Source organism: Maniola hyperantus, chromosome 5 (assembly GCF_902806685.2).
Source record: "Maniola hyperantus chromosome 5, iAphHyp1.2, whole genome shotgun sequence".
In the NCBI taxonomy this organism is placed as follows: Eukaryota; Metazoa; Arthropoda; class Insecta; order Lepidoptera; family Nymphalidae; genus Maniola; species Maniola hyperantus.
This window is the reverse complement of record NC_048540.1, coordinates 8,705,268-8,828,679: the sequence shown is the minus strand read 5'-3', so window position 1 is coordinate 8,828,679 and position 123,412 is coordinate 8,705,268. Positions and strand designations below refer to the sequence as shown.

The window sequence follows — 123,412 nt, the reverse complement described above, 5'->3', positions numbered from 1 at the left end:
TCTTAATAAGGCCTATCACTGATAAAAAAACCACGTTCCACTATTGCGGCCCTTGGGAGGAATATATCATTTTATTCTAAGGTCAAATAATACAACATAGGGTTGTCGCTAAAGGTTAACTTCTTTTTGTATGAATAAATATTGATATGAATAAATAAGTTGTCGAGAAATAACGGGCAGTCTTCATCATCATACGATGGATCTTCATCATCATCATCATTGATAATATAAGTAGGTAAAATTAAATTTTTACTTCAGATATTCTAGAGGAAACTTGTGATGTTTGAAATTTAACATTAATTTGTAGGTTGAAAATGCTATCTCTACCTCAACTGACGTTACTGGACCTCTATATGCACAGTTTAACCGGTGATGTTGTAAATGCGTTAAGTTACTTTATTCCTTCAAGACCTGGAACTTTTTATATGGAACAGCATTTAATTTGCCACGGACCTTTTCCGATATAATATGATACTGAAATATGCACTATCAATGAAAAAGCACTAAAATATGCAATAACGCTATGAAAATAGCTTTATATGCATTTGCATATGCAAACATGCAAATGCATATATTTCGATGTTTAGTAGTTAGGTTCTAAATGAGATAAAATATTGTAATATCGGAAAAATATAGTCCAAAAATAAAGCGAGAAAAGGTCAAATAGAGTGACAACCCTAACACAATTTTTTGAAGTGTAATTACTCCCAAAGGCCGCAATAGTGGAACGTGGGTTTTTTATCAGTGATAGGCCTTATTAAGAGCTATCTTTTAGTGCTAGTCACAAGTCCCACTTTTGAGTTTTTAAGGAGAAAAAAAATGAAAACGAAAATCTGAAAAAAATTAATTACTCGGTATCCAGAGGTGATTTTCCAAAATTAAAAAGTGGAAAACATGCGCCTAAAGATGTTTCATCAGCCTAAAATCATCGGAAATAAATATCTTGGATAGTTAAGTTTCAGGAATATTTTTAATTTTTTTTCATGAAAAGGTCACTCAAACTTTAACATTTTTTATAAAAAAAAGTATTTGAAATTGACACGTGGGTGTTCTACTCGTGCATTTAAAATGCATCCCTTAATCGATTAATACTGAAAACAGAAGAGGGAAATTTTTTTGGTCAAATGAAACACTGTGAGTCTGTAACAATTACTTTGGGAGTTGAGAGTTACGCCCGGTTGGAAGAAATACAAAGATGTTATTTCAATAGAAACGTGATATGTACCTATCTTCGATTGAAATAGGTTTTCCTATCAAAGCATGTACCAGAGGAGCTACGTTATTTATCGGAACTATTCTGTATTTTTTTACAGGAGAGAGGTTTCGTCCTTATTAATTTGAATAGTAAGCAATCAAACAAAATGAAATTTTGTAGACAATTAGATCTTTAGATGTTAAAAAATAAAAAATCATAACCCTTCGTTTTCGGTTTGCCGTAGTCGGGTAAAAATTTGTTTGTATCGGGTGTACTCGAAGGAAACTCCTCATAACAACCACCTCAACGAATTCCACTATGGTGGTGGTAATTATTATCGTTCAAAGATTTAAAAATATAGGTACATAATTATATTCCCATCAAAGTTTAATTAATCCTGTATAAAGTCAGGCCTCAATCTAATGATGTTAAAAAAGGATAAGTTACTGAAAATGTACATACAGTACAGTACAGGGTTTGTACAGGATAGTGGTTCAATGATTTTTATTTTATAAAGGATCAATTTGTTAGGTGAAGGCCGAAGGGTAACATACCAGCCGATAGATAAAAATGAATCGCCGAAATGTATGTACACACATATAACTTCCGAACGACTGCAGCAAATTGGATAATTCTTTTTTTGTTGTTTTTTTTATCGTCAGGACAAGGTTTGCATGAAAGATATTTTTTTTGGAAAACCCACGGGAAAGACGGTTGGTTCCTGCGGGGCGCGGACGAAGTAGCAGGCAACAGCTAGTAAAACATACAAGAGAGCATGTAAGAAATTAATAGGCTACTTGACTCATATCTAATTTCGTCCAATAAATGATTATTTATTATAGTATTTTGCTTAAGACAACGAAATATATCAATAACAATTATTAAAAACGCAGGATGGATATATAAATCCAATTTTAAAAAATACAGTTTTTATTTTTATTTGAAACGCAGAAAACGCTGTCAGCCATGATGTGACGTCATTAAATATGTAAACAAAGTAATGTCATCCCTATGTCACGCGGGGACTAACGTAGTATCCATATATATAAAATTTAGAGTCCTGACTAACTTATATATCAACGCACAGCCTAAACAGCTGGTCCTAGATACATGAAATTTGGTTTGGAAAGGATTTTTTGAAATTCCACCCCTGAGTGGGTTAAATGGAGGTTTGAAATTTATGAAGTCCATGCTGGCGAAGTCACGTGCATAAGCTAGTTTTTATATATATCTAAAAACTCATAGTAAACGTAAAAAAATATAGTTTTCTCTTTATAAATTGAATAAGTTATTAAGTAAGACTTACAACAAAGTGATCTTTGCAAAAATAAATTTGGGTTGAAGTCGTTAGTCATATAGGATCCCTTTAAGCAAGTCTTTGCGTGTTACGTATATTTATTTCACTGGGCACTCTAATCCACAACTTTCCTGTGGTCTTTATCGATGCGTTTTTTACTTTCTCGGATGATACAATAACGATAATTACTATATTTTTCATGTAAACTAGTATAGAAGTCATGTTTATTAAACTTTGGGAGGTTATGCTGTTGTTTACAAATGCATGACGTCAGAGCACAGATAATCTATCGGCCAAACATGGCCGACCAGTGTTTTCACCTGTCTAAGAAAAATATATTTTTAAATTAAAGTTTTACGGTTATTAGGGCGCAAAAAAATATAGTGTTAATTTTTTTGATATAATAGGACAAATATTAACCATTTAAGACCAACTTAAAAAAAGTGTCAAGTAGCCTATTTTAATAGAAACATTTTCCTGAAATGTGACAACCCTCAAGATTTAAAACTGCTCGATCAGGTTTGTGTAAAAAAGAGAAATAATCGCTATGTAAAATTGCCCACTCATTTTATCACTAAAATATTTATACTATACAATCAAAGTTTTGAAACCTAGGCCAAGATAGCCTTAAATTATAGTCATGCTATTTTCCATATATTTTTAAGAGTTATATTTGGATGAAAAATCGATGTGAGCAATGTTGGTTGAAAGTCCGGATTACTTTGCCCGCCAACAAACAAAAAATTACATTGCGAATTTGCTTATAATTTTTTTTGAGTGGCAAAAAGAGATTGCCCATTTTTTTAGGAGCTTTGGGCCCCCCCTAATATAATTGTTATGTCACCATGGTCTTAATTTTATTTTGTAGACAAATAATTAACTCTTTATATTCTGCAAACGATTTCTATTTATTCACCCTGGTTATAAAGAAATCTTATTTTTTATATTGCTGATATTGAGGTTATATTTAATTAATACTTCTTCAAAATAAATGCATGTTTACAATTCTAACTGTAATTGTGGATATTTTCAATAATAGAGTGAAAAAAAGTCGTTATAAAACATAATCGTAAAAAAATAACACATTTAAAAAAAAAAAAAAAGTTTTGACACGACGCCACAAAAGAGGGCCCGTTTACGGGCGATCTCCTTTTAGTTAGTTTGACGATAACTATATTATGTAGGACGTCTTATTTAGGAAGGTGGAATAAGCCCTTAATCAAATAAAATATTTACATTTTCACTGGCTGTTATCCAAAACGTGACAAGAAAGCCTATATCGTATCCACTCGGTGAAATGAAAAATACATTTACTCGGAGCTTGCAATCTCGTAGAACACTCTTTTTACCCGTATGCAATAATTTATACGCTGCAATTCAAACTGTGCGTTTTGAGATTCTAAATTGTATATTCAAGTTGGTTGGTTGGTTGTGTATCCAATTGCTTGGACGCTGCTGGCGTTACTATTGGCGACATTAAAAGAGCCGCAGGGAGCCAATCAGTGGATCCAGATGAGGCGGTGCGGCAAGGCCTGGCGTGTGGAAGTCCCTACAACAAACATATTAGGTATATCCAGATGTGAATGTCTCTATCCGTTGATGATGATGATGTGTATCCATTTAACAGATCTCATGTTTTAACACAAAAATGTCTTTAAATAGGTAGGTACATTCTTAGTCTTCTTCTAAATATATAAAAGGAAAAGGTGACTGACTGACTGACTAATGACTGATCTATCAACGCACAGCTCAAACTACTGGACGGTGGCATGCAGATAGCTATTATGACGTAGGAAGCTAAGAAGGATTTTTGAAAATTCAACCCCTAAGGGGGTGAAATAGGGGTTTGAAATTTGTGTAGTCCATAGAGCATAAGCTAGTAATATTATAATTAATGTGAAAGTGAGTCTGTCTGTATCGGTACATATCCGCCGCTCCATCTATTTTGACAAATTTTGTCAAAATTTAATACAGAGATAGGTGAGCATCTTGCATCATAGAGATGGACGTAGGCTACTTTTTGTCCTGGCAAATCAAAGAGATTTAACACGGGATTTATTAAGACCTAAACCCACGCGGATTAAATCGCAAGTATCATGTAGTTATGAGGTAAAGGAAAGATATAAAATACAAAACCTACAAAAAAAACAAACAAAGAAAATATCCGCTCATTGGATGAGTCTTATTTTTCTGCTTCCTTTGAGTAATGTAACCCTCTCAGAATTTTGCTGTGTAGAATATATTCACGTAACGTCAGCCGTATCCGTATCAACGTACCCTTGAAATGAACGTCGAATACAAAAATGTTTCGTAGAGCCCTTGTTTTGCAACTCTAAAGTCTAAACTTGCTACGGAGTAAACTAAGAAAAAGGTCTCAGGTTTGAATTGCAATATAGTGTCAGACGAGATCATTAACAAATAACTTACTGTTAGGTTAGTAGGTACCTTTCTCTCTGCGTTCCATTCTTCATTGCTAGGGATCGCGACCCCTTACCATTAATCACGTAATGATAGAGGCTATTCAGATAATAATACGATGTTTACAGATCTTTCTGCATAAGACTGTTTTACCCAGGTCCTATCCAATTACCGATTTGAGTCAACGCGGTGATCCAAGATCTAAGTACGATTGCGCTAGTTACCTAAGTAACAATTTGATTGATAGATATACACTTTCGCAACTAGGACACACACAATACATCCCTCAGTCACTATCAATCAATACTAAGAATGAAATATTTAATACTGATAATATAAAGAGGAAAAGTTTGTAAGTGTGAATGTCCCGAAACTACTCATCCGATTTCCAAAATTCTTTCACCGATATATAGCAACATTATTCTAAGTGTTATATATAGGCTATACATTATTTAAGTATCAGGGGTAAAGTCACAGGAAAAACCTAGTATTTAATACATTTTTATGATAGTGTTTTAAACAGGCTTCCATTTTACTCCACTTCAGCGGAAACGCACCCTAAGGCACAACGCACACCCACGCAATGGAGTGAATATCCTATTTTAATAACGACTCTGCTTCATTTATTACACGATTGCCCAAAAAAATGTAGTAATGTTTTGAGGGTTCACGTAAGTGAATCTATTTATATCCGCTGTGAACATAATATTATGAAGATATAGTATCATTAGAATCCTTATTCTTGTTTTTTTCAAATTGTGAAAAAAAAAAAAGTGAAATTTTTCACACTATACTTAATTTGTTTTTTGGCAGGGCAGTCATGTTTTTTACTTTTTATTTTATTACTTGTTTTCATTAAACTAATTTCAACCGTAAGTCAAGATATTATAATTGCATACAAACTATTTTACTATGATCGTGGCCTGTAGAAGCACGGGCCCCTTTTGGTGCATGTTCTCGCATACATCCGCTCTTAATCTAGCAGTAGGTTTCATATCCATAAGCTTTTCAATGTATCTTTGTTAAGCTTGTTAAAAACAGCTTACTTGGTACTTTCATTTTCCGAGTCGCTATAAATTGGCAAAATGTTGCTCTCCACTTTCGTATTCGTGTGTCCTTTGTTACGTTGAATAATAAAACAGAAAAGTAAATAACGTCACATGTTAACATACATGTGGCTCTTGGATCCCTAGAAACAAGAGCTATAATACATAAAAACCTTTAAAGCCTTAGATCGTACAAACTTGTTTGCTGGGATTGCGGTTTTATAGAAAAAACAAATACCTAGCCGTTATTGGCAACTGTCCGTCCCTACTCGAGAACTCCCTTGTTCTTTGATACAATGTCATACCGTCTTGTTAAGTTGTTAATAAGTAGGTATAATACTTTTAGAAGATCGAATTACTAATACTGGTTTATTACATGTGTCATCATTGTCATCATTGAATATTTGAAAGAGCAACAGCCGAGATTCTTGCTGGTTCGTTTGTCGAACCAGTAATAGATTCTATTGACAATTCAAAAGCACTTGTAAAAGTTTATTTGAATTATAAAAAAATCTTTCTTTTTCTATTTGTGTTACCTATTGTGTATCTGTATGTTGGTAAGTATGTACTTTGCTGACACTTTGCCATGATTTTTTAATTTGGTGTAGGTACTTAATTAGGTAATATAGTACGCGACAGGTTGAAATGGCAATTGGGGAGGGAACGCACCGCTCACCCGCACATCCCCCGCGTTAACCCGGTGCGGGCGAGCGCGTGCGGGTGTGCGGGGCATCCCCTGCCCGATTGCCATCTCAACCTATCGCGGGCTAAAGGTTTGTTCGTGTCTTATTTACCTAACGAATATGAGGCAACATACCTAAACTTAGCGTTTTAACTTTACACTTTCAGCTCTTTACTGTTGCGCAGAAATACCAGTTCAAGTCACATGAGATTTATAGTCCTACTCCTACGTAAGGGGTTCATAAATTCTGGCTCACCTCAACCCGACGGGTAGGTACATAAACAACTTGGCATCTTAGATAATATAACATATTATAATTCTGACGCTGAATTTGGAATACGTAGAGAAATAATTATACGCATTGTACTTACTTATACTAATTACTTACTAGAGAATGCCCGCGACTTCGTCCGCGTGGATTTAGTTTTTAAAAATCCCGTGGGAACTCTTTGTTTTCCGGGATAAAAAGTAGCCTATGTCCTTCCCCGGGATGCAAGCTATCTCTGTACCAAATTTCGTCAAAATCGGTCGAACGGTTGAGCCGTGAAAAGCTAGCAGACAGACAGACAGACAGACAGATAGACAGACAGACACACTTTCGCATTTATAATATTAGTATGGATGTACCTAGCTGAAACTTTGATAAATCCAATGACTAACCAAGACATTTTGTCGCGTATTGAAATCTGTTCTCGCACATAGAGCATAGAAATAAATAGGTATGGTATGTAATCCCTTGAGTTTAAAAAGGTTGGTTGGTAGTTTTTTTCTGATAATCGTTTTCTAAATGCACGCGACGACATATTTTTTTACTAATTATCAATTATAAGTAAAATAATGGGAACTATCAGTCGTGTCCTGCTTCCCTTCAAGAAGAAGAAATTGGTCCGAGCACAAGCCCCAACACTCTTATTATACTTAGGTATAAAACCTACAAAAATAAAATAAACTAAGTATTTTCCTTTAGTTTAATTTGCTTACCGATGTTTTCTCAAAAGGACACTGCTGATCGATTCCCTTTTAGCAATGGCATCCAATATTCACGGACAAGGGACAAAATGGTTCCACAAGCATGTTACCCTGCCACTGATTAAATTAGGCTCATGTACGAAAGCTTTCACGAATAAAAATGCGAAAGTGTGTTTGTTTGTTTGTTTGTCCTTCCTTCACGTCATAACTAAGTAACCAATCGACATGATATTTGGCATAGAGGTAGTTGAAAGGACGGAAAGTAACGTAGGCTAATTTTTATCAGCTAGTTTTGAAATAAAATAAAAGTACCAATGAAGAATTTTCTTATGCCGTACTAACTAGTTTTTGGGGTTAAGGGGAAAATATTCGGTCATTAATTGATGAATCGAAGGGTGAAATAAATACTGCGTGTCCAAATTTAATCAACGGCACTACACACATACTACGCACACTGCGCCAATGAAACACGATTACAGTAGTACCACAGTTCACAACAGTTATGGAACTTCTAACAAAACGTCGAGGCTTCGACGTTACTGGCAAGTATCACAGGTTAGTACATTTGAAGCAGGTAGCCCTAATGTCGTAAACTTTTTTTATGATTTTATGTCAAAATAGTCTAACATATATTTTGTCATATCGTCGATTAAAGATCAAACCGAGAGTTACCTCACTCTAGTTCACTGTGGTAATACGGCAGAACGCAACTTCAAAAAGAACGAACTGAATGAAACTCACCACACTGCGAAGCGCGACGGCAGTAGCGTTTCTGTTTCCGTTCGTATCCAAATCCAATCCTTTGGAATTGAATATTCAACTGGGGAATATAGCTAGTAAAATGTTGTGTTTGCTACGGATAAAAGGTGACGAGGCAAGAAGTCCTCCAAGGCAGATGGACCGACGACGACGTGAAGAAGGTCAAGGGAACCCGCTCCCGAGGGCGAGGTATTTGGTGGCGCGCTCTTGATTATATCCATGCCCAGCAGTGGACGCGTACATGGATTGAATTGAACGGATAAATGAAAAAAGTAATTATAATGTTGGTATCTACATAGTTAGGTACCTTCCTACGTATGTACCTAATAACCAAGACCGCAAAAAATATTGTGCCTATCTTTTATTCGATTTTATTTTTACCTACCTTTTTTAATTTTAGTAAGATGGTCAGAGGCTGACAAGGGTGCAGGGAGAAGGGAGAAAATGAGGACGGTCTGATTTGCACAGAACTGTAAAAACGCCTTTTTGTGATTATTGTGGGAGATAACATTTTCCTAAATTAATAAAACAAAGCATAAGCTTAAGCTTATGCTTTGTTTTGCTAAATGTAGAACGGAGTTTTTTACTTCGTTGTACCTTTAAACCTATATTTTTAGAGGATTTTTGAGAGCCGAGACCAATTTAGTTAAAGCAATTAGTGGTCAGAAGATTTGGTTATTCCAGCTATACTCACGTATTTAGTCTACGTAAGCCAGACTGGGGTCCTTTTTCACAGGGACTACTTGCTACGCGTCGCATTTGTTATGAGGGTGCCTGAGGGGGGGAGGATGGCTGCAGATTATGGCGGCAAATTTCAATAGCTATACTTACAAATTCTCATTTGATGCAATGAGAACGCAACGACCACTTATACTGGACACAAGTCTCTGGACAATTACACACTCTAAGGATTAAAACCACTTGCATCCAGAAGCTCCTTGGGACTCGTTTGATGTGGTAAGTATGTCGACCTAGCGAAGGGTTTACCAACACTAACGCTTTCTGATGTGAGATCGCCATTTCAGCGCCTTTGTAGCTACCCAGTGTCCATTGGTCCGCTCAACTGTGTGCCTTACCCATTGCTACTTTAAACACAGAACAAGTGCTAGATAGTAGGTACTAAGGAACAACATTGCAACTTACTAGATCGAAAAATCCCGCAATATAAAACCGGAATCTGAACCAATATACTTATGTATATGAAGTATTCTATAAAACATTATTAAAAAAAAGTGCGAGTCAGGCTCGCGCAATGAGGGTTCCGTACTACAGTCGTATTTTTTCGACATTTTGCAGGATAATTCAAAAACTATGATACATAAAAATATATGAAAATCTGTTTTAGAATGCACAAGTGAAAACCTTTCATATGATACCCCACTTGATAAATCTTACTTAAAAAATTGAAAATACAAATTATTAGTTCATGATCACAATTTGATTTTTTTGTGTGATGTAACCACAAATTCACGGTTTTCAGATTTTTCAGAGCTATAAGATCTACCTACCTGCCAAATTTCATGATTCTAAGTCAACGGGAAGTACCCTGTAGGTTTCTTGAAAGACCGACAGACAGACAGACAGACAGACAACAAAGTGATCCTATAAGGGTTCCATTTTTCCTTTTAAGGTATGGAACCCTAAATTAATAATACCTAATTCATCTTTCGGTTGAAAAAAATCTTATATTTCCGAGGCCAGTAATGAATCATGCAATATTCCAATTTGCCCGAAGTTGGGAAGAAAGTTATTTTTTCATCAGAGATAACGAGTGTCTATAATATTTCGATACTTCTTCGGTGTTACGTAGGTACGCATAATACGTTATATGTATGTGTTACAAAATTTGTTTGAGCTCGAAAAACTTTTGAATTACTTACTTACATTCTTTATTTTCCGTGTTAGTCACATTAAACTTTATAATTATTACCTACTACCTGACTCGCTCCTGCCACTGATAAGCCCCGGTTGCGTACGGGTGGTCTTAAGTTTAATATGTTTATGATAACTTTCTGCAGGATAAATTATATGTACCTAATTGCCTATATACTTAAAAGTTTTCTGAATCCCGTTCAGTACTTTTAAGATAACGCCTTTTTAATAGACAGACGCTGCAGGCTACCTTCATTTTATATCTACATTAATATTATTATAATAAAGAGCTAAAGAAAGGTTTTTTTGTAAAAAGTAATCTTTGGAACAACTCAACTGATTTTGAAAATTGTTTTAACAATAGACACATTGTTTAACATACTCCTGAATGACATACCTATATTTATTTTCAAAAACATTAGAGATCCCTACGAAAATTGTGATAAGCTACCCGAGCGAAGCCGGGGCGGGTCACTAGTCTATGTAGAAACTAGCTGGCTAATTGAATTTTTATAAAAAATGGCAAAAACTATATTTAAATAAAACCTTAGATGTTATATTATGCGAATAGGCGGAAAAACGTGGATCACTTTGTTTCAATTTTTTTTGTCAAATTATTTACGCATCAGCTGATCTAAAGCAGAATAATATTGTGAAGCTTTTAGTGTAGATTCAAATCCATCATACTCATTAATCATCATATTGAAGGCTACTAAGGTAAAGAAAAGCAAAATACTAACAAAAAGAGATTCATTTCCTTACGAGATTTTTCAATAAATGAATACATTCAATAGGACACATGCAAATATCTTTCAATTTCGCTTGCTACCTTATCTCTTATTAAATTTTTGGAACACTGCTAAGGCTGCAGCATACTTCGTCTTAAGTTTATCTAAAAAAAGAAAATATAATATTTAAAAAACATGCCTAACGTTTTGTTCTTACTACGTGTTTTTTTTTCTGAATCGCACCCAAAAATGAAAATCTTTGTTTTCATTCTTTACTTCTCAACCATTGAGACCTATTTCAGGGAGCTAATAAGTAGGTACAATATGTACTATATTAATAGACCCGAGAAAATGACCAGCATCCCAATATAAAAAGAGGTCAAAATTTAATTTACTGTCATAGTTGCAATATTCACTTCAAATATTAAACTGTCTCATGTATTTTAGATTCTGTTCACGGAACTCAGTTCTACGTTGAATGTACGGAGCAGATTGAAGAGATTTAGTTGGGTCACTGGGGTGATTTCCTTATAATACTAGACCCTTATTCACTATGACATTCAAATCGAATCTTGCTCATAACCGCAGTTTTGTGATCTTAAATTAGGGCCAGCGATCCATGGCTCATATAGACAGTTGTTTATATGAAACGAGGTCAAAGTTGACGTCATAGGCTACGTATTTAAAAGGGTTAGTAACTTTGTCATCGAAGGATTAGTGTATTTCAGGTGTATTTGTTTTCTTTTAATAGATATAGCGAGCAAACGAACATGCGGGTCACCTGATGTTAAGTGATTACCGCCGCCAAAAAACATTTGCAGCACAATAGGCACTGCCGATGCGTTGCCCTCCTTTCAGGAATATGTTGGTCCACCCCCCCCCCCCCCTGAATAACCCCTGTTGTATTGTTTGATGAAAATAAATTCATTCATAGTGAGACAGTCAATGAGCAAAAGTATATAGTACTTAACACAAATACCTACTTATTTCACTTATGTCTATCGAAATAGAAATAGAAAGATTTTTACAGAAATAAACTTTTACAAGTGATTTTGAACAGCCATACTCATAGGCATATGTATATCTGCTCCTAAAGTAACATAATAATTTATAGATGTTGTTACTTAATCGAAGTTCCACTTAGCAAAGAACATTTGCCCTGAGCTCTGCTGACTTTGCTGCTAGGTCCTAAACAAAGAGCAGACACTGTCCCAAGTAAACAGTGAACCAATATCGAGTCTAACAAATGTATCTACAGCTAGGCAGAGATAGTTAAGTACCTATATCACTGAAATGCTACCTCAACCTGACTGGTGAAATACGGACCGTTTAGAAGAGATCATGTTTTTGTCATATTATGTAAAATACCTACCAACGTTATAAACTGCCGTTGTTGTGGTGACTTCTCGACAAACTGAAGTCTATCAGGGTATGGACCTCGCAGTCAAGCCTTCTAGCCCGGGCTCACAAGTGTTTTGGGTTACCTGAACTATTTATTTCAGCCCTTTTCAAAACGGGTTGAAGCCACGCCTGTTTAACATCGGCCTTGAGGCAACTGGATTTGTTTCTACGTTGATGCTGGGTATTAAATCGGGTGATCAGGGTGTTCTATCCGGTGGATCGGGTGTCATGTCCGCTGCGTCATCCTTTTCGTTGCCAGTGGTGGTCTCTCTTGTAGTGGGGCTATTCCGTGGAGGTGTGTATTGTTGTTGTGTTCACTCGCACAGACACAAGTTTGTTATTAAGTACTTTATTATGAGCTAGAGCCGATGAAAAAATGTATATAATTTTATTTCTTGGTAAAGATATTTGTGTTTGAACTTTCTTTGTTTTTTAGGTAATTCTATATTCCTTTTCAATAGCAATGGTACAAAAAACGCTATGCCTGTTATAAGAATAGATAGCTAGATGAATTTCAACGCCTAGCTGAAGTTTTTTGATCTGAATTACTGAAATAAATGCAGGGAAATTATATAGGTATTTAAGTTTTTTCATTAACTAGGCATTTGGATATAAAATGGAAAAGTTCCTGTAAAAAAGGCCTACGGTCGTTTCAAGATCAACATTCTTACGCAGTGAATAAGGTTTGTGTAATCAGGTGGCTTGAAGTACCTATAATAAATTCGTTTACAGTCCCATAAAATTTCCCTCATCTTCTTTATATAACAAGACATTAAAATTCGGTCAAGTGCGAGTTGGAGTCGCACACCAAGGGTTCCCGCTATGAACACTATGAACTATTTAATTTTTTTAATTTGCGTGTTGGCCATTTTGAAATTCGCCATCTAAGTTTTATTATTGTTACAGCAGGAATAGAAATAAAATTTAAAATCTCTACCTACTACGGTTTATGAGATACAGCCCCATAACAGACAGACGGACGGACAGCGGAGGCTTAGTAATCCATAAAAAGACACGGAACCATAAAAAGGAGTTTTAAGACCAGGCTCGTAAATGTATAAAAGTTTTAAAACGGTACGTCTCTACGCATCCGTGTCAGCATTTTTTTTAAAACCTCGTTATATCATTTATTGTTGTTTATTTATTAAGAAGAGAAACAATACCAGTATTATTGTCACAATTTAGGCTACAAAATACAAATATTCAATTAAGAAACTTTAATAAAGCACCATTTTAGCGATAGGCTCTTCCTCTAGGTCTGGGTTATGCATTGAGACCGGATTATATGCAACATAAAAAGCTTGTTATATGCATGCAAATATGCATGAAAAATGCTTGAAATATGCTTTAAATATGCACAAAAAATGGCAGAATTATATGCATTTGCATATGCGAATATGCAATATAATCCGGTCTCTAGTTATGCCATAAGGGATAGACAAAATAATACGGAAGCTTATTAATTACATTACTTACTCGAAAACTCTTTTTCTGTAGATTCGTCCTAATATTTTTTTTTTACAGTTTGCGTAATCTATAATTATTATCACTGTTACATTAGTAACTTACGAATTCAACAATTAACAATCAAAAAGTCAATCAATCAAAAATCAGTAGTATACTTATACGCCTACCTTTTTTATATTTTAAGTTTTGAATTTGAAAAGCATAATATCACCAGAACAATTCTCTAGGGAAAATCAAAAACTAGAAAACTACTAAATAAGGCTGGTGTTGTCTATTTTAATGGCCGAAAATACTAAAAGCCTTACTAAAGGTGTGCATTGACCCCTTATATAGGTCAGTTGGGTGGCGAAATGCCAGCACAAGTGACTTTCGGAGCGCGTCGTCAACAAATAAATTTTGGTTAGTTTTATGTTACAAATTGACAGGAAATATTTATGTAAGTATTTACTAAGTTGTCATCAACTGAACTGATGGACATCCACTGCTTTATAGGGATTGCGCTCTTATGCAGATTCAGCAACTCTCTGTGACTCATATTTTGATGTCGCCTGTTTGTCAGGTAGGTAAGGTTAACCGACGCTGGCTCTTCAGGCGCGGAGTTTCAACGCCGCTTCAGCTTCGCGGTTCCTAATTTCTGGTTTGATCACGTAGAAATACTCCAGAAATGACTTCCTCTAACGCCTGTGAGTGATTCTGATCTCCAGATTAGACAACCATCCTGGCGCAGTGGTAAGCGCTGTTGTCTTATTAGTGGAAGTTTTCGAATTCGATTCCCGGCAGGGATTTTTGAATTTTATAATTTATAAATTCCTGGTCTGGTCTGGTGGGAGGATTCGGCGATAACTAGTTACAACCCTACCGGCAAAGCCGTAAAAAGTAGTCATAAGTAGTAAAAATTTTAGGTAATTTTATTTTAACATGGTGACATCGTTTTTAACATAAAAACCCCATTGATCTCGAAAAAGATGAAAAACTCGTAGCCCATTAGATGAGTCAAACAAGTTTTCATCGGCGTTTTTTCCAGAACACTGCCTTTAAGGTCATGGAAAGGGCGGATAAATACACTCAAAGAGATGCTTGATGCTAATGCAACTACCTACTCATAGGTCGAAACTGGTTGTGATTGACATAAAAAAAACTTTATAACCAGTCCTAAGCGATCTTTTACAAAACACGCCTTAAAATTATTGCTTTATTAAATAAAGACTAGTGCCCCGCGCTAACTTCGCCCGGGTTGAACTGTTAAAATTATACGATGCATATGTCCACCCAGAATAGCGTAACGTTCAAATGGTGAAAGAGTTTTCCAAATAGGTGCAGTGACTCTGAAGAGTATTCTCCACCACAGAGAATTTATGGTCTGTGTTCTCCACGTACACACAAATTCACAAAAGTTGCACTCTTTCTTTATCCATACTTTTGATAAAAATGCGGAAGTGTATCTGTTTGTTTATCCGCTAACTTTTCTGAGGCTATTTTTGGTCTCGAAAAATCAGAGTTTCTCCGGGATTTTTAAAAACTTAAATCCACGCGGATGAAGTTGCGGACATCATATAGTATTAGTATAAATGTATTAGTAGGTAACTACAATACAAGTAAAAATCAACAGTCTTTGAAAATGTATCAATTGCGAAGTTGGCAAATGTTGAGCGTGTATTTCAGTATCTGTTGTAATTAAACGCTCGATGGAAAATGTGTGGTGTGTGTTGTTGTGTTTATTGGTTTTGTTTACCCTTTTTATCCCCGACAAATACCTACTTACACCACAGATATAAACGATCCATATGAATACCTAACAAATCCTTTATTCTTAGGTATAGTCCGCGACAGTTTGAGTTGCTAACCAGGGTATGAGGAAGGGAAGACGCCCGCACACTCTTACTACAGAGAACGGCTCTCTTCCTGGAGTGAAAAGGGATTTTGGCCATAGTCTACCACGCTGGCCAAGTGCGGATTAGCAGACTTCATACACCTTTGAGAACATTATGAAGAACTCTCACGCATGCAGGTTCCCTTCACGGTGAAGTAAAACATCGTGCAGCAAGTGATATTTTAATTAATTAAAACGCACATAACTCCAAAAAGTTAGAGACGTGCGTGCCCGGGAACGAACTTCAACAAGCTAGACAAATTAAAAAAAAATGCTGAATTTATCAAGTTACGGTTTCAAGTTGTTATTAATGTAGCTACGCCAAAAGGATCTTTGAAGTTTCTGAATTTACATGTGATACGACTGGGTTACAATGTAGCTGCAATGTTGTAGAGTGTAGACTACGACAGTGTTTCGAAATACGTTCTCCTAAATATAAATATTTCCTCAAGTCAACATTTCAGCTCCGCTTCTGAATTATTCACATTGTTTATTTACTTTTTACTTCGCGGATTGCTTGGAAAATAATGATACCTAACCTTTTAAAATGATTGGTTTGGTAGTGCCTGTCCACTGAATCTGAATGAATAAATCGAACAAAAAATATTTACCTATGGTCATACTTAGTGACCAATATAGTAAAGTTTTGGTGTTCAGCTTTTAGGCTTATGATTAATTAATCACAATAATGATGTCATCGTGTAGGTACCATCGAGAAGTTTGGCGCTCAATATGCAAGTAGATTTCCTGTATACCGCCCCTTCTTTTTCGATTGGGTATAAGCTCTATCCACATTAGACATAGTAAGTGTTGGATCATTAGAAAATTGTTTAATTAATTCAAGAAATTAGATAGAATAACAAAATCATCTATCTGCTTGTGAAGTTCTATCAAAATCAATAAAGCCGCTTCGAATTAGCCCGGGAAAATATGCAAATAAATTGGATTTTAATAACGTGAATATAATATAATAGTATGAATTAAAACATACATACGGATCGAATATATAACAACCTTTTGAAATCGGTTCAAATGAAGCAATAGGTCGGTATTTCGAAATTTCAGGTTATTAATATTAATACTTACAATTAATATTATTCAATTCAATATTGAAATGTATATTAGCGTGGTACCGTCTTACTAAATAAAAGCTCAGATAGATGTTATCGGGGTTGACATACAAAGTTATATTCTTTTATTTTGCTAAATAGAGTTGTTGCCTTGATGTTAAATAATCCAGTGCAATGATCCAGCGTTCTATTTTTAGCCTCACTACACCAGCTACCATTAATCTTGCCTGGAAGTCTGGAAACGTCAAGGAAGATCCGCGCCTGCGGTGTAAATAGAACCTATTCATTCGTAGTAGGTATTTTTACGACGGTTTTGGTAATTGGCTTTAGTTTATTTCTTACTAGATGATGCCCGCGACTTCGTCCTCGTGGATATAGGTTTTTAAGAATCCCATGGGAACTCTTAGATTTTCCATTTACCAAATTTCATCAAAATCGATTAAATTGTTGGGTGGTGAAAAGCTAGCAGACAGATAGACAGAGACACTATCGTATTTATAATATTAATATGGATATGTTCATTAATATTAGTGTCGTATATTGGGTAAAATTGGGATTTTCTACATACTAATATGCAAATATAAATAAATACTACATAATAAATAAACTATTAATAAACTTAAATCTAAACAAACAAAATAAAATGAGTTTAAACAATTGAACGTAAAAATTACAGATCGAAAATATCATCTAAACCACCGCAACGAGGCAGGGTGTCCTGAACGCTGAATGGCCAGACTAATATGCTGACCGAGGTAACTGCCAGCCCTCCGGTCCCCCGTGGATTCCGCGAGACGGGATGAAAGGTCCTACATAATTGGTTTAACTATAAAAGTTACCTAATGCATTAAAATTTTGCAAGAAAAATTCTTCGCGCATCTATAGCTCATTTATTAGGTATGTACAGGGAGCAATCTTAAAATGAAACTAAGAATAATTTATTTTCTCTCAATTTTCAATGTGCCCACAGCCCATCACATAGCCGTAGTCATGGGTAACAACAAATTTTCTTTACATTCATAAAAACTGAAGAAGAAAAGATTGAATCGAGAACGTGCCAACATAACTTGAAAATAGCCCACAAGATATTAATGTAAACAAACGTGGTAAAAGCGTGGCCTCATTTACCTACCTGTGGTAACGTACGAAGCTTCTCTGCAGCACCTATATTCCACTTTAGAAATATTTGCACAAGATAAAGATAAAGTTATATAAAACTTTTAATCATCATCATCGCGTCGTGATCAACTCATCACCGGCTCACTACACAGCACGGGTCTCCTCCCAGAATGAGAAGGATTTAATACTTCAACTTCAAACTTTTAATATTCTTTCACTGATTATGTCTTATTTTCAGAGAAATAATCCACTCTTATTACGTAAGTATTGCCAACTTTTTCAATAGGTATTATAATCGTATGTGGCAATGTGTTATTTAGAGATAGAGTAGACTTAGGTACTCTTCCTCTAAATAACACAAAGGTATCGTGATAGTAAAAAAACTAAAGTAACCTACTTCACATAAACACCTCTCACAGATATCTTTCTGCTTTTTTCGCATTTCAAAATGCGTTACATCCGCGTCTTACGCTTTTTACCGTTCGTCTCGTTGTATATGATCTGCCCTAGTCTTTACTAAAATATAAGGTTGAGCGAAGGCTTAAACTCAGCATATTCAATGAGCCCATTAGAATATAGCCCGCAGTCCTCGCCACATGGAAATGGAATAGCTAGGATATTGCCGTCTTGTGAAAGATGCGCGATTTACCGTATCCACGTCACGTTGTGACTTCGTGCAAATTGGAATGAGTTTCGGCAATTTGTAATTTCTGAACTTTCTGAATTATTAGCTCAATGAGATCAAATGGATCTGTGGTAGGCTTACGCAGCGGCTATTTTAAATCCCATACCACCCTGTCGGTAAGGCCTTACCAACAGCTTTTTGGTACGATGTCACCTAAAATCTGATTAGGGTTAGGTTTGATAAGCGGTGAAAACCTAGAGGCCTTTGGCCTCCTATTTAGGGCGTACTGGCACACACTCTAACTTTTCAGAGCTATGTGTTTTAAACAATTAAATCCTTTGCTTTAACGGTGAAGGAGAACATCGTGAATAAAACGCCTAAGAGTTCTCCATAATGTACTTAAAGGTATGTGAAGTATGCCAGTCCACACTTAACCAGCATGATGGACTATATGGCATAAATACATATTCTGAGAGGAATACTCAGTAGTGGGCCATCGATAAGTTGAAATGACGATGATGATAGATATATTTTAGCGTTTAAACTACCGTGAGTGATTTCCATTGTAAATACTATCTCTCCCGGCTTACTCACGTGTGTAGTCGACGTTAGCCCGACTAGTTTCGAACCCATCCGGGGTCCTTTTTCAAGGGAGTCCGTCCGCGCACGCGCCGCGGTTTTGACTGCGGGACGCACGTGCCGCTGCCCGTAAAGGACCCCGGATGGGTTCGAAATTAGTCGGGCTAACGTCGACTACACACGTGAGTAAGCCGGGACAGATAGTATTTATAATGATAGATATAATAAACTACCATGCTTCTTCCACTTTACCATCAGTACTACCTATGCCTAACTACTGACTTGACGCTAGATAAAGAAGACTAAATTGTTATTTTTCCACATTTTTATTTCCATTTTATTGACAAATTTCCTTTTCTACACAACAATACATTTTTATTGTGATGTTAATAAAACTTATTTTCTTTTCTTTACTTACCGATACTGCTCCTTTCCTGAGCGGATGGTATAGGTACACGGTATTGGTGAGACTTCCAAACATAAATCAACCCTCATGCGTGACGTCCATGAGAACATCCGTTCCTGTCTACAGAGGTCTACGTTACGAAGGATTAGAATGTGTACAGACTACAGATATTCGATTTTGTAGTGTCACTTGCAGTGTTTGTTTTCATATAATTTAATAGCATTTTTACGATGCTTAGATTAATTAATGTAGGTAATGTAAGTAAATTAATTATCCTAATTAATTAATAATTTATTTATCCAAATACGTATAATAAATGTGAAACTATGTTTGTTTGTTAGTTTGTCCTTCTATCCACATCGCAACGGTGCAATGGATCGACGTACTTTTTAGCATTGATTAAAGATCTGCAGACTACTTTATTTCGACAAAATTAAAAAACCTGAATTTACCAGGACAAAGACGCGGGCATTATCTAGTAGGTATTCTCTATTTTATTACCCACTAACTTAAGCTCGCGGCTTCTTCCGTGGGGACTACACAAATTTCAAACCTCTATTTTACCCCATCCCAGGAGTTGAATTTTCAAAGATCCTTTCTTAATGGATGTATATGGTCATAATAAGTAGTATTTATTTAACAGCTACGATTTGCGTTGAAATAGCTTTAAACTTAATTTAGATAAACCTTCTCCAAGAATTTTGATTGATGAACGGGCGTGGCGGCAGAATTAAGTGAATATTCAATTGCAAACTTATCCGGTCACAGATGGAAACTCTAAATGCAATTTGTCAACCCCTTTTAAGCTAACCGCGGGAATGTCGCCTCTACATTATGTGTTTTGCAAAGACCTTTCCTTGTTAATACATCGCCAACTATGCTCGGAGTTTTCCACATAACTTTTACCACTCAAATAGTTCTTATAACTTAAATGTTTGGATAAGTGTGCGGGACTTCTGACGCCTAGCGTTTTGCCATGCTGGCATTTTTGTAAAACTTAGCGCGGTCAAGCTGTTGTTCCCCGACCACCGCGTACACTGGTCCTATCCTGGCTTGTATTTGTTATAACTTAAAGTCAAAGAAATTATTAAAGCAGTAATGAATTGGTGAACTTTTGTGTTATTTACCCCGACAGACTGACAAAAGAACACAGCGCTGTTGATTGGTAGGCAGCCCTTATTGAGAGCATATAGCCACCACCATTATTCGCGTTTTATTAAACCCGGAGCATATCAGCTTTATTGTAAATAGGTCTTTAAATGGTTTGCGTTTGAACTAGGCAAACACTCCCTTTATACACTGTTATCTTTGGAACAAGGTTCAAAAGAAAAAACTATCTATTCTAAGTGTAAGGAACATTTATTAGCACAAACTTCCCTTTGTTGTGACGGATAGTAGTATATTTACACAAGCAAACTAGAGAAGAAACCGTTAATCGCCCTAAACCGCAAAGTACGGTAATCTATTGCCAGCCGATAAAAACTTTAATTCCAACAGTAGTACTTAACAGCTAATCAATGTTGAAATACCTTCTAACTTGGCAAAGGCTCAATTATTAATGAATGTTGGCTTGGGTGCTGTTTATTATTGCACTCTTTTGCGTGTTGGCTTAGAAATAAATATAGGTAAGTCCCGCAAATTGTTAATGCGCGTGGCCGCCATTTTAGTGACGTCAGCACTAGACTGAAGTTTCGAGCGACTTATAGGTAAAAATCTATGCAATTTTACGTTTGGACGTACCTAATTGACAATATATCTTTCACTTCCACTACAATTTGAGACGTATAAAGAGCGGAATTTCCATAACTTGTCACTTTTTTATGAAAATCTATGAAAACTGCTGCATTATTTTCTTAACCGATCCGATATTATGTAGTATATTATCACAGAGGGATATTAGATTCTCTGTCTACGTTTTACTTGCACTTCGACTACAACTTAAGAGGTACAAATTTGACCGGAATTTCCATTTCTCATCAATTTTTGTGAAAATCTATGAAAACTGCTGCATTACTTTTTAGCCGATCCATACTATGTAGCATATTATTATCTCAGAGGGATATTAGGCTTTCTGTCATTGGAGTAAAGTGGTGTGTGCTTACCAGTAACTATTTTAGTTTAGCAGACAAAATTAAACCCGTCAGTGCTCCGCACCGCTTTAGTGGAAAGGCAGCTTTATTTATTTTCTTTAACGGAATTCATAAGGCTACCTTGCCAGTGTTCCAGGTCTCATTGTGTTGAAAAAGACCTATGCGTTTTCATGCTAAATGTAATCTTGTAGCATGTATATCGTTGATTACACTATTGCGCAACCATTGGGGCCGATTCTCTTTTACACAATCTCTAAACTAAATTAACAGGTCTAAATCTAGTGCTTTCCTTTTCCACAAGCAACATTATGAAAAAGATAGCAATAGATTTAGATGTGCCATTTTAGTTTAGTTTAGAGATTGTGTACAATGGAATTAGCCACATTGTATAACCAAATGAAAATAAGCCTTTGTTTCTATATGACCGCATAATAGCACAAAACGAATAATATTTTAATCGGCTTTACGTAGGTACGTACGAGAACGTAGTAAAATTCATATGGAAACTGGTGGAAATTGCAAGAATATAAGTATCACGTTATACTTATATTTTTCGCCGCCAGATGTGTTAGTCAGATAACCCCCTGGCAGTTTTAAATGAAAGATGTTTGTCTTTCAAAACTACCATTTCTTCAATAAAACTGTCCTAAATCTATATTCATACTAATATTATAAATGTGAAAGTGTATGTACCTATGATGTAAGTCCTTTAGTACCTTTTCAGCTGGTTGGCGAAATTTAAACTAAGATAGCTTGCATCCCGGAGACGTATAGGTATAGGCTAAATTTTGTCCCAAAAAATTAAATTTTTACGTACCACGGAAATCTTGAAATCCCTAAATCCACGCGGACGAAGTCGCGGGCGTTGTTTAGTCAGTATAAATGCGAAAGTGTGTTTGTTTGTTGGTTTGTTGGTTTGTCCTTCAATCACGTCGCAACGGTGCAACGGATTGATGTGGTTTTTTGCATGGGTATAGATAAAGACCTGGAGAGTGACATAGGCTACTTTTTATCCCGGAAAAATTAAAGATATCCCACGGGATTTTTAAAAAACCTAATTCCACGCGGACAAAGTTTTGGGCGTCAGCTAGTACATAAAGCATGCATTATATTATTGTTATCTGAAAAAAATCTCACATTTTATTTTTCCTATTTGATAAAGTATCTAGAAATCTGCCGAACCAAAGATAATATATAAAAGTAAGATCGCTAACGTCATACATTCATTTAAAGCTTGCGTAAAACTCCTTTAAGTCGCCGGTACCTTGTAGGTCAACTCCTTATAGTGTGATGGCATTATTGTGCAAGCTAAAATGTGAGTTATCGAATTTATTTATTTTCAAGTAACAAGTCATTTTGTTACGCCATCTACTGGAATTTTGTAATACTACTTCAGCTATCCAAAGCAAAATGCTATGGATATCGTAAAGTTCAATGAGTCAATAATTAAAATTAAGAATTAGCTTTTTCCGGTGGTGATGTTGTGAAAATTTTGTATTTTGTTACTAAATATAAATAAATTTGATGAACCAGACAAGTAAAATATGATATTTCGTCAAATCCATAAAAAATATATTTCATACGAACCAAGTGACGCCAACTAGTAATAGTCTTGAACTAGTTACAATTTTAAATAGAGAGTGAGCGATCTGTACTTGTTTAATATATTATCTTTGGCCGAACTCATAAACTTATGTAACCCTTGGGAAGACTGTAAAGTAGCACTTATTGAACAAACAAGCAAAAGCCATTTAAAGTTGTGAAGTAGTTTTTTGGTACCGTAGAGGCTGGAAGCACCAACACACACATTTTAAGTGATCAGGCACACACCTTTTCTCTCAATAAAAAATATTTGAATTCTCTTGAATTTAATGTTAATGGGTTTTAAAGTTTCATCAAGCATACCATAGTATGTACGCGACAGGTCGAAATGGCAATCGGGGAGGGAACGCCCTGCACACCCGCACAGCCCCCGCGCTAACTCAGAGCAGGCGAGCGCGGGTGTCATGCGGGGCGTCCCTTCCGCCGCATACCCCGGTTGCCATCTCGACATGTCGCGAATTATACTTATGTACCGGTTCAGCATCGATAAATAATAATTTTCCCTTTATTTACTTAGAAAATTCATATATAGGTACTCGTACTAAGTGTGTTTTGATTGACGAAGAACCTGATCCACCGTTATTATTTTTGACGTCAAAAATCTTAATTATTTGGAGGATTTGAAATAATATAACAAAATCCCCACGGTACACCAACAACATTTTCGAGAGATTACAATCCGCATGAAAGTCATTTTCTCATAAAAGCAACCAAGCGTTAGCTGGAATGGATTTGGTAAAACGTAGCAGCCATTTAGGTAAGGCGGAGGTTGTAGTATTATTCCTTTCTTCATCTTTTACTCGCACGTCGCCCTAAAATGCTGCTTCACTGTATGGTTAACAGTAATTCTCTGAACATAATAATTTAGCAATTAGAATACTAGAACAAAGAAATCGATGATACTTCAAAAAAAACGTCTAATTGAATGGCTGGCACATTTTTTGCGCAACGCACAAGCCTGGCTGATATTTCTATCTTTTACGGTTCAAGAGATACAGCCCGCTGACAGATGGACGGACGGACAGCGGAGGCTTAGTAATAGGGTCCCATTGGCACCTTTCTGGTACGGAACCCTAAAAACAGTTAAATAAATGAAGTACATTTTAACTTGTTGTGAATTTTTCATAATTTAAAGAAAATTTTATGATTAATTTTGAAAAAAAATCTCTCATTTACTTTGGAGACCATTTACATCAAATAAACCCCTATTAAGGTTAGGTTTTTTTATAATTATTTCTAAAGTGCTAACTAAGTATATGAAAGTTTTTAGGAATACTTAGATACCATTAGCGCCATTTTTTCTTAGTCTTTTAAGTTTTGTAACTACTTCGCTTGAACAAATTTTGAACTATCGACAAAATTTTAGTCATGTTTTATAATGCCTAGGTAAACCGTAATTTTTTAAGCAATAGTTGATTACATGGTTACTAATTACCACAAAAAGAATGTCCAAGAACGTTCTACAGAAAGAGAAAAAAAAATCACTAACGGATGAAAATTATGACAAAATCTTTAAAAAAAATTATATCTCCTAAACTACTGAAATTCGCTGAACATACATAGTGGTGATTTGGATAGCCCTTAATATAAGGTATTTAATTTTTTCTTTTAGACGTCACATCCTCGGCCACCTTGTATTCTTAACGAGTATTATAGGTCCATGCTTGACTGACGCCTTTAAAATAATACCAGGTGATACCTATACGGTAAAGAGAACTAGACCACTTACCACGGTACTGATCATCCTTTCTTGGAACTTGTAATAAAATGAAAAGGAAGCAGAACACTAAGTATAAATAAAACATGGATTGAATTGAAAAACACAAATAGGTACATTAAAATATCTACCGAAAAAATGTAACATTTTAGGGATGGGACTTGGGATTCCTCGATTCAACGTTTATGGAAAATGGTCCGAATGAAAGATTAATGAGTGGTGTGAGGCGGCTTCAGGAACAAGATTTTTTTTTATCTACTTGAACCTTGACATTTTTTCGTAATCATATAGTTTTAAAGGTTAAAAAATCTGTAAAATTTACAATTTTATTCGAACTAATATCCACACCAAAATGTTATAAATACGTAAATGTGTCTGTCTGTCTTGACAAAATTGAATACAAAGATATCCCAGGGCTTTACACACGCAGCCTTCGGTGCCGAAAAATCAAAGTTAACGAACAATTTTAAAAACCTAAACTCACGTGGACGAAGTTGCGGCCTGCGGGCATCATCTTATTGGTACAGAGATAGCTTGCATCCTGGAGACGAACATGGACGTTGGACTACTTTTTATTCCGAAAAATTAATGAATCCAATCTATGGGGTTCCATGAGGTTTTTAATCCACGCGAACGCAGTCGCGGTCATCAACTTGTATTGACCATGTACCTACTCCTACCTATTTCTTATACTACACTAGCTTATGCTCGCGACTTCGTCCGCGTGGACTACACAAGTTTAAAGCCCTTATTTCACCCCCTTGGAAGTTATATTTTCCAAAAATTCTTTCTTAGCGGATGCCTACGTCATAAAAGCTATCTGCATGCCAAATATCAGCCCGATCTGTCCAGTAGTTTGAGCTGCGCGTTGATAGATCAGTCAGCCACCTTTTCCTTTTATATATTTACTAGCTTATTTCCGTGACTTTGTCCGCGTGGACTACACTTTCAAACCCCTATTTTATCGCCTTAGAGGTTGCATTAAAAAAATCCTTTCTTAGCAGATGACTACGTCATAATAGCTAATAGAAAAGTCATAATAGCATGTCAAATTCCAGATCGATCCGTCCAGTAGTTAGAGCTGTGCGTTGATAGATCAGTCAGTCATTCAATCAGTCAGTCAGTCAGTGTTTCCTTTTATATATTTAGAAGATTTATAAATCAAAAAACAAAAAATATGCAAACGATAAAATGTATGAAAATGAATGGAACTAAACGTGACGGAAGTTTACCGATTGTTCCCCAATACCTTTTCTCTCGACATTTACCATAGGGATTTCACCTTACATATTCTCGCGATAAGTTATGAATCATGCAATATTTCAATTTCCCGTTTATAAGAAAAGGCATTTTTTCATCACGCAAATAATATTTTACCTCATATCCCTTTTATACAAAATAGTTTTTACGTAGTTTATATATACGGATATGATTTTGGTTAGACCTCAATATTCGAGGCAAATGTATCAAGGCTAATAATATTTAGGTATATTGCGTCTTGTGTAGCTACTTTAAAATGTTGCAATAATCCAGGGAGTAGCAATGTTATGATATCGTGAAATAGGTGTCTAAGTACATTTGATTCCGTTCAAATATTTTTTCACACCACTCGCTCTAGAATGCACAGATCTGTTAGCTAAGGGTAAAGTACGTCATAACATTCCTATTTCCTAGACTTAGCTGGGTTGTAATGTTGTACTGCAATCCACTACGATGTAATTTGAATTTGGAATATCCCGCACCCGAAGCAATAAATTCTGTTCCTTACAAGCAGTTTTTAGTTCAAGCTGCTACTGCTGTCTCGCTTCGAGGTATGATGGCGTCCCTCTCACTCCAAAACTATCTCCGAAACATTGTATTGAGACAGATAGGTTACAAAGACCTATTTAAGCATACAAAGATTTTGATTTTAATGTCTTGCGAGGTGTGAAAAGTAGAGTATTGAACTTGGAGGCAATACTGTCCAACAGCCGCACTCAGAGTCGCTTAATCGTTACTTAAGGCATTCCTTATCCATACTTGTTCATGCCTTAAGTAACGATTAAGCGATTCTGCGTGCGGCCGTTAGTCTTGGGCGCTCCTAAACCCCGCGCAGCGCGGGTTTTAGGAGCGCCACGCTTCACTCAGGATTCTAGATGCAACACCCTCGCTACGCTCGGGAGTTACTCTACAATCCCTCGTTACGCTTGGGATTTTTTCCAGCGCCCGTAACGTAAGACATTACATTACGCCTATGTTGAATAATCAACTATTACAACTCAACTGCAAAAAGCAGTTTGGAACTCTGTGTACCTACTTACTTACCTAATATCTACTTAATCTTCAGACTCAGACTCAGATCTGAGACTTCAGAGCACATCTAACAATAGGTATCGATCAGAGACTTACTACTCGGTGGTATCGATAGAGCAGAATCGCTTAATTAGTCACAGTTTGGCCAATGATGTATTGATGATCCTATTATATTATAACCACGGATTACTTAATGGCTGCAATATTTTAACATGAATCATCCAGCATGGCATAGGCTGAAATAACATCATCATCAGACTTCTCAATCCTTTGCTGGCCCACAACTGGTCTCCTTTCAGAATGAGTAAAATTCGATGGTAGTCTATTCATAATTTTCTCTCCGGAAGAATAGGGTTATTAATAGACATGCCAATTTGATTTACTTTAAAGATTTTGTAAAACGGCATTAACAATATTAAGTATAGTACGGGGCAGTTCGAGATGACAATCGGGGAGGGAACGCCCCGCACACCCACACAGCCCCAACGCTAACCCGGTGCGGACGAGTGCGGGTGACGTGCGGATGTGCGGGGCGTCCTGCTGCCTCATACCCCGATTGCCAGCTCAACCTGTCGCTGACTATAGATGTGTGCGAATTCAGGACGATTCAGGTAGCACAAAAAATTCCTTATTTATCTCCAGATTATAAACATGGATATAAATCTTGTAAATAAGCAAATTTTTCTTTTTAAAAAGGTTTTATTCAATCGTTCGCATTGGCATGCAAATGCCTACACTACCCACTCACGGTTAAAAAGCTCTAACAAAAGGATACTTTATTTCCTGGGAAAATGATTTCTATTTTTAGATTTTAGAAACTAACTACATAGTTAGTTTATTTACGGAATTTGCATGCAGTGTTTACTTTTAAATGATTTAACATAGTTGTGCATGATAGAAAAATCTATGTATTTATTATAGTTACTAAGTTTTATGTTAAAATCGCTATACCTACCATTCAATAAAAAAATAAAAAAAATAAAATTTAAAATGCACCTAAGTAAGCTACGTTGTGAACACTAAATGCGGGGAAAATATTAATTTAGTGCATTAAGAAGTAGGCAAGTGATCAGAATATAAAATCTTGGATGTTTTAAATCCAAGAGAAAAAAACAGTACCGCTGCAACCTACACTTCTAATTGACTATTCAAATAATTATTATGTTGTTATATCGGTAAGCGCGTTTCATTCTAAACTTCATTTTGTAGGGATTTTCAGTTGATACAAAAATACCTTTGAAAGATTAGATTGGACTTGTGGTGAACTAAAGCTTTATGTTCTATACATATCAGCAATAATAATATACAAATCCCTCAAAGAGATTAAAGGATTCCTCTGTGAGCACCTGCGTTAAGTAATCAAGATAAGCTTTCCACAAGCAAGCAAAGGAATAAATGTCATGTACAGTACGCGGCAGCAAATAATGTACAAGAATGAAAGAGATAGCAGTTTTGTAGAGCATTATCTCTGTCGTTGAGACCGACAACGCTCTACAAAGCTGAAATCTCATTCTAAAGGTCGATGTACATTATTTTCTGCCGCGTAGGTACTGTACCTACACATTAATTGAATTGTTGATACTTCTGTTTATTTATCCAGATAGGTGCAAATTAGCCCTTGACTACAATATCACCACTTACAATACAACATCATCACTTCATCATCAGTACAATATCATCACTTACCACTAGGTAAGTGATGATGCAGACTAAGATGGAAGCGGGCTAACCTCGGATATGGCAGTTTTATTAATTTATTTTATTTTTATTTTATTTTTATTTATTATAGGAAAATCAACAGCGAAATAATACAATAAGTTTCTTAAATGCTAATTACAGAAGTATGGCCAATTATAGATTTTCTCGAAAAATTAACAATATATAAGAGTGAGTTAAAATTATTTCATACAGAGGAACAAAAAAAAAAATAACAATTATTGGCTAAGTACATGACATTATATCAAAACTAAGTGTATGAAGGAAATAAAAACATAGTATCCTTGGAAGCCTAGATTAAAAAGGAAAAAAAAACAAGTAAATTATGAAACAAATATAAAGTGTGTGTGTGTGTGTGTGTGTGTGTGTGTGTGTGTGTGAGTCGTGTGTGTGTGTTCAGTGTATGTGTAGCGTTAATTACGCGTCCATGTATGTGAAGTTAAGTATGTTACGTTTAAATAAAATAAAGTAAAATAGTTATTAGTGAAATTGTGAAATGTGTCGCTTATATGTCTTTTTAGAATAGCGGAAAAGGTCAATATCGGAATAATGTTTGTTATAGGTGCGTGTCATTCTAGTAATAGCAGAGTTTTGGGAGTAATTTTTCCTTTTAAAAGGCACACGGAGTAGTGATGTATGACGAGTACGTTTGGGGGGTGCAACTAATTTAATTTTGGATAAAAGATTCGGACTATCAATTTTAGCGTTTATAATATCATATAGCACTAACATGTCCGCTATTTGCCTCCTTTGCCCACAGGTTTGTATTTTATAGTGTTTACAGCTTTCCTTATAGTCTGGTGACTCAAAGTATGTACGAAAGTTTAAATGTTTAATAAACTTGCGCTGTATCCTCTCTATTGCTTCAATAGGCTTTATATAGCAAGGTGACCAAATGTTACTACAATATTCTAAGTTGCTACGCACATATGCAGAATAAATAGTCTTAAGTGTGCTTATTTTCTTGAAGGGCTTACAGGTTCTTAAAACAAAGCCAAGCATAGAGAAAGCTTTGTTAGTGATTGTTTCAATATGAGGATTGAATGACATTTTATTGTCCAGTATAACTCCCAAATCCCGTACCTTATCAATTTTGGAGATAGTTTGACCATCGATTGTGTAATTAAATTGTATTGGACTTTTATTTCTCGTAAAACTTATATGCTGACATTTACTTATATTAACTTGTATTCTATTTTCTTTGTAATAGCGAGAAAGTCTATTAAGGTCACTCTGTAATTTCTCACAATCATCCACGCTATTAATTCCTAAGTATATTTTAGTATCGTCAGCGTACATTAAAAACTTTGAGTTAAAAAAACATTTATCAATGTCGTACAAATATATGTTATAAAATAAAGGACCCAGATGCGAGCCTTGTGGAACTCCAGAGGGGATCTCACAAAAATCGGATTTACAGCCACCAACAACAACAGCTTGAGAACGATTAGTCAGGTACGATTTAACCCACCTCAGAAGATCTCCGTGTATACCCAGATACTCCAATTTCCTTAACAGGATGACGTGATCCACACGGTCGAACGCTTTTTCAAAATCAGTGTAGATCACGTCAACCTGTACGCGGTTATCCATTGAGGACAGTATGTCTTCGGTAAATGTTATTAAATTGGATAATGTAGATCGCCCTTTTAAAAAACCGTGTTGTTCAGTTGGGATCGCCTTTGTAATAATGGGATATATTGAACCATATACAATTTTTTCGAGCATTTTGCCAAATACGTTTAAGATGGAAACAGGGCGATAGTTTTCTACGTGACTTTTGTTGCCCTTTTTATATATTGGAACAATGTGAGCTTCTTTCCACTTAGACGGAAAGGATCCTTCTGCTATTGACCTATTGAAAATAATACTTAAAGGTGTAATGAGAGCCTTACCTGCGTGTTTAATAAAGTAAGGTGATATGTTGTCACTTCCCGCGCTTTTAGATGTATCGAGCTGGCCTATACTTTTTGAAATTTCGTTAATATCAACTTTGAGGGAATGAATATGTGACGTACTAGAGTTTGTTGGAGGTCTGAGCTCCAAAGAAGGATATTCCTTAAGTGGCTGAGAAAAAACGTTGTAAAAGAATTTGTTAAACTGAGCCGCGTGATCCTTATTACTAATGGATTCGACATTTTTATAAACTAGCTTTCTCGGTAAATTGGTAGTGTTACGCTTGGATTTTATATATGACCAAAAAACACTTTGAATCTTTTTTTAAGCAATATTCGGTTAGCTCAGTATATTTATTGTAGCATTCGGATTCTACATCGCGTGCTCTCTTTCTCAACCTGGAAAATTCCTGGTAGTCCAAGGGGTCTTGAAATTTTTTCCAACGTCTATGGACCTTGGATTTTTCTTGTATAATTTTTACAAGTGATTCACTGTACCACTTTGGATACACATCTCTCCTTCTCGTCACCACTAAGGGTACAAACCTAAAGATACTTTCGTAAATATTTTCGTAGAAACAATCAACCGCCTCGTCCAAAGAACCCTTATTAAGGCATGCACCCCATGGAATCGTCATCAAATGGTTCACTATGACGTCATAGTTTGCCTTTTGAAATTTAAATTTTAGATGAGGATCAGTTTTTAATGGTTTGGTTGATGAAATAGGTACTTCGATTAATAAAACCGGATGGAAATCATCTTTTTTTAGCAAAGGAGATAGCTCGAAAGATAATTCTAAAGAAATATTTGAGAACACAAGATCCAAAATATTATTATGTGAATTTTTAAAAAACGATTGTTGCGTTAACCCCATCAAATTTAAGTATTGAATTAGTTTAATGCCTGCTTCTTGTACTTTCTGAGACCCTTTATTCATGAAAGAAGGCCCATTCGTAGACCATTGTATGAAGGGCATATTAAAATCCCCTACAATCATAAAGTTACTATTTTCCATTTTATTGTTATGTTCATGAATCGACAGTAGGAGTTCCTCGAGTAGATTTGATTGAGTGTTCGTATTCCCAGGTATGTACGTTGCAAGAATATGCAGATCTTTATTTGAGTGTAAAGAACGCGATGGAATACTCGATACCGCATCTAATGCGCGGCATGATGACTTGAGGTCCAATACAGTAGCATTTAAACTTCGTTTTACGCATATCACGACACCGCCTCCGATTGATTTATTAGAAGCTGAGAGGTCCCTGTCATGTCTGAATAAGTCATATCTTAAATCGCAAAATTCCCTGTCTCCAATACTAACCGTTAGCCAGGTTTCGGTTAATACTATTACGTCGTAGTCATATAGTAAAATATTTCTGTATAGGTCATTTGTTTTTGTTCTTATACCACGAACATTCTGGTAATAAATTTTTAATCCAGTCCTATCCATTTTGAGATATAATTAAGTATACCAAAATAATATTAACAAAATAGTTTGAAAATTGGAATGTAAAAATATCTACTAGAATATGTTTGGATTTTATATTCAGGAAATTAAGAAACTTATTTGAAAAATAGACGTAATATGAGATATTAACTGTGCTGGTTAGCTTAATGTGCACCGCGAGTATATTATTAATATTGACAAATGTTACTCGTATGATAAAAGCGACTGAGTTAATTAGTGTAAAGGTGTGGGAACGATGGTATATATTTTTCTTACATAATGATAAACAGAATAGTGTGATTGGGTGTGTGTATTGAAATAGTGTGATGTGTGTGCTTCCAATTAAACTGAAATACAGTTCTAAAATGAAACAAATAATTTTAAGATATATACTAGCTAAATACCTAATTAATATTCTAATCATTTTATCTTTTTTAAGTCTTCTACTGTATTTACTTGAAAAAAAGGACAATTGTCGTTTTTTCTCACTAAGATTTTGCAGTTTTTTATCCAACAGTACTTAAAGCCCCTCTGATCGCAAGCTCGGCGGGTTTCCTTGTATAAATCTTTGTTTTTTGATGTCAAATGTTCACGTATGAAGATTTTGACTGCAGGTCCGTCAATGCCGATGTTCTCCGTATTTAGGCCGCGCGCTTTCCGAAATCCCGCTAATATATTACTTTTTGCGACTCGCGACCTTAATTTACACACGACAACTCTAGACCGCCCGTCTAACTGTTGGCGTGGCTGAACTCTGTGAATATGATCAATATCCTGAAGTGTAATAGGGGCGTTTATATACTCTGACATATCTATTACAAGCTTAGCAAGGTTTTCGTTTTTTCGTTCCGGTAAGCCGACGATTTCGATATTTAGGAAGCGGTCCCGTTGCTGTTGGTCATCAAGTTCACTTTGTAGCTCGTGCAACTTATTTTTTGTCGAAGAAAGTTCTTCGTTCAGTGAGTCAATTCTTTTGGAGTTACTGGTTGAAGAACTCGAGCCAGCTTTCAAGTCATCATACTGTTGAGAAGTAAATTGGATGGATGCCCTAAGATCATCGATCTCTTTTTCCACATGATCCTGTCTGCTTTGCAATTTAGAGTAGTTATGAGAGTTTTCATGTGATAATTTTTCGATAGTGTCGTTTAATTCACTTTTTAATCCGGAGGAGGCAGTCTGTAGGTTATTCAGTTCCGTCCTAATGTTTAAGGAGAGATTTGTTAATTTCTTATCTAATTTTCCTATTTCCGACTTAATATTGTTTTGTTCTATTCTAAGAGTATTAGTTGTAGTGACAAATTCCTCCTTAATACTCGATACAACAGATTTGATTTCAGAGCTAATTTGATCTCTAATTTCTTTCATTAGGGTATCTTTCAGGTTGGCAATGCCAGACGAAAAAGACGTGCTTAATTTTTGATCAAACAATGCACTAATACTGTTCAATGTTACCTGTTGCGTCTGTTCCCCGCTTTGTGTTGTTTCAATATTTACAGGTGACGCACACTGGCTATCTTGGTCAAGGGACATATTCATTAAAAAGTCTATCTTAGGCGATGTAGGGGGACTACTTTTTACAGGAGTGTCATCACGAATTTTCTTGCGGCGTGTCCCAGCCTTACAGGTGGGACATAGCCAAATTTTCTTGTAGTCTCTCGTCAGTGACGAATATTGCTCGGTATTTATCCCCAGGCAGTCATAATCGAACTTACCTTGACAGCCATTACATAACAAATGTAAATCATTTTTTAGTGGGCCCTTACAAGCACTGCACTCCATCCTTGAAGTATCACTTTATGTACGTATCTGTTGTTTATATAATGATCTATTCGTAAAGAGACTATTAGGCCTTACACTATTTTTCAGGCTAATTTGACCGGACTATGATGTATGCAACTGAAGGCACTGTATTGTCTTAATTACTGCGTATTACACTGAATTTATTGTTTCATTGACATTATGTTACACTGTGTAAACTATAAACACTATTTGAAATTAAAAATTTGCGTTCTAACTATTTTTAACAGATTTTTTCCTTGGAAGAACAAATAAACACGACTCACTCATCAGAAGGCGGGTACCCGCAATACGCCAAAGCCATACCCTTTTGGTATACATAGATGCTTTGTTAATTTATCAGTAGCTAAAACATCGAAATTCTACATAGTACACCAACATTAATTGATTGACTGTACCCACCCAATTCCTCAAAGGCTTTGTTGTTTTGGTCACTTGCAATTCTCAAGTGAATAAATGCAAGTACCTACTCTAAAAGAACGACGCAAACTATAAAGTTTTTTATACGATAACGAGTTTTTAGCCCTTGACTGTGATAGCGTTTTTGATGATGAGCAGCAATCATATCAAAATGTGTCTGCGTAGGTACTAATATTATGTTCAACGTTGGGTGAAAAAATCTGATATATATGTAGTATTTTATGACATCCACATAACTGGCGTTATATTATAACGAAATAAGATTGCGTGTGGTATGAAATTACCTATCTACCAAATATGATATCTTTGTGTTTTTATTGTTATGAGCAACAATGGAGGTTTACATTATGATGAGTGAGAGCTCATTATGAGTAAATAGATACGAATAATGGGTATCTTTTCTGAAAACAGGCTACTCTCTAAGTGTACCAATTCATTGAGGTGTGTATGTGTCACTAATGTGTATTTTTTCTGTACTACGTAAAATTAAAGACACCTACCTGCTCTTCATTTTTAAGATAAGATAAGATAAGATTTATTTATTTGCTTTCATGTACATAACAAAAAAGTATATATAGCTGTATTTTGTGTGCTTTTTACTTAACTGATGTCAATACTCATGTCTTTGTCTAAACTAAATTTACAGGTTTTTTTTAATATTGCTAAAAAAGGGCGAAAAATTAATTTTAAATTAACAACTTAAAATTTTAGTGCTACTCTACAAAAAACAGAAAGTTTTAAATTAAAATATTAAATTTGTCTGTTTCTATCTTATTACATTGGTAAGAAAAAGATGCGAATGCTCTATAAAGTTCTTCTCCATGTTCGAAGAAAATGTAGAAATTATCAGAAGCAGACTCTAGAAAGGATAATATAAAATCAACTAGCGACCCGCCCCGGCTTCACAAGGTTAGCTTATTACATTTTCGTAGGGATCTCTAATTTTTATAAAATAAAATACAGCCTATGTCACTCAAGTAAAATGTAGCTATCTACTGGTGAAAGAATTTTCAAAATCGAGTAGTTCCAGAGATTACCCCTACAAACAAACTTACAAAATTTACATCTTTATAATATTAGTATAGAAGTATAGATAAATGAACTGAAAATAGTAATTATTATTTAATCCACGTGGACAAATTTTTACCACCAGTATGTACTTTATGATGGATGCACGTTACCTACTGTGGATGTACTTACACCGACCGTTGAAAGTGCATACCTAACGTCATGATATTTTCATACATATAGAATTATGTTATGTTCAAGCAAAGAGAGTTGAATTTTCCGGTGACTTATATTTGTTTATATAGATTATCGATAATAATCGTTTTCCAATACCGATGGATTTGGTAAACTTGCAAGTATTCAGATAATAAACATCGGCAATTTTAACTGGATATAAGAGGTACCTATACGTAGTCAAAAACCACATTTTTAAAGTTTGAACAGATTATTTTTACTTGGACTTGTCTAGGTAAATAGTACGTTAAATTGATTGCTTTGTAAATAAAATGTATAATATTTAATTAATACTGCTGTCTGTCGCAACACATTTGTACTACTTCATTCGTCTACTACATTCGTAAGCGCTTGCCTTGCCTTGCCAAAATGTCACTGAGCGTATTTTAAAATAGCTTTTCACAAAAATATTTTCCACTCGGATGGGCAACAAAATTGCAGGTGCTTACGTTGGAAATATTAAAAATTTAACAAGAGCATAAAATAATTAAAAAATTTAGCGTACTACTTCGAAATGCTACTATTATATATAATTATAATATTATTTTCTCTGATAAATTCGATTGGGTAACTGCAAGAAAACAAGGAAATGAAGTAAGTAAAAGCTTTACAGGCACAGTAAGGATGGTATGTCATTCACCGCTGTGTTACAGGTAAGTCATCATCATGAACAACCTATAGCCGGCTCACTACTATATGAGACGGTGAATGCTCTGAAAAATGTAGGTATTCGTAGAAACTGAAGATTTTATTACCAAGCAGACCACTGATAAATTAATATTACTTACATCTTACTTTTTAAAATATATTTAGTTAGGTGCGAGTTTTTAATTAAGTTTTTAAGCTCATATTTTATATTCTGGTACTTTTTAATTTCGTATTAAATTTATAAGACCTCTGAACGTTGAAGCTTTAATTAGTTCATAATTATTCTGAAGCTCCGTCGACCTCATTAGAAATGGACTTTTAAAATAGTACGCAAGTTTCTTAGTTGAGTTTTTGGTATGTACCTATATCCTATCATATTACCATTTCTAGGGTTATAGACTACCAAGTACTGGTATAGCCTTCAAAATTGCTACCGTAGAATATAAACTGTGATAAATTTTGTATAACAACTTACCTTTGCTATTATATCACCATGAATAAATTAAGAGGGGTCTCACCGTCACTCGTTCCATACAAACGTAGTTTGAATCTCATTTGAATACTAACCATTCAAATTCAACGAAAAATTTTAGACACGTTCTAGGACTAATATCTATATTTGTGGTTTTCCAACATTCAGTTACACGGTCTCAAGAATTCACGTACACATCCTTAAACCCGTGTAACTTTAAAACGAAATCTAGCAACTACAAACAGGTAGATATTAGTTTCCAGAACGTGTCTACTAATGATTTTATTTGAATTCAAATGAGAACCAAACTACGTTTCGATGGAGCGAGTGCCGGAGAGACCCCCGTGAAGCAGCACTAGTTCACTCTAGCAGCACTCTGCCACATGAAATATTTCGATCCTCGACAAATTTAATTATAGGACTGTCAGCAACTATCTTAATTAAAACAATATTTATCTTCAGGAAGCTGTAATTTTGCAATCTCAACTATTGTAAATAATACATTAGTTAAAATTAGCAACTTTACAGGAGAGCGAAATAAAGTGCTGTTTCCAGAGGTTTGGATAGTTTGACGGATCATCATCATCAACCGATAGACGTCTACTGCTGGACATAGATTTCTTGTAGAGACTTTCACACGCCACGCCTAATGTCATCCGTCCACCTAGTGGAAGGTCTTCCAACACTGCGCTTTCTGGTGCGAGGTCACTATTCCAGCACATTGGGACCACAACATCTATCAACTTCCTGAACTATTTGCCCTGCCCATTGCCACTTCAGCTTCGCAACCCGTTGAGCTATGTCGGTTACTATAGTTCTCCTACGACTCCTCATACGTCGGTGGGTTTGGCGGATAACGCTCTGTTAATTTTTTGCAATCTTTTGGACGTCGTTTTGTTTCTGACTAGCCGAAACGACTTTTCTCTTGATTCCCTAGCGAATGGTTTTCTGACTAGCCAAACCAAGGCTTCTCTTGATTCCCTAGCGAATGGTATCAAAATGTCAAAACCGCCAAAAAATAACGTGTGTGGTGACTTTCAAGACGAAATTTATGTTGGTTTATTTGTGCTAAGATTTGATAAATTTAATTAAAACTGGTTGAGCTAGACCTATAAGCCTGACACCTTTATTGAGCCAAAGACAAAAATCGAGCTATTTCCTAACTTTTCAAAATACTAGTATCGGTTCTATATAAATACAAAAATAAAAAACAAAAAGGCAGATTCACTTTCTGCACAAAAGAAAGCTAAGTAAAAGAACATACGAATTAATCTAATATAATTTAATAAAGAAATCTCTTGGAATTTCCAAGAAAGCGAAATTAGAAATTTTACGTTTCAGAGAACACTTCATTGGAATGGTCGCATCGCATGTGGCAATTCTTCAATATCTTTTAAATCAATATACTTAAAACTTATTTCATTTCAAGAGACAGTACATTCATACAAATTGATATATTATAAATTTGACAGCTTATACTATATTATGTCGTATATTCTATCTTATGTATACTTAGGATAATATGGCAATCCCATTGGTATCGAAAACATGCGGTAATCCCATACTAATCCAGCACGGCAATATACCAAATCTCAGATAAAGCTCCAAAATTTATTGTCAAAATTGGCTAGAGCCAAAGATAGAGCTGATGGTTTTTAAAGTCCCGTTTAATGTTGATATATTCGTACCTAGGAAGGAACTCATTATAAGTTTTCAATAAAATTGGTAAAATATTACTGGAAAGTAATAAATATAAAAACAAAACAAATTCTAAAAACAAATGCTACATGTTCTTACAAAAATTCAATTTCAAGGGCAATAGGAAAAAAAGAACATAGACATTTTTTGTAGATCTGATCTACTATTTTTGTCTGAGCTAACTTTATGATAAACTTACCGTTTTGCTGAAAATCGCGAAAACCCCGTTTTTGTGACCTTTGACCCCGAGTATTTTTTTTCCAGGCGTCTCGGATCAGTACACGAGTCTGATTCGCACTTGGCCGGTTTTTTGAAGTCGGTTAAAGATATGCTATGCCTGGTTAATAACCTAGTGTTTACTAAGCTTTTACACTGATCGCGAGCAATTTACTCTTATCCGTTGAGGAGTTCCGTTCTCCGTCTCCGAAGATATTCATCAGATCTTTACTAAATTGAAATAGGACCACCTCTGAAGTATGTCATACAAAACAAAAAAAGAATCATTAAAATCAAATAATTGACGGAGTAATCGCGTAACAAACATACAAATAATAAATGAAAAAAAACAAACAGTCGAATTGAGAACCTCCTCCTTTTTTTAAAGTCGGTTAGTAAAGAAATTTCGTAATTCGATACAAGTTTGATATCAAGTTTTAAGCTCTTCTTATTTAAAACCACAGAACAGAGAATGTGTTTTGTGTTTAAACTAGTAGTACTTGCAAATTCTTTGGTTAAAACTCGTACCATGGGTACGTAGAATCTCGCCCTTATTTTTCAGTGGCAGCCTGCCGGCTGCCGCTACCATAGGTGACGTAGCGACGTAGCGGTAGCTTAGCCGTGGCGTAGCGGTAGCGTAGTGGTAACGTAGTGGAAGAAGCGTAGTGGAGCGCGTAGCGACTTTCACTGTGGCACACTGGGTCTTTGTACTTTGCTATTTCTAAAAAATACCACACGATGAAAAAATTGTCTTTGTCTAAAAATTAATTTCAATCAATTAATGAATCATTTATTGTTACAGTTATAAATAAAAATTTTGGAACTAAAACTTGTATAACTGGGCATATTGTATAAGCCGTGGAGAGTTATTGTTAACATAAATTTGATTTATACATCTGACGGCCTTCAATAACCAATTGAATTCAAGAGACCGTAAAAAGGGTAGGTATGCCGATCGTATAAAATACTAAGTAGGTTCGTGTCGATTGTCGATTTTATAAAAAAATATCTACCAAAAAGTCAGTTAGAAATGTACCTTACAATAGAATGTTATCACTTGTACCATCTTCACTTTTAATTGAGTTTCCACTTTTGTCGGCTCTGATACTTTGTTCTCTTATTTACAAAAGATTAAAGAAGGTAAGCATTTAAACTTTAAAGTCTATCAATGTTCTTGAAGTTAAAAGAACTGAACACAAAATAACAAAATAATCTCAGCAACGTTCTTGCCCGCAATAAAATCTTGTTAAAAACTTTTCTCGCTCCAAGAAAGAAGCTTTAGCTAACTTTGTATTATTAGTTTTGGGGTTATTAGTATTTATATTTAGTGGGATGTAATAAAAACTTTCAGTTACTTTATTATTAAACACATAAATCGTGGTTTCTATTGTGTTCATAAAAGTTTACCATCCCTTGAATGTTGTAAACAAACACCGACTGATTCTAAAAAGTTTATTTTCATCGGTTGAAAACATTTTTCATTTAAATCCATAGTCCATACTAATATTTTAAACGTGAAAGTGTGTCTGTCTGTCTGCCTGTCTGTCAATCTGTCTTTCTGCCTGCTACACTGCTAGCATTTCACGGTTTTTGATAAACAGATTTTGACGTAGTTAATTTACATTCCGAGGACCGACATCCAGGCTGCTTTTTATCCGGAAAATCAATAAGTTAAGATCAGTAAGTGGGAACTTATTTATATATAGCCCATCCATTGAACCAATTTATACGAAATTTGGTACAAAAATAGCTTGCATCTTATAGAGTAGACTGACATATTATGCTTATTTTATCCCAATAAATTGAAGAGTTGCCACGGGATTTTTAAAAACCTAAATCCACGCGGACAAAGTCACGAGCAGCATGTAGTATTTGGGCACATAAATGCATTACCTAGTTGAGAGTTTCGTCAGCGTCCATCAGTTGGTTGTGCTGAGTGGAAGCAACATTGATCTAAATCGGTAAATGTATGGGTGACCGATCGTGACTCGTAAGTGATGATAGTTAAAGTTTTAGCGAAAACAACCAGTTACAATGCACGTCATTTATTATGAGAGCTGCTCTATTCTTATTAGATGAGAGCACTTGGAATCAATGATACCTAAGCGCACCCTTTCTCAAGCTTACAATCACTCTTTTACCCCACTTTTTCTATTGTTAGTACATTTTCATGTTATAACCTTTACACAATTTACTAATGAACCATCAACTACGATAAGGGTTCTTGGGTAAATGAAACTTCACAAATCGGAACAAATTCTGTGATATCCTATATAATAAATAAAACGAGTATATATCTACCATAATATAATTTAAAGAGGGTAGCGTAATGGATCAAAGCTCCAATGAAAGCGGACGTCTAGGGAATTTATTATCAACAATACAGGGTTTAAATTATATACGCCCTCCCGCGATAAGAATAAATATGATCCTACTTATACTAAAACTGTAACTGGATGATTTTTGTACATTAAACATAATTATTAATTTGAAAATTTTAATCTGAAAGCAATTCGATATATAGACCAATACAGTATTTTATTTTTGTCTGTCGGTCTATGCGCGCATCACGCTGAAACTACTGAACCTTGTACTGAACGGATTTGAAAGCAACTTGGCATAGTAAAACTGAAACTGGACAAACATAAAAATATACACTTATTTTAAATTTTCAATCGGAAGTAGCGATAAAATTACTATTTTAAGCTGTACAAAACACTAAAATAGTGTTTTTGTCCGCTGTCCTGTCTGTCTATCTGTGGGTGCATCACGCTGAAACCATTATAAGCTGATTTGGCATATTTAGGTATAGCTAAAACTTTTGTTAATTAAAATGTATCATGTTTATGACATTTATTGATTGGATTTAGACAAGTTTTATAATAGAGTTCTTAAGGGATAGGGAATGAAAATGTTTGCCAATTTTACACCATAACTCCGTTAAATCTAACCCAATTGGGATAAAAAAATTAATTACAAAGTTTGTAAAGTCAGGTTAGTTTCGTGTAAAAGTAAAGATTTAATGAATAATGTCGGAGATGGAGAATGGATTACAGCAAATCCATCCTGATCAGTGTAAAAAATACCTTTTCATTTATACCCTAAATTAGTAATAGGTTCGATTTTAGTAAAACAATATTGGTACCTACCCAGTTTTAATACTCACTAATACCTAGTGCATAAATAATTGACACTTTCATATTTATAAAATCTTTATGTTACAAATGTATGCAGCCACACTTTTATTCTTGTAACAGTAACTTTTATTGATTTTTCCACTTCACTGGATTATTTTAGAACTAGACTTGAACCAGACGTAGTCAATTTGTAATTTCTTCCTGTATCTAGAGGTTGTAAATTGTTACAGTCTATTCAGATAGGATCTGGATAGGAAGCCGTATACTTAAATACAAAAGTAAATATTTGGCATTGAGCAATTGTGCAAATTTTTAACCGGTTTCAAGAACATTTGTCTGGCACCTAGACGCATCAAACTCTTCAGCACAATGGCTGGTCATTAAATACAAGATGTGCTTGTGACGTACCTATGCTCATTCTCCTAACTGCCATTATTTTATGTTTATTTTCCGTTTCTCATACGTAGCAGTTGCAGACAAATCGTGATTTTGGAAGCGAGTGTTTGTAGAATGAGGTAAAATGCCATCACCTTATTTATCACCGTTTGTATAACGCGTAAAATTTAAAAGTTAAATCCTCACCCGCTATTTTTAAATTCTGTGTCAAATTTCATGTTAAAAGTACGATTTTAGTCCTTATTTTAAAGATGAAAATTTAGGTTTTTGATATGACGTTTATGTTTTAATTAAATGGATTGGTAGGTACCTACGTTTTTATATAAATAAAGAAACAAAAACTGAATACATTAAGTATACAGTTACCTTGGTAGGATCATAAACATAAGGCTAGGAGTGAATATAAATAAGGCTAATAATATTATGATGAAAGATACCTTTTTCTATCATTTTTAAATTGCCTCGGGGCCCAAAAATTTTTTTTTCACTTTCCAGTTTCGTTGATGCTCATAATGAATCAACAAAAAATTCCAAAGCAGAAGCTCGTCCCGAATGGGACTAAAACAATTTGGCTCTAAAACCGCACTTAAATTAATGACGGCGCGAATAGAAATTCTCTTCAATTCACAGCAGAGTTGTGCTCTCTCATTTCAAAATGGATCCATTAGTAAGAGCATTGGAAGAAAATACTAGTTATCACGGTTTGTTCCACTTAAAAAATAATTAAGTATACCTTCATTCAAAATGAGACTCAATTTCTTCTTATTTATGAATTGGATATACAAATACATAAGTACTATAAAGTTTTAATGTTAGTTTACTTTGTACTTATTTACCTATATCAAAGTTCAGTCTGTGCATATTTTTGTTTGCACTAAAATACGAACACAATTTTTCTATTTAGGTACCTATGAAACTAGCATGATCACATTCCCACGGCGGGTAAAAATTTAGCTCTATTGTTTTTACCTCGACACAATCATACTTTTTCTTTGTGTAAATCAAAAGTGACTAAATAAACCTTACCTTCCAACCACTGTCATGGACATGTACCTACCTACGCTGGAAGAGATGTGCCGATGCGAAGCGCTCCAACGAGCGTCCCGAGAATCAAAATTGACCTTTTGTGTCAATTGGTTTTCGTGTTGACACTATGTTGGCAGAGGTCTCATCACTAACATTTAGTTCTAAGTACGCTCACATTATGCTTACTGCTGCTATCAGCGCCAAAATGACGAAAATCCAGTTGCTTCAAAAACAGGTCGGAAATCGCAAGTCCAAAATACTTGTATTAATTAGTAGAGGTCAGTTCTATCAAGGGATTCTAAAATAAAACTATCCAAACCTAATTAGTGGTTTATCATAATATATTTTCGACATAATTTTAGACCGAAGCATGAAGTACCTACCTAATACTTTGTTTGCTAAACGGCCTAGTTTCTAAACCTAAAGGTGGAAGACAAAGTACGTAGGTATTTGACGGAAACAAAGGGCCAGCATACAAACAGCTAATGATCCAATTATTTATTCAGAGTCGTCGGAGCAACGACGGGCGTTATTAATGTTAAAGGTTAATCACGTTATCTATTTGGACAGACTGTTCAGTGTTCAGGATAAAGATTTATCTACAGCTAGGTAGAGTTATTCGGTCTCTTTAGGTCTTAGGCACAGGTCAAACCACTGCACTAGACGGATCGGGCTGGGCATACATAGCTATTATGATATAGGCATCCGCTAAGAAAGGATTTTTGAAAATTCAACCCCTAAGAGAATAAAATAGGGGTTTGAAATTTGTGTAGTCCACGCGGACGAAGGCGAAGGCATAAGCTAGTGCAAAATAAAGTACTCAATACGTGTCGGCAATGAATTGAGATGATGGTAGATATTAGGTATGTCATAAAAACACAGGTCAAGTGCGAGTCGGACTCGCACACGAAGGGTTCCGTACCATCGTACAAGAAATATCACTTTATAAATTTTTTTCATGATGTAAGCACAAATTCACAGATTTGGGATTTTTCCCTTTACTTACGTGAACACGTAATTCTAGGTTAACGGTGTCGCCATCTCCGTAGGGGATGAAGACTGACAGCTGAGTCTTCAGACGGCGATGCAATATTGCCCGTGTTCTATATTAATATTAATGAATCCATTATTGCAATATGTTACTCTCACCTTATATCCTGTAACTTGTGGGTGACCTGTGAGCTATCAGCTGAGGCCACTGTCCTCAACTGTAGATTGTGCTAGGCGTCACCATCTGTAATATTTAATTTCAGCTATGATTCACACTGAATCCGTTAAGTGCCTAAAGTTTATACATGTAGAAAGCACTATTGCTTTGCCTTGTTTACTTTACTGTCATAGGTACAATTGGTCCACTCTGAGGAGTGGACGAGCGATCTTTATTGCTTTTGTCTCAATGACCGGTGTCCAGACGTCAGTCTGGACCCACCTGTCATGTCACTGACTCCAGGGCTTAGTGTGTGAGCCACCACGGCTTTGCTACCTTACAGGTCAAATACCGCCCTCGCGGTACGGGGTTAACCGCACCGCCTGAGGCACCCTAACTGCCGGCAGTTGTCCAAAACGTTTGGTTGGACATGCCCACGCCTGTTGCGGCTGGGAAGTCATGATCCGCTCACACGGCACTGCACTACAGCAGTGCCGTTCCTATGTCTCATTATTATACTTTATAGAAGCTTAGGCAATACTATGTAAACCTGAGACACTTAGCTGATTCACATCTGCTTGGATGTCACTGCCCGTTGACCCAGTCCAGCACGTATCACTCACGTATATTACCACTAACAATGAACTACGATATGAAATTTGAGATATTAGGCGCGTTTGGCGGCCATATTACATACATGTCTAAACTTGAATTCTCTATGCTCAAAGAGAGACCAAAAACTACTCTAGACTAGAATACTCACCATAGAGTATCAGTGTTGCTATGTACAATATTTACATTCGCGGAAGTCGCGACACTCCCGCCGGGAATGATTGCTTACAACAAGGTAAGCAAATTGCGCGTCCATTCCCTTATCTTCTCAAGGGCTCGGACCGCTGCAACTCGCTTATGTCTAGTTTCTTCGGATCGTTCCTGTGTATCGTCATTCGTTGTCATCAAATATTTGTCCCTAACATCAGAATCATCTCTCAGATCATTTACAACTCTATCCTTTTCAATGCTCTCAGTCTCTATGTTTGCTTCATTATTTGTAACATCTACCGCATTTTCTGTCTCATCTATGTTTTCACCTTGTCTCATTGTAAGGTCATTATCACTTAATGTTTCCTTTTGCATGTTCTCCGTTTCTATTGTAACGGCATCTGGTGAAATTACTAACTCCTTAGAAGCTTCATCAGATAATTTTTGAATTTCAGAATATTGTTTTGCATCTTGAGGTATCGGTTCCCATTGGACACCGTCTTCTACTTCAAGCGGGTATAAGTGCGCAATAGAACGAGTAAATATAGTGTCTCCTACTTTCACTTGAGCCACTCTCGTTAAACCATCAGCACTCTTAACTAAAGAAACTATTTTTCCTACTTTCCAGCCTTCACGATTCTTATCTCCTTTCATCTGAACCAACTGGCCTTCTTTTGGAGTCAGCTTTGAAGTCATACGTGGTTGTTTGAGCGAGTGACTATATCTCTCGCGTAAACTCGGTAAGTAGCGATTACGAAACATTTCTTTAAATTCTTCTAGCAGTATACGAGCTCTTCTCCAGCCCTTGACTAAATTGGTCTTTGTCGATGTACCTTGCAATGGAATGTTATCTTGTGCTGTTTCCACACTGATACATCTGTCCATTTGTAGAAAATCCGCAGGTGTCAGAACATGTTCTAATTCTGAATCTACAGATGTCAATGGTCTTGTGTTTATTATTGCTTCTATTTCCTTAACTATTGTTGCGAGTTGATTATCCTTTAAAAGATGTTTTTGAAGTGATCTTCGCATGCAATGTTTTACGAGTCCTACGAGCCTTTCATAGAACCCTCCAAACCAAGGTGCGAGTTCAGGTATGAATCGCCATTTTATTTTATTTTCAATACAGTATGCGTTGGAAACTATATCCGCTATTAGTTTGAAATGTAATGCGTTATCTGATGTAATTAAGGTTGGTATTCCTCTGGTCGCAATCATTCGCCTCAAAGCGAGTAAACCCTCTTCAGCTGACAAATCTTCAACAACTTCTAAGTGTACCGCTCTAACTGCCAAACATGTTAATAAGCATATCCATCTTTTGCTCGTTCCTCTTTCTGTTTTAACTAACACTGGTCCGAGATAGTCAATTCCAGTAAATGTAAATGGTTTGCTATAATTTACTCTTTCATGTGGTAGTGCAGGTGTGGTTGGTGCTTTGAATGGTCCACCTCCATGTTTCACACAACGTGGACATTTTTCCAACTTCTTTCGAACTTCACGTTTACCTTGAGGTATCCAGTACTTCTGACGAATCAGGCTCAGAGTATGATTGACGCCCACATGATAGTTCTTTTCATGTGTTTTTGTGATAATTTTATTAGTGAAATCACATCCTCTGGGTATAAGTATGGGGTACCTTTTGTCGAAAGACCATTCCGCATATTGAAGTCTACCCTTACATCGTAAAATTCCATCAACATCCTTGAATAATCCCAAATTACGACTGAGACTTGTTTCTTTACCATTTACTTCTTCTTTGAAGTATTCAGTTTGTATTTTCTTAATTTCATTTATGGTGTTATCCAGACATTCACTCTCTACTTCTTGTTCTGTAGATGTGTTGTCTTGTATATTGTCATCTATAAAATCTTCCAATTCCATTACCTCTGGAAACTGTTTTTGAACCTCATTGGTGTTCATCTGATCTTCTAAATCCGTTTGTGGACAACCTTGCGTATCACTAGTCTTCGTTAGATCCTCCCCAACTAAAAAGGTATTGACACTGAATCTCCCTGACCAACTATCAGGTTTCTGAAGCAAAAAGTTTGGTCCATTCAACCATCTCTCCTGATCTTCCTTCGCGCTTGTTGGTCTGGTAGCAACATCAGCAGGATTCAGCTCTGACGGTACGTATCTGACGACTAAGTTTTTATTTTGTTTGATCTCATTGATCCTTCTGGCAACAAATGGTGTTAGTAATTTAGTTGAGTTAATCCAATCAATAACAATCTGACTGTCTGTCCATAATATTTGTTTAGTTATATTAAAATTAATGAATTTAAGAACATATTGTATTAATCGGCTTCCAATTAATGCACCCAACAGCTCTAAACGAGGAATTTTTAGATTTTCTTGATCTTTTATCGGTACCAGCCTCGATTTTCCAATAACAAAACTTTTCTGATCATTTCCAACGATATAGACTACTGCTGCGTAGGCTCTTGTTGATGAGTCCGTGAAACAATGAATTTCAAAGTTATTACACTGGGAATTCTTCATATAGCATCTAGCTAAACTTATTTCCTTGACTCCTTCTAAGTCTTCTTGAATATCCTTCCATTTTTCAACGATATTCTTGGGTAATGGTGAATCCCATTTCATTTTCATCTTCCATAGGTCCTGCAGTAAGATTTTTGCAGCTAACAGAGTCGGGACTATAATTCCACATGGATCGAAATAAGACGCAACGCTTTTCAGAATACCTCTTTTGGTATTAGTATTGTTCGTGATTTTGTTTGTCCTCAATTGTAATGTATCATCCTTTATGTGCCAGTCTAGACCCAATACTTTTACTATCTCTTCTGGACAACCATCTGGAATTTGTTGCATGAAGTCTGTGGAATTTGAACTCCATTGTCTCAAATTCATTGAAATTTCTCGGAATGTCTCCTTTGAGTTTCTATATAAATCTTCGACTTCCTTTGCCGTATTGGCTCCAGTCACGACGTTGTCTACATAAATGTCATTTGCTAGTTTTCTAACACTTTTATTTTTAGCGTTCATCAGATGATGTTTGACTGTAGCATTTAATATAAATGGGCTTGATATTATTCCAAATGGAACACGAGTAAATCTGAGGTACAGAAGATTATCTTCTGTTACCGGTTTCTTAGTATCTTTTAACCATAGAAATCTTGTGACATCTCTGTCCTGTTCTTTAAGTCCAATTTGTAGAAATGCTTTTTCAACATCAGCTGTTATTCCCACATTATAACATCTAAATTTAATTAGTAACCCCGTTAAATCTTCTAATAACAGTGGTCCACAATAAAGATATTGATTTAAACTTTTGTTATCTTTGGTCTTTGCTGACGCGTCGTATACGATTCTTAACGGTTTTCCAGGTGTCAAAACTCCATGAAATGGTATATAGTGTATTGGATGATCCTTTTCCTCTGTGTTTGGGACTTCTTCAATGATTTCATTTTCCAGTTGTTCTCTTAATGTTTGATCATATATTGTTAGAGTATCAGAGTCTGATCTTTTAATTAAACTTACTAGACGTCCGAACGCTAATCCAAAGTTAGATGGTAAGTCTGTTGGATAGTCGTTCCATGGCCAACTAATATAATATCTGTTATTTCTGTACTCAGTTGTGTCATTGAAGTGCTTGATAGCTTCTTCATCGCGACTTAATTTTGGTGAATCAGTGATTCCTATAGACTCTAAATCCCACAAACGTTTCAAGTCTCCATTATCTAGTGGTGGATCTGGTTGATTCAGTCTGACTTCACATGAAGATTGACAATATGTCAATACTGACAGTTGTTCAACTGTGTTGTTATTCTCTGAAATTTTACCCGAGAGCATCCATCCGAATTCCGATTCGACGAGGTATAAGTCTTCTCCAATACGAACTTTCTTCGTTGACATAATCGTGTAATAGTAATCATTTCCTAGTAAAATGTCTACTCTGTCTGACAATGTTCCATCGTCTGCTAAGATGTAATCTTCCTTGATCTTGCAGTCAAGTAGTTCTTTATCTGGATGTGGAACTCCATGAGATATTGAAGGTACTACGTTAGCACATACAGTCCTAATCGCTTTATTCTGTGTAACTAACTTTATTTTAACTAGTGGACTTTCTATTTCCTTGGGCTTCTGTGCTCCAAACGTAAATATTGAAAGATTGTTTTGTTCTTCAGCTTGAAGATTTAAATCCTTGGCAATCCTTTCAGTGATATAGTTCCTTTGACTACCACAATCCATTAGAATTCGACAGATCCTTGTATTATTACCATATCCTTGGACTTCAACTACAGCAGTTTGCAATAAAGTAGATCCCTTTCTGCTTATGTGCATTACACTAGTGCTGGTTGATCCCTTCTGTTCCTGGTTTTGTTGAAATTTACTAGGACATAACGATCGGTGATGAGATCCTTGTTTCTCACAGAATTCACATTTCCTTCTTTTTACTGGGCATGTACGCATTATGTGTCCTATTTTAAAACAAATAAAACATCTACCTCTCAGTTTCGCTTTCCTTTCTTCAATGGTCCTTGCTTTGGTACAATCTTTATTGTTATGGTGTTCCCCACAGAAAATACATGACCATCTTCTTCTTTTTTCTTTATTAAATTTGCCATAACCATTTCTCTCTGGTTCAAATCTTCTTTTAGTTGGTAAGGTTTTTTCCCTCTGATTCCTATTGTTCCATCTAGGTTTAAAATTGTTCCAATGGCCTTTATTATATTTAAATTCATTAGTATTATTCATTTTAGAAGAATGTCCTTTATTTTGAAGAGTCGTTTCTTTTACGTGTAAAGTTTCCACAGTATATTGTGGAGCACCTTCCATGGTATTTTCTTGAGTTATCATCCGTGCTTCCTCTTTAACCGAGATCACTCTTGAGAGTTGTTTCAATATATCTTCGACTGACTCTGTCCGGTCAGAGTCCAATCTTATTTTCATCTCGTAGATAATCTCCGTTGGAAACTTTTCCATAATGAGAAATCGCATTTGATTGGAATTTGTATTTTCTCCGATAGATTGTAGTACTCGGAGATGTCGTTCTATATCATCCAAAGTTCCTTTGCAATCTTCCATCTTTTCAGCTCGCTTAACTTTCTTTAAAGCGTTATGATGCGCGTATATAATTTCATTTTCTTTACCATATCTGGCTTTTAAAGTATCGACCGCTATCTGATAATTTCGGTTTGTTGTATCGAGTCCATCTATAAGTCGAGCAGCATCTCCTTTGAGAGAACTCTTGAGATAAAGCAGCTTGTCGACATCGTTCAGTTTTCTCCGGTTCATGTTTGATGTGAACTGGTCCCAAAATTGGTGCCATTCGAGCAAATTACCACTAAATTCTGGTAAATGCAAATCTGGTAGTTTGCTGTATGATGAATAGTCACTTTGCTGAGGTACCATCGCTGGCTTCTCACTCCTCATGGCTAATCTTGCCTCTAACTCTGCTAAATTTTCTTCACCTCGAAGTTGGTCGTTAGTCAAATCTGATATCTCGTCTGGATTGGGATCGTTACAGATTTTGAAATAATTATATAATTCTGTGGTGAATCGGGACAAAATTGCTTTCAATTTAGACCTCACAATCCTTGCTGATTCTAAGTTTTCATCATTTTCATGAAGAGTCTGACATAAATTGAGAGCTTGATCCGAGAGAGATTTCACTTCTTTGACAAATGTGGACAAACGACTTAAAAGTATTTCTTCCATTTTGAGGTTAAATATTCTGGAAATACAATTTAGACTAGGTATGACAACCTACAATAACTATAGGTATATAATAACCTATCATCAGGTATATCCACTTACTCACATTTTAAATAAGTCATATTTTAATTTTTTTATTTATTTTATATCTAATTAGAACGGCAGTGCCACTTACACTAACTGGAATAAGCCACTCATATAAGCCACACGACATTCAACCTTATGCCAACAGCACAAGTACTTTGAAAAGTAAAAATATTTCTCTTACATAAGCTACACAAAATTCTACTCTTTGTCAATGGCAAAGTACCTTGTCAGGTAAGATAGTTTAAAACTTTAATTATAGTAGTTGTTACTATTAACTTAATTTATTAATAAAGAATTAAGTTATTTCCATATTATTATCGAAGGTTAAAACAACAAGTACATTATTTTTTTGTCACAACATTTAAGATCTATAAGTACCATTCATGTAGGTATGTATCATCACCATCAAATTATAATCAAAACAATGAAAAACAAAATGTAGAATTATTTTAAGAATTTGCTATTAATAATTCATGCCAACTGTACACCATATAACATTAAACTTTATTTTAAATCATTTTGGAAAATGTTACTTTTGAAATATTGATTTACTTGTTGCATGGAATCTGAGAGCAATAATAATAAACAATATTTGTCATTGTTTAGCATTTAAAATCATTCATGAACATTGTGTCTATAAAGTTATAAACATAAAACATCAAATAAATTCTACAAGTTAACTTGAAACTATTTTTCAAATCAGGTAAAATTGTTCTTGGAAACATCTCATAAAGATAATAAAATATTGGAATTATCTAACTTTGGTAAATAAAGTATGTATACACCTACATACAAACAATTATTCTTCCAGTATTGTGGATCAAGTTATAATTCTGGATATTATCTTACACATGGATAATTAGGTTTAGCACAGATAGCCTACCACGCTAGAGTATATGTACTTGGAATTCTCGTTTGAAAGTACTACTGTTCCTATAATTATAATATATCCAAAACATACCTTATACTAATTTTGGTAAGTACTTAGGAGTAAAATACTGATCGTGTCCTCCTGTGGTTGCCTAAAACAAGTATATGTTCACATTTAATTACACTAATAAGGTGACTTGGAAATTTGTGGCGTGTCTTACAAAGAAAATTCCGGTGTGTCCGAATTCAAATATGTAACCGATCATCTCGCTAACTTGCTCGAATCTAGTCAACGATTGAAATGAGTTAAGGTCTATTAACACTCAACAGTAGGTTTCTTCATTAAGTAATTAAATTTCTGTTAAATATCAAAGCAACTCATGTACTAATGATCTTGTATGAAAATTTTCTTAAGTAGTTTAACTCTTTGATTTGACCGTGCAAATAAACTTTTCGTCACAAAACTCGAAACGAATAGCGTATTCACATTATCAAACGATAGAAATATAATGGTCCTCTTACGAAGTACAAAACGAAAGTACTTACCTGTTTATTTATCTTTATTCCACACTTATTCAGCGTTTTATGGTTTTACTAAAGAACTTGCGTCGTTTAGTTAATAAGTAAAAATAAAAAATGGCCGATATCAGGCACGGAGACGGAGTTGAACTTGAAAATATAGTGTATTTACGCGGCAAGTTTGAAACCTGATACTTAACCCTTTTATCTTTAAGTACGGATCCCGAAAGTTATCTTAAAATTAGTCTTATAATTAATCCTTTTTATTAAACTAAATAACTTATATATTTAAACGGTTTTCCACATTAATTAGTAAATGTAATAACTAAAAAGATGCTAAAAAGCCTATCGTCACTATACTCTACTGATCGCTATATATTGGTGTACTCTATGACCATAGATCACTATATTAATTACATAGATTAATTAGTAGTCCATGTTCTATGAATAAAGCTTAGCGTACATCAAACATTCTTAGACCTACCTAAGACGCCATTTTCTAAATTTCACGTCCGGTTCAACCAATTGATAGCTCAATCAATCAACTTTCATTTATCTAAAAATTGCATTAAAATGATTTTGCATTCATAATTACCCGTATAAAATATTCCCATCATAATATTATTACGTGACCAATCTCAATTTTAAACGAAAATAGCTCATTTTACTATGAAACAGTTATAACTTGACGATATTAATTTCGTCAGTGAATGATAGATGGCGTTGAGAGTAACAACTTGCAATTTTTCAATAAATTATAATAATTTGGATTCTTAAAATTGGCAAATATTTGATTTGTAATTATCCCAGCATCTCCACCATGTCGCCATCTCCGTAGGGGATGAAGACTGACAGCTGAGTCTTCAGACGGCGATGCAATATTGCCCGTGTTCTATATTAATATTAATGAATCCATTATTGCAATATGTTACTCTCACCTTATATCCTGTAACTTGTGGGTGACCTGTGAGCTATCAGCTGAGGCCACTGTCCTCAACTGTAGATTGTGCTAGGCGTCACCATCTGTAATATTTAATTTCAGCTATGATTCACACTGAATCCGTTAAGTGCCTAAAGTTTATACATGTAGAAAGCACTATTGCTTTGCCTTGTTTACTTTACTGTCATAGGTACAATTGGTCCACTCTGAGGAGTGGACGAGCGATCTTTATTGCTTTTGTCTCAATGACCGGTGTCCAGACGTCAGTCTGGACCCACCTGTCATGTCACTGACTCCAGGGCTTAGTGTGTGAGCCACCACGGCTTTGCTACCTTACAGGTCAAATACCGCCCTCGCGGTACGGGGTTAACCGCACCGCCTGAGGCACCCTAACTGCCGGCAGTTGTCCAAAACGTTTGGTTGGACATGCCCACGCCTGTTGCGGCTGGGAAGTCATGATCCGCTCACACGGCACTGCACTACAGCAGTGCCGTTCCTATGTCTCATTATTATACTTTATAGAAGCTTAGGCAATACTATGTAAACCTGAGACACTTAGCTGATTCACATCTGCTTGGATGTCACTGCCCGTTGACCCAGTCCAGCACGTATCACTCACGTATATTACCACTAACAATGAACTACGATATGAAATTTGAGATATTAGGCGCGTTTGGCGGCCATATTACATACATGTCTAAACTTGAATTCTCTATGCTCAAAGAGAGACCAAAAACTACTCTAGACTAGAATACTCACCATAGAGTATCAGTGTTGCTATGTACAATATTTACATTCGCGGAAGTCGCGACAAACGGGAAGTACCCTATAGATTTTGATTCCCTTGACGGGTCTTGACAGACACGACAGACAGACAAGTGATTCAATAAGGGTTCCTTTTTCTCTGGAAATACAGAACCCTAAAAATAACTGGGTATAGAAATGATGCCTATCCTCGTTACGTTTTATCATTATTATATTTCACAAGTTAACAAAAATTGTGCTTCAATCTTCGATGACCTATCACAAGATGAGCTGGCGGACGTAAAAAATGACCGTGAAAATATCCTCCCAAGTCCCGCCCACGACTGCGTATCTATACCTATACCTACAGTATTGATAAATTATTACGAGCTTAAGCACCGGCAAGATTTGGTCTGTGTTATTTTTAATTTAATTTATAACTAGATAATGTTTTCTAAAAATCCCGTGAAAACTCTGATTTTTCGAGATAAAAAGTAGCCTATGTCCAATCCTATGTCCTTCCCCAGGATGCAAGCTATCTCTGTACCAAATTTCTTCTAAATCAGTTGAATGGATGGGCCGTGAAAGGCTAGCAGACAGACAGACAGACACACTTTCGCATTTATAATATTATAGTATGGACTAGCTTAATGCCCACGGTATTCGTCCGCGTGGACTACGCAAATTTCAAACACCTATTTTACCCCCTAAGGGTTGAATTTTCGAAAATCCTTTCTTAGCGGATATCTACGTCATAATAGCTATCTACACGCCACATTTCAATCCGATCGGTCTAGCAGTTTGATCTGTGCATTGATAGATCAGTCAAGCCAGTCAGCCAGTCAGCTAGTCAGTCAGTCATCAGTCAGTCTATCTACAGGACCAATAGGATAGGTAGGTACCTAATTGTATCTCGTATAATCATTATATTTTGTCGTCAAGTTTACATTCATTCTTTTTGAGTATATAGTCTAGAGTATTGGTAGGTATAGTAACTGCATTTTCAGCAGTTTTATATTTTGAATTTAAATAAAAGCACGTAGGTATGCAAGAATACATTTACATAATAACGTTGCATAAAAAGTAGGCGCCAGACGTTTTAAAACGTAAGCGTATCTACATTATTTATACAAGACAAAATATTCGTAACTATAAGTAGGTAGGTGTTATTTGATTTTTTTTAGTAGGTAGGTAGATAAACTAATATATCTCTGAGTTGGGAGTTCATAGTAACAGGTAACAGTTAGTTTCGTGATAAAAGAATGGGTAAATCTAGGTTTACCCGTAACTATTTACTTAAGATTAGTTATTATTATCCAAGTTTAGGGGTAAAGTCCAAATAATAACTAAAATCAATTTGATTTAAGCGTTTACCCGTGTACCTACATAACTATACTCAATGTTCGCTGGGTAATGTTATAGATTAGTTTAAGGAAATTAAAAACCAAAAACTAACATTCAAAGAATTTGGGTAATGCCTACCTCGACCCGCGTAAATTTATGTTATACCAAATCTGTGTGCCAAATAGATCAATAAATTGCATACTGCGCATGTATAAGGTCAGCGGTCTCTACGGTAAAACGGTATAAATTACCCTAGGCGACAGGAACCCCTAATGCGAAAAATAATATTAATAATCTTTTGTTCTTCGAATTTGAAATATCTATAATATAGGTAGGTAGTTAGGTACTCGTTAAAATAAAACATGAATCCCCTAAATGAGTAGACACTTGAGAGTGACCGTGGTGGGCACCCGCCGACCTCGACTAACCCAACCAAGAGGGATGAAAAGGGACGGGGTGAGGGTGGTATGATAAAGACCTACATTCTTTAGAATCTTGTAAGAAAAGTAATAAAAGCGAAGAATAATAAGAGCGTGATTATAATTTGCTACAATACTTTTTGTCAAAACGTTCCACGAAATGCTTAATTTTTTATAAGCCATGGAAGCAATTAACAAAAAATTATGTAAAAATTAATGTATGTCGTTGAGAAAATGCTGCTTGTATACATACGCAAGGTAAGATGCTCTGATAAGAAGCCAGGACCCAGCGCTAAATAGTCGGCAAAAGCTATCCTTTTGCCAATTATTTAACGCTGAGAACCTAATTACAAATTACATATCTGCCCTCATACATGGAATAACACTTAATTATCTCTGGTTAAGGTTCAGTTGCCGCGTGCTGAGATGAACCTAATTAAGCTATTATGCTAATTGAACAACAACAGTAGCAACATCTGCTGCTAATGTTCGTCATCTGCTTAAAACCCTTACCCTTAATGAAACGTATTTACGAACATATTTCTCGGTTCAAGAGCACGTGCGAAAACCATATTGAGAAGCGGAAATGAAAAGAAGTAGTAGAAACCGGTAGTAAAAACCGTGAGTCTTACGTGAGTCCCAATTTGCACTTGGGCAGCGTGGTGGACTATAGCGAAACCCTTGATATTCTGAGAGGAGACCCGTGCAGTAGTGAGCTGACGATGGGTAGATCATGATGATGATTAGAACACACTTCCTCATTCCTCTACTTAAGTATAAGGTAAACTAAAATATTAAATAACTTAAGTATCTACTAAAGACAGTAGGTACAGACAGGGAGGAAACATAAGAAGCGTTTCGTATAAGTTCAGTGGATATCAGTCACATTAGGACACCAACGCTTACGGCCGCTAAACGCGGACTCTGAGCGGTAAAAGAAGTACAAGGTTGTTGAGCTCTGACCACTATTCTAAACTTTAGATTCTAAAGAATTTCTTTATCCAGTAAAATTACGATAAATAGGAGCTGTGAACAGAGACACAGTTCACGACTGAGCCCTCTCACAGCTTTCACGTCACGTCAAATCTTTTAGTTTACTGCTCCGAAAACGTGATAATGGTAACACTGAACACGCTACAAGTTCTAACCAACTCCCGGCGTGCCAATAATTCCCTGAATACCGCAGTCTTGTGCTCTACACTTCTCTACGTGCGGTGTATGTAATACGATGAAATTTCTATTTTCTATGAAAGGATATCTGTATTTTTCTGACTGAGTATGTACAATCTATTTTTTTATAGTTTTAGACAAAGCGCGTTGCTTAGGCATGCCAGGAATGATGAGTTCACGCCAACATGAAAATCTCTACAATAGAAAGTCGACGTAAATTACAAATTTTCCGTTTCAGAGAGTCAGTTATTGAAAAGATCGCTCCCTCCGTCCCTCGTTAATCCTATAAAAATTCCAATTCAAATCATTATAATCAATTGATCGCCCGCGACTTCATCTGCGTGGATTTAGGTTTTTATAAAAATTACATACTTAGGAAAATCTTTAATTTTCTGGGATAAAAGTAGACTATGTTACTCCAAAAATAACACGTCGTCGATTGGTTGCTAACTTGTGGCAAACCAACCAACAAACATACTTTCGAAATCTTTACAAAAATGATCTGGATGACGCTGGAGTAGACGTGTTCTTGAGTGGAGACCAGCGAGCGTAATGTGGAACGACCTCCAACCCGCTAGACTGAGGAAGCTAAATACTTCTCGCTACCTTCTTAATGTTGTCAGTGGGTGGATGAGGAAAGCGGAGGAGAGTGTGTGGAGGGGCGCTCTTGGGAAGGCCAGCAGTGGACACAAACAGGCTGATTTATTAACTGATTTTTATGACAATGTCATATAGACACCTAATGCTACACTTTGCCAATTTATCTAGATGAGCATCATCCCTAAGTTCCCGCGTAATAACACCAATCAATTCGAAAGACCCAGATTAAGTACCAGTAAATTATTAAAATATGTACTTAAAGTTGATTTAATTAAAAATTCAAATCATTGAATTAAAGTAAGTACTTTTTGATGGTCGGGATACAGATGGTAAAGTGGTGATAATTTTAGTTACGTTAACATAAAACTAAAGCTACCAGGGTTTCAAACGCGCCCGGTCTGAGAAGAGCCCGCAATAAACTCAGCTGGGTATTATTTTTATCACCACTTAACAAAATCATTTAAACTTAAACTTATTAGAACAATCAAAGCTGTTAAGCAACTCCCAACCTTTATCAAATTAAATTTTTAACAACCGCTACATACGATGAAGCTCTAGTATAATGTGACAGGCACTTCTGGAACTCCAGCTGTAGGTACCTACTCGTACCACTACTAAATCCTTAACCATTAACTTCGGTTCGGTCAACAAACAAACCAACAGGCAACAACCATAGCAGACTATGAAACCAGGATTGTCTAGATGGTTATAGAAATAGATTTTACGAAACCGGCTAACCTATCAAAATAGCAGAAGAAATAGGTTTACCTTTCGTTTAACGCCGCTATACCTAAGCGGATTTATGAATTTGCAAACGAAATTTACGTGCCAAACAAAGATAGTCGGCTTTGTCCTTTGTTACGGTTTGGCTTTTATCAACGCTTTTAGATAAGTATTATAATTTATAATACATACACGATTCGCTCAAGGTGCTGTTATATAAATGTGTAACCACCCTATGTATGTAAAAGCTAAAACTCCGCCGCTAGGAACCGTGGGAGGGCCAGGGCAGTATCACCGAATGAGACCTCTGATCTTTTTTGCTTCCTATGTAACATATCTAAGTACCTACTTCTTTTTATTTTTATTACTAAAGGTATTTTTATATCTTAGGTTTTAACAATAAATTACTATTACTGCTTTTAAGTTCATGATTTTAACAGGGACACGCGGAGGAACCTCCCCACTGTCAGGTCATTAGCTATAGTCAACAATATCCCCGAAGAGATATTATTAGCCATGTAACCGGGGTGCACTGGCTCAATTATACTGCTCTTCCCCTCGGACGCATCCAAAAGGGACCAGCAGCACCCCGGCACACTGGGAGGTTACCTGGCTGGCACCTCCGGGTACGGAACCCTGCAAAACTGACTTTTATTGTTCACGGAATGAAAATCTGCAGCAGGGTATTTTAATTCCGCACTTTAAATTGGCACTCTATTCAGTTCGATGCTGATAATAGACTAGAGCAATCGAAGCTCCAGCATGAATAATTCACTTAATCGAAACTAAAGACGAAGTGCTGGCAATTTCACTTCTGCTAATTGTTAGGATCAACTTAAGTAACAACTACAGTACGCGTCAGGTCAAGATGGCAATCGCGGAGGCAACACAGCCCCCGAAGTAACCCGATGCGGGCGAGCGCCGGTGACGTGCGGGTGTGCGGGGCGTCCCCCCGCCTTATACCCTGATTGCCATCTCCACCTGTCGCGGACTATAGTTTCACAGACTATCACTAGCCATATTATACATGTTTGTTTGTTGGTTTATTGGTTTGTCCTTCAATCACGTCGCAACGGAGTAGGTACTTTTTATCCCGGAAAATCAATGAGTCCCACGGGATTTTAAAAACCTAAATCCACGCGAACGAAGTCGCAGCTAGTTTTTTCATAATCTTTGACGAATCTTTGTAATCTATGGTAGGCTGTCTATAGAATAATTGGTCCGATGGCGAATTATTAGTAAGAAAACATGGGACCTACTCATTTCATTGTGCATTTAAATCTAGACCTCTGTCCTTTACTACATTTCTCAATATACGAGTCGTTATAGTGCAAATGACAATAAATTAAATGCGGTTGTAAGCCTGAATTATCGTAGTGTGGCCTAATTAGCTATCAAACAAAGATTAATTCGTTGATAATACATATTATAGGCAGATAATGAATTAGATTTATTCTAGGCAATACATTACCGTTTGCCTACTGAAAAATGTATAATAAGTATACTTATTTAGATATTTTGATACTTAATTGGACGTTAAATCGTTAGGTAACCAGATAGTAGGTAAATAAGTATACAGTTAAATACAGAGAGCAAAACACTCTCAGACCAGACAAGATTTTTACGTAAATCACGAGAGCGATTTTCTGGTCGACAAATCAATCTATCAAGAATCGCAGAAAATTCGTTTTTTTACCACGAATGAAAATAGCCAAACCAAAGATCGGTTAATTTATTTTTTTACTAGCTGATGCCCGTGGCTTCATAGGCGTGGATTTAGGTTTTTAAGGTGATTTGATAGACCCAGCCGCGAAAATTCAAATTTTAGTTAGTTTTTCGAAAATAGTAGACTAATCATACATCGAAGGCTTATAGTAATGAGTTTTGCGCGCATAAAATTTATGCATCTACATGTTTTTCCATAAAAACTTTGGTCAAAAATACTCATTTACTTCATATTTGTGCAAATCTGGGAAAATTCAGAAAATTATCTTTCAGGAACAAATCACGTCGATCCGTTGCTCCGTTGCAACGTGATTGAAGGACAAACCAACAAACCACACACTTTCGCATTTATAATAAGGGTACTGATATTATACTATGGGTGGTGATACCCTACTGTTTCTTAGATTTAGTCTGGCACCCACGTAAAAGAAAATATTTGTTTATTGTAAGAAAACATCCATTTAAAGTTTCCCTACAGTAGAAAAAGAGTAGCTACAGATTGCGCGCGACATGATGTCTCTAGTTCGATTGCTATTGGGTTTGCCCTAAGGCATAAAAGAAAAGACCTAGGTTTATTAAAGTATACTTACTATGGTTTATTTTACAAGAATTTATATTCTTTACAACAAGTGTTTTACGTGTTTTACCTAAGTACACATCACTTTTTAAAATAATTCTGTGAAACCGGCAGAGATTCATCGTGCTATCATCGTCATTCTGACTATCGCAGCCTTGGAGTGCATTTAGTCCGTTTGGACCACGGTCCCTTCACAGCCGATTACAAAATCTTTGACAATATGTATTTTTAACAGCCCAGCGACTTTCCAAGCAACTTTTCCAACTTACGTTGCAGGACAGTCACTGTCTATGGTGGGCAGTGCTGTCCTTTTCACAATGTTCTATACGAAAAAGTATACTTAGCACTGCTGGTGGACCTGTCATTTTGGTTTAGTTCGTGATTCGTGAGCAAATCTTTAATCAATATCGACGCAACGGTTGTTGTTGGAAAATTGCACCACACATCTAAGTTCTTACCAGTGTAAACAAGAACAACAATAACGTTTCGAATCTACGTCCAAAGTTTTATCAATAGCAATGATCCATATGGAACCTCAAAGAATCAAGAAATTTTATGTTACTAAACACTTGTTTGTTACTTTGTTAATACTGACAAAAAACTTTAGCAATTTATCCTAACTTGTGTGCGATCCTCGACAATTTTAGCTGATGAAGAAACGATGCCTATTCCACTCATCGTATGCTACTTACCACAGCTGATATGTTACTACGCTCTATCTACTGGCTACGTTTTGTTAGTTTAAAGTTCTTTTGTAGGTACAATTCCCACTTCCCGATAGCAATCGGGGAAGGAACGCCCCGCACACCCGCTCAACCCCCGCGCTAACCCGGTGCGGGCGAGCTCGCGTGACGTGCGGACGTTACTTAAATGTTAATTTAATTACGTAAAAACAGGCAAACTCCGAAAAGTTAGAGGTGCGTCCCCAGGATCGAACCCCCGACCTCCGATCAGGAGGCGGACGTCTTAACCACTAGGCTATCACAATAAATCAATACCTAAGAGCAAACATTTTAAGGAGGTAGGTATACTTCCTTGTGAGTTGTGGAGACGGATAACGATCATCAATCAATGCGTTCTCACACGTACGAGGCCGGAGAGACATTTTTGAGATTGTAATAACGCAGTGGTTCAATAAAAAATCTGTATAAGTACCTACCTATTATATAAAAGAAAAAACTGACTGATCTATCAACGCACAGCTCAAACTACTGAACTGATTGGGCTGCAATATGGTTTGGCATGCAGATAACTATATTATGACGTAGACATCCGCTAAGAAAGGATTACACCGTTTTGTTAGCCACCTCCTCAGCTCCTCTTTTTTGGTTATGTGCTAGGCCTCTAAAATGGTGCTGAATTTAAAATGGCACAACGTGTCCGCGGAGAACCGCATTGCATATTCTGACAGCCGACAGCGACGGTCTGTGGCTTTGTAAATCCGTTGTTACTGCAAATGTTAAGTATTAATGTTAACGAAAATATAATTAGCACTCCGCCTCATATTAAGTCATATTCACATGCATAAATATGTTAACTAACAAGGTAAAAACGACAACTTTTGCTGCCATCAGTAGTGTCTTCTAACTCATGAGCTGAGTAGGTAGGTATACCCACCTATAATATTAATACGACTATGATATTTCGGAGACAATTTGGTACAAACTTAAAGGGGTCAACCTATGAAATATCTTAATAATTATAATTTTTGACTCTTCTTTAAATTATGGAACACCCAAGATCAATCAAATGCGTGGCGGGCCACGCGCAGTGTAGGGTTCCGTAGTCACAACTTAGCCATGATAGTTTTTCTTTAAAATTGATTATAATATATACTACTGCTGTGAATTTTTTCACGTTCCTATATACTACCATTTGGCTGATAAAGGGGGAGATACTTGACTCTAATAAAAATTAGCACTTTAAAACATCATATTTTACAAACAGATCTAGAAACCGAAAACGATGTTCCCACACCCACAGTATTTTTAAAAGACCTATTCAACAATACCCCACACTATGGGGTAGACGAGAAAAAAAAACATCACGACCTACCTTAAAAAACATATTTATCACAATTTATTTCACCACTTTGTCGGCGTGATTAATATTTATACCCATGCCAAATTACAGGTTTCTAGCACTAATAGTCTCTGAGATTAACCGAGGACCAACGGACGGACATGGCGAAAATATAATGGTTCCTTGTTTACTACGGAACCCTAAAAACGAATAATACAATTTACTAAGTACCTACCTATTAACTAATTTCATGGTAAGACATCTAATCAAAACCTTATAGTCTACGAATAATCACTCATAATACCTATTATTCTACCTTCTCAAAAAACCAGAAACAGGGACCTTCTTTAAATTGGTAGGTAATAAAATTAATTTGTAGGGCATAAAGTAGCTTCTAAGTTCTATTCCGTATGTAAAAAGTGCTCTGTGGTTCTAGTGAAAGGAGCCGGCAAGAAACTGACCAGTTGATCTTTTTTAAACAAAATGTTAACTAAGTACATTAGGTAAATATGCAATACATAAGCAATGTAAAGAGTTAAATAGTTATTATCACATTTTGCCGTCTCTGTAACTTTTCGTGTAAAAGCATTATTTAGGTACCTTATACCTAGTACCTAGTTAGATTTAGCTAGATAGGTACATATTAGTATACGAAAGGCCAACTTTTGAAACAAAATACAAACGAATTTCGCTAACGCTTATCATCCCTCATCTCGTTTAGGATCCCATCCTATATAACAAGATTAAGAAAACAAAATGCTGATTCGCTTTGGTGCGCAAACTCGGCACTCAACCCCGACAACATTTTCCCTCTATTCGTCAAAGACCTCGACGTTTAATCGCGATCAGCCATGAAGAGGTTGATTGATATCGATAAAAAGATATTATGAAGCTTTTCCGATTTTAATACCTACCTAAATCTACACGAGCATCATCTAGTTAGCTACCTATGTTATGAATAACTAAGCAGATGATGCTTGTGACTTTTAGATTTTCAGCAATGAAAGTAGCCTACGCCCGTCTCCGGGATACAAACTATCTTTGTACCAAATCTTGTCAAAATTGGTTAAACAAATGGGCCGTGAAAACGTGACACACAGACGTCTAGGTCTAAAAGTGACCCTCGCCTAACAGTGGAGTACATATTATTCATGTTATACTTACCTATATTATGTCTATGGAACAAGTAAGCTAACCCGTGCGAAGCAAGGGCGAGTCAGCTAATTACTACGAGCAGCAGGTAGGTACATTATTACTTTTTGATAATAAGTAATTAGTCACTACCTTTATTATAATAATGCGAAAGTGTGGTTGTACTTGCTTTGTTGGTTTATTGGTAGGAACAACAGAACGACGTGATTTTTGAATGGGCACCGTACTATCTACTTAGTTAAGTGACAAAGGCTACTTTTTTCCGCAAAATAAGAGTTCTCACGAGAGTTTCCCTAAAACGTAAATCCACGCGGACGAAGTCTCGGGCATCAATTAGTTGTTACTTCTAACCAGTGGCAACATATACCTATTAGGTATTATTATAATTATTATGGGTACCTACTTACCTAGGTTTACTATCCGCTGAAATTAACCCGCTACTAAAAAACCATCATTCAAAGTTCGACCAAAATAAGACCTTAGGAATATCATGAGAAAATCACACTTTTAGGTACAATTGTACCTATTTAAAGGTTCAGGTTATTATGATTAAGGAATTTATGAGGATACATTGTAACTAATCATGTAATAAAAAATATCATAATATTTTAAATGAAAAATAATGCAGAAGTAATACCAGATAATAAGTAGGTAATAATAATACCTAGGTACTAGCTAGAACAAATTCTAAATTTAATGTTTGATGAGCACTCCTGGAACCAAGCTATTTTACCGGTCAAGTACGGTGGCATCGGCATGAGGAAAATTTCCAGTATAGTTCTTCCGGCTTTTTTGTCCTCTGTGCGTAGGATAAGACAGCTTAGCTCTCAAATTCTTAAATCAAATTCAGTATCATTATTCATTGACCTATGCCACAGAGGCCCTGGAGAGTTGGAAAGTCAGATGTCCCAATGTCGACATCCCGAAGGAACGTACTATACAAAAACTTTGGGATTTAATGTAACTAATCAATTAGATAAGTTTTATTGTAATATTTTCAATAAAAAATTACCAATGTTACCCGTATTGTGTTTAATTGTAAGACAAAGACATTGATTTGTCTATGGAAATGGGTGAGAGATTTAATCTGTGGAGATCCAAGACGTGTTGCCATCTTAAATTATTTTACCTTCAATTTTGGGCATCAATCATCCTTTTGATGCAGAGACAGCTTGCATCCTAGAGAGGGAAAGGCTATTTTTATCCCGGAAAAGACCAAAAGTTTCTACAAATTTATTTATATTATTAATTATAATCATATAATATCACGCGGACGAAATCGCAGGCAAAAGCTAGCTGACTAAGTAGGGGTAAAAAGAAATTAAAACTGGCAGCACTGTATCCACCAAATGTCAAAAAGTTGTGAGTTAAGGTGACGACAGTGATGTGATGATGAATAAGAAAGAAATCTAAAATCAACAATTTAGCTATGTTAATAGTATGATTTGATTTAATTTACAAATCATCATAATATCTACGTTTTGTATTAGATATATAAAAGAGGTGAAAATGTTAAAACAGGATTATTGGATATAAAATGTCCGAGGCGAAACCTGATGTAGACAAACGCATTGAGTTTGAGTCTATTTTGCCTGATACAGGTATTTTATTTTACGAAGAATGCCCTTCAGAGTATGAAATTGAGAGGCCTATACTGTTGCCATTGAAATCTTCGACACAAACTCGTTTCGAGCAGCTACAACACGAGGCAGTGCAAGTGTGGAAAAATAAACAAAAAACAGCAAAAAGTAACGCAGCATAACTCGGTGTCCAGTGAAGTGTTGTAGTTATTATCAACAATGGCTTATACATTGTTCATTATAGAAATAATATCGGCGTTCGTCCTAGCAGCCACACTCTTGTATCGATATGGGGACTGTTATAGAAACCACATATTGGTCACTATGTCTGTTCTTACAGCATGGTACTTTTCCTTTGTTATTATGTTTATATTGCCTTTGGACATATCTTCAGTAAGTATTTGATAATAATAGTGTGTAAGATTTTTAGAAGAATAACTAGTCTGTTAGGCTAGAAAGCAGTAATCTAAATTGTAAAATTTTGCAATGTAATGACTTTTTAATTTATGAACTAGTTTGCACAGAAAAATTTGACTTATGACAATGTTGTGAGTTCTAAGAAACCAATTTTGATAAATATTGAAGCAGCACCTAAGGTTTGGCTGTTTGTTTTCGGACTGCAAACATACTGTATAACTATTTCAGAACCATAATGTGTATATAAGCAAACGATAAAAAACTTTGTATCGTACAGCCTTACTACATCAAGGCATGTAACAGTACGCCAAGAAATCATAGATGCGTAGGTGATAGGTAGGTAGGCATTTTGGTACTGTGTGTGAATGTATCAGTGTGCTGAAGGTGTAATAGTAATGAGAGTATATAAAAAGATAATGACTATACTGTTGTCCTAAATCTAAAAATAAGTTAGAGTTATGGTCAAAAAACTGAAATTTTCAAAACTAATCTTTCTAAAAAAGGATGTCACTTACATAGTTTTTAGTTTGGTTCTACATAGCAAACTTTTAGAAATGACAGTCTTTCTTAAATCCTATGTCTTTTGGTGATAATTCTTTCTTCTTCTAATTCTTAAACTAGTTTTTGCAGTTAACTACTTTTTAGACATAGCATGGCAGTATAAAACAATGATTGTTTGCAGACAGTGTACCGCCAGTGCCTAGACACAGCTGCTGGACTAACTACTGTAGCTCCACAGAGTAATATTACTAGCACAGAAGCTCCACCAGATAATCATTGTCAGAAACCATGGAGCTACGTGCCGGATGCTGTGTTCCCCAACCTGTGGAGGGTTGTGTATTGGACATCACAGTGTTTGACATGGTAAGTACTAGTAGTATTTTCATACACAAACCAATTTAACCATGACAAACAAATTAAATCTAATTAATTAAAACAATGAAAAAATGACTGGCATCTAAAGGTTATGGAGAGACCGAAAACATTTTAAAAATAAGGAAATAGATTGCATGTGTGAATACACAAACCAAAGGTCATATACACAACACTCCTACAATATTATACATACAATACATGACACACACACACACACACAATTTAAACATTTTTTCACAGTTTTAGTCTAAAATCTAGACAGTATTAGGTATAACTGCTTGAATTGTAAGAATTTTTTGTGTACCTGGAGGAACTTCCTTCTGCAACATAGGTTTTCCTAGTGCAGAGATTACTAGACTCTTTATTCAACATGTCCATGTTTATAGTAAAACTAGCTTTTACCCATGACTTTGTCCATGTGGACCAAATTTCAAACCCCTGTTTTACTCTTTTAGGGATTGAATTTTCAAAATCCTTGGTGGATTTCTATGTCATAATAGCTATCTATCTGCATACCAAATTTCAATTTAGCTATTTGGGACAGTATCTATACAAAACCATCAATAATAAACTGAAGAAAATGTTAAGTAACCTAAATTATGAAGCTACTGAAAAGCTAAATCGTTAATACCTACATATAATAGGAATATACACACTCACACACACACACACACTTACATACACACATACACACACACATACACAAACCTATACACCGAAACACGCGCGCGCTCATACACACTCTTAAGAAAGAACATTAATCATTGTCATTGCATATCTGGGAAAAGACTGACCCCCATGACAAGGGTTAACCTAGTTTGGGGGTCGAGGGTAATTTTAAGCAAAGTTGTAATTTAAATATTTATTATTTATTATATTATTAATTCAATCTGTCTAGTAGTTTGAGCTGTGCATTTATAAATCATTCAGTCAATCAGTAAATTCTTATTCTTATACAATCATAACTAGCCAAAGCTAGAAAATGTAAATTAAGGTTTTTTAAACAATGTCCAATATTAACCTAACTATAAGGCCATTGTATAATATTCCATCTATCTCTAGTAATTACAATAAATTATATTATAATAAACTAGTAATCAATGTTTTAGATATATTTATATATTTCCTGTTTCAGGCTCATTATGCCAATGATGCAATCATACAGCAAAGCAGGGGATTTCACTGTAAAAGGAAAGCTGAAGTCGGCCCTGGTTGATAATACCATCTATTATGGCTCATACCTATTCATCTGTGTAATACTTCTCATATACATAGCATTGAAACCAGGAGTATATTTAGATGGACCTAAGATAAAAGCCATAGCATCATCAGCGAGTAACACATGGGGTTTATTCCTGTTGATCCTGCTTCTTGGTTATGCTTTGGTTGAAGTACCAAGAAACTTGTGGAACAACTCTAAGAAGAATTACACTTTAACATACAGTTACTTCAAAGTAGCAAAATTGAGTACTGATAAGTGTGAGGCTGAGGAATCGGTAGATGAAATAATAGAGGTAAGAGACTAAAACTTATCCTTAATAATTGTTTCCACAGGAATCTCTTAATTTGGCACAACCCCAAAATTTGAAACATTGTATTTTTAGATGGTAAAACCCCTGATTTTAGCGCACAGTCGCGAGCCTACTGTTTAAATTTGTAGCGTGCACTAAAATTTAGAGTCTTTAAATGTAAAGTTCATGTTCTGCCCCTTTTTAGCATTGTTAAAAAGAAAAGAATGCAGATACTCTAAATTTAGTTTAGAGAAAGACAACGGAATCGACGCTAATATTAGTTTTAGAAAGAAAGAAAAATAAATTATTTATGTAATTGTGCCACACAATTATACAATACTGTTTATAGAGTATAAGTTTACTCGGCTCCTCCACAACTCAAGCTTTTGCTCTAAGTAAGAAGCGCCAGGATAACACTCATTGTTGTACATGACACAACCTGAAAAAAGGTTCTGGTTCAGCATTATGTATTTTAGTAGATTGATGCTCCATAGTGAGTTTTTTATAATAAATAAATAATACGTTTATTCGCTGGAATGTGGGTACATATAGGTTTTACATCAGTTGAGGTGTCTTACACATTCTAACAGGTCCTGGTGTGCAAATGGTAAATGAATATTATAACCTTAAAATTATTCTAGTTCATTACATTGACGAAAACAAAAAAAAATTGAACTTGAATACAGTATCAACGTGTCTAAACTCAGCTACTATTCAACCAATGAATAAAGCTTGTTTGATGTAACAGATTTTGATAAATAAGTAGTGATCGCATGCTACAAATGCTGGGGCATCGGGCACATCGCCTCAAAATGCCAAGGGCCGGATAGATCTGAACTATGCATGAAGTGCGGTAGAAAGGGCCATAAAGCAGCTAATTGCTCTAACAGACTGTATTGCCCAATATGCGAAGAATCGGGCCATAAAGCCATTTCTACAGGATGCCCGGAATTCAGGAATGCCATTAGAGGATCGCACCTTTATTTAAAAACATCGTAATGGATTTAAAAGTCCTTCAAATAAACTTAGACAGAGTGCGAGCTGCCCATGATCTCTTCCTAGCAACAGCTAAAAATCTAAATATCGACCTCGCCATAATCGCTGAGCCAAACGAAAAGATATCCACAGCAGCAGGCTGGGAGAGAGACAAAAGGGGCGACGCGGCTATAGTTATCTACAACAAAGGTATTACAATCAAAAAGGTAATAAAGGGAAATGGATATTTGGGACTAAAGCTATCAGGCCTCACGGTATACAGCTGCTATTTCTCACCTAATTGCAGCATAGACCAGTATAAACAAGACATAGATGAACTTAGTGATAGTATAAGAAACCAACAAGGAAACATTTTAGTGGCTGGGGATTTCAACGCTGCCTCAAAGCTGTGGGGAAGCAAAACTACAAACCACAGAGGCAAGTATCTAATGGAAACCCTCGCTGAGCTGGATCTGGTCACCATAAATACAGGGAACTTACCAACCTTTGAAAGGGGACACAAGTCTTCTAGACCCGACGTGACGCTTGTTAGCTCTGACTGGGCAGGAAAGGTGGCTAACTGGAAAGTGATGGAGGAAGAAACTCTGAGTGGACATAAATATATTTCATTTGAAGTACTGCAAGAAGAAATTAAGATCCTCCCACCAGCAACAGGGTGGAATATGAATAAAATTAACAAAGAAATATTTCAAAAAACACTCAGTTGCGAACAAATCAAAACTCCTAAAGACTTGGTAGCTGCCACGACTAAGGCATGCAACCAATCGATGCCCAGAAGAAAACGTGGCCGGAAGAAGCAAGTATACTGGTGGAATGAGGAGATAGCTGAAGCAAGGAGGGAAAGTATTGAGCGCCGAAGAACATACACACGAGCAATGACAAAGAAATACAAAATGAAGCAAGAAATTGACGTCGAAGAACCTAGAAAAGAATATAAATTAGCAAAACTTAATCTGCAGCTATTAATTACAAAATCTAGAGGTAATAAGTGGACGGAACTGTGTGAGGCTGTAGATAACGATGTGTGGGGCTTAGGCTATAAAATAGTTACGAAAAAACTAAAAAAAGGGCCCCAAATACAGATTGGTATCGAACAGATGTGCCAAATAGCCAATGTACTATTTCCGACACATGACCACTTCGAACGCTTAAAGTATCCTACCCAGGAAATATCATTGGTAACTAGCGACGAACTAAAGCGGGCATGTGATCGAATCAAGCTGAGAAAGGCGCCAGGACCAGACCTTATACCACCTGAAATAGTCAAATTGGCCGTTTCCACAATCCCCGATTAAATTACGAAAGTCGTGAATGAGATTCTCCAAACGGGGGAATTTCCACAGATCTGGAAAGTAGCAATACTACTATTGCTACGCAAAGCAAAGAAACCTGCGGACGACCCAACGGGATATAGGCCGCTATGTTTACTCGACTGCTATGGGAAGCTGTTAGAGAGAATCATACTGAACAGAATGGAAACTCTCTTACCAGACCATGGCGACTTAGCAGCGGCGCAGTATGGCTTTAGAAGCGGTAGGTCTACACTCGGTGCAATAGATAAAGTGATAACCATCGCTGAGGCGGCCAGGCAAGGTACTCGCCGTAAAAAGAAACTCTGCGCATTGGTAGCACTGGATGTTCGGAATGCCTTTAATTCGGCCCCATGGGAGTTAATACTGGAAGAAATCAACAAGAGAGGCTTTCCGAATTACATATACAACATTATAAATAGCTACTTACAGGATAGACAAATAATAGTGCGCGACAGTGAAGGTAAGAGTACGGACATACGAGTGACTAGCGGGGTACCGCGGGCTCTATCCTCGGACCAACGCTATGGAACATCCTCTACGATGACATACTGCGAACCGACTTCGGGGAGGATGTTCACTTGGTGGGTTTTGCCGATGACCTAGCGCTGGTGGTGGCTGCCCGTAAGGAGGACGATCTCATGACAAAGGCAAACAAGGCACTGGCAAATATAAGCGGATGGATGGCGCGAAAGCGGCTGCGTTTAGCTCCAGAAAAAACTGAAGCTATTATGCTGAGTGGACGCAGACAATTTAAGCCCATTACATTCTTGCTGGAAGGGGTCAGGATAAAACCTAAAGATAAATTAAAATACCTTGGCGTATGGTTTGATAAAAGCCTAACTTTCTGCAAGCATGCTGAGGAAGTATCGGAGAAGGCAGATCGGCTTACAATGGCACTGAGCCACTTAATGCCTAAACAAGGAGGCCCCAGGGCTAGCAAAAGGAGAGTATTAGCTTCAGTTTCCCACTCTGTAATGCTATATGCAGTTCCGGTATGGGGTAGAGTACTGAATTGCGCTAAATACAAACATATGCTGTGCAAGGTACAAAGGCAGATGGCTATACGAATCTGCGGTGCGTACAGAACTATATCGCTGGACGCGGTGTTGGTAATAGCTGGCCTGATACCTATCGAAAGATTGGCGAGGGAACGTACAAGAATGTACAACAGTGAAGACCAAAGGACACCAGAAGAAGAGCGAAACCGTACAATGGAAGAGTGGCAGACGGAGTGGGAAAAGGGAGGAAAAGGACAGTGGACGAGAAAACTTATCCCCAACGTAAAGCTCTGGATAGGAAGGAAACACGGAGAAGTGGATAAGTTTATAACTCAAGCACTTTGTGGCCATGGTGTGTTTAATACCTACCTCCATGCTATTGGGAAAGCGCCCAGTGACTCATGCTCGTATTGCGGTGCAGAAGACACGCCAGAGCACGCAATATTTCAGTGTGTGGAGTTCGAGCACAAAAGAAAAGAAGCCCAGGGAGAAGGCGAATCAATAACGCCTACAAATCTTGTCCCTCGTATGCTCTCAAGCGAATCACAGTGGAATGCATGCACTGAAATGTTGCGTGCTATTATTAAAAGAAGAATCTCGGATGAATGGGATAGGCAGAAAAAAGATAAAGCCTAAACTGTAAAGACAGCCATCTTTCAGATGCAATGCAAAGGTTTTACCTGAAAGATAGAGCGGAGGGGGGAGGAGGTTTTTAGTCCGTAGGCCATTGCGGAGTTGGGCATGCCGGAGGCATCCATGAGGATTTTCCTCCTCCCCGAACGAAAAAAAAAAAAAAAAAAAAGTAGTGATCGCACTATTAAATAAACTAAAATGGCATGTCTAAAACTATTGCTATCCCTTTCATAATGTTGCTTGCGGAAAAGGATAGCACTAAATTTAGACCCTATAATTTAGTTTAGTTAAGAGATTGTGTACAAAAGAATCGGCCCCATTGTTTACATTTCATCACATCTTTGAACAAAATAGACTGAGTTAACTCTTCTCCATTAAGTTCCTTCGTATGGTATCGCAAGCTACCCTATTTGTTTCACCCATACTAATATTATAAATGCGAAAGTATGTCTGTCTGCTAGCTGTTCACGGCCCAACCGATTTTCATGAAATTTGGTACACAGCTAGCTTACATCCCGGGAACGGACATAGGCTACTTTTTATCCCGGAAAATTAGAGAGTTCCCACAGGATTTTAATAAATCCTAAATACACGCGGACGAAGTCGCGGGCAATATCTAGTATATTATAAATCCAACCAGTGACCATTCACAGCTCCCTTTCAGTGTAACAGTACTGAAAGCAGAGTGTTGTAGCCGCCACGCGCGCGCCTAATTATGAAAATATTTGGTTAGTTATAAAATTTTATAATCTTATCAAAATAACCAGCCATGTCTTTGTTTATACATTAGCCTCATGTACAATGAAGATTGTAAATTATTATCAACATCATATACGATGTTATTAATTTATCAAAGCGATACAATAAAAGATTTGTTGAAGTCACAAATTTTTACAGTATTTAATATCGATTTTTATTAATCCAGTAAAAAAAAGTCACAAATAAAAAGTTTAGCTGAGCAATGTAAAATAAACGTTAAATATTTTTTTTTAAAGGATATTAGCCAAATTGCTGTCTAATATTCCCCTTTCCCCTCCAATTAAGCGTAAAGCTTGTGCTAGGAGTAGGTACGACAATAGTGCAACGGGTGGGATTTGAACCAGCGACCTTTCGGTTTTCAGTCCGCTCCTATAACCGTTGAGCTATCGAGGCTATTTGCATGGATGTTGAGAATGAGCAACCTCTTTGGATGGTATAAAAGCTCAAGCCGGATATGTATTTGTTTTGGGCACAGTTTATATCAACACATCGCCGGCTCACTACTGAGCACGGGTCTCCTCTCGGAATGAGAAAGACTTGGCCATAGTCCGATCGGTCGACTTCACACACCTTTGAGGACACACAGACATGCAAGTTTCCTCACGATGTTTTCCTAAATTAAAAACACACAACACATTGAGCGACGTCTCACAACGAATGTTGCCTATATCAAAAATAAATTATTTCTCAGTAATTATAAAATAGAGGGTCTTTCAAAATACATAAAATCCACGTCCTTTGTTAGTTTTATGTATGATAACCATTTTAAATTATCGATTAAATTAAAAAAGAACGGTAAATGATTTTGACGTCACATACCAGTATTTAGAAGCTCTCATACTAAGCGCGCGTTTGACGTTTGGTAAAAAGTTACTAATTTGACTAGTTGTCAAAAACCGAATTGTGATCGCGCCAAGTCTACACCACTGGCCACTTCTGTATAATCCACACCTCACAGACTAAACTTTGTTATAAAGCTGAAAGTAACTAGATTAATAAAATAGTTTTGAAATAAAGTTTAGTAAAATTGCTAACACTTTTTCCTAGACATTAAACTCAGTCACAGCAGCCGTGGGACCCGGTCACCCACTGCATAGACATGTGGAAACGATAGTGCAAAAGTTACCAATACAGCTACGAGACAAGCTGAACTCGCGTGCACCGCCGGAAAGACCAACGGCCCCGTCTTTCAAAAGTCTTGTGAACTTGCACAAGAAAGTAAGTATAATGAATGACTATTTAAACTAACTCATACTTATATTATAAATGCGATTGTGTGTGTGTGTGTGTGTATGTTACATTTCCACGGCTCATCTGCTTAACCGATTTTATCGAAATTTAGTACAGAGATAATTCCAATCATAGGAGATCAAAGAATTCGCACAGGATTTTATACAAAACCTAAATTCACGCAGATGAAAGCGTGGGCATCATCTAGTAAATTAATTCTATTTCAGTGCCAACAGGTACAGATTGGCATCTCCCGCTAAATTCGCTACAAATGTTTCTTATATAATGCAAGTGAAGTTTATGGGATTTTGTTTAGCAAGGCATTGCAATTTGCAATGCATGCAGGGTGTGTGAGCTAGTTGTGAATAAAACGGCATAATTCCAGACGATCAAGGCGTTGCACGTGCTGCAACGCACGGAGACGCAGTGGGGTTTGATGCTGGAGCGCATCTTCCACCTGGAAGACGTAGCAGCCAACGCGCGCTCGCCCGACCACCGCTTCCAACACACCTTCCACACGCCGCGTCCCCGGCTGCAGCGGCTGCTCTACCCGCCTATCATTGGTATTTTTTATTAATGGCCCGTATTATATAATGACAATAAAGAACGTTCATGTAACACGGTTCCCGAAAATCCATTCTCGCTCATAGAGCATAGAAATAATTAGAAATTGAGACTCTTAATCTAGGGTCGTGTGTTCGGGCCCCACGTTGAGCGCCAGTGTGGCTGTTAGGCGGCAGCTTTAGGGTTCTGAAAGGTTCTGAATGAGTCGAATCGGTGACACGCTATTTGGTTGAGGCACGAGTACCTGCCGCGTTTTTGCCCAATTTTACCAATAAAATAGCTCATTATTTTGTGTGTCATTAAAATGACTTCTGTATTTGAGTCGTCTCATTCAGAACCCTAAGGCTGCTGCGCAACAGCCGCAAAATTAAATTAAACAATAGAATACTTGCATCTCTTAGTATTTACCTAATTTTCTTTAATAATAATTTGTGCATTTCCTAAATCTACACCACGATGACTTGTGCTTGTGCCACACTGATTCCCGCTGCCACGCGCGTTAGTTAAATTTTTGGTCTTTTTGAAAAATTTAAATGAGCAAAATGTCTATCTGTAGTTGCACGTACGATTGAGCGAGACAGAGTACAGACTACAAAATTGTACATACAATGTTCGTAAAGAAGCTCTGTTTATGTCATGTGTCCCACACGGCTTTTATTTTGTTCAGAATGGTACTGGGAGTGCCTCCTTAAACAGTACTTCCTGAAGGCCATGGCCGTGGTGACTTGCGTGCTGTCGGTGGCGGTGGTGTGGTCGGAGCTCACGTTCTTCTGCAAGAAGCCCGTGCTGTCCATCTTCGCGAACATCAACAACGCCGCTAAGGACAGCTACAACTATGCTGCTATCGTCGTGAGTATTCCGTTTTTAGCCTTATCTCACGAGGCTAACCTAACCTCACTTAACTCCCAGAATTACTGTTTTGGAATGGAATAGAATAGGATATATTTTTATTTATAACCCTTTCATTCTGGGGGCCAGACCCATGGTCTGTAGTGAGCCGGTCATGGGTTGATCATGATAATGTTTTTATTCAAGTAAACTTTTACAAGTGCTTTTGAATCGTCCAAATAATGTACTACTGGTTCGGAATGCCGTTCCTACCGAGAAGAACCAGCAAGAAACTCGGCCGTTGCTATTTTCAAAGTGCAAGTTCATTTGCCACATACATTTATACATGGTACACGGCGCATGTCGACAACTAGTTTCCTCGCGCGACTCGCAGTGATTGCCCGCGCGTTACAAACGCAATTACTCGTGAAATTGCCTCCAAATTACATCATGTCGATGTAATTTCTTCAGGGGGTTGAAAAGTGTACATGCTTCTACGACAATAAACTTGTGGATTATGCGAAAAGGTGTTGCTGAAAAGTCTTGGAATCGTGTGGGAAAACTAGGTATATTAAAAAGATTGTGTCTTCATCAGAAAATACAGACAGAAAATAACAGTTTCAGCACTACTGGCAACACCTGCTGCCAACTAGTAGGTGTTGCAGTTTCCCCATATAAGAATTACCTAGAATGATACTGTACGTATCAGATATGTATCAGATTTTTACAAATTAAAAAGGGATTTCCGTGAGTTTTTTTAGAATGGCCAAACCCTTTTCACTCTGAGACCTATGCTCACCTGTGCTCAGCAGTGTGCCGAAGATGGGTTGATGATGATGATTTGTATTCCAGTCGGTATCAACGCTAATGATCGCATACATGTTCTACTGCGCGTATTCGACCGTGCTCAAGATCCGCCTGCTCAACCTGTACTACCTGGCGCCGCATCACCAAACCAACGAGTACAGTCTCATATTCTCCGGCATGATGGTGTGTCGCTTGACGCCGGCCATGTGCCTCAACTTCCTCAGCCTTGTGCATATGGACTCGCACGTCATTACAGAAAGAGTCATGGAGACCTTCTACACCCAGGTATGTGTTTTTTTTAAAGTTTTTATTAGTTTATGAAAGAAATCCATCAATCAATCAGAATCAAATTGACATTCAAACTATTGAGAAAGCAAGTGAAGTGGAAGCGGGCAGGCCATGCTTGTCGAAGCGAAAAGTCCGAGAGTTCTCTACTCTGGGCCTGCCCGCTTCACTTAGCATCTGCATTCTGCACGTACAAATGATATGTATAGTGTGGGGTGCCCTCCAGCAAGTTAAATCAACAATAGGGGTGTTGCCAACTAATCAAATCAGCAACTCTTCTCTCTTTTTTTCTTCGCTCTGGGCTGGTTTCTGCACTTAAACGTTTCCGTCTGTTGTGCGGGATCAGCAACTCTTAAACGTCAAAACGTGCGCTTAATATAGAAGCTTGTATGAAATAGTGAAATGTGACGTCATAAACATTTGGCGTGCTTATTTGATTTAAACGATAGTTTAAAATGTTTATTTAATTTAATTTAATTTAAAACAACTTTATTGTTACTAAAATTACAGAGAGTAAGAATACAGGATACACTTAAAAAACAAAGGGCGACCTTATCACTAAAGTGATCTCTTCCAGGCAACCCATACTAAACTTTATTAAACTTAAAATCCAGAATACGTTGTTAATTTTACGTATTTTAGAAGCCCCTCTATTTAATAATAACTAAGAAATAATTTATAGGCAACATCCCTTTAAAAGGGTGACGGGGTAATGCCTATATGAGGAAGACTCATATGGTTGCGCTCATTAGTGAAGCCTCATGTCCAAAATGTTGGCTCGTGAGGTAGGTTGCGGGAGGGTGACAGTTGACTTATAAATTAAAAAACAATGCTGCAGTAACCCTCGCGCAACCCACACCCTTCCTCACGAGTCATCTCAGTCAAGCGGTACATCTATAGATTTTCTTTTTTTTTTAGATAATGGGTCACATGGATGTCCTGGGTATAATCGCAGAAGGATTCAACATATACTTCCCTATGCTGGTGGTCATACTGTGCCTGGCCACGTACCTGTCGCTGGGCAGCCGGCTGCTGTCGCTGTGCGGCTTCCAGCAGTTCGTGGGCGACGACGAGCTCACCACCGACTTGGTGGACGAGGGCAGGGAAATAATGAAGCGAGGTTTGTATTATATACTGTAATTTTAGCGTTCCGTACCCGAAGGGTGCCAACAGGACCCTGTTACTATGCCCCCGCTGTCCGTCCGTCAATCTGTCAGCGAGCTGTATCTCATGGACCGTAATAGGTAGAGCTCAAATTTTCACAGCATGTGTATTTATATTGCTGCGATAACAAAAAATAATAAAAAATTCAAAATGGCTGCCATGGAAAGTGTTATTTCTTGTACGATGGTACGGGACCCTTTGTGTGCGAGTCCGACTCGCACTTGACTGATTTTTATTTAATTTTGTCACTATGGGAAAATTTAAAACATCTCCTAGATACAGGGAAACTGTCTCAGGAATCATTAGGTTTTTGTGAAAGCTATTTGTGCAGTCAATTTTTTTGACAAGCGTGAGTTGTCCGTAAAAAAAACTGTCTAAATTTTTTTAATGCCGATCGACTCAGTTTCACGTAAGGAAAAAATCGGGCAGCAGAAGTTCAAATTCAAGTAAATGTTTCAATTTTTTTTATTGGAGGTTGAAATACAAAGGGATAGCAACACCTTTTAGGCCTGTATCTATATGATAAAAGGAAAAGCTAACTGTCTGACTGATCTATCTATCAACACACAGCTCAAGCTACTGGATGGATATGGTTGAGATTTGGCATGCTATAGCCACATAGCTATTATAACATAGACATCCGCTAAGAAAGGATTTTTGAAAAAACAACCCTTAAGGGAGTAAAATAGGGGTTTGGAAATTGTGTAGTCCACGCGGACGAAGTCGCGGGAAGAAGCTAGTATAAGTATAAATTTGTTTCCTAAAACAGAAAAACGCAAACGGCAACGTGCTGAAGAATCTATGGCGCGGCGTCGGGACTACAGCGAGCGCTTCTCTAACTACAGGTCTGCCAGAGACGATCAGGACGGAGGTAATACGACTTACATGATATTCACTTGTAATCTGTTCTTTACAAACAACCTTTATCTAAATCTAAATCCATACTAATATTATAAATGCGAAAGTGTGTCTGTCTGTCTGCTAGCTTTTCACGGCTCAACCGTTCAACCGATTTTAACGAAATTTGGTACAGAGATAGCTTGCATCCCGGGGAAGGACATAGGCTACTTTTTATCCCGGAAAATTAAAGAGTTCCCACGGGATTTTCAAAAACCTAAATCCACGCGAACGAAGTCGCGGGCATTATAAAAGGAAAAAGCGACTAACTGACTGACTGATTTCGCTAAAAAAGGATTTTTGAAAATTCATCAGCTAAGGAGGTAGAATAGGGGTTCGATGTCCACGCGGATGACTTCGCGTGTATAAGCTGATTACAAAAATAAGTTGCAAATATTTGCGTCAAAACATCGTGGAGGTGTAAAATTACGTGTTACCTAGAATTTCCCATGCAGATTTCCTCCTTTTCTTTCCTATTCCCAGAAAAAGCGTGTGATAAATTGAACTATCTGCTCTCTAGTTGTAGCACTTCTAGCACTCTAGTTATTGCTAGAAGTGTTTGTTTCGCCACCACAGCTTTGAAAATGCACACAAAACAATACCACAGCCTAAATACATACATCAAGACTTAGAAAAGAGCGGCGAGACGCGGGAAGGCAATATACCGAAGGCAAAAGTCGGCAGAACAAACTAATTATTTTTCCTAGTAGTGCATCAGTCATTTGGATATGTATAGTACCCCTGTTGGGTACTATACATATCGAGATGGCAATTGGGGAGGGAACGCCCCGCACACCAGCACAACCCCCGCGCTAAAACGGTGCGGGTGACGTGAGGGTGTGCGGGGCGACCCTCCGCCTCGTACCCCGATTGCCATCTCAACCTGTCGCGGCCTATAGGTGCTACGACCGTAAAGCCGATTCGTCCGCAAACATCAAGGGCGTCGTCTCACTGTATGTATTTACTGTGTTCGCGCTGTAATAAACAAAGCTTCCTAACCCACTTCAGTCTGTGTTTTCTGTTCATTTACTGTTACTTTCGTTCTTGTGGTGGTAAATAATAATAATAATCACACCTCCAGCACTATCGCCAACACTGCACTAAAAACAATAATATTATCAGTTATTGTGCATGTCGGTCACATTCCAGCCCGCACCGGGCTCCTCAACGACGTCGACTCAGACTACTACGTCTCTCCCAACACCAACCAGTCCTACAAGCAACCTGACGCGACGTACGCCCGGCCGGAGCTCAGTATAGAGGACGAGCTCGACCAACGGTTCGGGGACAGCACCCTGCCTTCCGTGAGGACAGAGTTTGACGGCAGACGACGGGAGAAAATGACCATGCCGCCGAGAGGCCTGTTCGACGATGTATAGTCCTATTCTTAGGCGCAACGTATACTTACAGAGTTGAGTGGAGCCGATTCGCAGCGTCTTTTTAATCGACTTCCAAAAAAGAGGAGACACATTAACAATTTAGGCCGAGGCCGATTGAATAAATCGGCCCTAAATCATGTCTGAAGTTTTTGTGGAAAAGCAGTTGCTTTCTTCTGTCAATACTGTTTAGAGTTTTTTTAATATTAACGGCAGCGCGAGGAGCTAATATGTAAATGGGGAAAACTAAGACAGACCGAAGATCCGAAATTTTGCTGTATAGTAGAAATTAAGAAAATATGCGATCTGTTGCGAGATGACACGGTGATTTACGACACTTATCTACACATCCAATTTTGTGAAGGTATACAGACTTTTGCTATATTATTTTCAAGATACTATGATAGGATTACGGTATCCTATGAACGGTTGGATTTATTTCTATTGCCGCTAAAACAAATAATAAAATTTAGAAATGGCCGCCATGTAAATTGAAATAAAGAAAAAGTACATAATCTTATACGATGGTACGAACGGAACCCTTCGTGTGCGAGTCGGACTCTCACTTGACCGGTTTTTAGTGTTAGGGCTTATCCTCAGACTAGAACAATAAAGTCGCGCTATGAAATTTTTGTCACTTAAATTAGACTACCATTCTACCATATTACTTTTAAGTATTAGCATTGTTGTAAAAAATCGAATATTGATGATGAAGCCATTTAGAACTTAAATAATTCATCTGCGCATAGTTTGTAATTTTGGTTTTATAGTTTCGAAAATAGAGAAAGGACTTTTGTAGTACGTACATTTTTCGCTATAATATTACAATTAGATTATTTTTAATTAAACTGGCAAAATAAAAGAAGGTTTGCCTTGTGCTAAGTCTTTTTTAGTTTTCATTGATAAGGTGCCTAAAATTTGTAACAATGAAATGAAAATATTAAATAGTTGCGTATACCTTCATGAATTAGTATAATTTGTATATTTAACAAATCATAGGCAATTAATACTTTATGAAGTACTGTAGAATAAGATTTATATCGATTATTATTTATGTGTATAAAAGACTAAAGTGATTTTATTTGTACAAAATATTATTTAGTTTTGTCCGTTGTTTTCGTTACGTATTTAATTGATTTAAAACTTTGTTAAGTATACCTGTAATAAATTGTTTTAATGTACAGCCCTATTATAATTTATTTAAAAGAAATCTAATCGCATTGTACCTATGGCTTAATAGTTTTGAGAATGTACCTATAACCATAAAGACATGACGTTTAGTCTGTCTAGTGAAAGCTAAAAAAGGGCGGCTTCAAAAAACGTAGACCGTATATAGTCCGTCCAAAATGAGTTACACGCGCCATTTAAACTCTGTGTCTATTTAAACTAAAATCCTAAAATCGTACTTTTGACATAAAATTTGACATATAAAGTTAAAATGGCGCGTTAGGACTGAGGAGCCCTTTTTTACGGACTATATCCCTGTGTATAACTAGGAATTATGGAGTGTAGAGTTAAGGAGCACGATCTCCGTTTTTGACTAAACCAACATTGCAGGCTTATCGACAGATAGATAAATTGATTACTAACCCATTTACCCAAGTCTAAAACTTAGGCTAAAATCTGAACGCACTTTGACTTTTCTCAGTCTTAAGACACTGTTAAAGAGACAGCGTTATATAGCTGGCAAAAATTTGGCCCTTTTTAACAGTGTCTTAAGTCTAAGCAAAGTCAAAGTACGCTCTATAGATCTCAGCCTTAATTCCCTGAATCGCGTATTTCGTTTTTATTTTTGGGCATTCAAAGTCAAAGCCATTATTCAAAATGAGGTACCAATTTGTACATTTTTTGATTGTCAATCGTTGAATTTGTAAAATAATTTAAGTAATGGTGATATTTTTAAAACTAAAGCTTTGAGGGTTCCAAACGCGCCCTGGTCTGAGAAGAGCCCATAGTGAACTCAGCGGAGTATTCTTTTTATTATCACCATTTCACAATATCACTTTTTTTTTTAAATCTTACAATAAAACTTAAAGCTAGCCTTATCTAATTACATATAAATCATGACCGCGTGGAATGGTGTGATCCGTTGCGCAAAAAATGAGCCAGCCCTTCTGTCACCAGATGAGGCTATTAATCGCGGTGAAATGTCTCGTAAATTTTTTTTAGCACTAAGACTCCATGGCCCCAGGGTCTCCACGGCAAGCGGCACAAAAATGTAACTCTCTATAAGAGAGGCATACTTGCGCCGCTTGCCGTTTTCAGCTGTTTCTGCTGCGGCTCCCGGTCTTGATGCTGTCTTTCTGATATGACACGGGGCCAATGTGTCAACGCAAGTTGCGTCCCACATTAGCGCCCGTCCCCGTTCCCAGGGAACCAGCGTCAATCCATCAGGTCTCTTGCCATCATCCCGACTAATCCCTGCCGGCTCAATGAGCGCAGGAATATTTATGGTGGCAAGAGCTCTTTTAATTGTATCGTTAAGAGAGCCATGCCTAAACAGCCTACCAGAGCTGCTTTGGCAAGAGAGTCCGTGGATTCCAAATTTATCAACCTCTTTTCCACACGGACATCTGTGCTGATGGCACAGTGGTGTTCCCAATCTGAGACCTAGAGCCACACGAAAACTTTCGTTATCTAAAAGTGTGCCGAGATTTTTTGATGGCAAGGCATGCAGCCAATACCCAGATTCCTTTTCGGATAATGCTAGAAGCCTGGCACGATCTCTGTCACTTGTAAGATTTTGAACCAAATTCGTATGTGTCAGTTGTCAATATCACTTAAAACTTATTAGATTAGTCTCAAAGCCTCAACACTTAATTTAAATAGTTTTGTGCTATTTTATAGTTATCAGATTAACCGATGTGCATTAACTAATGTTGCCAGACCATGTTCTGTGATAATCTTCTCAACAATAACTTTCGTAGTAAATGTTAGTGATAACGGATACGTGTATAACGCGTAAAATTTAAGTCCTTACGCGCCATTTTAACTTTTTGTGTCAAATTTCATGTCAAATATACGATTGCAGTCCTTATTTTAAAGATAAACTGTACTTTTGACATGGCAGTTGAGCCATAGAGTTGAAATGGCGCGTGATGAGTCATTTTTTACGGACTATACATACTTATTCGCTATTGACGTCAATTCAAATTATTTTTACTTAAAAGTCTGTACAAAATGGCTTCACACGCGCCATTTTGACTCTATGGGCCAACTGTCATGTCAAAAATATGTAAAGTGTACACGCCAGAGTAAAAAGTACGGTTAACCTTTAAAATAAGGACTAAAATCGTACTTTTGACATCACATTTAACACAACACAAGTTAAAATAGCGCGTGAGAACTCATTTTTTATGCATGATATTTATTATTTTATTATTTTTTATTGATCCAAAAGAAATAAAACAAAATTCTTATGTGGAAACTCATATATTGGATATATTTTATGTCAGTTTTTGTGTATAAATAAAAAAGGTAACACTGGTGTCCACTATTTAAAATAGACTTTTATAGCATCTACTTTTGATCTCAGTTCGTGTGAGGATTCTTTCGACAAGTCTTGAGCGTATTTTTGGTAAATAGCACGTAATTTGTTTATCTCTTCCGTTTTCTTTAGTTCTGTAACAACACACAAGTATAAATACAGGTAATACAAGGTTTATCTTATCCTTTTTAACCGACTTCAAAAAAGGAGGAGGTTCTCAATTCGTCGGAATCTTTTTTATATTTTTTGTATAGTAGGTACCTACCTACCATTGATATAAATGACTACATATGGTCGGTCAAGCGAACATAATTTTTCACGGTTTAGAAACCAAATAAATCAGCGCCATCTTCGATACTAATATATCTTAGATACTAATGAACGACCCGTTTGAAATCCAGACGTCACTGAGGTTGCATTGGTGCATAAGCAATAATGAGTCGGTGACATTTTCTTTGTTCAATAACCCTGTCCATATGAAGTAATATATAAATCTATGGTACCTACTTACATATTTTAAGCTTACCTATTAAACGTTTGATCATAATTTCCATTAAATTAAGCGCGTCTCTCCTATTTCTAACTTGATTGCTGTTCTCTGAAAAAGAAAAAAATATTTCATCAAGCAATGTTAAATGAGAGAATAACAACCTTCGCTGACCAGTTACCACACAGATTTTGATTTATCTTTAATTCCATACTAATATTATAAACGCGAAAGGGTCTGTCTGTCTGCTACCTTTTCACGGCCATTCCGTTTAACCGATTTTTACCAAATTTTGTACAGAGATAGCAGCATTCCGGGGACGGAATTAGGCTATTTTTGGCCTGGAAAAAATGAGCTCCACGGAATTTCAAAAAAAAAAAGCAGATCTACGTGAGTGAGATAACTAGAATAAAACGAAATCGCCCTCCGAGTTTTTAAAATGCATTTCAATAGCGCAACGCGATGACCGTCTATATTATTATGTATCATCATCATGACCCATCGCCGGCTCACTACAGAGCACGGGTCTTCTCTTGAGAAGTGTTTTGGCCATAGTCTACCACGCTGGCCATGTGCGGACTTCACACACTTTTGAGAACATTTTGAAGAACTCTCAGACATGCAGTTTTCCTCACGATGTTTTCCTTCACCGTTAAAGCGAGTGATATTTAATTAATTAAAACGCACATAACTCCAAAAGTTAGAGGTGCGTGCCCGGGTCGTGTGATGTTGTCGTTGGAGGTTCCGTAGAGTGGATAGATGTGTAAATCAAACACGTGTGAGCTGTTCTATGTCCCGTTTATTACTGCTACTCAATACTAATACATAACCCCACTACATCACCGGGGTGGTTTTGAAAAAAAAAATGTTGTAATACAATTTTTTTTTTTTGATAATATAAAAATTATTTAATATAAACTTGTTTGATTTCCTTATTACCTGACACATAGAAATAAGCTGTTCGAAACATTCACAATCTTATAGGTAAGTTACAATTTAAAATATAATGTACTTAGTAGGTACAATACGATGGTACATACATGTCATCGTAATGAAATATAAAACCATTAGGCACTTATGATACAATGTTAGGTAGTTACCTACCAGACTACAATAATAATATACTAATAATAACAAGCGTAGGTACCTCGCGTATTCATAAGTAAAGAAACATGAGCTAAACACTAATACTAGGTGACATATGGTTTTGTCCTATTTTTATGGACAGTCTCGACATTTTTACCGTTTTGCACTGTAACATTAGGTCCATCTTCACTTAACACTGTATAGGGTCCATCGTATAGCTTATCCAGTTTTTTACCTGTTTCATTTTTGATCAAGATTAAATCATCTTTCTGATACTGAATGGGATTACACTTTTTGTCCCATACATGTTTCCTTTTTAATTTGCTTAAAACTAAATTTTTATGCGCTTCCTTAGATGCTAACTGTAGCCTATACTTAAGCTCAAGTGCATAATTATCTTGGCTGTATAGTGGCTCTACTACATTACTTCTTAAATTACTAGGTAAACTACAACTATTGCCAAATACGAGTTCGTACGGTGTATACTTAGTCTGTGTATGGACAGTAGTATTGAATGAGAAACACCAGAACTGAAGCCACTGACTCCAAGTTTCTGGATGTCCGTCACATAATGTTCGCAAATATGCAGCGAGATGCTTATGAGTGTTTTCTAAGGAGCCTATCGACTCATGGTGATAAGCTGTAGAATTTATTTTTTCAATTTGAAGTAGCTTACATACCTCTTTCATCGTTTCTGACTGAAATTCGCCGCCTTTGTCACTCGCGACAATTTTGGGTAGCCCGTAACGTAACACGAAGTTATTAACAAAGGCTCTTGCCACACTTACTGTATCTTTACGCTGCAAAGGGTACGCCTCGACGTATTTACTTAGCTCGCATTGTAAACTTAAAATATAAACATTACCATCTATATCTTTATCTAAAGGACCTATGATATCTAAATATACTTTTTCGAAAGCTTTCGACGCTGTCGTCGTCACGACCATCGGCTCTACTATATTTCTAGAATACTTATTAGTTTGGCATTTGCCGCACTTACTTACGTATCTCCGTACATCGGATTCTAGCCCTGGCCAGAAGTACTTACCTTTGATGTTGCTGATCATGCGTTGTACACCCGCATGGCCACTCGTAGGTAGTAAGTGATAATCATGTAGTATGCATATCTTTTCTTCCTCATTATGGACTCGTTTTACTCCTTTTAATATATTTATCTGCGGTCCGGACCATTTTTCTCTACTTTTTATCTCATTTATTAACTGTTTTATGAACTCTACATTTCTGTCATCTCTAATTATACATAAATTTTTAATATTCAATTCACTACAAAATACGCTCAATAAATTCGCAAATTCGACTCGCGTAAAATGCGACATATAATTGAGGTTTATGTAGATAGACTGAGTTGACTCCTCATATGCTAAACATTCTCTTTCATATGATAATTTCCTCTTACTCAATTTACTTCCTAACATAAATTTCAATTCTACGTAATCACTCGGTTTCCTTAGTATCTCTGCGACTCTTGGTTGGCCAGACCTTGATTCGACAGGTATACAAGGATCCCTCATGTCTACCTTCCTATTCAACTCCTCTTTATCTAATCTAGCTTTCTGAGCTCTTGTCATTACTAAGCTAACTTTACTATTCAATGATTTTAATTCTTCCGAACTTATGGTCACCCTACTCAGAGCGTCTGCGACGTTATCACTGCCTTTTACATACTCAATTTTAAAGTCGTACTCCTCTAACTGCAATCTGAATTTTAAAAGTCTTGTTGACGGATCTTTCATGCCAAATAAATAAATTAGAGGTTTATGGTCGGTTTTAATGATAAATTGCTTACCGTATAGGTATGGTCTAAAATGTTTTATACTCCAAACTATCGCCAAAAGCTCTTTTTGAATAATTGGATAGTTTAATTCCGCTTTATTTAGAGGTCTACTAGCGTAGGCTACGGGTTTTAAATCTTTATTACACAAAACTGAACCGATAGCTATGCCTGACGCGTCAGTTTGAAGAACGAAAGTGTTATTATCAGAAAAATCTGGGTATTGCAAAATGGGGGGTGTAATTAATTTATTTTTCAATATTTCGAAACTATTTTGACATTCTTGTGACCATGAAAATATTGCATTTTTCCGGCATAATTTATTTAATGGTAAGGTGATTTCAGAAAAGTGTGGAATGAATTTTCTATAATAATTGCAAAACGCTACAAATCGTCTAACCTCGTCTGAATTTGTAGGTATCGGGTAGTGTTGTAGCACTCTTACTTTTTCTGGATCGGGTAGAACACCCTCAGCTGACACCACGTGACCTAAATATAGTAACTGTGTTTTCATAAATTCGCACTTAAGTGGGTTAAGCTTAAGGTTCATTTTTCTGAGCCGTTCAAATATACTTATTAATTTTTATTGTGAGTTTCCCTGTTTCTCCCAAATACTATTAGATCATCGCAGTAAATAAAACACTTTTCGAAGGTTAATCCTGACATTGCTATTGACATAACTCTAGAGAATGCATTAGGACTAATTTTTAAACCCATGGCTAGACGCTTCATTCTGTATTGCCCAGTACTCGTGGCAAAACTGGTAATATCCCTACTCTCGGGGTTTAAACTGACCTGATAAAATCCTTGATACAAATCCAAATGAGTGAAATAAATACACCCTGAAAGTGAATCTAAGATGTCCATTATATTTGGTAAAGGAAACTTATCGTCCTGAATTGACTCATTAACCTTCCTATAATCTATCACTAAACGCCATTTTTTCCCGTTTTCTGACTTTTTAGGCACCAGTAATATTGGGCTATTCCATTCGCTATTAGATGGTTCTATTATGTCGTCATCGAGCATACGTTGTACTTGTTTATTAATTTCTTGCTTCGATGCCTGTGGCAAGCGATAAGGTTTTGTATACACGGGTTTGGTGTCGGGTTTCACCATAATCGACTGTTCTACAACGTTCGATACACCTAGCTTGTCACCTTCTAAGAAAAATATGTCTGAGTATTTAGAGCATATTATTTGAAGCGATTTTTTCGCGGTGGGGTCTAAATGGTCCAATTTCAATTCTGCTAATAATTTTTTAACACGGCTAACATGTTTTTGAGATTCGCTAAATGAACATAGGTTATAGTTTTCTAAATAGTCAATGTTTCCCGATTGAATAATACTCGATTTAAGTATTTTTATAGGCTTTTCATCCGTATTCATTATTTTTACTGGTATTTTACCTCTATTCGGCTTTACGATACAACCTGCCAGAAATACGTTTTCATGTAATTGTTTCGGATGTATAACACAATCTTTATATAAGCTTTTACTAACACTCAAATAATGAATTGACTCGCTACGTGATGGAATAGTTAAGTATTCGTCCGACTCTACGGTTTTGCTAGTAGACTTACATATTCTTAAGGTACATGTTTCATAATAATTAAATTGTAACGTAAGTCTGTTCGTAGGCAAGTCTATGTTTGCATTATAAGTTCTGAGAAAGTCTAGCCCGATAATTCCATCCGCTCCGCATGGAACGTTATCGAATAGGTATAACTTGTGGCGAAATATGAAACCGTTTGCTGACTGTAGTGGAACATACGCTAAGCATGTCGACTGTATTTTTCCACCTATACCTTTTATAACTGTAGTACTTTGATACTTTTTACTTGATTTTGAATAATCTGACTATTTATGATAGATAAAGATGCCCCTGTGTCCAATAAAAATTTGCATTTCCGATTACCGATAAACAAATATATGAAATCTAACCCTTCACATACTAAAGCATAATTAGGCTCGAAAAAAACTCTGCTAAATTTATATCTTGCTCCTCCTTTTGCTCAGACGCTGTGACGTAAGCATTTCCCTGACGGTGATTATTATTTGAGTTGCCTCTATAAAACCTGGTGTTATTTCTTGGGTATTTGGACTGGTTGTAGTACCTCGTAGGTGTGGTCCTAGCACGATAATTATAGTTATAATAACCTCTCCTTACCTGTGGTGTGGGCTGATATGCGCCTCGGTGAGGGCCACTCGTACGGTGGAAGTTTCGACGTCCCCGACTGTACCTGGGGTAACGAAATGACTGATTCCGGCCTTGCGAATATGAGTAGACCCCGTTGTTGGACGATGTCCCGGCGGTGGCCAGCTCCTCATCCTCCGCTGCGCGTACTGCGTCTTTCAACTCGCTGTAATTCCTGGCTGATATTATGGTGCTCAGCCTTCGGTTACGAAGGCCATCCGCAAACCTCTTTATTGCTAGTTTCTCGTTTATAGGTCTCAATATATCACGTGCCTTCTGATTTTCTTCGGCTTGTGATATGGTGAGGCCTATAAAGAGCTCCTCCAGCTTTTCACCATAAGCGCTAATAGACATATTGTTCTGTGTTAAATTGTTTATTTGGGACAGCAATGAATTGGCAGACTTTTTTGTAAGCAAATATTTTTTCATGTCTGATAGCAAATTGTCAATAGTGGAATATTCGGAATTAAGTTTTAATTTCGCGGTTTTTGATAGTCTAGTTTTTAATATAAAAGAAATTAGCAACCCCTTGCTGTCCTGACCTTTTAGATAACTGCTATACATTTCGATGCTGTCTATTATCTGCTCTATATTCTCTTGTTTACCATCCATTACCGGGATTAAAGTACTCGCCGTTTTTAGGTCGAAGTTATCCATTTTTTCGAATGATGACTGTTCTATATTCTCTTGCTTACCAGTCATTTTTTCGACTGATGACTTATCATAGCTTAATATTTTAAGAAAAGTTTCCTCAATGTTTTCACACAGTTTTTGTATGACTAATGATGAATATTCTAAATCCTTTTCATTTAATTGCGTGATAAATGTTTTATAATTTTCGTATATTTCTAACGCTTTTCTTACCTTGCTTAATCCTATTTCCTCTAGCCTCCTATCTGGTCCTAATTTCCTAATGCTTACTCTTAAGTACTCTAATTCACTATTTATATTACTTAAATGTTTTTCCATTAAGTCTATACACTGTCCATTTTCTCAATAGTTTTTACAATAAATCTATACTGTTCATTTTCTCACCGCACTTTCCGCACTTTACGCACTTTCCGCACTTTACGCGCACATCACTTTAATTGTCACACATTATACTCGACTCTCCTCTCGATCTCCTCTCGTAGACATCCGCTCCTGCAGCCTCCTTATAAAGTCCGCTCTCACTCCTTCATTAATCCAGTTCCTGTGGCATTGTCTGTATTTAGCAACTCCTATAAAAATAGCTGCTGCGCTGCATATCGCCAATATTGCTGCCATCATTATATTGTTTGTGTACATGGGGTGGTCCATGTTGGAGTCTCCATTTTGTGATATCACCTCTTTGTTCTCGCATACACACTTGGAGCACTTTGGTCCCATTTTTGTAATTATTTTAATGTTATTCCCGACACGTGTTGCTATCGCGGTGCGAGCGGCCGCTACTCCCCGTGCAAAAGTCCGCTCGCTGTCACGGTCGCCATGTGATGTTGTCGTTGGAGGTTCCGTAGAGTGGATAGATGTGTAAATCAAACACGTGTGAGCTGTTCTATGTCCCGTTTATTACTGCTACTCAATACTAATACATAACCCCACTACAGTCGAACCCCCGACCTCCAATTAGAAGGCGGACGTCCTAACCACTAGGCTATCACAGCTTATGATATAAGCTGTGATTATAATAATCACAGCTTACGATATAAGCTGTGATTATTATGTATAACACAATCATATTCGAGGCAGACGAGACGAAATACCGGGCAACTGCATAACTACTATAAATAAGAGGGTAGTTGTATACTTACTGAGTGTATATTCTATTATGTTAGCCACGTGGTCATTCACGCCGCTGATTGCCTTGTCTCCGTTCGACAGAGCCACGTTGTCAGTTTCCATCGGCTCCCCAATACTGCTGAGTATCGCAAGCCTTTCCACTACACCGGCAACGGATGCCAAAATAGCCAGTTGTGTCGATCGAGAACTCATCGGATACGCTTTGGAGCAATGTGTGAAGAATAGATCTTGGTATTTTTCTGCAAGAAGCCATACTAATATTAGAAACACATCTGTCTATCTGTCTGTTACTGATCTACTGCTAAAGTGATTTTGACGAAAGTCACAGGTAGCTTGCATCCTGTAGAGTGCAGACGGACATAGCGTACTTTTCTCCCGAAAAATTGGGACGATGACTATGTCAAAACTAATTATTTCTTAGAAACTTTTAAATAGCGGGTCTTCTAAAATTCGTAAAACCCGGAAAATCCAAGAGTTCCCACGGGATTTTGTTATCTGTTAAGTAGACGCGCATGTGCGTGTGTGCGTGAATGCGTGCGCGCGTGAGTGTGTACATAAATGTAACATTCGTAAAAATATATAATGACCTTGTGTGTGAGGGTCCTTGGGCCACGCTTTACCCAACAGATCGTAAGCGGCTTCTTTGAGCGCTGTCAGCTGTTCCCGCCTCTGTCTCACTCCATCATTGTCTTCTTCATCTGAATCCTTATCCATAGCCAGTTCATCCTAAAATAACAACGTAAAATAGTAACTTTAACTTTATTTCCGAATATATGTATGTGCAATGAGCTGATGTTACCTATCTATCTCGATATAGTACGCGCAAATACATTCGTATCGAGTACTTTATTGCATTCACATTTGCGAGTCATATTCGCCATGATGAATTTGTCATGACGTCGTTCCGACAGAAGGCGATCGGAGTCATACATCCCATATTAAGACTTGAATACATAGTACGTAGCGTTGATGTATATCGCTAAAGACGCGCTACAATACTACGTCCGTACGGGTTTTATCGCGCATAGCGTATTGTGTTTACCTTGGATAGAATCTGCTTAACGATCTCGTAGAGTTGATGGAAGCGGTCGCAGCTGGCGGCGGGGAAGGCGCGCGCCAGGGCGACGAGCGCGTGTCGCTTGTACACCGGCTCCTGCTTGCGACTCTCCGCTACGAGCGCGTCTACGCACTCCGTCGCTAGCACGGTAGACATGGCTGCCTCGCCCTCTTTTACGCTGCAAAATGACAATATTTTGAGTACAATATTGTATTTATCACGCGTCTCTTGAATGCCGACTCAGGTATAGCACTCACACACATAAATCCGCCAGAGCCTCCAGGATGTGTTGTTTGCCGTCAAACGTCTTCCCTTGCACTGCCGCGAGCAGGGAGCGGATGAACGCTTCCCGCTCCTCGCCCAGACCACTCGACATCTCTTTACATATAGTTTTTATTCCATTTGCCGCCTGAAAAAATAGGAACAGTGCCACAATTCACGACAGTTAGGAAACTTCTAGTAGGTCACTATTATTTTAGCTTTTAGTTTAGTTCACCATTAGCCTAATATCTGACAGATGTTGATTCAGGATCGAAATCGAGTTTCCTCTGACAGCGCTCTTAGTATGAGATTTTGCATCTCACGAACGTTGATAGAATTCAAGCGTTGAACACAATAACATCAGAGAAGAATGGACCTAAACTCCTTAAGTTTTAAAGTTGAGCTTTTAAACAAGACAGTTAAGGTCCATTTTTCTATAACGCTTTAAGTGCTCAGACGTTCGAATCTTTTACTCATATTATACAATCTTTTACCAATGGTTCGCGAGTTTCAACTTTACAGCTGCAGCTAGCGCACTGCCGTATTGACTTGGAATCTTGAGATGGGATTGGTTTCTGGAGATACAAAACAAAGACATCTATTTAACATGTTAACAAAATATAGTGACCTGTATCTTCTTGGTCCAGCTGCCTGACACGAGCGCCTGCTCAATGTATGCCCGGATAGCAGGCAAGTGTTGCCGGATGCCGCTCTCGCGCGTTGGGCTCATGTCCGACCAGATCTCCTCAAACGTTTCCACCGTCGTCGAATCTGTACATATAAAAAGACTCCTGATTCCTGATTGACAGACTGATCTATCGACGCACAGCCGATTTATATATATGTGTATTTATATATAACCACTTTAGATAGATTAGCTTTTATAGCCTAGGAATTCACTAAGAAAGAATATTTGGTAATTCAACCCCTAGAGGGGTTAAATAGGGGATGAAAGTTTGTATGAAAGTGTGTTAAAGTTATATACATAAAAGTTGATGTTTGGGCTTTCGGTCAAAAATAAGGTTTATAGCTTTTTGAAAACTCCTTCACATCTAGAAAAATTCTCATCCAAAAACCCTAGCATGATCGCCAGAAGAACAGTGTCAGGGATTTTATCGACTCTGAATCTAGGAAACCGGGTTTTCCTACTCATTCTATTTTATCTACACCACCTAACATATTTCTAGCTAAAACGGCTAACGGCGGAATCAAATAATTATTTAATTCGGTGTTAGCTGTCAGCACGAATTCTATGGGAATTAGAGGAGTGATCAACCAAATGTAATTCTACCGTATCAATGGTCCTTACCATCTTCTTTAGGCGCGTGCATGGCCAAAAACACTACAGGTGCTAAAGTCTCTTCATTGTCCTTTATGTGCTCGATTTTGGCTTTGGCCACGGACTTCAGAGTCAACGCGATCGCAGATCTTGAGGCATCATCTTCTTTCGTTTCATACAATGTTACCAATTTCTTCATTAACTTCTCTATTGATTGAGGCTAAAAAAGAAAGCTTAGTTTTCTTAATAATAATTCTTTCAACCCAAGGTGGGTTCTTAATAATAAGTCTTCTACCGCTTTCCGGTGCAAGGTGCTAGATCCCAACGTCTACCGGTTTTTCCCTGGCCCATTGCTACTTCAGTTTCGGAACCCGTTAAAGCTATGTCGTTTACCCTGGTTCTGTTATGGATCTCCTCATTTCTGATTTAATTATGTAAAGAAACTCCAAGCACAGTTCTCGCCATTCCGCGCTGAGTGACTCTGAGCTCACTTATGAGGCCCATAGTTAGCGACCATTGATATAATATGGGAAAGGCAAAAAGGCTGTAACGCCAAAAGTAGAACGCAGTAAAGTTGATACAATATAAAAAAATCCTCACCTTAGCATATGCAGACACTTGACCGAGTGCCTCGGCATAGTTTTTCCTAACTGTCGCATTTCTATCGAAAATCCCATTCAATAGATTGTACATGATCTTTCCCGCGACGGGTTCGAGTTCGGTTCTCAAGTAATGTGCGGCGAGAACTAAGAAATGTGCGCACGCAGCCTTCGTGCCGAGTTGCGGCGATTTAGTCAATTCCAGTATACTTGGTAACATTTCCTTGAATGTGTCGATGGTAATGAATGGCATGCACTGGAAATTAATCAAAAAAATTAAACATACTTATAATGTATCGATATAGCACTGTTTAAGAAAGATTCTTTAGCATGTCTAAATATTATAAAAAGAAAAGTCCTGACTCATTGACTGACTCATCAACGCCCAGCCCCCAAATCCTAATACTTAGAAAGTGCAAAAATTTCAGATTTTTTCTCAAAAAGGGCGGTCGCTAGTTTTTAATAAAAATGTACTTACTAAAGAATGTGTCTTAAACTCTACTATTTCGAGTAAAAAAATCTCAGTAATTTTTTATAAGTACAAGATTTGGATGGCTCATTCTCATTATTTGAAAACTCTATCAAAAATCTGCTTCATTGGATTTTAGTGAATTTGTTCACTTGAAAACTTTATAAAATTATGATTTTCTTCTGCTTTGTCCCTAAAGAAATTTCATTGAGTCATTGAAAATTTTATTTTTATCTCGCAAACTTACCTTAACAACGGTGTCAGTGGTGTAATGGTGCCGGGCAGCACTGGCACGCATATCGTCCAGTAACTCGCGCGAGCCACTGTCTGCCAGTGCTGTGCTCAAGTACGACAGTTTAGCAGACTCCAACTCGCCCGCAGCACCTACTAGAGCCGGCACTAAACGCGGCAAGAACGGCGCTAAGCTACTACCCGCCGCCGTCACTAGCTTCGCCACTGTTTGCAAACTATGAAAAGTTTTCTAAATTAATGTGTACAGTAAGTAGCTGGCAAGAGATTTTCGGCTTTGTAGTGCGTTGTCTCTATCACTCATACGTATGTGACATTTTGTCGGTCTCAACGACAGATGACAATGCTCTACGAAACCGCTATCTCTTTCTAAAGGTCGATTAACAATATTTCCTGCTGGGTACTGTATTTTATTATCAGCTATAACAATATCCACTTCCATAATTTGTTCAGACACTCAGATTGCGAATTTTCCGAAAGGCAATTTTGAAAAGAAATGAAATTTTAGGGGTTACAAGAAAAGGCCTGGTTATAAGAAAGATTGTGAAAATAATTATCGAGTAAAATTTTAAGTTTTATGTACATGTAAATTGTCAATTGTAATGGCAACAATTATGCAGACTAAGAAAATGAACTCACCTAACACTCCTCACTTCTTTAACCAGATTCGTGATCCCTGTATCAAGCAGAACGGGCAATATTGCAGACACGATTTCCTTCCCGTCTTTACCCTGGTTAACGTCTGAAGCCTGGATGCATAGCTATACAGAAAAATCTATTGAGCATTAAATTCATTCGAAGATCGAAAATATTATTTTACCACTTAGTCAAACATGTCATACTCGTAAATTTGTCCGAACTTCACATCAATCATAATTAGAAAAGTCGAACGCCTGTAAGAAATATCTCTTTAAGCTATCTACTTCTTTTTTTGGTCTGCGCAGGTCCTTAAGTTTCTGTATCACGTCAATCGTTTTTGATAGTTGACGCCTCCAGGCAGAGCAACACTTTCCTGATTGGAATAGAATAGAATAGAATATGTTTTTATTCAAGTAGACTTTTTACAAGCGCTTTCGAATCGTCGGGTAGTTTTAATTTACCACTGGTTCGGAATGCCGTTTCTACCGAGAACGGCATTGGAATCAGAATAGTCTCCTCAGAGTACACTATGTGTTTCCTTAGATGGATGCTACGGTTATGCATTAGAGTGGGACAGTAGCAGATAATATGCATCAGAGTCTTTGCAAACTCCTGGTATAAACTACAGATATCTGTGCCCTGGAGCTTAAGGTTGTACAAAGTGCATAGACTTTTCGTACAAAGCACCAGCACGTCTGACACCGCCTTTTTGTTGAAGCATCTGACAAGCGCTTTCGAGTGGTTTAAGGCCGGACCGCCTTACTGCGACCCATTGCTGTGTTTGCTTTATTCCTTTGAACTCAGGGTTTATTATTGTATGATTTGTAATGGTGCCAACATAACGTCAGTGGTCAAGTTATATTCTGTCTGTCTGTCTGGTCTGTACTCTGTAGAGAATATTTTGCCACGAAGTAACGCACGGCGCACCGCGCAGCGCCGGTGTAATGCGGTCCGGCCTTTAAGGCTATGTACTTACTTTGGAAAGGATATTGGCCGCGCCGCTGGCGGCCTGGCGCGTGCCCTCGTGCACGTCGTCCATGACGCGGAACAGTTGCGCCCACAGCGTCGGCAGCTGCTCCAATGACTGCCGCAAGTTTTGTGCGCCCCTACACACTCATAGTCAGTCATCGGAATCGGTAGTCATCATCAATATCAACCTATCGCCGGCTCACTACTGAGCAGAGGTCTCCTCTCAGAATGAGAAGATTTCAGCCATAGCTTGTATAGCATAGCTTTTGAGAACATTATGGAAAACTCTCAGGTATGCAAGTTTACTCACGATGTTTTCCTTCACCGTAAAGTCAAATGATATTTAATTATACGCACATAACTCCGAAAAATTAGAGGTATGTGCCCGGAATTAAACCCCGAACCCCCTAGCTAGGAGGCCGACGTCTTAACCACTAGGCTATCACCGCTTAACTCATCGCTCACTGCCTTAATTTTAATGGATATAACTTGAAAAATAACAGATTTTCATACAAATTACAACAAGGGCATGAATCCCTATTTAACGCCCTAATAGGGGTGGAATTTCCAAAAATCCATTCATAGTGAGTTAAGTAGGTGACTCAAATCTAAATATATAAAAGAAACAGGTGACTGACTGACTGACTGATTGACTAGTTGACTGACTGGCTGACTGACTGACTTACTGAATGACTGACTGATCTATCAACGCACAGCTCAAACTACTGGACGGTTTAGGCTGAAATTTGGCATGCAGATAGCAATTATGACGTAGGCATCCGCTAAGAAAGGATTTTTGAAAATTTAACCCCTAAGGGGGTGAAATAGGGGTTTGAAATTTGTGTAGTCCATGCGGACGAAGTCGCGAGCATAAGCTTGTATTACATATTTTGTTGACTTTGGCTTAAATATCTTTGGGCTGTGATAATTTGATGCAATAAATATTTTGAATCATTTTACCTTAACAGATCTGTAAGAGCGTTGCAGCAGGACATTCTGACTCGCCACTGATTGGACGTCATGTTGGCCACCAAGTCGTTTAGAATCTCTTTATGATATTTATGAACCTGGATAAATCAAACGCAAATTGTCTACCAATGATTCCCTCGTAATCACTGAAATTAACATATACAAGTGCGCTGGAAAGGTCTTCGTGTCAACACTATGTTTACAGAAGAGATATCTTATCACTTACATTTAGTTCCAAGTACGCTAACATAACGTTCACTGCTGCTATCAGCGCCAAAATGGCGAAAATCAAGTTGCTTCAAAAATAGGTCGCAGGTACAATTACAATTACTTATATTAGTGTAGGTCAGTGGTCGTAATTTGACGTCACTTAGCACATAAGTCTTAAATATCAGGTCAAAACGCTAAAAACACGTCAAACAAAATTTTAGATGATGTTAATAACTTTTGAGATGCTTCTAGTATTTGGGGAATAATGAAAAGTATGAATTTTTAATCTATATGTAAATTCGTCGATAAGAAATTACACAGCAACGTTGTTATTTGTCAAAAAAGGGCACAAATACTTTTGTCAAAATAAAAATGTAACAAAAGCTACCTAGCTGTTTTTGTTAACATTTTTATTTTCAGCAGGCTAGAATACTTGCAGTTTGCTGTGTGTTGGGCACGATGGCATGCCATATACTGGCCATTGAGTTCTGTATTCGCGGCGTGGGATCGAAGCGATATCGATACAAGCGAGGTACGATTCGAGGCAGATGTTCACTCAATTGGGCGCCAGCTTGAAGCGCTATTGAGTGGAAACCGAATGCTGCTCCTGATAAACAAGAGACATACTCGTAGAGTGCACCGAAACTATTGAACTTACTTTTCTATAATCCTGCATAAGAGTCTGTGACTATACTATTTACTGTCACCATGATTTGAAACCCATAGCACAGTTAACGATAGTTAGAGACGTCTAACAAAACGTCGAGGCTTCGATCGTACCGGAACGCTAAATCGCTTGGCGGCACGGCTTTGTCGGTAGGGTGATAAGTCGCCACGGCCGAAGCCTCCCACCAGACCAGACCAGAAATTTAGAAATTATAAAATTCCAAACCCCTGCCGGGACTCGAACTCGGTAGCTCCCACTAATAAGAGCACAGCGCTTACCGCTTACCACTGCGCCAGGGAGGCTTCGTCATTAACTAATAAAAATGAAAAAACTTTGAACTTATACTAACCTCTCTTGGAGTTCCACATAGAATTATGATGCGCCAAGTGCATAAACTTGTACAGTAAGTCTGGTTGATTTAAATCCGAGGCTAAAGAACACAGTTCTTTGTATGTAGAGAGATTGCCTCTGAAAATATTGAGATTATTATAATTACAATAAAATTCAAAAGCATATATTCTTACTAATGTTATAAATGCGAAAGTGTGTCTGTCTGTCTGCCCATCCTTTTAAACGATTGTGACCGAATTTGGTACAGAAATAGCTTGCATTTTGAAGAAGGACACAAGCTACTTTTGTCCCAGAAAATCGAAGAGTTCGGCCCATCTGTTTAACCGATTTTAACAAAATATGGTACAGAGATAGTTTGCATCCTGGAGACGGATATAGGCTACCAAAAAGTTCATCCACCGCAGCCCTCACTTGGTCGATCGCCTGGATTCAGGTTTCCAAAAATCCCGTGGGAACTCTTTGATTTTAAAAGTTGCCAATGTCACTCTCCAGGTCTTTAATTATACACATGCAAAAATCACGTCCATCCGCTGCTCCGCTGGGTTGAGATTGAAGGATAACCCAATAAATCTACACTAAAACATACTTTCGCATTTATAATACAACTATAGTACGGAACAGGTTGAAATGGCAGTCGGGGAAGGAACACCCCGCATACGCACACAGCCCCCACGCTAGCCCGGTGCGGGCGAGCGCGTGTGACGTGCGGATATGCGGGTGATCCGCCCGCCTTATACCCCGATTGCATTCTCAACCTGTCGCGGACTATAGGTAGTGATTGTTTTACGTACCCAGTAGGCGCAGTCCCTAACTGCCCTTCCTCAAATATCTTAGTATCTTCCGTAACTTGTGTTACAGAGCGCTTACCGCTTGTAAGTTGTTCTATAATTTGCGCTACTAACGCCTTCTTCTGACTTTCATCCGAATTTTGATATACCAGACTTAGCCCTTTGCTGGCGACGTCTTGAACGATATCTGCAAAATATTCATATTGACATGATAAATCAGAAAATGAGTTTTTTGGAATCCTGTTGGACCAGAAAGACGTTGGTAACGTGACGTCATCTTAAATTGAGTTAGGCAATATTTTTTTAAATTACCTATATAAATGGCGAGAAACCGAACAAGCGGGTCACCTGATGTTAATAGTGATTACCGTTGTCTATGAACATTCTCAGCCTCAGTAGGAACCCTGTTGCCCGCTTTTCAGTTTGTCGATCCGCCCCTTGAATAACCCCATGTTAAAATGTAGTGGGATTATTATTTATCAAGCAAAGTCCGTCAACGGGATATTAAACTATTCTCACCACTATTCTCTGACAGGAAATCCATGAACTTATCCTGTAGCTGTTGCAGGGAGCTCTTTATTGGCTCGCGCTCGGGGCAGTTCTTCAGTAATGCTAACAACCAAATACTTGTGGCCTAAGGAAATGGAAGGAGATCATTCACGGCCCATACACAAAAAAAAAACAAAATTTTAAAGTGCCGACCAAAAATAATAATTTATAATAATAATTTGACAATGAGGAGGTTTCCAGGCAACGTTCGAGAAAATTTTCATAGATGGCGCTAAATACTACCACCACTAAAGATGAAAAATAATACCTATTATCTATATGATCTATGCTTTAAATTTTTAAATTTAAATCGGATGCGAAGTTAATTAATTACTTCTATTATAGTTCACAAATTTTGTGGGGAAGAAACGTAAGGAAAATTGCAGTGCACGCTAGCCCTTACTCTTCATCTATGTCATTGATTGACACGACCTGAACATTAAAGCATAGATCATATAGATATAGTTATTATTTCACATCTTTAGTGGTGGTAGTATTCAGCGCCATCTATGAAAATTTTCTCGAACGTTGCCAGGAAACCTCCTCATTCCTTTGCAAAACCTGTCAAAACATCAATTTAGTCATAAGTTACACATTTTTAATTTTTGTGGCAAGACTGAATTTCCAGTGTGAAGATAGCTTTTATGACTTACCTGTCTAGAGTGTGGGTGTGGATGTTTCCCAATTTTGAAAAGCTCTAATAGTAACCATTTTAATAGATCATCATTTTCCTTTAGCGCTTCTATGTCTTTTACTTTCGCTTCGCCCTTTAAACAAAACAAGTATGCATATAAAATAAATGAAAAGATTAATAATTCTATAGGAAATTAATTTGCAATGTAACATTTTTACCTCTTTGGGCAGTTCAGTCCACAGATCTCTATTTTCGTTAGAGTTCACACCTTCTACGCAAAGTACTAAAGATTCGCCTATTTGTAGATGAATTTCAAATTCTTTACTCTAAAATATAAAAAACACATTTAGCACATATAAAACTCTTTGTTCAAAAATTTATATTAATCTCAATTTTTTAAGTAGTTTAATTTTCATACTTACATCTTTGGCCATTTGTAAAAATCCTTTAACAATTTGTTTGGAGAATACAAGCCTTTCGCCGCAACACATCAACCCTAACGTATATAATGACCTTTCTTTAACTTTTGAGGGTATTTTTGCATTTCCCACTATTTTAAATAACCTTTCGGCGACTGAGAACTTTGTCACTTCACCTTCGGACACTGAGGTGTTACTTTCGTTGACTTTGAAAGGATTCTCACTTGATATTAGGGATTCTTGACTTGGAGATGAGTTAGGTAATGGTAAAGAGGAACATCGGACTAGAAGGGATATTGCAGTACATGATGTACTCACTAAAAGTGATTGAGGATTTGACAAGAAGTTGGCTGAAAGAAAAGTTGAGGGAAAAGATAAATAATCACATAACAGTATGATGTTACAAAAATCAATCTGAACAACTTCGCTTTGTAATAACACTTTGGCCTTCGACGTCGTAGAATTTGAGTCAACGAGTCAACTGATTTAAGTCAAACTAAGCACAGAATTAGTACCTCATCAATTTCTTCAACCAACAAAAACTAATCTCAATCGGCCCAGAAGTGCGCACACAAAAAACCAAGTAGAGTTTCTTATATTAGGATTATAGCTTACCAAGACATATTACACCCTCTCTAAAAGGTTCCCAACTACTAGGATTGAATCCTTTTCCACCGAACTTGCCGCGCCTCCACAAAACTATACATCTCTCACATAAATGCGCGAATGCCATCAAATAACCACACTGAGACTCCAAACTCTTGTTGCTGCGACTCTGTACTACACATTCGTTTATTTCCTTTTCTATATCCGTTTTATTATTTGTATGGACAGAAATTATAGCGTAAATAGCCGCAGATGTTTCACGGATTTCTTCCTTAGTGCTGGTTGCGAAAAGATTCTTCATAAACGGTAGTAATCCAGTGTACTTTTCAGCCATTTTTGATGGCACGCAGCCCACAATATCCATGAAGCATGTTAAAGGCATGATACCTTAAAACAAATAAGTGATAAGTAACTATGTATTTGGTTTCTATATAACTTTTCAAAATCGATAGACCCTTTCCATTTAGCAAAATACATATCAATAGCTCAACCGAAATCCTTGATCGCTTGAAAACAAAAAGAGCATTGAGAAATGACATAAAAAAAAGAACTCGTCATTTGCTAATAAACTACCCTCCTTCAGGCTCCATTTGTCTCCATTTCAGAGCAAACGCAGCCCTTACCCTTGCTTAGTGGTATAGTAGTAGTATTATATTATCACTTATTTGTTAATATTCTCACGTGCGAGTTAAAGTTGCGTTGAATGATTCGACCCATATAACAGGCCCTTTCATTTGAAACATCACATGGTACAATTTGCAAAAACTTTGTTTTATTCTCGGATTTATCCCCAAGAGTGAACTATATTTAAAAACCATATACAATTTAGTATTTACGTAACACGACCGTGTTTGGGTTACAAAAATTCATAATAATGTTTACCGCGCAATCGGATCAGTAAAGGAGCAAATTGGATATGACAGACAGACACACAAATGACCCAATAAGGGCTTCTTTTATTTATACAAACGTATGGAACTCTAAAAAATATACGATTGTTATTCGTGGACTAAAAGGGACTGGCTATGTGAAAAATCTCATTTTATTTAAAACATATACCTGGAGAACCATTCAAAAGTGAAGTAATCATCGTTAAATATCTATCTAGCACCTCGGTTTCCAACAAATTCTCTTGGAAGTATTTAGCTAAGATTGGTGAGGTGGCATTGGGATGCTTTGAGCAATCCTTGAGGTTTGCGTCACGGTTTAGGCACATCCTCAAATACCTCAACATCTGAAAGTATAAATATTTGTTACTAGATGATGCCCGCGACTTTACAGGATAAAACTAGTCTATGTCTGTCTTCGAGATGCAAGTTATCCCTCTACGAAGTAGATTATTTCCGCAATTCACCTACGTGGATTTAAGTTTTTTTTAAATCTCGTGGGAACTTTTTGGTTTTCTGAGATAAAAAGAAGCCTGTCCTTCCCCAGGACGCAACCTATCTCTGCACCAAAATTCGTCAAAATCTGTCAAACGAATGGCCCGTGAAAATATAGTATACCAACAGATAGACAGATTACAGAAGTGTGGAGTATCAGAGTTGGGCAGCAAAAGTATAACTATATTATATTATGTGTGTTCTATTTGGTATTCATTTTATATAACTGTAAGATAAAAGTAAAAAACGGCCTATGAATGTGAAGTACATTATTTGAATAATATACCTAGTAAATTACCTAACGAAGGTTTGCTTAATAATTATTTCTTGTTTGGTTTAGGGATAAGTAATAAAACATCTTTAAAAAAATTACCTCTTGATATGTCTGTGGATGAAACTGGAGAACGTGATTGCCAACCACAAACCTGTGTTTAGCGTTCGAGCCCTTCTTCCTCTTTTGCATCTGATCCCATAAGTAGTTAACCACATCTTTGAACTTCGGTACTTTCAATTGCGCCTCTTGGGCTTTGTCTTTATCTTTAGATGTTACTTCCTCATCTATATTCACTACGTTGTCGTCTTTAACTGAGACGTTGTTCACAACATCCTCTATTTCGTTTGGTCGTGATGAACCATACAGACATTTAAGAGCTTCCGTTGAAACATCATCTTGACTAAAAAATGTTACAAGTTATACCAAAATGCTACAAAGAATGAAACATAATGTTTAAATCTGATATGGCTGAGGACAGGGCTCTTCCCATTGTCCTTTATAATTTACACTTGTTTCAAACATTTTAGTGATCGATATTCGTTACATACTTTGGTTGCATTTGACTTGCAGCTCACTCCAGCCATGCGTGGGAATGCAATTAGATTTATACACGACTTAATATTATTGTAAGTTGAATCTTTGAAAAGAACAACCACCAAGTTTTTTTGCTGATTCATCACTGAGGCAATTCATTCCGAACCAGTGGCTGATGCATTTAACGGTAAAAAATTCTACTAAAAGTTTGTTCGAAAAATATTTCTATTTATGTCAACCTTCACATACTATAGTATGTGAATGTTGACATAAATAGAAATATTTTTAAAATATGCACTTTACCTACGTGTTTGTTAGTTTATATAAGTTGTTAATTTACTATTAGTGGCGGCTTTAATGTGTCTGTATATTTGTATATTTTTAATTTTAAGTATTATGTAAACTGTTAGGGCGTAAATAAATAAAATAAAATAAAAATAAAATAAAATACCTGTCTCCGCTGGCCAATAACAGCAGATATCTGGAGGGGACGTAGTCTTGCGGGAACACCGCCGCTGAATAGCGCATAGCGATGTATCGGATCATAGGCTCCTCGCTATGCATGTAGCTGTTTGAGAAAATGTTATGGGTACAGTCGAATAAACTTAAAACCAGTCAAGTGCGAGTCGGACTCACACACGCAGGGTTCTGTACCATCGTACAAGATATATACACTTTTATGTACAATACTGCATGTTAATTGCGGACAGCGCCATCCATGAAGTGATTCAATAAACTAGTTACTTGTTCGTGAACACATTTTAATATTTTTTGTTTTATTTTACTTGTGCTAGAAGACATTGCCACCTACCCATGATTTTAGATCAACGGGAAGTACCTACCCTACAGGTTTTGATTCCCTTGTCTTGACAGACGCAACAGACAGACAGACAGACAGACAAAGAAGTGATCCTATAAGAGTTCCTTTATTCCTTTTGAAGTACAGAACCCTAAAAACAAACTTACTGATCCAACAGCGCAAAGAGCGCGAGTGCTTGCGGCTCGTCGAAGGGACTCGGCCTCGGTTTCTTACTCTCCGAGCTCTCTTCGTCGTCCATTTTGTCGCTGGACGTGCTGGCGCCTTCCGACGTATCCATTGACTCAACTTTATCTATGCGTACATTTTGACAACTGTATATTCGTATAATGGGTAAAAATGACTTTTCACGCGGGATTTTAACTTTATGTGTCAAATTATATATCAAAAGTACGATTTAAGTCCTTATTTTAAAGGTGAACAAAGGTGACATGACAATTGGGCCACAGAGTTAAAATGTCGAGTGAGATGTCATTTTGTACGGATTATATGAATTTTGACGCCTCACCAACGTCGATAGAATTCGAGCGTCGAATTATAATAATATCAGAGTAAAATGGACCTAAAGACCCATGATTTCAAGGCAAAATACAATACTACCGACATTGGTATTCATAATGATTTGAAAACTTTGTATGACAATAGATGATTATTATACCATTGATCGCAATGTTAATTGATTGATTGAAAAGCTAGCAGACAGAAAGACACACTTTCGTATTTATAATATCAGTACTAGTGGATAGCCGGCGTGTGCTATTACGTTGTTTTTTACGTATGTTTTTTATCTAAAACCATCTTTGCATAATTGTCTTTCTAATGAAACCAATGGGTGGATAGTTTCAAAGTCTATAACGAACATATATAGAAACATTTTTTGTTATATAATGATTAGTATGAAAAAAGCTAAAAGTTCACCTTCAGGATTGATCTTGTATGCCACGGCCATCTCTAGCAAGGCGTCTCGTAGCGCTGTCCTCATCTCGGGCACGGCCTCTGGAATCTTCTTCACAAGCTCCTCGAGCAACGCGAATTTGTCGCTGAAGGACTCTGGACATTTCTGTGCTAGTCTGCCTATAAAAATTAATAATAAGGCGTAATTGCGATAAATGGCTGGATGTGAAAGGCTAAGATGGGTGTGGTGGCGCTCTCTTATAAAGCCAATGTCTAGCAGTCCAGCAGTGGAGCTTCACAGGCTGAAACGGTGATGATGACGGTATATCATGCACTAGCTTATTCCCACGAATTCATCCGCTATACAAATACAATACAAATTTCAAACCCCTTTTTTACCCCCTTAGGGGTTGAGTTTTCAAAAATCATTTCTTAGCGGACGTATGCGTCATAATAGCTACCTGCATGCCAAATTTTAGCCTGATCCATCCAGTAGTTTGAGCTGTGCATTTATAGATCAGTCAGCATAAAATAATAAAGCAGCAGAAAATAATACAGTCAGTCAGTCAGCTTTTCCATTTACATATTTAGATTAGATAGACACAGTGATTGTGGCACGAGGACCGCAACGTTGAAAGTCTTTACTATTCGCCAATTATGTATAAACCGTGTCTTATAACTGTCGAAACAGACCTAAACACATGTAGGCCTTGGGCTGGTGCTCCGCATGTTCTTCAGATCTTATTAACTTCAGTAATCCTCTCAAAAATATAACCGCCACCTTTGTCAGCTGCGCGTGATCTCCGCTAAAATAATACAAAAATATTCACACACTATTACAAATAGGTAATTAAATTAGGTATGTATGTTAGGTAGGTAATTAGGTAAAACAACACCTTCATTTTTGATTGTAGATTTCTACGCGTGTTTTCGGTAAATTGCCAGAAAAAAAACTAAACGTACCTGTTAATTACATTCAGTAGAAACATGAGCGCCATATTACGAAGACGCGAATTTGTGTTCGGATCAAATAATGACGAAAAAACTACCTGAAATGAAAAAGAACTATTATATCAGTACCCCCATTACAAATGCGAAAGTGTGTTTGTTTGTTGGTTTGTCTTTCAATCACGTCGCAACGGAGCAACGGATCGACGTGATTTTCGCAGGGGTATAGTTAAAGACCTGGAGAGTGGCATAGGCTAACTTTTATCACGGGAAATCAATGAGTTTCCACGGGATTTTTGAAAACTTAAATCCACGCTAAATCGTCGCGTCGCGGGCATCAGCTAGTATACAATAATATATTATTTCAAAATATGAATTGTGATATTTTTAACATTAGTCTGTTTATAGTTTTTATATGTAATGCTTACCTGAATACAGTGCGGAAACATGATTGCTGGACCAGTTGCTTTATTAAGATATTGAATTAATTTTAAACGGAGTCTTGTACATGCTGGTACCTGCAAAAGATAGTGAAAAATAATATTAAATAATTCACATTTCTACAAATGAATATTCTTTGAATACTTGCGCAGCATTTTTGGCTAATGTCTGCTTATTATCAGGTTACAAGTTTTACTGAGCAATGATATCTAACGTTCGCAACTAGTTAAAGATGGTCGAGTCTCTCAGGTTTAAAATGATTGTTTCATTATCATCGAGTGTTTGGGATAATATTATAATATACTTACTAACAACTTACAGTGCTCCAAAATTCCTAATTCAGACTTCCAAAAACAGTGATCCATGTTGTTATCAACTTGAGTCAACATTGCTTTTGTCTTAACTAGTGCTACTACTGATCTAGTAATTTGCGCAGATGCAACTAAAGATTTCTAGAGGTGAACGTTGACATAAACTGATGAATTGAAAAAGAGCCAAACATAATTACCTTCCGGTCATCTGCAGGGACTTTCAAGCCTGCCCAAGTGCCCAAGTACAATGCATATAGCGGAGACACCACTGCAGGCTGCGACCAGTCTACTGAGCTAAAAACATAGTAATTGCTAATAGTCACAAATTTGATAATTTTTTTCTGAAATAAACCTAATATTATGCACATAGGACCAATAGTCCATCAAACGTACACTGAGCGGCAAAATGCTGGAGCAATTTATTGATAAATTGATAATAATAGATGAATTAAATCAAAACTAAAACAGATTTCAAAATAGCGTTCAAGAGAAAATCTACAAAGAATTATCTCTTGTACCGTTCAATCGACGACAGCAGCGGCCCGGGCCGGAGCGGCGGCAACAGCAAGACTATGACAAAAAAAGCAAAAAAACATGCTTTGCATTCTATAACATAGAAATTGATAAGATCATAAACATAAATATTAGAAAATGTATGGCAAGCAGGGGCATTACTAAGCCAACATTTTCCTGCGTCGCTCCCTCAATTTTGAGGATCTCTCGCTGTCGTCGATGGTTTTATAGGCAACAAAATAAGGACTTCTCTTTTTATTTATTTAATTTTATTTTATTTATTATAGGAAAATCAACAGCGAAATAATACAATAAGTTTCTTAAATGCTAATTACAGAAGTATGGCCAATTATAGATTTTCTCGAAAAATTAACAATATATAAGAGTGAGTTAAAATTATTTCATACAGAGGAACAAAAAAAAAAAAAATAACAATTATTGGCTAAGTACATGACATTATATCAAAACTAAGTGTATGAAGGAAATAAAAACATAGTATCCTTGGAAGCCTAGATTAAAAAGGAAAAAAAAAAACAAGTAAGTTATGAAACAAATATAAAGTGTGTGTGTGTGTGTGAGTCGTGTGTGTGTGTTCAGTGTATGTGTAGCGTTAATTACGCGTCCATGTATGTGAAGTTAAGTATGTTACGTTTAAATAAAATAAAGTAAAATAGTTATTAGTGAAATTGTGAAATGTGTCGCTTATATGTCTTTTTAGAATAGCGGAAAAGGTCAATATCGGAATAATGTTTGTTATAGGTGCGTGTCATTCTAGTAATAGCAGAGTTTTGGGAGTAATTTTTCCTTTTAAAAGGCACACGGAGTAGTGATGTATGACGAGTACGTTTGGGGGGTGCAACTAATTTAATTTTGGATAAAAGATTCGGACTATCAATTTTACTTTGCTTACCTGTTGACTCTGATTAACGGGCTATTAGCGTGATTTGCGATGCTGAACCGGGAATCTGCCGCCGCTACGATCAGCGGTAGAAGAATGTCGCTCGAGTTAAATATATCTTTACTTATGAAGTTAACGATTGACAACTTCATCTAAAATGTAGAAAAACAGGATATAAGGCACAGTGTATACATAATATGTGATACCTCGTAGCACAGATATTATCTAAATATATAAAACGAAAAGGTGACTGACTGACTGACTGATCTATCAACGCACAGCTCAAGCTACTGGGCGGATCAGGCTGAAATTTGGTATGCGGGTAGCTATTATGACGTAGACATCCGCTAAGAAAGGGTTTTTGATAATTCAACATTTTGATTATTTAGTGAGTTAGACACTAATAGCACAGTTCACGAGTTAGGGACCTTGTAACAAAACGTACAGACTCCGACGTCACTGGCAGGTGTCTTTACCTATAACGCTAGGTAGCTTATAAATCGCCTATTTTTCTTTGATTTCACGTCACCCATAGTCTTATATTTGACATAATATCGTCGATTCAGGATCGAACCAAGAGTTCCCTCACACGTTCATTCTGCTAATAGGCCTATTATTATCCTATTTTGTGTTTAGAGTACCTAATTAAATAGCAAACTTGCCGCTGAGGCTGTGCAATATTCTTAAGGAATGTTCCATAAAAATTAGACGGCAAAAAATCCGAAAGATCTTTTTATTTACATATTAAAAGAGTCAACAACTGGTAGATACATACCTCTTCAAGTTGGTTAGGATTAATTTTATGTTTCTCTACAATCCTCTTGTATGATTTTAGACTCATACCAGGAGGTACTTGAAAGTCGCTTTCGCCTGCATTGGGTAGAGCTCTAGGGATGAAAGGAGTATTTTAAAATATATTTAATGATAATATGACCACTTTGTTAAATCTAGATTCTACTACTACAGAAGGATTAGAATTAACTTTTATTGTTTAGAAAGTAACCTTAGAACTCTACATTATTTAGGTACTGATTTTTCTAGTGGGATACATTTGGGGTGGGGTGTACAAGTACCCCACATAGGGTTGAGGGTTGAAGTATGACCCTTATGACCAACATTCCCATGCGCACATCTAAATAGTACATTTGTCGCTGCGTGATGGACTGATTAAAAAAGTGTGACAGTAAAGTAAAACATGCATACACTATCCTGTGTATATAAAAGAGACAAACATATAATACGTAAAATTTATTGGATGGGAACTGTGAAATGAGGGCGATCACAATAGATCTGCAATGGTTAACATGATACAGGGTCTGATAAGAGCCTTGCACAACTGCCAATCATCAAGAAGAAGAAATTTAACAATATGAGGTGCTACTGCTCCCCATGTAGGATTCTAAAGGGTCTGATAAGAGCCCTGCACAACTGCCAATCATCAAGAAGAAGAAACTTAACAATATGAGGTGCTACTGCTCCCCATGTAGGATTCTAAAGGGTCTGATAAGAGCCCTGCACAACTGCCAATCATCAAGAAGAAGAAACTTAACAATATGAGGTGCTACTGCTCCCCATGTAGGATTCTAAAGGGTCTGATAAGAGCCCTGCACAACTGCCAATCATCAAGAAGAAGAAACTTAACAATATGAGGTGGATTCCTCCCCATGTAGGATTCTAACTTCAAAGATTTCCATGGAGTGCTAAAGGAGCCTGCCCTGGTTGTAGGCAATTTCAGGAAAATTTGTTACACAAATTAGTGAAGTGTTCTAGGGTTAGTGTCACAATACAGTAGTTAATTCACATGAGATTCAAAATATTGTTTTCTTATTAACTTGACTCACCTATATGGTAAAAGGAGCACATCAGTTGCAAACTTTAAAATCAATGCAGACACTTTTGGCTTCTCTTTTAAATTAAGACTTTGCTCCTTAATATCACCAAGCAATGGCATCACTAACATTAGAATACTGAAATAAATGTCAACAAATTAAAAATTAGCAAATTCTTCAAGGTAAGCGTATATTTGTTTATATACATTTGTTACAGCTTTATATGAACTGGATAAGATTGATCTGTATTTAGTTATACATATGAAACTGCTTGCACAATTTGTAGTTTTGTCTGTGCTGGTTATTAGGTTTATATTTTGGAAAGTGCAGTGTTCACCTAGAGTCTAGACAATTAGACAATGAACTTTATTTGTTCCAATTGCGACCTTTACCATAGACAATAGCATAACATTGTTTACTGCACAGTTAGAACTTTGATGACAATGTAGATAGAATAATAGGTAGATGTAAGTACTGTATAACCGCGTATGAGATAGCGATAGCACGACGTAACAATGAATAACACGACAACTATTACCATTGTTTAGTAATCAATATTTGTATTAACCGATCAACAATATTTGTATTAAACGTTTTTTATGTGAAAACAAGTAAATAACTCATGAGAAATACAATTACGCCACGAATTCTCAAAGTTTGTTTTGCAACTTCTTGTATGTATTCTTGAAAAAAACCAGTTACACGATAAGGGACAAAAAATAGGTTAGCTGCGTCTCTGTTTATCACATTAGTAACTTTATCAGTATTATTATCAGTACAGTCCAAGAACTGTGTGGTCAGTTAGAGGAGATAGAGAAAAAAACAGAAGAAAATCGTTTTACTAGGTAAAACAAGTATCAGTTATTTACCTATCCTGGTGTGCCTGTGGTTTATTCTCAATTGCTTCAAGCAACATTGGAGTTAAATTCATTTGGTGCTCCCGTGGAAGTCTTGGGAAACCCATAGTTATGTATATAATGGTAAAATTCTGTAATAAACAATGCAATTTTTATTTATCATTTGGGACTTCAGTTCATATTGCCATTATGACAAAGGAGCACATTTGATTATACTCAGATCTTTTATCTAAATTAAGAGATCTAAAAATAGTGATATCCTTATCATATGTTTACTAGAGAAAAGGATAGGAAACTTTTGGAGTAAAGACATCCATACTAATATTATAAATGCGAAAGTGTGTCTGTCTGTCGGTCTGCTAGCCTTTTACTGCCCAATCGTTCAACCGATTTTGACGAAATTCGGTACAGAGATAGCTTGAATCCCGGGGAAGGACGTAGGCTACTTTTTATACGTTTTTTTTTTTTTTAAAGAATATTAGCCATGTTAAATGACTAATATTCCCCTTTCCTCTCCAACTAAGCGTCAAGCTTGTGATAGGAGTAGGTATGACAATTAAAATCCCAAGAAATTAAAGAGATCCCATGGGACTTTAAAAACCTAAATCCACACGGACGAAGTTGCGGGCGTCATCTAGTTTTTATATAATCAATTGAGACCAATCATATATAGTTAAGTGATATACTTACAATAATAAAACTATTGGCTGCTGGATCTTTATAAAGCTGAAGAAGTGTTTCAACAGGAAGCTGCACGTCGTTACGGCATTTAACCCTCTTGTTAACATGAACCAAGAGTTCCATCACCTTAGTACGAATCTACAAAAACAAAAATTCTTTGCATTAATTTGCAATTTCAATTTTAGCAAAAACATTTATGTAATTAATCCATACTAATATTATAAATGCGAAAGTGTGTCTGTCTGTCTGCTAGCTTTTCAGGGCCTATCCGTTCAACCGATTTTGATGAAATTTGGTAGGTACAGAGATAGCTTGCATCCTGGGGAAGGACATAGGCTACTTTTTATCCCAGAAAATCAAAGAGTTCCCACAGGGTTTTAAAAAACCTAAATTCACGTAGGCATCAGCTAGTAATTATATAATCCAGCAATATACATAATTATTATTTATGACTATCACTAACAATTGTTGAGTATCTGTGCACAAGCACAGAATAAGCTTATAATATTAAAATTATCAGATCAACTAGCTCATGCCAGCACTTCATCTGTGTGGATTTAGGATAAAATTCCTAGGGAAACTCTTTGATTTTCCAGGATAAAAGTAGCACATGTCACTCTCCAGGTCTTTTACTATATCCATGCAAAGAAATACATCAATTAGTTACTCTGTTGCTGCTTTATTGAAGGGCTAACAAACGAGAATTACTTTTGTGGTATTAAGTACATTTAATGAAAAATTTGACATCAATCACTGGTACATAATATAACACCAATATTTTGTGTTGATATAAATGGAACTCTATACAAATACTTGCAAAACAACACACACCTGCTCATGAGGAGAAGATAATTTTAGTATAACGGGAGGCAGAAACCTACTAAGGCAGCTCTCAAGTTGATCATCCGAGTCGGCATTTCCAAGCCGTAAGAAAACTCGATCCAATAAAACTGCAACAAACAGCCGGCAAAGTTGTAAAAGTTATTGACTTCGACATGTTGTACGTGCGAAATTAGCGCGCCTTACTTACGTGAATCATTGGAACAATCGTTATCACTTTCTGTTACGTCCATTTCAGACATTTTTTACCATTTGTACACTGGTGTTTACAAGATATATAATTTCTTTTAAAATCAAAATTACTAAACACAGCAAGAATCAAGATTTTAGAATGTTTAAGACCGCTTTTGCTGGCTTTTGCCTTTTAGACCACTTTTAGACAGTCAAATAATTCCGTTGTACACAATCTCTAAACCATAGAGTAAAGTAATACACTGGAAATAGAGAGCCTTCTCGTAACTTTTTAATGTCACCCATACTCCTAATGCGAACTTAGCGCCATCTGTTAGTTGGCAATCTACAACTATAACTGTGTAGTATACATACCTATACCTACATATATATATACCTCCCATACCTATAGATAATAGGTGGTAGGTACCTCCTACGTGCATTATATAGGTAATCCAAAACCACATAGACCTTTAACTTTTCAGTGTTTTATTGTTTCTAACTATTATTTTAACAATAATCATTAATTTAGAAACAGAATGAAACGCTGAAAAGTCAAAATTCTATGTGGTTTTGGTTTATCTATTTAATGCACGCAGTGTAACAGGACCACCTATTTATTAAAACCGTAATTATAGGTTTATTGGAATAACAACACTGATTGTGGTTTACTTTTTATTTTTATAATGTTTATGTTTACTATAATATGTTTGTGCACAAATTTTAATTTCATCATCCCCATCATATGATATTTTGCCACACAAAATTCGGTTAATTGAGCGGCACCAACTGTAGACTGTCACATTTATCACAAGATCTTCGAATAATGTTCGAAGACCTTCCTTGTGAATATGACAGTCGAATATATTATTATCATTTACAAATACCGTCAAATCTGGCAACTTTGCCAAGGGTTACTGACTTTACCACCAGCAGAGTGCTTATGAAAATCCTTTAATACCACAGACCACGTATATTTTCTAGTGTTGTGACTAATTTTAGGGAAAAATACGATTATCATTTGGCAACACTATTTTGAATAAGGCAACACCAATGCAGCCATTTTTTACTAGTTCGTATTCAAAATTCGTCACACACATAACCTTAAAACTCAGTGCTCAAGAACTTTTAATATTTTCGATTGTAAACATCAGATCTGGGTACGTAAGTTTTTGATTATTGTTATTGTTTATTGTAAGGAATGGATTGATTACCCTGTAAATGCCGTAGTGTTTGAATTATGCCTCATAATTTTATTGGTAAAGTTACTAGACCATGCCGGCCAATATGAGAGGGCAACTTTGCCATATTTTGTAACGGCCTAGGGTTGACACAAACAAAAAGTAAAAATTTCATTTTTGATAAGACACTTTTTAAACCTTTACGTGCTAGTTTAACTTATGTACCTAGTGAACCTATTCCATAGGACCTCACTCTCTCATAATAAGTATTAATACAAACACAAGGATATTAGCAGTTGTAGATTAATATTTATTTTTATTTATTTTTTAGGAAATGATTCGTCATAGTCGCCGAAAACTAGGATCGAGAAACTATAAAAACTACACCCAGGAAATGCTAGACTTAGCAGTAGATCTTGTAAAAAAAAAGAATATAACTTCATTGGAAGCTGAAAAAAGATTTCTTATACCTCGACGTACGATAGAGAATAAAGTGAAGGGACTCCATATGAAATCTCCAGGTGCTCAGTTGCGCCTGAGTGACTCCGAGGAAAAGGACATCGTGGATGTTTTGATAGCCGCTGCCGATTTTGGTTCCCCATTATCACGACTAGATCTACGCATAGTGATATTTGAATATCTGAATAAAAATCGTCGCTCTTGCCTATTTTCCGGTAAAATACCAGGTAAATGGTGGGTTAGACATTTTTTAAGAAGACACAAGGATGCACTGACGGAGCGAGCAGTTCAAAACATTAAGAAAGCACGAGCAGAGAAAACTGTAGTTGAATTTACAAATTATTTCAGTAATCTTGAAGGCACACTAATAAACGTCCCTCCACAAAATATCTTGAATTACGACGAAACTAACTTGTCCGACAATCCGGGTTCAACAAAATGTATTTTCAAACGCAAAATTAAATATCCCGAAAGAATATTAAATCACTCAAAAGGCAATATTTCAATAATGTTTGCAGCGAGTGCAGATGGGTCTTTATTACCTCTTTACACAGTATACAAATCCGAACATTTGTGGTCTGCATGGTGCGTCGGAGGGCCACCAGAAGCCAGATTTAATAGAACCAAGTCAGGTTGGTTCGATGCTACAGTTTTTGAAGATTGGTTCAGGTGTGTCGTCATTCCATGGGCTACTAAGTTTGATGGACCCAAAGTTATTATTGGCGACAATTTGTCGAGCCATCTGAATGTGACTATTTTAAGACTTTGCGAAAAGCACGATATACGATTTGCTTTTTTACCAGCGAACAGTACCCATATAACACAGCCATTAGACGTAGCCTATTTTGGACCTCTAAAAAAAATCTGGCGAAGAATCTTAACAGACTATAAAATAAAAAATCCATCCGAGGCTCAAATAAATAAAACTCACTTTCCTATATTGCTGAAGGAGTTACTGGCAGAAATCCAAACGTGTAATAAAGATAACATTAAATCAGGTTTTAAGGCCACGGGCATCGTTCCATTTAACCCTCAAAAAGTCCTTAGGAAACTGCCAGATTATGAAGAAGAAATAAAATACAAAATAGACACAGCACTTCTTGATTTTTTGAAAAAAACCAAAGCCCCAGATCCCCTTAAGAAAACAACAGCGAACAAAAAAATGAAATTAGAACCCGGATGCTCCATTTCATCTCAAGATGCAGAAAAACTTATGTGTGGAACAAAAACAAGACAAAAAACAGCAACTAAAAAGTCAAATGAACCAAAAACTAATGAAAAACATGTAACAATTTTATCAGATGTTCGATTTTTACCAGAAAACCAAGCTTATATTGATGTGAAACAATGTAGCTCACTCGATTTAAAAAGAATTGATGCAAAATCTAAGCTCTCTCTGAAAAAGAAGGAAACGGAAAATATAAATCCGTATGAAAATCCAGTACCATCTACTTCCGGGACCTGTAATGTGGTCAAAAGGAAAATTCCAAAAAGAAAACAAACTCAAACAAAAAAACCAAAAGATAATAATTATGATAGTGACGAGGAAAATGAAGATAATTATTCACTACGAGATACCTCAGATGAAGAAATCATTATGTCTGAAGATGAAGACATAGCTTTATGTACCATTTTAAAACACAGTAAAAAATATGAGACTGATTATCATATTAGTACAACATTGCCAGATATAGGTGATATGGAACTTTCTTTTGATGTAGAAACTGAAAAGGAAAAATTTCAAGAATTTTATATTGATGAAATTGAACAGTATGAAAACAAAGAGACTGATTTACTTGAAATACAGAATGATCATTTGAAGATAGATGAAACTAATATAGAAAACAAAAAGACTGATAAAGATAAAAAGAAACAAGGTATATTATTGAACATAGAAGAAGCAGAAATGAATCTAAATGAAAAAACTAAAACAATTGATAACTCAGATATGGACGAAATTAAAACAATAGAAAATGAAAATTCAAATGAACGAAAAGAAGAAGGAAGTGTGATCTTGGAAATGAACGAAATTGGAATAAAGGAAAAGACTGATAATGAAAGTGAGAACCTGAATATGGACCAATTTAAAATAAAAGAAAAAACTTATGATCAGGACAGTAAATATATGGATGTGAACTTTGTTTCAGAAGATAAAATAGCTGAAAATCTTGATCTGTGCAAAAATGAAAAGACTGATAATAATAATCATAAAGAAGAAGGTGTCATCTCAGAAATATACGAAAATGAAAATCAAAACTCAATTTATGAAGAACAAAGAAGCGTTTTAGTTAGATACTATATCCGCAATAACTGGAAATATTTTGTAGGATTCATAGAAAAAGTAGATGTACAACAAAGAGAAACATATTATTCAATAAATTTTTTAAAAACTGTTAAAAAGCCCAATTTAAGATTTATCGTTTGCAAAAGAGATCGTGATGTCGTACCGTCTTCATCTATTGTTAAAGCTGTTAAGTTACATTCGGTGAAGGAAAACCGCGAATACTTCATTGAGGAATGCGATGATCATTATTTCTAAGGTTTTTTATTTACGGTTTAGAATTTATCATTTGATTTGTTTTTTTTTTACAATTTTTTTAGAATTTTGTGTGTTTTAGAAAATGAAGGAAAATATTGAAATTCTTTTGAAGCCACCACCTCACAAAGACAATAAAGGATTTTTAGGTCCATACGCTAACATGTAAACAGTAATTATTTAGTTATACTGGTGTTTAACGCTAAAAGTGGCAATTTTTTGCTATAATTACCAATATTATTAAACAGTTACTATTTAAATTTAAGCGTATGGCCAAAAAATCCTTTATTGTCTTCACGAGGTCGTGGCCTTGGCAGAATTTAAATTTTTTCCGTCATTTTCCAGCTATGACTTTTTTTAATAAGTGGCACTAGTGAGCGTGCAGGATTCTCTTAACGCTGTTTTTCAATAGCCAGATAACTGTTATTGAATAATAACAGTTATCTGGCGATTGAAAAACAGTAATAAAACAATAACATTTTAATTCGTGTAATTAATGCCTTAACTGTTAAATAAAGGGTCAGATAATATTTTTTAGATCTTTTAGAATCTTTCAGATTCATAACTGACCGTTTATTTGACATTTAAATTAGACAAATTAAAATCTTGCTGTCTGTCGAATAAAATTTATCTAGTAATCGTTAAAAAATGCCCTAAAGTAAAAAAACATAAAGTTAAATACTACTACACACACAGTGTAGTAGTATTTAACTTTTACACACTACAGTTTATTTATTTATTTTGATAATAATGTTATTAAAGAGTTTTTCATGATTCGTTTTTGATAATATTTTTAATTATATGTTTCTCTTGAGTACTTATGTTTATGTACCTGATTACTCGTATGTTACAAATTCAATAAATACTTACATAAATATTTTTTTCAATTGTGTCAACCCTGACCACATTCACTGACTTTCTATGAAATTTTCTTAAATGGGTGATCAACTTTGCCACTCCCTCTGTGGTTTATTTCATAATAAACATATCTTGAGGATCAAATGCCTAAACTATTGTATCGTTACTATTTAATATTCTGTACTAATATTGTAAACACAACGTACAAATTTTTAGAAAGCAAAATCGAATAGGCAATGTTGCCATATGGTATAGGTATCTTTGCCAGTTTTGTTTTCGATATTGATAATCTTGATACACGTATTTTTTTAAAAAATCAATTTTATTTATACACTCTGATATATATATACTGTCTGTCGCAACATTCATATTTTAATGGTTCATAAAGCGTTCTGGTTCAAAATGCACTACGACTTGTCAACACTTGTGTAAAGTGGCAAAGTTGCCAGATTTGACGGTACATTAAATGTTTTGATATTTTGCTTTACATTTTTTATGTTTAAATTTTTCTTTAAAACATTAGTAGTGTTAGCGACATTGCTTTGCCTACAGTTGAATTTAAAAAAAGAATTACGAGGAGATGTAAAAATGGCGGCCATAAGAGCCGGAGCTATTGATTTGAAGCAGGGAAAATTAGAATTTATAATTATGTCTTGAAGAAGTTAATAGTTTAGAACTAAGATTGAAGTTTATTAAGTATTGTCTAAATGGAATAAAGTCAGTTCCTATAGTTGAGGATATTTTTATTAGTTCCGAAGTGAAGATTACTCATCGCCCACAATTTTGTGAGTATTTGTATTCGTTTATTATGTAGGTACTTTGAGAGTGTTAAATTGAGTTTTAATTGATTCTGTCTTGACTAAAATGCAGAACATACCTAAATATTATAATATTTATCATAATTTATATTTCAAAATATTTTAAGTTGTAGTAGGTATGCATAGTTCGATTCGTTCCTCGAAAAGGCAAAGGTCGTAGACCATACAGCCTGGTAAGTCGTAGGTGACTATTAAACGTAGATACTTAGAGTAATAAAGATAGATGCAGGAACGTTTGTTTTCTCATTCGCACTAAAAAGAGAGCACAGATAAAGTTACTAATGTGATAAATAGAGACGCAGCTAACCTATTTTTGTCCTTTATCGTGTAACTGGGTTTTTTTTTTTCAAGAATACATACAACTTACATACAAGAAGTTGCAAAACAAACTTTGAGAATTCGTGGCGTAATTGTATTTCTCATGAGTTATTTACTTGTTTTCACATAAAAAAACGTTTAATACCGTCAAATCTGGCAACTTTGCCAAGGGTTACTGACTTTACCAACAGCAGAGTGCTTATGAAAATCCTTTAATACCACAGACCACGTATATTTTCTAGTGTTGTTACTAATTTTAGGGAAAAATACGATTATCATTTGGCAACACTATTTTGAATAAGGCAACACCAATGCAGCCATTTTTTACTAGTTCGTATTCAAAATTCGTCACACACATAACCTTAAAACTCAGTGCTCAAGAACTTTTAATATTTTCGATTGTAAACATCAGATCTGGGTACGTAAGTTTTTGATTATTGTTATTGTTTATTGTAAGGAATGGATTGATTACCCTGTAAATGCCGTAGTGTTTGAATTATGCCTCATAATTTTATTGGTAAAGTTACTAGACCATGCCGGCCAATATGAGAGGGCAACTTTGCCATATTTTGTAACGGCCTAGGGTTGACACAAACAAAAAGTAAAAATTTCATTTTTGATAAGACACTTTTTAAACCTTTACGTGCTAGTTTAACTTATGTACCTAGTGAACCTATTCCATAGGACCTCACTCTCTCATAATAAGTATTAATACAAACACAAGGATATTAGCAGTTGTAGATTAATATTTATTTTTATTTATTTTTTAGGAAATGATTCGTCATAGTCGCCGAAACTAGGATCGAGAAACTATAAAAACTACACCCAGGAAATGCTAGACTTAGCAGTAGATCTTGTAAAAAAAAAGAATATAACTTCATTGGAAGCTGAAAAAAGATTTCTTATACCTCGACGTACGATAGAGAATAAAGTGAAGGGACTCCATATGAAATCTCCAGGTGCTCAGTTGCGCCTGAGTGACTCCGAGGAAAAGGACATCGTGGATGTTTTGATAGCCGCTGCCGATTTTGGTTCCCCATTATCACGACTAGATCTACGCATAGTGATATTTGAATATCTGAATAAAAATCGTCGCTCTTGCCTATTTTCCGGTAAAATACCAGGTAAATGGTGGGTTAGACATTTTTTAAGAAGACACAAGGATGCACTGACGGAGCGAGCAGTTCAAAACATTAAGAAAGCACGAGCAGAGAAAACTATAGTTGAATTTACAAATTATTTCAGTAATCTTGAAGGCACACTAATAAACGTCCCTCCACAAAATATCTTGAATTACGACGAAACTAACTTGTCCGACAATCCGGGTTCAACAAAATGTATTTTCAAACGCAAAATTAAATATCCCGAAAGAATATTAAATCACTCAAAAGGCAATATTTCAATAATGTTTGCAGCGAATGCAGATGGGTCTTTATTACCTCTTTACACAGTATACAAATCCGAACATTTGTGGTCTGCATGGTGCGTCGGAGGGCCACCAGAAGCCAGATTTAATAGAACCAAGTCAGGTTGGTTCGATGCTACAGTTTTTGAAGATTGGTTCAGGTGTGTCGTCATTCCATGGGCTACTAAGTTTGATGGACCCAAAGTTATTATTGGCGACAATTTGTCGAGCCATCTGAATGTGACTATTTTAAGACTTTGCGAAAAGCACGATATACGATTTGCTTTTTTACCAGCGAACAGTACCCATATAACACAGCCATTAGACGTAGCCTATTTTGGACCTCTAAAAAAAATCTGGCGAAGAATCTTAACAGACTATAAAATAAAAAATCCATCCGAGGCTCAAATAAATAAAACTCACTTTCCTATATTGCTGAAGGAGTTACTGGCAGAAATCCAAACGTGTAATAAAGATAACATTAAATCAGGTTTTAAGGCCACGGGCATCGTTCCATTTAACCCTCAAAAAGTCCTTAGGAAACTGCCAGATTATGAAGAAGAAATAAAATACAAAATAGACACAGCACTTCTTGATTTTTTGAAAAAAACCAAAGCCCCAGATCCCCTTAAGAAAACAACAGCGAACAAAAAAATGAAATTAGAACCCGGATGCTCCATTTCATCTCAAGATGCAGAAAAACTTATGTGTGGAACAAAAACAAGACAAAAAACAGCAACTAAAAAGTCAAATGAACCAAAAACTAATGAAAAACATGTAACAATTTTATCAGATGTTCGATTTTTACCAGAAAACCAAGCTTATATTGATGTGAAACAATGTAGCTCACTCGATTTAAAAGAATTGATGCAAAATCTAAGCTCTCTCTGAAAAAGAAGGAAACGGAAAATATAAATCCGTATGAAAATCCAGTACCATCTACTTCCGGGACCTGTAATGTGGTCAAAAGGAAAATTCCAAAAAGAAAACAAACTCAAACAAAAAAACCAAAAGATAATAATTATGATAGTGACGAGGAAAATGAAGATAATTATTCACTACGAGATACCTCAGATGAAGAAATCATTATGTCTGAAGATGAAGACATAGCTTTATGTACCATTTTAAAACACAGTAAAAAATATGAGACTGATTATCATATTAGTACAACATTGCCAGATATAGGTGATATGGAACTTTCTTTTGATGTAGAAACTGAAAAGGAAAAATTTCAAGAATTTTATATTGATGAAATTGAACAGTATGAAAACAAAGAGACTGATTTACTTGAAATACAGAATGATCATTTGAAGATAGATGAAACTAATATAGAAAACAAAAAGACTGATAAAGATAAAAAGAAACAAGGTATATTATTGAACATAGAAGAAGCAGAAATGAATCTAAATGAAAAAACTAAAACAATTGATAACTCAGATATGGACGAAATTAAAACAATAGAAAATGAAAATTCAAATGAACGAAAAGAAGAAGGAAGTGTGATCTTGGAAATGAACGAAATTGGAATAAAGGAAAAGACTGATAATGAAAGTGAGAACCTGAATATGGACCAATTTAAAATAAAAGAAAAAACTTATGATCAGGACAGTAAATATATGGATGTGAACTTTGTTTCAGAAGATAAAATAGCTGAAAATCTTGATCTGTGCAAAAATGAAAAGACTGATAATAATAATCATAAAGAAGAAGGTGTCATCTCAGAAATATACGAAAATGAAAATCAAAACTCAATTTATGAAGAACAAAGAAGCGTTTTAGTTAGATACTATATCCGCAATAACTGGAAATATTTTGTAGGATTCATAGAAAAAGTAGATGTACAACAAAGAGAAACATATTATTCAATAAATTTTTTAAAAACTGTTAAAAAGCCCAATTTAAGATTTATCGTTTGCAAAAGAGATCGTGATGTCGTACCGTCTTCATCTATTGTTAAAGCTGTTAAGTTACATTCGGTGAAGGAAAACCGCGAATACTTCATTGAGGAATGCGATGATCATTATTTCTAAGGTTTTTTATTTACGGTTTAGAATTTATCATTTGATTTGTTTTTTTTTTACAATTTTTTTAGAATTTTGTGTGTTTTAGAAAATGAAGGAAAATATTGAAATTCTTTTGAAGCCACCACCTCACAAAGACAATAAAGGATTTTTAGGTCCATACGCTAACATGTAAACAGTAATTATTTAGTTATACTGGTGTTTAACGCTAAAAGTGGCCATTTTTTGCTATAATTACCAATATTATTAAACAGTTACTATTTAAATTTAAGCGTATGGCCAAAAAATCCTTTATTGTCTTCACGAGGTCGTGGCCTTGGCAGAATTTAAATTTTTTCCGTCATTTTCCAGCTATGACTTTTTTTAATTAGTGGCACTAGTGAGCGTGCAGGATTCTCTTAACGCTGTTTTTCAATAGCCAGATAACTGTTATTGAATAATAACAGTTATCTGGCGATTGAAAAACAGTAATAAAACAATAACATTTTAATTCGTGTAATTAATGCCTTAACTGTTAAATAAAGGGTCAGATAATATTTTTTAGATCTTTTAGAATCTTTCAGATTCATAACTGACCGTTTATTTGACATTTAAATTAGACAAATTAAAATCTTGCTGTCTGTCGAATAAAATTTATCTAGTAATCGTTAAAAAATGCCCTAAAGTAAAAAAACATAAAGTTAAATACTACTACACACACAGTGTAGTAGTATTTAACTTTTACACACTACAGTTTATTTATTTATTTTGATAATAATGTTATTAAAGAGTTTTTCATGATTCGTTTTTGATAATATTTTTAATTATATGTTTCTCTTGAGTACTTATGTTTATGTACCTGATTACTCGTATGT

The 123,412-nt window shown here is 36.4% G+C and overlaps 4 protein-coding genes, 1 long non-coding RNA gene and 1 pseudogene across 6 annotated transcripts; 3 read left to right on the top strand and 3 right to left on the bottom strand.

Moving 5' to 3' along the window:
- Positions 1–44,359: 44,359 nt before the first annotated feature.
- Positions 44,360–50,201, bottom strand: LOC138402203 (uncharacterized). Its single transcript, XM_069498499.1, has 2 exons — positions 45,229–50,201; positions 44,360–44,552 (listed from the first exon to the last, which is right to left on the bottom strand). The coding sequence occupies exon 1, from the start codon at positions 50,184–50,186 to the stop codon at positions 45,303–45,305; it is 4,884 nt and encodes a 1,627-aa protein (XP_069354600.1). The 5' UTR covers positions 50,187–50,201; the 3' UTR covers positions 44,360–44,552; positions 45,229–45,302.
- Positions 50,202–50,220: 19 nt separating this feature from the next.
- Positions 50,221–52,470, bottom strand: LOC117982542 (uncharacterized). The gene is made up of 3 exons (XR_011236726.1): positions 52,407–52,470; positions 51,952–52,012; positions 50,221–50,922 (listed from the first exon to the last, which is right to left on the bottom strand). It is a non-coding gene; the product is annotated as an uncharacterized lncRNA (long non-coding RNA).
- Positions 52,471–65,447: 12,977 nt separating this feature from the next.
- LOC117982716 (LMBR1 domain-containing protein 2 homolog) lies at positions 65,448–80,834 on the top strand. Of its 2 annotated transcripts, none has more exons than XM_034969095.2 (10): positions 65,448–65,768; positions 66,475–66,656; positions 67,804–68,182; positions 73,926–74,096; positions 74,494–74,671; positions 75,340–75,521; positions 76,353–76,592; positions 77,511–77,712; positions 78,526–78,627; positions 79,836–80,834. In XM_034969095.2, the coding sequence occupies exons 1-10, from the start codon at positions 65,595–65,597 to the stop codon at positions 80,030–80,032; spliced, it is 2,007 nt and encodes a 668-aa protein (XP_034824986.1). In that variant the 5' UTR covers positions 65,448–65,594; the 3' UTR covers positions 80,033–80,834. The 2 variants fall into 2 exon arrangements, with proteins under 2 accessions (XP_034824986.1, XP_034824985.1); XM_034969094.2 differs by having other exon boundaries at positions 79,803–80,834.
- A 2,608-nt stretch (positions 80,835–83,442) lies between these two features.
- Positions 83,443–113,200, bottom strand: LOC117982715 (proteasome-associated protein ECM29 homolog). The gene is made up of 37 exons (XM_034969093.2): positions 112,982–113,200; positions 112,783–112,901; positions 111,961–112,089; positions 111,283–111,401; positions 110,426–110,551; positions 109,360–109,471; positions 108,597–108,736; positions 107,371–107,467; positions 106,850–106,939; positions 106,437–106,522; positions 106,167–106,279; positions 105,498–105,653; positions 104,729–104,873; positions 104,214–104,330; positions 103,328–103,628; positions 102,632–102,806; positions 101,582–101,959; positions 100,970–101,316; positions 100,766–100,873; positions 100,567–100,680; positions 99,884–99,998; positions 99,368–99,551; positions 98,575–98,693; positions 97,996–98,165; positions 97,340–97,446; positions 96,387–96,516; positions 95,411–95,532; positions 94,770–94,989; positions 94,055–94,309; positions 93,485–93,674; positions 92,804–92,946; positions 92,172–92,323; positions 91,900–92,092; positions 91,445–91,583; positions 90,869–91,096; positions 84,043–84,114; positions 83,443–83,650 (listed from the first exon to the last, which is right to left on the bottom strand). Exons 1-37 carry the CDS (start codon positions 113,031–113,033, stop codon positions 83,523–83,525), a joined length of 5,691 nt encoding a protein of 1,896 aa, XP_034824984.1. The 5' UTR covers positions 113,034–113,200; the 3' UTR covers positions 83,443–83,522.
- Positions 113,201–114,048: 848 nt separating this feature from the next.
- LOC117982202 (myb-like protein X) lies at positions 114,049–117,360 on the top strand. The gene is made up of 2 exons (XM_069498520.1): positions 114,049–114,122; positions 114,475–117,360. The coding sequence occupies exon 2, from the start codon at positions 114,478–114,480 to the stop codon at positions 117,139–117,141; it is 2,664 nt and encodes an 887-aa protein (XP_069354621.1). The 5' UTR covers positions 114,049–114,122; positions 114,475–114,477; the 3' UTR covers positions 117,142–117,360.
- A 2,305-nt stretch (positions 117,361–119,665) lies between these two features.
- On the top strand, positions 119,666–123,001 carry LOC138402389 (myb-like protein X; annotated as a pseudogene).
- The last annotated feature ends 411 nt before the right edge of the window (positions 123,002–123,412 follow it).

Coding starts and splice junctions, on each gene's coding strand:
- LOC138402203 (XM_069498499.1), bottom strand. CDS start 50,186: ATGCGATTTCTCATTATGGAAAAGTTTCCAACGGAGATTATCTACGAG.
- LOC117982716 (XM_034969094.2), top strand. CDS start 65,595: ATGGCTTATACATTGTTCATTATAGAAATAATATCGGCGTTCGTCCTA. Junction 65,769..66,474: donor TGCCTTTGGACATATCTTCA/GTAAGTATTTGA, acceptor GATTGTTTGCAG/ACAGTGTACCGCCAGTGCCT. Junction 74,097..74,493: donor TTGTGAACTTGCACAAGAAA/GTAAGTATAATG, acceptor GCATAATTCCAG/ACGATCAAGGCGTTGCACGT.
- LOC117982715 (XM_034969093.2), bottom strand. CDS start 113,033: ATGTCTGAAATGGACGTAACAGAAAGTGATAACGATTGTTCCAATGAT. Junction 102,807..103,327: donor ATCCACAGACATATCAAGAG/GTAATTTTTTTA, acceptor TTATACTTTCAG/ATGTTGAGGTATTTGAGGAT. Junction 101,317..101,581: donor AGAGGGTGTAATATGTCTTG/GTAAGCTATAAT, acceptor CTTTTCTTTCAG/CCAACTTCTTGTCAAATCCT.
- LOC117982202 (XM_069498520.1), top strand. CDS start 114,478: ATGATTCGTCATAGTCGCCGAAAACTAGGATCGAGAAACTATAAAAAC.